The sequence below is a fragment of the Netta rufina genome (genome assembly GCF_964035555.1).
Source record: "Netta rufina genome assembly, chromosome: W".
Taxonomy (NCBI): domain Eukaryota; kingdom Metazoa; phylum Chordata; class Aves; order Anseriformes; family Anatidae; genus Netta; species Netta rufina.
The window spans coordinates 5,816,112-5,938,007 of NC_140139.1; the positions used below are offsets into that span (position 1 = coordinate 5,816,112).

Genomic DNA, 121,896 nt, shown 5'->3' on the forward strand with positions numbered 1-121,896 from the left:
GCTGGAACTGGAGCAGCTGCAGGAGCTGGGACTGGAGCAGCTGCAGGAACCAGAGCTGGAGCGGCTGCAGGAACTGGAGCTGGAGCGGCTGCAGGAACTGGGACTGGGGCGGCTTCAGGAGCTGGGACTGGGGCGGCTTCAGGAGCTGGGACTGGAGCGGCTGCAGGAGCTGGGACTGGAGCGGCTGCAGGAACTGGGACTGGAGCGGCTTCAGGAGTTGGGACTGGAGCGGCTGCAGGAGCTGGGACTGGAGCAGCTTCAGGAGCTGGGACTGGAGCGGCTGCAGGAACTGGGACTGCAGTGGCTGCAGGAGCTGGGATTGGAGCATCTGCAGAAGCTGGGACTGGAGCGGCTGCAGAGTCCACCGTAGGGGTCACAGTGGCCGTTGGATCTGTCACGGGACTTGGAGTGGCCGCAGGGTCTGTCACTAAGTTGATAGCAGTATCCATGGCAGCTCGATAGGCATGAGCCAGGCCCCGGCATGTTACAATGATTTGTGTTACTTTGGAACTTCCCGAATCGCGACACCTTTTATTCAAGCATTCTGCCAGTTTTTGAGGATTTTGCACTTGTTCAGGGGTGAATTTCCAAAACACTGGGGGTGCCAACTGGTCTAGATGCCTGCCCATATCCTCCCATACTCCCTGCCACCCACAACTATACTGCCTCCGGGCAGATCTCCGGATGAGCTTCCTAAGTAGTTGTTTAACTTTAAGCAGAACCTGAAGTGCATTCAGGAGGCAGAACAACAGGACTATGCTGGTCTGAGTATCCCAAGGATATTCAATATCTTGGAGAGCTATTGTAATAAACTCGGAGGATAAGAGGGTGGTGAAGGAGGAAGGGAGAGTGATCAAGGAGGGTACAGGGGTGGTGAAGGAGAAAGGGAGAGTGATCAAGTAAGAAAAATTATCTTCCCCTTTCCCCTCCACAGATTGACTCCCTAATGAAAAAAGGCAACAGATACAATTGCTAATAGTTTCCAAAATACAGTTTCCAAAGTATAGAATCGAAGATGTTACTGAGTACAAATACCAGGTTAGAGTCATGGCCAGATATTTCATCATCTCATAAGCCACTGATACAACACACAGTACCATAATGGTCTGAAACCAGGGCCCAGAGAGGATGAACAACATGACAGAGAGCACATACGGAAAATAACGTGCTATAATACTCAATTTGGAAAACAGGCGCAGCACAGTTGAGATTAAAGCAATCAGCATTATGACAAGTGACTATTAAGCAGGTCTAATACTTATACCAATTCTAGTTTAACACACTCTGGTCAGATCTGCTGTTATCTCAACCTTTCGAGCCCCACGTTGGGCGCCAAAAAGACTGTCGTGGTTTAACCCGGCTGGCAGCTAAACACCACGCAGCCGTTCGCTCACCCTCCCCCCTCCCTCTCTGGGACGGGGGAGAGAAATGGAAAGTGAAGCCCGTGAGTTGAGATAAAGACAGTTTAATAAGACAGGAAAATAATAATAATAATAATAATAATAATAATAATAATAATAATAATAATAATACAATGATAATAATATGTACAAACAAGTGATGCACAATGCAATTGCTCACCACCCGCTGACCGATGCCCAGCTTAACCCCGAACAGTCCGGCCCCCTCCCCCCGGCTAGCCACCCCTATATATTGTTTAGCATGACGTCAGATGGTATGGAATACCCCTTTGGCTAGTTTGGGTCACCTGTCCTGGGTCTGTCCCCTCCCAGCTCTTACTGCACCCCCAGCCTGCCTGTTGGCAGGACAGAGCAAAAGGCTGAGGTGTCCTTGGCTTGGTATAAGCAGTGCTCTGCAACAATTAAAACATCGGGGTGTTATCAGCACTCTTCTCATCCTAAGCCAAAACACAGCATTCCACCAGCTACTAGGAAGAAAATTAATTCTGTTCTAACTGAAACCAGGACAGTGGACGAGGGAAAGGCTGTGGATGTGGTCTACCTTGACTTCAGCAAGGCTTTTGACACAGTGTCCTACAGCATTCTCCTCAAGAAACTGGCTGCTCGTGGCTTGGACTGGCGTACACTTTGTTGGGTTAAAAACTGGCTGGATAGCCGGGCCCAAAGAGTTGTGGTGAATGGAGTCAAATCCAGATGGAGGCCGGTCACTAGTGGCATCCCCCAGGGCTCGGTACTGGGGCCAGTCCTCTTTAATAACTTTATCGATGATCTGGATGAGGGGATCGAGTGCACCCTCAGTAAGTCTGCAGACATCACCAAGTTAGGTGCGTGAGTTGATCTGCTCGAGGGTAGGAAGGCTCTGCAGGAGGATCTGGATAGGCTGGACCAATGGGCTGAGGCCAACTGTATGAAGTTTAACAAGGCCAAGTGCCAGGTCCTGCACCTGGGGCGCAACAACCCCAAGCAGAGCTACAGGCTGGGAGATGAGTGGTTGGAAAGCTGCCTGGCGGAGAAGGACCTGGGAATATTGGTTGATAGTTGGCTGAATATGAGCCAGCAGTGTGCTCAGGTGGCCAAGAAGGCCAACGGCATCCTGGCTTGTATAAGAAGCAGTGTGGCCAGCAGGTCTGGGGAAGTGATTGTCCTCCTGTACTCGGCTCTGGTGAGGCTGCACCTCAAGTACTGTGTTCAATTTTTGGGCCCCTCGCTACAAGAAGGACATGGAGGTGCTCGAGCGAGTCCAGGGAAGGGCGATGAAGCTGGTGAGGGGTCTGGAGAACAAGTCTCACAAGGAGCAGCTGAGGGAGCTGAGGTTTTCTAGCCTGGAGAAGAGAAGGCTCAGAGGTGACCTTATTGCACTCTATAGGTACCTTAAAGGAGACTGTAGCAAGGTGGGGATTGGTCTATTCTCCCACATGCCTGGCAATATGATGAGGGGGAATGGGCTAAACCTGTGCCAGGGGAGGTTTAGTTTGGATATTAGGAAGAACTTCTTTACTGAAAGGGTTGTTAGGCATTGTGTTGTGGTTTAACCCATAGCACCCTACCAGCTACTAGGAAGAAAATTAACCCTGTCCTAACTGAAACTAGGACACATTGGAATGGGCTGCCCAGGGAAGTGGTGGAGTCACCATCCCTGGAGGTCTTTAAAAGACGTTTAGATGTAGAGCTTAGGGATATGGTTTAGTGGAGGACTTGTTAGTGTTAGGTCAGAGGTTGGACTCGAGGATCTTGAGGTCTCTTACAACCTAGACAATTCTGTGATTCTGTGATTCTGTGATTCTGTGTAAATAGGAAAATTATCTGCTGTTGGCCCAAAGGGGGCAAAAACCAGGAATTCAACGCTTCCAAAATGTACAGGTAGATTTTACAGAACTCCTTAGAGTAGATAGATTTAAATACTTATTACTCTTGGTAGATCACTTGTCAGGGTGGGCGGAAGCTTTCCCTTCAGTATCTGCTACTGCGAACATAGTAACTGAAGTAATTCTAGAACAAATAACTCCCAGGTATGGAATTGTTGAAAATATTGACTCCGATCAAGGAAATCACTTTATGTCAGAAATATTGCAAAGGCTAATGTGGACTCTAGGAATTAAGTGGAAATTTCACACTCCTTGGCATCCTTCCTCTTCTGGAAGGGTGGAACGGATTAGACAGTAAAGAAACAGTTGACTAAGTTCTGGAAACTCAGCTTCCCCAGACAAAGTGCTTACCTTTGTCACTTCTCTGAATTCAAACTGCAACAAGAAAATATGTGGGAGTTTCGCCATATGAAATATTATTTGGATTGCTGTACATGGAGAAAGGGAATGAATGACCTCAATTTGAGAGAAAAGATGCTTTTCTTAAGAACTATATACTCGGGCTGTCGTCCTCTTTGTCATCTCTTAGGACCCGTGGACTGTTAGCTCAAACCCTACTCTTCGAAGCCCTGATCCATCCATTCCGAGAAGGAGACTGTGGTTTTATGCAAACATGGAGAGAATTGAAACTGCAACCTGAGTGGGACGGACTGTTCCAGGTGCTCCTGACTACTGAGACAACAGTAAGAATGGCTGAGGAAGGGTGGACTCATACCTGGGTAATGGTATGTCAGTAGACATACCAGACGCTCAGTATGTCAGCGTCTCTGGGTGGCACAAGCACAGCTCCTGCCTGCTGGGGGGGGGGGGGGGGGCGCGGCTGCGGCTCCAACCAAACGGCTCTGTGCTGTGTTATTGCGGGAGGGGGGGGGTCGGGGTTGGCTCCGTTTCCCTGCCAGGAACCCTCGCTGCAGCTGGATCAGAGGTCCTCACGAGAGGTCCTAACGAGAGGTCCTAACGAGAGGTCCTCATTAAAATGGATAGAGCAACTGGAATGCATCGAATTCTGCCTAGGAGTAGATGAAGAGCGAGTTGAGAGCTTTTGGGTAAGGATTAAAGGGCAGGCTACACTGTTGTGGGTGTTTGCTACAAGCCACCTGATCAGGAAGAGGAAGTAGATGTAGCCTTCTACAGACAGCTGGAAGAAGTCTCACAATCACACGCCCTGGTTCTCATGGGAGACTTCAACCACCCTGATATCTGCTGGGAAGACCATACAGCTAGGCATAAGCAGTCCAGGATGTTTCTGCAGTGCATTGATGATAACTTCTTGACACAGGTGCAGTCAAGGAGCCAACAAGAAGAGGTGTGCTGCTGGACATTGTATTAAAAAATAAAGAAGGGCTGGTTGGAGATGTAAAGGTTGGGGGCAGCCTTGGCTACAGTGACCATGATATGGAGTTCAGGATCTTGTGAGGAGGAAGCAGGGCAAAAAGTAGGATTGCGACCCTGGTCTTTGGGAGAGCAAACTTTGGCCTCTTCAGGGTCCTGCTTGGAGGAACCCATGGGTCAAGGCCCTAGAAGGAAAGAGGGTCCAAGAGAGCTGGTCAGTATTCAAGTATCACTTCCTCCAAGCTCAAGACTGATGCATTCCTGTGAGCAAGAAGGCAAGTAAAGAGGGCAGGAGAAGTGCATGGATGTGAAAGGAGATCCTGGCAAAACTCAGACAGAAGAAGGAAGTTTACAGCATGTGGAAAAAGGGACAGGCCACTTGGAAGGAATATAGGGACATTCTCAGAGTATGCAGGGTTGCAACAAGGAAGGCCAAGGCCCATTTGGAATTAAATCTGGCAGGGGATGTCAAGAAGGGCTTCTTCAAATACATCAGTAGCAAAAGGAAGACTGAGGAAAATGTCGGCCCACTGCTGAATGGGGCAGGTGCCCTGGTAATGAAGGATACAGAGAAGGCAGAGTTACTGAATGCTTTTTTTTTGCTTCAGTCTTTACTGCTAAGACCAGCCCTTGGGAATCTCAGCTCCTAGAGACAAGAGAGGAAGTCTGGAGAAAGAAGGTGTTTGGAGGAATGGGTTAACTAACATAGCCGTTTGGTGGGCTCAGAGGCACCCTATTAGACATGCTTGAGCTCCAGGCCTTGGTACAGAGAAGATCAAAGAAGCGCAGTGAGGATCATAGCATGGTGGTAAAAACTGCACCTGCACAAACCCTTGATTAAAAACAGGCGAAACCAACAGGCCAGTGATCTCCTGGCATGGACCCTGTTTAGCGGTTCCTGTGTCCCCAGTTGTGTGCTTCTGCTTGGGTGTTGCTTCAGGGATCCCTCAGTTAGTGAGGTAACAAGAATAAATCTACTCTTCACATTTTAGCAATGAGTCTGTGGTTGTTCCTGCTGCCTTCCTGTACTGATTCACACAGAGGACTTTCCTTTGGTCAAGGAGGATTGGGTTAGAGATCATTTAAACAAACTTGACACCTACAAATCCATCAACCCCAATGAGATGCATCCACAAATGGTGAGGGAGCTGGTGGATGTTATTGTTAGGCCACTCTCCATCATCTTTGAAAGGTTGTGGAGAACAGGAGAGGTGCCTGAGGACAGGAAGAAAGCAAATGTCACACCAGTCTTCAAAAAAGGCAAGAAGGATGACACAGGAAGCTACAGGCCAGTCACCTTCAGCTCCATCCCTGGAAAGGTGATCCTGGAGGTCATCTCCAAGCACATGGAGGCTAAGAAGGTGATCAGGAGTAGTCAGCAGGGATTCAGCGAGGGGAAATCAAACCTAAGCAATCTGAAAGCCTTATATGATGAGATGACTAGCTGGGTAGATGAGAGGAAAGCAGTGGATGTTGTTCATTTCAGCAAGGCTTTTGACACTGTCTTCCATAACATCCTCATAGACAAGCTCAGGAAGTGCAGCCTAGATGAGTGGACAGTGAGTTGGATTGATAATTGGCTGGATGGCAGAACTCAGAGGGTTGTGCTTAGTGATGCAGAAATTAGTTGGAGGCCTGTAGCTAGCGGTGTCCCCCAGGGGTCAGTACTGGGTCCAGTGTTCAACTTATTCATCAGTGACCTGGACGATGGAACAGAGTGCACCTTCAGCAAGTTTGCTGATGACACAAAGCTCGGAGGAGTAGCGGATACCCAAGAGGGCTGTGCTGCCATTCAGAGGGACCTGGACAGGCTGGAGAGTTGGGCAGAGAGGAACCTCATGAAGTTCAACAGGGGCAAGTGCAGGGTCCTGCACCTAGGGAGGAATAACCCCAAGCACCGGTACAGGCTGGGGAGTGACCTGCTGGAGAGCAGCTCTGCAGAGAGAGTCCTGGGAGTCCTGGTGGACATCAGGCTGACCATGAGTCGGCAATGTGCCCTTGTGGCCAAGGAGGCCAACGGTATCCTGGGCTGCATTCAGAAGAGTGTTGCCAGCAGGTCAAGGGAGGTGATCCTCCCCCTCTACTTGGCCCTGGTGAGGCCATGTCTGGAGTATCGTGTCCAGTTCTGGGCGCCCCAGAACAAGAGGGACATAGAACTACTGGAGCGAGTCCAGAGGAGGGCTATGAAGATGACTAGAGGACTGGAGCACCTGTCATTCGAGGACAGGCTGAGAGAACTGGGCCTGTTTAGCCTGGAGAAGAGAAGACCAAGAGGGGATCTTATCAATGTGCATAAATATCTGAGGGGAGGGTGTCAAGAGGATGGGGCCAGATGGTTTAGTAGTGCCCAGTGATAGGATAAGAGGCAACAGGCACAGACTTAAACACAGGAAGTTCCATCTGAATATGAGAGGGCACTTCTTTACTGTGAGGGTGACAGAAAACAGATTGCCCAGAGAGGTTGTGGAGTCTCCTTCTCTGGAGATATTCAAAACCTGCCTGGATGCCATCCTGCGCAACGTGCTCTAGGTGACCTTGCTTGAGCAGGGGGTTGGACCAGATGATCTCTAGAGGTCCCTTCCAACCTCAACCATTTTGTGATTTAGTTAATGTCAACATATTATACACAAGGAGAAAATTTAGTCTTGGCATAACTGAGAGTCCAACTGATGGAAAAAAGCAGTTGCACCTGTTTCCTCTAGAATTATAACTAGTTGTTATTCCATGGATAAGCAGGGCATGGTAACATTTCAAATGTCTTCCTGTGTTAGGAAGTATGGGTGCTAAGGGTAGAACTGAAGCCAAGATGTTTCCTATTGCCTGGAAAAATGTAACTGTCCATGTACTTACATGTGTTTTTCCATGTCAGCATTTCTTCATTTCTCTCAGTGAAGCACTAATGTTAGTGACATTACTGGTCAGATTTTGGAGCTAGAGAATTTGGATTTGAAGGACTTAACAAATCATTTTGATTATTGCTATGATATAGTCATGCACTCAGCTCTGAGACTAGCCTTCATCTCTTTGATCTTTATCCATTTACCAGTATAAAGAATCAAATTCTATTGTAACTTTAAGGAAATTTGGATGGTTTCACTAAGGTGTCAGTGTAGTTTTTTTGCTTTTTGATTTGTTTTTAAATGGAGTTTGAGCTAATTAAGGGAGTATGTGTATGTGTATGATAGACTTTCATTGCTTTAAGTGCTGAGGGGAAAAACCTGTGTTTTCTAACTTTTTCCCAAAGCTGGGAAAAAGCAAGGCAACCTTGAAGAAAAAAGGGAGGCTTGTAGCTTGTGTAGTCTTTAGCTGAGAAAATAAGGAAACCTTGGAGGAAACAGAGACTGGTAGCCTTGAGCTAGCAGAAGCAGAGAAGATAGGGGATGAAAGGTAAAAAACAAGAAGGAGAAAACAGCTGCAGGAAGATTCCAGACTGACCTATGGTAACCATTTGCTCATTAAGGGTCCTTAACATATTAAAATCACACCTATCAACATGATAATGTATGCTAATGTGGGATTTTGTGCCCCACCCCTGCTGGTCCTCTGTAATGCACAAACTCAGTAGAGATAAGTTAGGTGAGCTGGTACAGCCAATCAAAAGTAGCCAGAGAGATAGTTTTCACAAGTTTGCTGGGTATAAATGATGGTGATTCAAGCCAGAGATGTGCTTGCTTTGCAAAAGATTGCCAAGCACCTGACTCTGCAGAGTTATGTCTTTAAATAATTAAAAGACCTTTGTGTGAATTCTGATTCTGTGTGCTTATTGGCAGGGTGCACTGGGCATGAACCTATGGACAACATAACTGCTTTTGACTTGAAAGTTGATTAGACTTATGTCCTGGTTTCAGTTAGAACAGAGTTAATTTTCTTCCTAGTAGCTGGTAGAATGCTATGTTTTGGCTTAGGATGAGAAGAGTGCTGATAACACCCCGATGTTTTAATTGTTGCAGAGCAGTGCTTACACCAAGCCAAGGACATCTCAGCTTCTTGCTCTGTCCTGCCAACAGGCAGACTGGGGGTGCAGCAAGAGCTGGGAGGGGACAGACCCAGGACAGGTGACCCAAACTAGCCAAAGGGGTATTCCATACCATCTGACGTCATGCTAAACAATATATAGGGGTGGCTAGCCGGGGGAGGGGGCTGGACTGCTCGGGGTTAGGCTGGGCATCGGTCAGCGGGTGGTGAGCAATTGCATTGTGCATCACTTGTTTGTACACATTATTAGTAGTAGTACTATTATCATCATTGTTGTTATTATTATTGTTGTTATTATTATTGTTATTATTATTTTCCTGTCTTAATAAACTGTCTTTATCTCAACTCACAGGCTTCACTTTCCTGTTTCTCTCCCCCATCCCAGAGAGGGAGGGGGAGGGGGAGTGAACAGCTGTGTGGTGTTTAGGTGCCAGCCGGGTTAAACCACGACAACTTAGAATTTATTTTCTTCTTTCCTTTACTCTCAGGTGTGAAATACTTATGTTTCAAAGGGAATTTTTACTTTGGTTGTAAAACCAGGATCTATACTGCAGACTTTTTATTAATACTTAGTTATTAGTTTGAGTGGATGATCTGATGAAGGTATGTTATTCTGTGTTAGCTTACAAAGCTATCAGAGAGAGAAGAATGTGAGGATTTTCTGCTTATTCGTGCAACTGTCTAACTTCTAACAGGCTGGAAAGAACAACTTCAGACCTCACCCCAAAGTTGAATCCAGCGTTATCAGAATAGAGCCAGAGAACAAACCACCACTTATCAACTTCCAGGTAAAGCATTGGATACTCTAATATTAATGTTACATACTAATAACAGTATTTAATTTCATTTGTTTTTCTTTTTACTTTCTTTATGCTGATTTCACTACTAAGTATCCATTGGCATTTACAGAACACCAAAATACTCCTCTACTGATCAGGCATGCATTAGTACATTACCTGTATGTGCCACCATCAATTTAGGTGCAGCTCGCGTGCTGGAACAGGCTCCCCAGAGGCATAGTCATGGCACCAAGCCTGTTGGAATTTAAGAAGCGTTTGGACTGTGCTCTTAGTCATATGGTCTGAATTTTTGGGTAGACCTGTGTGGTGCCAGGAGTTGGACTCGATGATCCTTGTGGGTCCCTTCCAACTCGGAATATTCTATGACTTTCTTATAGTATTTCTGACAAGGCTGAAGTACCATCTCCATGTCAGTTGGAGAGTTGTTACTCATAATGCTCCTTTCATAGTACTTCCCATCTCCTAGAGACTCTTCCAGCTGATGAGTTTGTTACTTATGATCAAAAGAGTGCCTATGAGGACTCTTCATAGACAATACAGAGTCATCTGAAGATAAGACGTTATAGGATAGTATTCTTCAAGTTAATTTTTAAAATACTTCGATCTTCAAGACCATTTCAGCCTTGCCCAGCATTAGCCAGATTTTCTTGAAGTATCTGCCTTCTCAGCAATTAAGATCTAGCCAGTAGTGCCTAGGCACAAAAAACAACAATTGAAATGTTTTTGTGGGTGAAGTTTTTTTTGTCCAAGGCTGCGTGGTTTTTGTATTAAGAAAGATACTTTCCTGAAAGATTTTTGTGTTCAGTATTGTTGTGAAATTGTCATTAGTGTTTGTTCTTGTTTATAGCAGTTGTATGTTCCTTTCATTGAACATTTTAATTTCAGGAATGTGGTTGTCTAGTAAGGATAGCCTTTGTTAGGATAAACAAAATACTCTCTGTAGCCTTTAAATAACTTTTATTAGAGGTAAATTTATCAGAGTTTCAGAGTCCATCCAGCTAACCATTTCTTTTGTGCAAATGTCTAGCAGTGTTATATACATGCCAGCAGAGTCTGGGATAAATCACGATGGAGAACTTATCAGAAGAGTTTGTGACCTCAGCATATGAAACTTTTTAGAAGAAAACTCTACTGGGCAGTTGTTCAAAAAGAACAGCTCTCTGTAGTTTAATTATATTATTTTATTTTTATTGTAAAGATTAAGAATCAGTTGAATAAAAAACAAGTTCAGTTTTCATTCTAGACTTGTATTCCTTTCAGGTCAAGAGCTGTAGAGCAGTTTCTGGATCATAATTACCAAATTCTTTGTTCCTTTTTAATATATTAAATTCTATTCCTGTGTACTGTGACCTAAATACTAACATAAGAATAAAAAAAAATCAGAATTGAAAAGCTTAATATGTTAAAGCCTTTCTAAGAGAATTTCAGGAAGGAAAGAATTTAACTGTTATTAAAGAGAAATCTAAAAGGGTCATTAAATTACAGTGGAAAAAAAATATCTGAGGATATTGTTAATATCTTGGCTGCACATGTCTCAAGGCCTGACTTTTTCCCAAAAAGCTAGTAAGAATTTTTTTTGTCTGCTTAGCAATAGTGCTGGTGATTAATTTACAGCGAATGAGCTGAGATACAAAAATTCAGACAATGAGAAAACAATCCATAAAAGAAGAAAAAATACAGCTTATCTCATGAAAGAAGAACTCTTCTAAAAGCAGGGAAAGAATAGATAGTTTAAATTAACCTTATTCTATGCTACAAATAGAAAAGTAATTTGCATCTTTTTCTGTTGACAGGAAATACCTGAAAACTTCAAAATTGTGGTGAAAATACAGACAATCCTAAGATACTGATTACTCTGAAAAACGAGCCTGTTCAATTAATATAGATGACTTCATTAGGTAAATCTTTTCTCTTTAGGCCTTCCTTTTAAGCTTCTTCAGTTGTACCTCCTTCTATACCAATGTTGTACAGATTGGTATTGGGTTACATAGGGAAAGTACTAACCCTGGTTTCCTCTGAATATCAGACAATTTTTGCTTCCCAGTCCTAAACATGACAAAGCATATAAACCTTATATATATTTCAACTGCTGCTTACAGTATTCAGAACAAAATAAAGATTTCTACTTCTGTAACTTGTGTACTAGGTACTTTTATGTATCTTCTAAAAATAGCTCTAATAACAGAATTGGTTATTGTAATTTCTCTGGAGACTTATGCAGCCCTTCCCTGTCCATCTGTCTTGAGAATTAGGCCTTGATCTATACTAAAATTTCCAAATTATGCTAATTGATTACTATATTCTATTCTTCTGGTCAGTAATTTAAGTTGGAACAGGAATCCTCTCCTAATTAAAGATAAAATTCCTCAGCGTAACAATTAATGCAGCTATTACTCTTTAACAAGATGTGGTAAACCTGGTAGGATACAATATAAATAACTGTGCTGGAAATATACCTACATCTCTAAAATGGCAAAATTAATAGTAGCTTCTAGTATAACCTTTGTAACATTTTTTATAGCACTTGAACAATGACTGCTTTTGTGGTATTTTTGTAACTTCTTTGCCAGCCAGTATGTCTTGGAAATGACCTAATCAGCAATATAAATTAGCAAGAAATTATAACATAATTAAAAAATATTTTAAAACTTTCTTTTGAGTTGAAATGAAGGTCTCTTCCATTTGTCCTCTGGTACCTACCAGCATTCCAGATCTGTTAGTAACCTGCTTCCATTAGAGAAATCCAAATAAGTGTTTTTCATAAACAAGAACATTTATCTTATGGGCTGGGTGTGGGATAGTTATGAAAGCATCATTGAGGTACCTAAAATTACCACTATCATCTCCTCCCTCCCCCCCCCCTTACTGCCATCAAACCCCTTGTAGGAATCAGCAGAAAGTTAGCAACTGGGCAGATGATTTTTCTTTTTTTTTTTTTTTTCTTTTTTTTTTTTTTTTTTGGTCAACTGTACAGTAAGGCAGCTATAAGAAAATAACTTTGTCTCTCAAGTCACTGAGGATCACTGAGGATCTAAAATGATCAAAGCTTTCAGTGAAGTTTGGATTCAATAATGCAGTTTGGATTATTTTATTGGATTTATGTGGCAAGGGTTTGGTAGTGGAGGAGCTGCAGGGGTGGCCTCTGTGAGAAAAGTCCAGAACCAAACCAATGAGCAATGGTGGTTGCGTCTCCGTGAAAGCATATTTAAGAAGGGGAGGGATGCTGTGCAACAGCAGCTAGGAGAGAGGCGTGAGAAAATGTGAGAGAAACAGCCATACAGACACCAAGGTCAGTGAAAAAGGAAGTGCTCCAGGCACCAGAGAAGAAGTTTCCCTGCAGCCTGTGGAGAGGACCATAGTAGAGCAGATCTCCATGCTGCATCCTGTGGAGGAGCCAACAGTGGAGCAGGTGGATCTGACCTGAAGGAGACTGCATCCCATGGAGAGCCCCGCCATAGCAGACTCTGCATTGGAATTGCAGCCCATGGAGAGGAGTCAACACAGGAGCAGTGATCTGGCAGGAGCTGTTGCCTGTGGGGGACCTGTGTTGGAGCAGTTTGCTCCTGAAGGATGGAGCCTGTGGTACAGACCCATATTTGGAGCAGTTCTTGAAGAGCTGCTGCCTTTGGGAAGCCCATGTAGAATCAGTTTGGAAGGACTGCATCCCATGGAAAGGACCCCATGCTGGAGCAGGGGAATAGAGTGACCATGAAGGAGACAGAACAGCAGAGACAAAGCTTTAGGGACTGACCACAATCCCCCTTCCCCTGCACTACTTGGGGGGGGTGGGGTGGTGAAGTGAGGGTGTTTTTAGTTTGCTTTTAGTTTCTCACTGTCCCAGTCTGCTAGTGATAGGCAATTAATTATATTAATCTCCCTCAGAGTCTGTTTTGCCTATGACAGTAATTGGCAATTTCTATGTCCTTATCTCAACCCTTGAGCCCTTTCCATTGTATCTTCTCCCCCTTTTTCCTTTGAGGAGGGGGAGTGAGAGAGTGGCTATGGTGTAGTTTAGTTACCCAGGATGCTAAAGCCAGCACAGTCATATATTTTTTATTAAGGACAAGGCAGAATTTTCCCAATGAAATTTGTGTTAACTTTGTATCACGGCCATCAAAAGAAAAATCTACTTTGATTTGTCTTATGATTCATGAAAACAGTAATTATTAACTTTATAGCATCATGCAGGGGTAAAGGCCTAACTCTGTATTAACAAACATGAGTCATCTGTTTCATGGGTGGCATTTCTTTTTCCATAAAACCACAATAAATAGAGAAGAAACATTACCAAAACCTTTTCCAAAATTCAACTTAATTTTATTCAAGTGTACTTGAATTTGCAGGCATCCTGAAAGAGGCATTTAACAACTCTAGTACTGCTTCACTGCCTATCAAAACAATTTGAGTGATGGTTAAGTAGCCACAGCAACACTCACAGACCAACACAGAAGGAACAAATGTAGGAGCTTTGCATCATGCTCTTTATAAATGTTTTTGTTTTACAGCGCACAAAACAGTATATGATTCTCAGAGTACTATACAAATAATGTCAGCCCATCAGAGCAATGGGTTACAGGAATTCAAGTGGTGTAACCAGCCATATCAATTGTTTACTTATCTTAATTCTCACTGCTTCAGTCTCAGTGTTAATCTAATATTTACAGCAGGCTCTATCACAAAGGTCTCTTAACAGCCTCTAGACATAATTTTGACTTCCATCTGGTACCTGACCAGCCATGATGTTTCTTTGAGATCTGCTGCAAAACAAAAGTCAGGATAGGGATCTGAGGAACATCTTCCTACCTTACAAATTTGCACAGAATGGCCATTTCCAGGAGTAAATACTCATTCTGAAATCGGAGGCCTTTTTAGTAGTGCAACAACTTGCATGTGTTTACGAAGTGTACCCCTTCCCAAAGCAGAACAGACTCTTCATAGAAGTAAATTCTCATCTGTAATTCAGTTAATAGCTTAATTTATTCAATACATTATGTAAAATCTACATTGTTGTTTCACTTTTCATGTTTACACACAAGAGGATTGTTTTTTTGATTTTTAACCACGATGCGACAAGAGCTTCTTATAGGAGATGCAAACATTAAACACTATGAGAATTCCTGTCTCATTTATCTTGTTTTTCATTGCATTCCCTTTATTTCCCTCCCAGTCTGGCTCAAATGAACAAGGTTTGTTTTCAACAAGTAATGTTTAAACAGTTCCAAGTGAAAGTCTGACGATAGGAAGACTGGAAACAGGGAAAACTCCTAGAGGGGTCTATAACTCTTCATTTGACAAGTTCTTATGTGAAAGTCAATCTTTTGGATACTGATTTGGAAAAGTAACTTGAGTGACACCAACTAAAAAGTGCTGATATGCAATCATTGTGGGAATTCAGGTACTTGATACTTGAGAGATTTCAACTAGCACTAGGTAGAGATATGCAAATCCTCAAATGATGCAATTTCACCCCTCTTTTCATCTGTTGGCACTGTATATAAAGGGAAATATAGGTATTAACTGCTTTTTTTTTTAAAAAAAAAAAAAAAAGCAACAAAGCTACTCAAACTGCCTGCAAACTACAGTTAATGTACATGTAAGTTTGTCATGGATCAAAAGCCAAATTTTAACAGTAGGTGAAAAGCCAATATGTATTTCTTTAGCTGGATCCTTGAACTTTGATAGTTATCCTATCCATATACAGAGCTCAGATTGTACCTTTTTTCTGACAGCATTATCATCCCATACCACATACTACATATCAGCATTATCCTGTCACAACTCTCCTCAGTACTTAAACATTAACCTTTTTATACATCAACTAATTTATATTTTTGTTTTTTGATTCTTTTTTTCCTTGAAAAAAATGTTTGAATTGCATAACCATTCTTTATGGCATTCAAATAAATCTAGATTCCATATTTTTTACAAGGAGGATGGAATGTCCAGCTGTTTGTCCACTCTAACAGCTCTTGCAGTTTCTGTTCAAGTGATGTGGCACATCCTGTGAAATGAATGATCTAGCTACCAAAAAAAAAAGTCTCAAAGCACATTAAAAATGCACACAGACTAAAAGTAATTAATATTGCCTAAGTAATGTTGTTTATTAAGGCTGTGCTTCAGAAAGAGGATGTTTAGAGTTAAGTAGCCTTCATCAAGGCACAGAATGGGAAGAGGTAAGCACAGCTGTCTGTAGAAGAGAAATTATATACGACCATGAGTGAGGTGTGCATGCACGCAAACACAATTTAGAACTGCACAGCTAGTCTTTGTAACAAAACTGAACACGGTTAAAAGGAAATATAGTGACTTTCTAATGGCCACAGTTCTACTTCATTATTAAAAACTTGGCAAATATTTCCAAAAGTAAAATTCACAATTTGAATAAATGAAATATTTTAAACAAAGTGCTTCATGGATCTGAACCCTGCATGGTTGTACTGACTGGTCTAGAAGCATTTCGTAGATGTCATAGGAGCATTTCACACAAAAACAAAAATGTAATTCAGGTGAATAAGAAACAGGACATTTCCACAGACATTTCTAATGTTTTCACACTTTCAAGTAGTTGAGTTCTTACGGCCACTGGTTTTGTAACAAATGTATGCTACAGCAGTAAGGGTTTGTGGATTCCTTTAGCAGCAAAGGCCCATTTCAAAGGGCACGTGGTCTTTTCGGGTTGATCTGTTTACTGGCCTGTTCCTCCTCTTGTAGAGCTGCTCGGAAAGATTTCACTTTATCTTTAATGAAAAAGAGAGAATGAGTACTGATGTGCTTGTACCCAACAAAGATCTTGAAACTAAGCCCTGAACTCCACAACCCTGCCCTAATGCACAACACAGAAAATTCCTCCACAAAAACAGCTGAAGCTACAAGAAACTCCAAGAGGATTAAGATAAGCTTAAATTCAGTACTCACCATACAAACAAGTTATTTAGCAACTTAGTCCCTTCTTAGATGCTACCCCTGTCTCTAGGCAGGATAGATTTGGAAACTACACAACTGCACTCCCAGTATGTAACTTGTTTCTGCTTAAATTCTGCTTCTAACTTACAGAGTACAGGAAGATATACACAGCATACTTTCTTTTCCTTCCCAGCAGCTTCTGAACCATTCTTAAAAGCAGACAAAATTGTATCTTAGTGTATGATCAACAACATTCTCCCCTATTTTGTGCTCTCCTCTCTACACTGCACTGGTGCAGCTTCACATTGAGTCCTGTGTTCAGTTTTGAGTGCCACAATACAAGAAAAACATAAAACTATTAGAGTCCAAAGGAGGGCTACGAAGATGGTGAAGGGTCTGTTGGTAGATGTTAACATAGTAACAGGTGTCTTGGCAGTGAAACCAGTACTGCTACTAGCAATGCATACCATAAATGCTCAATTTAATCTAAACGAAGGATAGTTAGGAAAATATTATGGGTATCTGGGACATTATTGCTAGGTGAATGAATAGTTTGGAAACTAAGGTTTGGACTGAGACCAAGGGCTCATAGAGCATGCGCAAGTAGATGAGGTAAAAAGTTCAACTCTGATGAAGACATCTTACTTCATCCCGATGACCACCCAGACGACCACCAGAGAGTACTACTCAAGCGCAGAAGGACTGATAAGATAATTAGCATACGAAGCGGGGCTAGGTGGAGCTAGGAAATGAATATGCATAGATGTGTTGAAAAACTTAATGCATATGTAATATTTTAGGAGATAAAAGAGAACGTGAGTGAACAAATCGGACAAAGTTAGATTTGGGCAGACATGCCCCTAACTTCTGGCGCCTAATAAAAGCACCTTCATATAATCACTCTGGTTATGTGTCTTCACGAAAGCTAACAGGTCTACAGGGGAAGATGTATGAGGAGCGGCTGAAGTCACTTGGGTTGTTCAGCCAAAAGAAGAGGAGACTGAGGGGAGACCTCATGGCAGCCTACAGCTTCCTCATGAGGGGAAGAGAGAGGCAGGCACTGATCTTGTCTCTCTGGTGACCAGCAATAGGATCCGAGGGGATGGCATGAAGCTGTGACAGGGGAGGTTCAGGTTGGATATTAGGAAAAGTTTCTTCACTAAGAGGGTGGTTGGGCACTGGAACCAGTGCCCAGGGACGCGGTCACGGCACCAAGCCTGCTGGAGTTCAAGAAGTGTTATACAACACTGTCAGACATACGGTTTGATTTTTGGGAGGTCCTTTCTGGAGCCAGGAGTTGGGACTCAATGAGCCTTGTGGGTCCCTTCCAACTCAGGTTATTCAATGATTCTATGATTTTCCTATGAATGCATTTTTTGATTATATTTTTGAAGTTTTTCACTGTAAATGGATAAACACATCATTTAAAAAAAATTAATCATAACTGTTATAAATGAAGTCTCAACTCAATCTGTATTTAGTAATATTTATAAAAGATAAGCAAACAGCACTGAGTGCGCAGGGAGTCTATGCTCTACCAACACGCACACACGAACATCAAACATTCTAAATATACAGAACATTGCATGGCGTCTCCTGAATCACCCTTCTTTGTTCCCTGTAAACTCTTTTACATTCCTGATGGCCTCATCGTTAAGAGTCTGATGTTATCATCAACCATGGGGCTTGCCGACCCACATGGACACACTCCCACATCTCCCCCTTCTTTATTAATATCAACCATTTTCTTGACACGAATTATTATGCCATATATCACATAACTATCAGGAGAGAGGGAGAAACCTGAGAAAGGAAGCATGGCATTCCTTCATATTTCTATTCCTCTTCGCCCCACTCTCCTGTGACAGGTCCAAGAAGATGAAGGAAAACATAGTGACAGCGTGAAGAAATTAGTTCCAAAGTGAAAGGAGAAAAAAAATGAAATATGCAGTGACCATTATGTGCCACCAGCAGAACACAGAAGTTACTGGGAGAATCTTTGACTTCCCTTCTGTAAAGCTATGGAAGCATCATCCTGCCTGTAAAGACATGAGGATCTCTTAGGTAACCTTTACCTCCAGTGTCTTGTTTCAAAAGAGGTATCTAATAACCTTTAGAAGAACAGAGAATCACCTAAACTGTGTTTTCTCACTGCTGGTGTCTCAAATTGTCTCTTCCTGAAGAGGAAGCCGCCATTTAGTTTGTAAGAAGCAAAGGAACATACAACCAATTCTTTGCTGAGCAGGCCACATCTGATTTGCTTAATGCATTCTTATAACCTACAGTAGATACTCAGACTGAGAAAAATCTAAGATTTTATCTTATAAGGAATTTTCTAATGTAGATTAATAAAAAAAAAAACACCAAAAAAAAACCACCAACAAAAATTCTTGAATTTTCACCAGTGTAACTTGCCTGCTGGAGTGCAAAGATATACAGAATCTAAAATGAAAAATTAATCTCCATGAGGTATCAAGCTGACAAGATGATTTTAGATGACAAGTGGAACAGGCACTAATTAACTGCATTTTTTTTTTTTCAACAAAGAGAGGCTGGTAAAATTCAGACAGAAAGGCTGCTGAAGAAAAAAATACACTAACAAACAAGCTACTCAGAGCTTGATGCAACTCTTAAGCACAAATTAAAAAAAAAAAAATGACAGCAGGCTCCCTGCTACACCAAAGAGTGCAACAGAGCAGGAGGTGGGAGTTGCAACTAATTTTTCCTCATTGCATTACCTTATTTTTTTTCCTGTACAGTTCTTTTGGCTTTTATTTTCCCTCCTTTTATCATTTTGGAACAAAGGAAAAGAAAAAGAAAGATGCAGGAACAAGTTCCTACTTCCTGGAGTCTTTTAAACTGGAATGAACAGAATACAGATGTGAACTTGCTCTTGGCAGAAGAATAAGTATTACTTCAACAGGGCATTAAAGGACAGCATAAGAGGAAAAAAAATCCCAAAATATAAGCACGCTCTACAAACTGCTAATAATGCACACAAAATTAATTAAAAGCAATCTACCTCTAAGTTCGATCAGAATATCAATTTTCTGCTCTAGAATTGCTTCAAGTTGTGTAGCATAAGAATCCACATCATAGTCCACTTCTTCTGTCATCTCAAGAAGGGCTTTTTCATCTTCCAGCCATCTAATAGATTCCTAGATAAAAAATAGAAACAAACAAACAAAAAACAAAAACAAGTAAATAAGAATAAATTCTTTGATGGTGGTGAGGCACTGGAACAGGTTGCCCAGAGAAGTTGTGGATGCCTCAGCCCTGGAAGTGTTTAAGGCCGGGTTGGATGGGGCTTTGGGCAACCCGGTTTAGTGGATGGTGTCCCTGGCCTTGGCAGGGGGGTTGGAATTATAAGATCTTTGAGATCCCTTCAAACCCTGTACTGGGACTGGGACTGATGGAGTTAACTTTCCCTGCAGCAGCCCATGCAGTGCTGTGCTCTGCACTCCTAGCTAGAACAGCACTGGTATCACTCCAGTGTTGTGTCTATTGCTGAGCAATACTGGCACAGCATCAGGACTCCCTCCAATCCCCGCCCCTCCTCCTCCAAAAGCCAGCAGGCTGGGGGTGGGCAGCTGACCTAAACCAACCAAAGGTGTGGAGTAAGGAACACACGGACACCAGAGTTCTTTCAGGATCAGTAACTGCTGCTACTTTATTGATGACATAACTTCATTATCCTATGTTGCATCCACATATTGAGGACAGGCTCTGCTCTTATACCATTAGCCCCACAGCACTCCTTTTCCACTAACTATTCATTGGTCAACAACTTTGCCCGGCAACCGCAAACACCCAGCAACTTCCATGCCTTAATGGCTGGAGAACAAGCAACCAGAGACAGCAAGGTGTCTCCTCAATCACTCTTCTTTGTTCCCTCTAAACTCTTTACATTCCTTGATGGCCTCATAGTTCAGAGTCCAATGTTATCACAAACCATGTGGGGGCCACACTCCCACACAAAGGGATATTCTATACCATATGATATCACACTCAACAATAAAAGGTAGGTGTATTGGGTTTATATGGCAAGGTTTTGGTAGCAGAGGGGCTGCTGGGGTGACCTCTGTGAGAAGAGTCCAGAAGCTGCCCCATGTTAGATAAGGACCAGTTTCAGCCTGCTCTAAAGGGATCTACCACTAGCTGGAGTCAAATCCATAAGCAGTGGTGGTTGTGTCTGTGAGCACATATTTAAGAAAGGGGAAAATAACTGCTGCGCAAAAGCAGCTGGGAGGGAGAGGAGTGAGAAACAGCCCTGCAGACACTAAGGTCCGTGAAGAAGGAGGGGAAGAGGTGCTCCAGGTGCTGGAGCAGAAGTCCCCTGTGGCCTGTGGAGAGGACCATGGTGGGGCAGGTTGTCCCCCTGCAGCCCATGGTGTACCACAGAGGAGTAGATCTCCACCCTGCAGCCTTTGGAGGAGCCCATGGTGGAACAGGTGGATCTGACTTGAAGAAGGCCGCGGCCTGTGGAGAACCCCTGCCTGAACAGACTTCGGACTTGACCTGTGGAGAGGAGCCCATGCAGGAACAGGTGATCTGGCAGGAGCTGCCACCCATGGGGACCCATTGCTCCTGACGGATAGACCCCGTAGTATAGACCCTTATTTGAGCAATTCTTGAAGAGCCGTTGCCTATGGAAAGCCCATGTAGGATCAGTTTGGCAGAGACTGTATTCTGTGGGAGGGGCTCCACCTTGGAGAAGGGGAAGAGAGTGACCATGAAGGAGCAGCGGAGACAAAGTGTTACAGACTAACTGCAACCCCCATTCCCTGTTCCCCTGTGTCACTAGGAGGGAGGAGGTGGAAGAGGGTGGAGGTGGGGGCAAGGTGTTTTTAGGTTTTTGGAGTTTCTCATTGCCCTAGCTTGTTAGTAATAGGTAATAAATTATAATAATTTCCCTACTCTGAGTCTGTTTTATCCATGACAGTAATTGTTGAGTGATCTCCCTGTCCTTATCTCAACCCTTGAGCCCTTTCCATTGTATTTTCTTCCCCTTTCCCTTTGAGAAGGGGGAGTGAGAGAGCAGTTGTGATGGAGCACAGCTGCCCATCTGAGTAAAACCACCACAGTCATTTCTGGTGCCCAACATTGGGTTTGAAGGGTTGAGATAACAATAGATGTGATCAGAGTGCTTTAGAGGGAACTTGCAATTAGAATTTAGTTTACAGTTGGTAGTCACAATGCTGTCTGGATTGCTGTTAATATTTTTCTATGTCATACTGTTTTATGTGATCTGCCATGTTCTCCCTTTTACTCTGTAGCAGATTGGAGAGTTTGTTAAAGCCTGTGTCTGTTTTGGTTTTTTTTCAGTTTGCTGTTCTGTAAAGCACTGGCCTTGAGCCTAATCTGGTATTTGGGCCCTGCATTACTGTCATCTGTGTCTTTTGAGAACTATCTCTTGGAGAATATTAAGTACACTCTCTCTTTTTCCTCCTCTGGAAGTCAGTTTGTGGATGATATCAGGAATGGTACCTCCTCCTTTCCCTGTGTTGTAGGAAGACACTGCAGAACCAACAACAGGTCAGCTTCGCAAGGAACTGGGTAAGTACAGCAACGACTTGAGCTAAGCTGGCATTGGCATCCAGAAATCCTATTCTGACTGTCCTGTGTGATCACTTTGGTAGATGAAGCCTAAATCATCAACAGTTCTTATTGACATTTTGGGAGAGGCCTACAGAATGAAAAGAAGTGCCTATATATATCTGTTAAAGGACAGGGAACAGTGGTGATAAGTGGTTTAGTATATTGGTGATACCAATATACTAAAGTATGTGGAACCTGAGTGTAACACAAATGTTATGGAATAAGGGGCGGAGGTTGTGCTGGGTCTGGCTGGGATGGAGTTAACTGTTCCTGTAGTGACCCATACAGTTTTGTGCTCTGCACTTGTAGCTAGAACAGCACTGGTATCACACCTAATGTTTTTTCTATTGCTGAGCAGAGCAATTGCTCCCAGACAACTGCTATGCATGTTGAGGCCCTGCTTCCCGGGATGTAGCAGGATGTAGCCGAATATCACTCATTGAATGGAAGAATGGAAGTAGAAAATACATTTTTCCATTTTTCCTTCCCTCTGTGCTTCCATGCAGCCTTTGCTTGTTTTTTTTTTTTTTTTTTTTTTTCCCTCTTCCTTTTCCCTTTAATTAAATTATCGTTATCTTAACCTGTGAGCCTTTTTTTTTTCTTTCCAGCATACTTTCTTCTCCCACCCCCCGTCTTCTGAGGAGGAGCAAGAGAGCAGTTGCGGTGGAGTTTGGCTGCCCAGTAGGGTAAAACTACCACAAACCTAAACCATTCTATGATTCTATGAAATGCATTAGCAAAGGTACTAGTTTCATGACAAAGAGCTGAATTACTCCTTTTCTCAAGATGACCACATTTCTATACTGTCTAGTCACCTCATTATAACAGATTTCAATCCTAAAATGAATCCTTATTCCCAATTCAGCAAAGTTGTGTGTTTTCTACATAGTTTCTTAATTATAACAGCCATATCAGCAAACATAACATTATGTGGTTCTAAAGTCAGTCTTCATTTTTAAGTTCAGGATGGTTTCCACTGACTACAATCCCGGTGTTGTTATTGCAGTCATGGAGCAAAGATAATTCTGTCCATACTCAAAACCAGTTTTGAGAGAAAAAGAAGAGCTATTTTAAACTCTCTATTGCATGTGCTAACTCCCCACATAGACAAGAGTACTGTAAAGGTTGGTTAAACCAGCTCTTGGGCACCTTTGCATTCCAAATATTACCAAAAAAGAGGAATTTTAAAAAATAGTCTTGCATCAAAGAATGCAACCAAGAGCTTAAAGCTTACAGAACCATGCAAAGCTAAGATCAGGAGAACTGATCTCATTAGAAATGCTTTGATTGTAAAAGAGAAAGCAGCTGACAGTTCTAGGCATGCTGGGCCTGAAATGCTAAAATTAGCTCTTCCCCTTTGTGCTCAGTAGCCCAAGTAATATCGAAAGCATCATCCAAACACCATGTATGCTTTTTCGCACAGATGGAGCTAACATCGGGACAGGATTCATCTCATATAATGTAAACTTATACATTCAAGAATCACAGGAAGACAGACATGTCCAGAGCACACTTTATTCCATTGGTGTATTTTAGGCATTTTTGTCAGGATAGGATATTTCATATCCCAGAATCAACAGCTTCCAGAAGAAAGCTGACAGAAAACAACTTCTGCCTGGTACAGCTTGTAGATTTTGTATTGGTGCAGCCCACCTCCACCCATGGCATAAACTAACAAGCCATGCTGTGAACTAAGGGAGCTGAGGCTCAAACACATTTCCTTCTAGTGACTGCTGTGAGCAGCAGCAATCGCCAGCAGAAGGTCAGATGGACACACAGAGGCAATAACATCTTTAATGCAACTTGTCTTTCTAGAAGTCCCAAGCATTAGGACACAGCTATGGCATAAGACTTTCACACTTTTGTGTCTTCGGGACTAGTGTTTCATAACTAAATCTCTACATCTGTTGTGAAATGTTTTATTTAGTATCTTACTATATTGCATGAATACACATCAATGTTCCATTAAGTTTGATGCCTACATTAGGAGATCTGTGTATTCCCTACAGGTTTAATGTTCTGCTATTCTCTTGCAGTAGACATGCCAAACGGACAGCCTGCCTAAAGACTCTTAGGTTATGAACAGAAGCAACTCACATTTCCTTCTGAAAACTAGTAATTCATACTTATTATTACAATTTGTTTTGTGAATGTAAAAGGATCCATGGCACTGACCAGCATTGCACTACTGGCAGTATTCCTTCCAAAGACCCTGACTAGAATGAAAACCTTTATGTATCTGTAAAAAGGAAGCAAACAGGCAGTTAGAAAAATATGTCTCTTCTGGATCTCAGAGGGAGATGACCAAACTGTCAACAGAAATGGTTCTGATAGAGACATTACTATTAATTTCCAGCTTTGAAATAGGAATACTGGCATAGATTAGACAATGAAATCATAGAATCATAGAATGAATCATAGAAATGAAAAGTTCAAGACCAATCTGAATGAACTTCCTGCAACTAGAAAAAACACAGTCGCTAATGCTGGAAAAGGACTAAAACAGAAAATATCTCAGTAGTAAGAAGAAAATAGCAACTTTTCTTAGAGTGAACAGTCTATTTAGGAATGCTTGTGAGAAGAAAAAAAAAGGAAAGAAAGAAAAGACATTTTTACTAGATTTCTGGGATGATAGAAAAACATGCTTCTCTTTCATCCTGGGGATGAAGATTAGTGGTTATGAGATCTAAACATCTGTCCCTATTTGTTTGCTACAATGGGGTTAGTGTAATAAAACAATTTAGAAAACCCTAACTGCAGAGGAATGACCAGATGATATCCTGCATTATATGAGGGATATGTGCTTTACTTGGGAAAATCTGAATTCCTGGATTAGGATAAAACAAAGCAAAGCTCCATCCTTTACCTGGAAGACAGCCCTGTGGTCTTCTACTACTTGTTCTTCCATTTCTACCATTTGTGACACAGCTTCATGAAAAGTAAACAATTGTGGAGAAACTTCCTCTTCCTAAAAACAATAAAAGCTTGTTAGTCTTGAAAGAACTGTGGCTACAGGAAATATACTGAATATGTTCCATCCTATCACAGAGCATGAAAAGAAATATGCATAAAGCAGAGCTTGTCAAAAATAGAATTTTATACTTCTGACATAAAAACCTCCAGAAATGAGGGGAGAGGGCAATAAAAATAAAAATGTTAACAGAGTTAAATTTAGTTCATATTCATTAAATATTTCCAGCCACTCATCCTTGTGAATACTGGAAAACAGAATATTCCACATTAGAAGAATAAGTTAAAATAGTGGGAAGACAAAGTAACAAGGGAATAATGGTAATTTTTAGTAGGTTTTAACACCTACAGAAAACTAGGTTTTCTGTCAGGGCCTTTGTTGTGCGTGCCACAAAAGACAGACGATAATTTTCAGAAAAGAGAACACATTCAATACATTTCAGGAAATCAAAATTAAAGTCATACTTAGAAAAAAAAATAAACCTAAAGTGAAAAATCTAAAAAATACATAGTAATTAATACATTAGAAGAATGCACAGCATAGATTTACAAACTGGAACAAACAGGACTTTTGTAGACAATAATCAACAATCAAAGGGGAAAGCACTAGATAGTTTGCAATTCATTTTTTAGCAAGACATTATGGTTCCTTATACCACACCTTTGAAATCTTTTAAAATATACATTGTAAAGCTTAATTGAATTCCACATGAACAATGAAAAAATGTTATATGAAAGAATATCTGTCTGTCCAGTGGGAAACTCAGAATTACATAGCATGTTCTAGAGCCCATTACTAAAATGAGAGAAATACAGCAAAGACCACGAAGAAGTGTTTGAGAAGGAAGAGAATCTTGAGAAAAATACATTAGGATAGTATAGATGTTTCTTTTCTATCTTTCACCGACTTTTCACAAACTGAGTTTTAATCCCTATCGAACATTTAAGGAACCAGGACAATTGCTGATAATTAACAGTGAGGGAAAAATGTCCTTTGGAAGATGCCTTTCAGCCCCAGCTCCCTACTCGTTCAGTCCAAGGAGACATTTTGGGAACGTGGTGTGGTTCTCCCCCAAACAGGGCACTGGAGTTTCACTCCATGAAAATCAGGATGTCTGTAAGAGGAATGATGGGCAGCCAGATTCCTAAATGCATAGAAAGGCAAACTCACTTGAAATGGGTGCTGGATGCATGGAAAATAATGCTCAAAACCACAAGTGTTTTAAATAAAACATACAAAGGATACTTCTAACTGTCTAATGCAAGATGAAGCTATACTGGAAAATATGCATACCTAAAAACATCAGTGCCTAGACACTTTCTAGACATTTAAAATCCTAATCAGTGAGAAAGATAAAGAAAAATAAAACATACTCCTCTCACCCTTCAAGAAACCTTTTTCTTTTTAAATCCTGTATGGGAATGAACTATAAAGTGAGATGGTGAAGATGCATGTTGTATATACTTAATTATACTGATTACAGGCTATAAATATACATTGCTCTGTTGTGTTTTTTTTTCTACCATGGTATTTATTTTCATCTCTTTACATATAATGCTGTAAACTACTCACATTTTGTTCACATAGCAGTTTGAGATCATCTCTCTGAGGAGAGCTCCCCATGCTCCACTGCGTGCCCAAGTCATCAATCTGATTGTGAGTGTGGTGTATAATGGGACGGATATCCCCTGTAGCACTAGGATCAACTGTCAGCTCCTTCACCCTACAATCAGAAAATATTTCATTTTCAAATTAATAACTTCCTGTGCAAAGTAGCTACCACCAAAAATAAATCTCTATGGGTTTATATACAATTTAATTCATTTAACATGGATGATGATGCTACCTTCACAAATTTAATGTGCCAAGAAGACATTAGTCCAACTTGTAAAAACCATGGACCATTCAGTTTCAACTAAATTGGATCGAAGTCCATTTTCTAACAAAAGTAATTTTTAAAATGAAATCTTACTACTCATTAAAATGCTGAGGGCAAAAATCTCCTCAACATGAACTCCTTAACAGTAAATAATATATGATAGAAAAGTTCATTCAATGCCCAAAACTTGACCATTTTTCTTTTTTCTGTGCACCCAACTGTGTTTTAAAGAAATAATAATGAATATAACCTTAAACTAAGATAATTTCAAAGGCAAAAATATCTTAAACAGACTTGTCAGATTTGGTTCACTAAATATACAAAGGTGACATCACCATTTTATTTTCTTTTCTTTTCTTTTCTTTTCTTTTCTTTTCTTTTCTTTTCTTTTCTTTTCTTTTCTTTCTTTTCTTTTCTTTTCTTTTCTATTTTTTAAATGTATGAAGGAAAATAGCAAGCCTGGATACAAAGGGTAGATGTTTAAGGAGGATGAACAAAGTACTGGGAAGATGACTGAAGATCATGCAGAACCATCACCTGCCAAACAAAATTAAAAAAAAAAAAAAGTGCATGATTCAAGGTAAGGGGAATAATGTGAAAGGTTGGTCTGTAAAAATACATAGATAAAATAAAAACTTCAAAATAAAGATTTAATGTATAGAATAAAGTAGACCTGGTGACTGAAGGAGAAATGTCATCATACTCATAGGAAGGAGAGAGATCAGAGCGACTGCCACTACCCTGTGAGAAGGGAATGTCCAAAGGACTAATTCCAAATTCCTTTACTCTGCAGTAACAAAATACAGCATCAAATTAAGAAAAAATGACCTCATAAACACAGTTAAAATGACAACTCTTTCTTAAGTATTCTTCTTTTATAGTTTAAAAACCTAATAAATTATGTTTAAATTAAAACACAAATAAAAGCATCAACTTACTTAAACTTTCTGCAAATAAAGGTCACTAACAGACCTGGAAAAAAACAGCACTACTAATCTGCAGGAGAATACAATAGCAATGTTTTCAGAAGAGTAATTCCAAAATTTAGTTAGTGCAGTAAATAATGTCTGAGTAATGGCTGCAGTGGCTTAGGTGGAGCTTGGCTGCCCACCTGAGTAAAACCACCTCAACTTCAAGTACCCAAAAGGGTACTGGTGGGCTTTTGGCATAGTTGCCTTGGAGATGGAGGACAGTAGCCAAAAGGATATCACATACTTTATGACTCCATGCTGAACAATAAACCTGGGGGGCTGTCTGGGCAGGGGAAGAGGCTGCTGTCTGGGCATTGGTTGGCAGGTGGTGAGCAATTGCATTGCGCATCACATGCTTTGTACGTTCTATTATTATTTTTATTATCATCATTATTACTATTATTATTTCTCTTCCTTTTATCTCATACTAAACTGTATTTCAACTCATCAGCTTTTACCTTTTTTTCTTCCCAATTATCTCCCCTGTCCCACTGGGGGGGGGGGGGGCGTGAGCAAACAGCTGTGTAGTGCTTTGCTGCTTGCCTGGCTAAACCACAACACCCTGTAACAACATACAAAACTGATACCAAGATGAAGAAACAGATTCAGCACAACTGTTTTTGTATTTAATTTTTCTGCAGTGTCTTTTTCTGGAGTGATTTCAGCAATGCGTAGGCTATAAGGGACAGGAAGATCCAATATGTCTTCATGAACACAAAACTCCCTCCTTTACATTAATACAGGGGACTAGACTAGATGCCTCATTTTCACAAGGAAGGAAATTACACAGACCAGTCCAAGCCAGACAGGCTTGCTACTAATTCCCTTGATTCAGGGGCAAATTCAGATTCCAAGAGGAACTGGTGATAAGCTTTTATAGCAGCCCTTTTTGCCCATTAGTGACAGTAAGGAGTGCCCAGACAAACAGAAGCAGACACAATTTTGCCCTTATCTTTCATTTGGGCAAGAAAATCCGATTCCAGACCAATAGGTGGTAGCCTTTTCCAGAAAAACAAAACAAAACACGCGCACACACACAAAAACAAAAACAAAAACAAAAACAAAAACAAAACAAACAAACAAACAAACAAACAAAACAAAAAAAAACAAACAAAAAAAACACAGCAGGATTACTGATGGCCTAGGTGCTAGCTTTGTGAACTCCAGGTCTTGCTGGAAAACTGTAGCAACTCTCACTGCAGCACACACAAGATTGCCCCATCTATGTGAAATTAAGCAGAACTGCATCTGGAAAAGGCTCCTTTTACAATTGCTGAAGATAGGCTAACGCTTTCAGAGAGTAGTACAGGTCTCAGAGGTGCTGACTCAGCCTCTGGAGATGCTTATTTCTGTATGTATATTATAAAGTCACTGCTGGATTAGCCAGATTTTACTTAGGTGTCTCAGATATTTGCTTATAGTTAGAAAGTACAAAAGCTGGGACACAGCAACTGCAGAATTTTGATAAAAATAAGCTAGCAGATATACATCAAATAGGCTGGCAACAGCATGCTAACAGGATGAAAAAGCACATTATAGTCAGCATGGATTCAGCAAGGGAAAGTCATTTTTGACCAGTCTGCTACACTTCAATGAGATTACTAACTGGGTAGATGAGGGGAAAGTGGTGGGTGTGGTCTACCTTGACTTCAGCAAGGCTTTTGACACTGTCTTCCATAACATCCTCATAGACAAGCTCAGGAAGTGCAGCCTAGATGAGTGGACAGTGAGTTGGATTGATAATTGGCTGGATGGCAGAACTCAGAGGGTTGTGCTTAGTGATGCAGAAATTAGTTGGAGGCCTGTAGCTAGCAGTGTCCCCCAGGGGTCAGTACTGGGTCCAGTCTTTTTCAACATTAATCAGTGACCTGGACGATGGAACAGAGTGCACCTTCAGCAAGTTTGCTGATGACACAAAGCTCGGAGGAGTAGCGGATACCCAAGAGGGCTGTGCTGCCGTTCAGAGGGATAGCAACAGGCTGCAGGGATCGGCCGAGAGGAACCTCATGAAGTTCAACAGGGGCAAGTGCAGGGTCCTGCACCTAGGGAGGAATAACCCCAAGCACCGGTACAGGCTGGGGAGTGACCTGCTGGAGAGCAGCTCTGCAGAGAGAGTCCTGGGAGTCCTGGTGGACATCAGGCTGACCATGAGTCAGCAATGTGCCCTTGTGGCCAAGGAGGCCAACGGTATCCTGGGCTGCATTCAGAAGAGTGTTGCCAGCAGGTCAAGGGAGGTGATCCTCCCCCTCTACTTGGCCCTGGTGAGGCCATGTCTGGAGTATCGTGTCCAGTTCTGGGCGCCCCAGAACAAGAGGGACATAGAACTACTGGAGCGAGTCCAGAGGAGGGCTATGAAGATGACTAGAGGACTGGAGCACCTGTCATTCGAGGACAGGCTGAGAGAACTGGGCCTGTTTAGCCTGGAGAAGAGAAGACCAAGAGGGGATCTTATCAATGTGCATAAATATCTGAGGGGAGGGTGTCAAGAGGATGGGGCCAGATGGTTTAGTAGTGCCCAGTGATAGGATAAGAGGCAACAGGCACAGACTTAAACACAGGAAGTTCCATCTGAATATGAGAGGGCACTTCTTTACCGTGAGGGTGACAGAAAACAGATTGCCCAGAGAGGTTGTGGAGTCTCCTTCTCTGGAGATATTCAAAACCTGCCTGGATGCGCAACGTGCTCTAGGTGATCCTGCTCAGCAGGGGGGTTGGACTAGATGATCTTCAGAGGTCCCTTTCACTCCCACCCATTCTGTGATTCTGTGCTTTTTGGAAGGTATCTCAGCCAGCACTCTAGGGAATCTGGAGATGCCTCCAGAGCAGGGGCAAAACTAATAGTGGCGTCTTCCATACTCCTTGCACTGCAGACTATAACCACCTCTGGTGAGCCTCACCTTTGTGCCTGGCAAGATTGTGGAAAAGATCCTCCTGGAAGTAGTGTCGAGGCACATGCAAGAAGAGGTGATCTGAGACAGCCAGCACGGCTTCACCAAGGGCAAATCCTGCCTGACCAGTCTGGTGGCTTTCTACAATTGAGTGACTGCATCAGGTGACAAAGGAAGACTGACCAATGTCATCTACCTGGACTTCTGCAAGGCCTTTGACATGGACCTATATGACATCCTGGTCTCCAAATTGGCGAGATATAGATTTGATGGGTGGACCGTTCAGTGGATAAGGAATTGGCTTGAAGGTCAAACACAGATACTGGTGGTCAATGGCTCTATTAGGACTTAGGACTCGAGGAAATGACCACAAGTTGCACCAGGGGAGGTTTAGATTAGATATCATGAAAAACCTTTTCTCTCAAAGGAACAGCCTGTCCAGGGAGGTGGCGGAGTCACTATCCCTGGTGGTGTTCAAGAAGCACCGCCAGGTGCTACAAGAGATGATTTAATAGTTTAGTATTGGTGACAGGAGGACGGTTGGACTAGATGAACTTGTAGGTCCTTTCCAACCTTGCGTTTCTATGATTTCTATGATATCTATATCCAAGTGGAGGCCAGTGATGAGTGTTGTCCCTCAGGGGTCTTTCCTGGGACAGGTACTGTTTAATATCTTTATCAATGACATAGTGGGATCAAGTGCATCCTCAGCAAGTTTGCAGATGACACTAAGCTGAGTGGTGTGGTTGATACAATAGAAGGATGAGATGCCATTCAAAGGGACCTGGACAAGCTTGTGAATTCGGCCCACATGAACCTAATGAGGTTCAATAAGGCCAAGTGCAAGGTCCTGCACCTGGGCCAGGGCAATCCCGGACATGAGTACAGACTGGGAGAAAGAACTCATTGAGACTAGCCCTTCAGAGAAGGACTTGAGGTTTCTGATGGATGATAAGCTTGACATGAGCCAGCAGTGCACGTTTGCAGCCCAAAAGGCCAACTGCATCCTGGGCTGCATCAAAAGAGGAGTAGCCAGCAGGTCAAGGGGGCTGATTGTCCCCCTCTACTCTGCCCTTGTGAGGCCCCACTTGGAGTATTGCATCCAGGTCTGGAGCCCCCAGCACAAGAAGGATGTGGATCTGTTAGAGCGGGTCCAGAGGAGGGCCACAAAGATGATCAGAGGGCTGGAGTGCCTCTCCTACGATGAAAGGCTGAGAGAGCTGGGGTTTTTCAGCCTACAGAAATGAAGGCTCTGAGGCGACCTCATTACAGCCTTTCAGTACTTAAAGGGGACTTATAAAAAAGATGCAGAGTGACTCTTTGCTCAGTCAGATAATGACAGGGCAAAGGGGAATGGTTTTAAACTAAAAGAGGGGAGATTTAGATTAGAGGTTAGAAAGAAATTTTTCACTCAGAGGGTGGTGAGGCACTGGAACAGGTTGCCCAGAGAGGTTGTGGGATGCCCCATCCCTGGAGGTGTTCAAGATCAGGTTCAATGAAGCCCTGAGCAAACTGATCTAGTGGGTAATGTCCCTGCCTATGGCAAGGGGAGGTTGGAACAAGATGATCTTTGAGGTCCCTTCCAACCCAAATCATTCTATCATGATTCTATGATAATGGCTTAAATGCAGTTTCTACTGATTCTACTGTAATGGTTGTAAAAAATGACTAAATAAATGGCTGAAACAATTACACATCATGGAACAACAGTATTCTAAACTCCAGTGATCAACAGCCAGGATAGCTACAAGCAATAACATTTTCCATACCTATTTGCATATCTCAATGTATTTAGAGTGTTTTCACATGATGCCATCCCTGGAGAAATTGTAGCAATCTGCAGAAAACAAGCCACACATTAATAATTTGCACACATTAAGAAAAGGGGGTAGATGAAGTTAAATAAAGGTTTTTTTTTGTTGTGTTTTGTTTGTGTTTTTTTTTAATCCCGTTTCATTTGAGATCTACAAAAAAATCTACTCTGTTCAGCTGTCCCAATACAATGACACCTCAAGAACAGATGTCAAGTCTGTCAAGTCAAACCTCTTTTTTTTTTTTTTTTTTTTTAACCATACCTGACACATTAAGAATTCATGGAAATTTCAGTCAATTTCCGACATCTGACAGCTTGGTAGCATAATATGTAAATGCAAAACTCTAACTGAAAAAATAAGGCTCCTCAAACAGGAAATATGCAACTCAGTAGAAAATAAGTCTAATGCATCCTGCATATGATTACCAGATATTATTTTTATATATGCATCTTCAAAAGCTGTTCTCCATTCAAGCAGACTGCATACTGATTAAGAGATCTGTTTGTTGGCTATAGTCCAAAACTGTACTTAATGATATTAAAGATAAGCATGTGTTTAGGTATTTTCCTAAATAAAGATGTTTTCTTTTTCTGAACTAGAAATTATCTGTAAATAACACTTGATAGATAAATTATTATCAGACATATCTGGGATCTGTAAGTCTTTCTTTTTCCAGTTAAATAAAATACCCTGAAGATCTCACCTTCTTTTCAGCACTCAGCAAAAATAAAAACAGTGATCATGCAACAGTGGCATCATGATTTGTCCTAGCTTCTCTCAGTAGTCCATTTTTTTAATCTCTGCTCCTTTCAGGAGAGTCATAGAGGCACTACCCAGGAAAAACATTTCTATGATCCTAAACACTACCATTTTTGCTGGCAGCACAGCATCAGGAGACTGAAACTGATGAAGATTAGATAATCCTGGTCTTTTGTTTCATCCTGCTGCTGACATTACCATACAAGAGCACAGGTAGTCATCCTGAGAGGAATTTCTCCTACTGGGGAGAAAGGAAAAATATACTATGGGAAGGGGTTAGAAAGTCTAAAGAGCTTGCTAATATATACACTGCTTAAATCTCTAATACCGGTATGCATCAGTTGCTAATGAAAATAATTGTAGATTTGAAAAGATCATTTGATTGCATGTCTCTTTATAAAGCATTGTGGATACTAATTAACAAAAATCTACATGTTCCTAAAATCTTTCCGAAGTCACTTTATATGAAAGGTGCATGCATCACTTTCATCAGTTTACTGTTCACAGTATACAACATGTGGCAACTGCCATAATGCCAGGAGACTGTTACGTCTTCAAGTGTATAAGGAACAGCTATAGGGAAGTGCCACTGTAGGTGCCCACAGCCATGATACTACCTTCAGGGCACAAGACTCTGTTGAAAAGAAACACCCACTAAGTCACATGTTCTCATGCCCCAACAAGCCCAGTCCAGGCAGGACAGGAGGACTTCACAAGTCAGCAGAAGAGCACCTGAAGAGCAGCATGAAGTAATTCCAGAAACTCCAGCCAGTAAGTCAGCTTCATCAGGGGCCCAACTAAAATGTCTCTAGGCAACACACATAGCATGGGGAATAAACAAGAGGAGTTAGAGACATGCGCACACCTACAGGGCTATGATTTTATTGGCATCATAGAGACGTGGTGGGATGATTTCCATGACTGGAGTGCTGGAATGCAAGGATACAGGCTATTCAGGAAAGACAGGCAGGGAAGATGAGGAAGGGGTGTTTCCCTCTATGTCAATGACTACCTGGAGGGCATGGAGCTCTGCCTAGGATGAGGATCTGACTGACAGTTTATAGGTCAGGATTAAAGGGAGGGCAGGGACAGGTGACATAGTGAAAGGTCTGCTACAGGCCACCCGACCAGATGAGGACCTCTACAGACAGATAGAAGCAGCCTCATGTTCACAAGCCCTGGTCTTCATGGGAGACTTCAACCACCCCAATATCTGTTGAAGGGACAGCAGAGCAGGGCACAGGTAATCCAGGTGGTTCCTGGAATGCAATGATGACAACTTCCTTCTCCAAGTGATAGAGCAGCCAAGGAGGAGAGGTGCTATGCTGGACCTCATGCTTACTAACAGGGAGGGGTTGGAGAGGAATGTGAAACTCAAGGGCAGCTTCGGCTGCAGTGACCATAAGATGGTGGAGTTTAGGATCCTGAGTGCAGTGAAGAGAGTACACAACAAGCTCGCTACCCTGGACTTTGGGATAGCAGAATTTGGCCTATTCAGGGATCGGCTTCGTAGAGTACCATGGGACAAAGTACTTGTACTTTGTGTCAGAGTACCTTAGGCACAAAAAGAAAGCCTATGGCTGCTGGAAGCAGGATCAAGCAATGTGGAAGGACTACAGGGATGCTGTTCGTCTTTGTAGGGAGAAAATTTGTGCAGCCAAAGCCCAACTAGAGTTGAAGCTGGCCAGGTCTGTGGGAGACAATAAAAAGGGCTTTTTAAATATGTGAACAGAAAAAGGAGGACCAGAGAAAACATAGGTTCCCTACTTGATGGGGATGGTCACCTCACAAACAAGGACATAGGCAAAGCAGAGACGTTTAATGCCTTCTTTGCCTCCGTCTTCAATGCCGATGATGGACTTTGGGACCCTGGGTACCCTGAGCTGGAGGACCGTGACAGTGGGAATGATAAACTCCCAGCCAACCCTGAATGTGTGTGGGATTTGCTGCTCCACCTGGATCCATACAAGTCCATGGGTCCGGATGGGATTCATCCCAGGGTACTTAGAGAGCTGGCTGACGTCATCACAGGACCTCTCTCAATTATTTTTCAATGGTCTTGGGAATCTGGAGAGGTCCCAGTAGACTGGAAGCTGGTAAATGTTGCGCCAATTTTAGAGAAGTGCAAGAAAGAGGACCCTGGCAGCTACAGGCCTGTCAGTCTCACATCAGGGCCTGGTAAAATTATGGAGAAGATGATCCATGAAGTTAGTGAAGCGCACCTGGGGGACAATGCAGTCATTGGTCCCAGCCAACATGGGTTCACGAGGGGAAGGTCCTGCCTAACAAATTTGATTTCCTTTTATGATAAAGTCACCCGTCTAGTCTATCAGGGGAAACCATCTGACGTGATCTTTTTGGATTTCATTAAAGCTTTTGACACAGTTTCCCATAGGATCCTACTGGACAAAATGTCCAGCATACAGCTAGACAAAAGCATCCTACGATGGGTGAGCAATTGGCTGACAGGCAGGGCTCAAACGGTTGTGGTAAATGGGGCCGCATCAGGCTGAAGGATGGTCACTAGTGGGGTACCCCAGGGCTCCATTTTATGGCCAGGTCTCTTCAATGTTTTTATAAACGATTTGGATGTAGGACTAGAAGGTGTTTTGAGCAAATTTGCTGATGATACTAAACTTGGAGGAGTTGTTGACTCTGCTGAGGATGGAAAGGCCTAGCAGAGAGATCTGGACAGATTGGAGAGCTGGGCAATCACCAAACACATCAAGTTTAACACAAGCACGTGCCGGGTCCTGCACCTGGGAAGGGGCAACCCTGGCTATATGTGCAGACTGGACGATGAGACGCTGGAGAGCAGCCCCGCAGAGAGTGATCTGGGGGTTGTGGTTGATAGCAAGCTGAATATGAGCCAGCAGTGTGCCCTGGCAGCCAGGAGGGCCAACCTTATCCTGGGGTGCATCAAACATGGTATTGCTAGTTGTTGGTCGAGGGAAGTGATTGTCCCGCTCTACTCTGCGCTGGTGTGGCCTCACCTCGAGTACTGTGTGCTGTTCTGGGCACCACAGTACAAAAAGGACATGAAACTATTGGAGAGTGTCCAGAGAAGGGCTACAAAGATGGTGAAGGGCATAGAGGGGAAGACATACGAGGAGCGGCTGAGGTCACTTGGTCTGTTCAGTCTGGAAAAGTGGTCTACAGCTTCCTCACGAGGGGAAGTGGAGGGGCAGGCACCGATCTGTTCTCTTTAGTGACCAATGATAGAACCCAAGGAACTGGAGTCAAGCTGCAACAGGGGAGGTTCAAGCTGGATATCAGTAAAAGGTTCTTCACCAAAAGGGTGGTTGGGCACTGGAACAGGCTTTCCAGGGACATAGTCACGGCACCAAGCCTGTTGGAGTTTAAGAAGTGTTTGGACTGTGCTCTTAGTTATATGGTCTGAATTTTTGGGTAGACCTGTGTGGTGCCAGGAGGTGACTCGATGACCTTTATGGGTCCCTTCCAATTCAGGATATTCTATGATTCAATGATTCTATGAAAGCCCTGGAGGGAAGAGGGGCCCAAGAAAGCTGGTCTCTATTCAAGGGTGACCTCCTCCAAGCTCAGGAGGGATGCATCCCAACAAAGAGAAAGTCAAGGAAAAACATCAGGAGGTATGTTCATGGATGAACAAGGAACTGCTGACTAAACTAACACAAAAAGGAAGCCTATAGGTACAGGCTTCTATAGGTACATTGGTGATAAAAGGAAGGCTAGGGAAACTGTGGGCCCTCTTTCAAAGGAAACAGGAGATCTGGACACCCAGGATATGGAGAAGGCTGAGGGACTCAATGACGTTTTTGCCTCAGTCTTCTCCAGCAAGAGACCTAGTTTGCTCTATAGCCCAAGTCCCAGAATGCAAAAGAGCAGGGACTGGGAGAGTGATGAACTGGCCACTGTAGGAGAAGATCAGGTTCAACACCAGCTAAGGAATCTAAAGGTACACAAGTCCATGGGACCTGATGAGATGCATCCGTGGGTCCTGAGGGAACTGGCAGATGTAGCTGATAAGCCACTGTCCATCATATTTGAGAAGTCATGGCAGTCTAGTGAAGTTCCCACAGACTGGAAGAGGGGAAACATAACCCCCATATTTAAAAAGGGAAAAAACGAAGATGTGGGGAGCCACAGGCCAGTCAGTTTCACCCCTGTGCCTGGCAAGATCATGGAGAAGATCCTCCTGGAAAACACGTTTGGGCATATGGAAAATAAGGAGGTGATTGGTGACAGCCAACATGTCACCAGTCACCTCCAGGTGATTGACAGACAACCTCATGAAGTTCAACAAGGCCAAGTGCAAGGTCCTGTATCTGGGCCAGGGCAATCCCAAGCACATATACAGACTGGGTGGAGAGTGGATAGAGAGCAGCCCTGATGAGAAGGACCTGGGGGTGTTGGTTGATAAGAAGCTTGACATGAGCTGGCAATCACAGAATTGTAGGGGTTGGAAGAGACCCTGAGAGATCATCAGGTCCAAACTCCCTGTCAAGGCAGGTTCCCTAGAGACAGAATCACAGAATTGTAGGGGTTGGAAAGAAATATGCACTTTCAGCCCAGAAAGCCAGCTATATCCTGGGCTGCATCAAAAGAGGCACGGACTGCAGGTCAAGGGAGTTGATTCTTCCCCTCTACTCGGCTCTCGTGAGACCCCCACCTGGAGTACTGTATTCAGCTCTGGGGCCTCCAATATAAGGACATGGACCTGTTTGAGTGCATCTAGAGGAGAGTCACAAAGAAGATCAGAGGACTGGAGCACCTTTCCTACAAAGACAGGCTGAGAAAATTGGAGGTTTTCAGTCTGGAAAAGACAAGGATCCAGGGAGACCTTACAGCAGCCTTCCAGTACTTAAAGGCGATCTACAAGAAAGCTGGAGAGGGAACTTTTTACAAGGGCACGTAGTGATAGGACAAGGGGGAATGGCTTTAAATTGAAAGAGGGTATATTTAAATTAGAACCAGAGGGGTTGAAACTTGCCCTGGTTTTAGCTAGGACAGAGTTAATTTTCCTCCTAATGGAAAATCTACCTCGACCCTAGAGACACAGGTACATGAGTTGCAAGGAAACACAATCACAAAAGGGGGAGGTCTTCTGGGAAAATTGCTGGCAGTCCTCCAGAGTAATGAATACTTTGACCAGGACTAGAGGGGCCCTGCCTCCAGCCAGGGGGAGAAGTGGGACAGTCGGGTTTACTGGACTGTGTGGATTCGATGGCCTGGCACACCGGAAACGCAGAAATATAAAGCTTTAGTGGACACAGGCGCACAGTGTACCCTAATGCCATCAGGTCACCAAGGGGCAGAACTCATCTCTATCTCTGGAGTGACAGGGGGATCCCAACAGCTAACTGTACTGGAAGCTGAAGTAAGTCTAACTGGGAATGAGTGGCAAGAGCATCCCATTGTGACTGGCCCAGAGGCTCCATGCATCCTCGGCATAGACTACCTCAGGAGAGGGTACTTTAAGGACCCCAAAGGGCGGGCTTTTGACATAGCTGCCTTGAATAGGGAGGAGATTAAGCAGCTGTTTACCTTGCCTGGTCTCTCAGAGGACCCTTCTGTTGTGGGGTTGCTGAGGGTCGAAGAACAGCAGGTGCCAATCGCTACCACAACTGTTCACCAGTGGCAATATTGCACCAAGACTCCCTGATTCCCATCCATAAGCTAATTCATCAGCCAGAGAGCCAAGGAGCTCCTGAACACCTGCAGTACATTGATGACATGATCGTGTGGGGTGACACAGGAGAAGAAGCTTTTGAGAAAGGAAGAAAATATTCCAAATCCTTCTGAAGGCTGGTTTTGCCATAAAACAAATTAAGGTCAAAGGACCTGCAAAGGACGTCCAGCTGATCCAAAATTACACACCATCTCTTCTGTCCTGAAAGACTGTTGTGTCAAATGGGAGCCCAAAGTCAGTCACAGACTAAACAAACTTAGTGGACACTTTATATATATATATGTATACATATATATATATATATATATACCTATATAAATATGTACAAAAAGTGGTGATTAATTGTAATGTATTGTAAAGTGTTGGACCGAAGCATGATATAAATGGTATGAAATAAGGGGTAGATATTGTCCTCGTTTCAGCTAGGATAGAGTTAATTTTGCTCATAGTAGTTGGTGTGGTTCTGTTTTTTGGATTTAGGGTGAGAACTGTTGATAACACACTGATGTTTTAATTGTTGCAGAGCAGTGCTTATACTAAGTCGAAGACTTTCCAGTTTCTCATACTGCCCTGCCAGTGCAGACTGGGGGCACCCCAGGTGTTGGCAGGGGACAGAACCAGGACAGCTGACCCAAACTGGCCAAAGGGATGTTCTGTACCATGTGATGTCATGCTGGACAATTAATATGGGGTGGCTGGCTACAGGGGGTAGGGACTGCTGCTTGGGGCTGAGCTGGGCATCAGTCAGCGGGTGGTGAGCAATTGCATTGCACATCACTTGCTTTGTGCATATTATTATTATTATTATCATCATTATTATTATTATTTCTCTTCCTTTTCTGTCCTATTAAACTGTCTTTATCTCAACCCACAATCTTTTACTTTTTTTCCCACTGATTCTCTCCGCCATCCCACTGGGGTGCAGGGGGGGTGAATGATTGGTTGTGTGGTGCTTAGCTGCCTGCTGGGTTAAACCACAACAAAATTCTATGATTTTTGAAGCCTATGCCATTCTATGATTCTATGACTGACCTCTGCATAGCTCGCTTCCTCATTCGTAAATCCAATTGAGTAGAATGGAAAAGGTTGCACTACGGAAAGGAATATCTTTAAGACCAGCCATCACCATTCTCCCTACCAGTATTGCTTATAAGCCATTACAGTGGGATCAACATCCCATTTGGGACACTCAAGTCTCCAAGTTACCAAGTTACCAATTACCAAAGAAATTTTATTCGAACATCCCACTTAGTATGTCAGAAAGTATGTCAGAAAGCAAATGAAAAAGGCAAAATATTTTATACCAGGACATTTCAAGAATCTCTTAATAAGTTAAAATCACAAGTTTTTACTCCATCCTTTTATATGCTTTCCACATTGAAAAATACTAGCATATTTGTAAATGTCTTAATCTATTTGCACATTAGAATATTGGATCAAATCTTTGTCTCGTTAAGGAATTCCTTTACAATAAATGCCTCACTGATAAGCAAAATCGGCATAATATTTCTCTGTTGCAATCTCTTTAGTTTATTTTGCCTGTAACAGGCTAAAATATTTTGGAGTAAATAATACCATTATCTATGTGTTACCTTGTAATAATTGAAACACTACTATACCTATGAAGTTCTTCTATGCTTTCATATTACTTCATATAAAGTAGACCCTATTCTAGAGAACATATCAGTGATCCCTACAGTTAACTGTAGAAACCTGAAATTAAACAATTTATTTTTAAACTATTTTGCAATCATTTTAGAAGTTCTAAGCACCACAGCTAATATTATATCTCAGCTGCAAAAAAGCAGTCACTGAACCCTCAGAATAAGTACTTTTTTAATTTAATTAAAGACCGTTCAACTATAACTATTATAAACCATAATGATTTGCCATTTCTTTCCCTGTATATTTTGAGAGTAAAGTTTTGCCAGTGTACAAAATAAAACCTAAATATGAATGTGCTTACAAATCAGGCACACCCTGCTAAAGAGACAGCTGTAAATACCAGAGTGAAAGGCTGAATAAATTGTCTTGATACAAGAGGCAAAGGAAGACCCAGAAGATGGGTGAAGTTGCTGACCATTATCTACTCTTTCCACCACTTGGCCACTGCAGTGCAAATCTCTCCTCTTTCCAGGGAACTGAAAAGAACTGGAGGTAATTCTAGGCTAAAGTATCTCCTACACTTCCCTCAATTCAATATATAATGTTCAGAAACCTGTCAGATCTGTAGACAGGCAGCTTTCTTCTGCATCTATCTAGCTATTGCAGGAATGGGTGCTGCAAATGTGAGAGCTCAATTCAAAGAATAGTAAAGATGTACTGTAGGTTCATTTTCTTAATTGTAATATGACTGTAGTTGTATAAACAAGAAAAATAATTCAGTCATATTTCCACTCGCTTTCAGAGGCGATTCTTTTCCTTAATTCAGAACTATATTGAATATAAAATAAGGAACATGAACTTTATCAGGAATTAAACACCCATAGACCATGGGTTATTCTTGATGGCATTCTTATGCATTTAAACAGGAAACATTATTAAAAACAGGAAACATTATTACAACTCTATGAGAAAAGTAATAAATAAAAAAGCTTCAGATTTTTCAGAACTTCATGAAACATTCACAAATATTAATTCTTCTATGTACAGAGAGTAGTTCCCACAAGGTTTACTTTCCAAATTTTCTTCAGTTTTGTGGATACATTAGCTAGAGATGCACAGTTTAGCTTTCTGATCCTGAATTTATGAAGTCATGTCTCAGTGGAAAGAAAACAATCCTGTATTTTCATTAGAAAACTGAAGAAGAATAAAAGATTAATTAAAAAAAATACTATTTTACCACAATTTTCAAACTAGAACCATACCTAGCAGCTAGGCTGCCCTAACATCATGGTTTTCATGCTGTGAGTCTGCAGATTTCTGTGGCCTGTAGACTAATTCCAAGGAGTCTGTGAAAAGTAATACAAACAAGCCTAACAGCATTCACCATAGAGAGTTTGCATTTCCATAAGGGTAGAATGTTATGGCTGGACAAGTAAAAACACTGGAAATCAATGCTTTTATCTGTCTTTTCTACCTAACAGAAGAATTCCGTTTTTCAGACCAATGCAAATGCACGCTTATAAAAATACAAAACTATTCATCCCACCTATCTCAGCTATGGTCCCCTCAACAGCCTAAAGCATATTCTGATGCCTTTGATACCAACTCTAAATTTGCCTTTGTCATTTAAAGACTCGTCAGTATACTTCCAGTTTACACCATCTTTTGCAAAATTACGATTCAACAAACAATACTCTCATACAATTAAGACATTAAAACCAACAAACAATAAAAACCCAACAACACTAGTCTAGAAGTGTTTCCATCTAGGTGCCTAACTAAAAAAGAAGAACAATAAGAAAGGCCAATAAAAAGTAGAGGAGGGAGAAAATTATTTGAGACACTTCTTCTGAAAGACTCCCTCCAAATATATTGTTTTTTATTTTTCTCTCCTTCTTTTCTTATTTTAAGCTTAACAGATTGCCAGCAGTGAGTGACCAGTTCTTAACATAATATCCTGTATTCCTAGATTCTTTTTTCTTTGTAATTGTTAAAACATACAGTTAACTAAACAAACTTACCATACAGGTACGGGAGTTTTCTCCTATGAACGAATCTCTTAACACCTGAGTAAGCTTACTTGCTCTGAATGGTGTATGAGGTTTATTTCGGCCTAAGGCTCTAATGCACTCCTGAAAGAACAAAGAGATTGATATTTATTCACCCCATGTTAGAGAAAAACGCATAATACAAATGAAATTCAAAAATCAGATAATACATGCTTTATGTTGCTGTCCTCTAACATCAATGTTAATGTTTAATTTAACATTAAAGCTTGGATTCAAGAAGTGTTAAGCTTTTTACCTCTCATTAAGTTCAGTAGAGAGGTAGGATTGTAAAGGAATTTAGGCACCTAAAACTTTTTCAGTCTCATCCAAAATATTTACATGTATTGTATCCAACAACAAATTCAGTGTTTATGTTATATCTTCAGACTAACAACTATTTCTGACTATCAGCTGCAGAAGCCTGAATGATCTATATCATCCACCAACAGAAGAAATGTGAATGGTAACGTGTTAGTTAACTATCATTTAAAAGCAATAGCTTTGATTCTGGCTCTACCACTAACTTTCTTTACAGCTCAGATGAAAACAGCAATGCCCAAACTTTCTGAAAGCTTCCACAGGTCACAAACATAGCAAGTATAGCTCTACATTGATGTTGTCAAGTAGACACTTGAAAACATAAGCAATTTCCTGTTTTAAAATATTTATCATGTGAAAAAAACAGGGTTAATGTCTCTTCTTTCACTCATAAGAAGAGTGTGAGCCTAAACTAATATTTACAACTAGTTAGAGACTTCCAGTGAGAAATGCTGTGCAGAAATACTATGAAATTACTATAGAAGTTATAGAAGCGACTGTAGCAGCAGTATAAGAGTACTATCCACCATCATTATAACCTTAACATCACTTCTGCCCACTCAGAGTCCAAAAATCTGCTAATAAATTGCTTCTTACATAAGAAAGTTTAAATTTAAGCTTTTGAAGTTTCCTAGAAACAGGTTCTTACAAAAGCCAGGCCAGAAACCGTGGAATGATAATCCAAGAAAACATTGCAACTGTGAAACAGCATAAAACAGAACTAAAAAAGGGTTCAGAATAAAACTGCCATGATACAGAACAGAACAAACACAATGGCAAATTGGCTTTAACTAAAGTGATTATTTAAAAATTCACCAGCTGAATTTTATAGAATGGACACAGCTCAGGTAAACAGAAAGACTGAAACTTGTTGAATGCGAATATTACTTACAAATGCTTAAAAGAACTCAATACACATAAGTGAGCAAGGCAGTGCATTCTTTGAAATTTTTGAAATTTTTGTACATTACTACTATACTTACATAAAGAAAAAAGTAGATTAGACAGAAAGAGGGACAACAGATTTTTAATGTGTGACATTACAAACTAAAAACAGTAACAAACGTATACGTTGAATTGCAGGCATGGCAACCAACATGTTTCATTATGATATTTTAATTTACTGTAATGATTTTTAGTTTGCTCACTCCTGGAAAAATTAGAATTGTATTGTCTCCTTAATAGTAAAACGATTATGGGAGGACACTGCCAGCTTCTAAATTAATAGAGTTTTCAACTAGTTTTTCTTTTCATCACAGCTCAGTAAACCAGGTAACAAGATGACAACACTAATTCCATGTAGAGACATTATAAAAATAACTTCTTTTACCAAAAACCTGAGTGGGTTAAGACAGGACTGACATCCACATGTGAGTAGCAAGTCTTGGATTAGCACCAAAGGCTACTCTTCAGAACATACTAGTTTATATTCAAAAGCTTTGACGTTATTTTCAAGTTGAAATTAAATGGAAAAAGCTGTGTAATGATTTTGGAGATAGATGAAAAATGGAAAATTATCATCATTGTTAAACAGTTATATCTTATCGTACTGCTGTTTAGACCTCTGCAAGACCTCCACTTATTTTTATTTCCCCTTCTCCATATAATTTAGATCACAACCACCAGTACAGCAGCAGCAGAACTTCTCACTATAATTAAAAAGATGAGTTGTATGAAAAAAATGTTTGTATGAGTATTGCACTGAAGATACTAACCAACACAAAATCAGCAAGTAAATTAAATACACGTGAAAAAAAAGTGATAAAAGTCAACACAATGTTGCTTGCATTATTTATTTAGATGTGAAATGAAAACAGGACACAGTTTTGGAACTGCTGCTTCAAATTTTTCTACATGCCATACAATTTTGTAATGGCACATTACAATTTTGTGGTGTTCTGTGGGATCTACTTACAGGCAGATAAAAGTCTTCTCTCAAGTTTATATTGGGGATAATACAATAAGCACAGAGACTTTGGGTTTAGATTCTTTATATAAAAGCACAGTACTAGTGCAGAGAGTACTAAACCTAAGCAAAGCTAACCAACAATAGAGATAAGTTCTAGGACATTCAAAATTACTGTTTCCCCAACTGAGACCAAATAATCATTTTCACTATTTAGACCGAACCTCTTCAGAACATTATAAAGCACACACACACAAGCACAAAGCACATTTAATATTTACATGATATTTCTTAGCTCTCTTGATGTTTTCTGGATTAATGTATGAAAATCTATAAAGCAACTGTATCAGACAATTTGTTATGAAGAGCTATCAAAAATGGATCCCAATTTTCAAGGGTTAATTGAATCTATTTGTTACTTTTCTGGATATATTGCTGTTGTGTTGTTTTCAGTGAATTAATTAACAGCAGTAAATAAATATGTCATAGAGGTTTTTTTATATATATTTTCTAAATATATATACATATATAAATAAACACATGTACACACACTGAGATCAGAAAGAATATTTCCAGTTAGTATTTCAGACCCTGAGTACCAAAGTAAGTTAACTCTCATCCCCATTTAGGTGTTTATCAGAAAAGTCTTCACATTCAAGAACTGGGATTTATTTTTATTTTTAAACTACATGAAAGTTAGAATCATAGAATCATAGAATATCCTGAGTTGGAAGGGACCCTTAAGGATCATCAAGTCCAACTCTTGACACCGCACAGGTCTACCCAAAAGTTCAGACCATGTGCCTAAGTTCACAGTCCAATCTCTTCTTAAATTCAGACAGGCTCGGTGCAGTGACCACTTCCCTGGGGAGCCTGTTCCAGTGTGCAACCACCCTCTCTGTGAAGAACCCCCTCCTGACAGAATCACAGAATCACAGAATTTCTAGGTTGGAAGAGACCTCAAGGTCATCGAGTCCAACCTCCAACCTAACGCTAACAGCCCTCCACTAAACCATATCCCTAAGCTCTACATCTAAACGTCTTTTGAAGACTTCCAGGGATGGTGACTCCACCACTTCCCTGGGCAGCCTGTTCCAATGTCTAACAACCCTTTCAGTGAAGAAGTTCTTCCTAACATCTAACCTAAAACTCCCCTGGCTCAACTTAAGCCCATTCCCCCTCGTCCTGTCACCAGGCACGTGGGAGAACAGGCCAACCCCCACCTCGCTACAGCCTCCCTTGAGGTACCTAAAAAGAGCGATAAGGTCACCCCTGAGCCTCCTCTTCTCCAGGCTGAACAAGCCCAGCTCCCTCAGCCGCTCCTCGTAGGACTTGTTCTTCAGGCCCCTCACCAGCTTCGTCGCCCTTCTCTGCACCCGCTCAAGCACCTCGATGTCCTTCTTGTAGCGAGGGGCCCAAAACTGAACACAGTACTCGAGGTGCGGCCTCACCAGAGCTGAGTACAGGGGGACGATCACCTCCCTCGCCCTGCTGGTCACGCTGTTCCTGATACAAGCCAGGATGCCGTTGGCCTTCTTGGCTACCTGAGCACACTGCTGGCTCATATTCAGCCGACTATCCACCATCACTCCCAGGTCCTTCTCTGCCTGGCAGCTCTCCAAACATTCCTCTCCCAGTCTGTAGCTCTGCTTGGGGTTATTGCGCCCAAGGTGCAGGACCCGGCACTTGGCCTTGTTGAACTTCATGCAGTTGACCTCAGCCCATCGGTGCAGCCTATCCAGATCCTCCTGCAGAGCTTTCCTACCCTCGAGCAGATCGACACACGCACCTAACTTGGTGTCATCTGCGAACTTACTGAGGGTGCACTCGATGCCCTCGTCCAGATCATCGATGAAGATATTAAAGAGGACCGGCCCCAGCACCGAGCCCTGGGGGACGCCACTAGTGACTGGCCTCCAACTGGACTTGGCTCCATTCACCACGACTCTTTGGGCCCGGCTATCCAGCCAGTTTCTAACCCAATGAAGCGTGCGCCAGTCCAAGCCAAGAGCAGCCAGTTTCTTGAGGAGAATGCTGTGGGAGACGGTGTCAAAAGCCTTGCTGAAGTCAAGGTAGACCACATCCACAGCCTTTCCCTCATCCACCCAGCGCGTCACTCTGTCATAGAAGGAGATCAGGTTCGTCAGGCATGACCTGGCCTTTCATAAAGCCATGCTGACTGGGCCTGATCGCCTGATCGCCTGCTTCCCCTGCAATTGCTGCATGCTGACGTCCAGCCTAAATTTCCCCTGCCTCAGCTTAACCCCGTTCCCGCGGGTCCTGTCACTAGTGTTAATGGAGAAAAGGTCTCCTGCCTCTCGACACCCCCTTACGAGGAAGTTGTAGACTGTGATGAGGTCTCCCCTCAGCCTCCTCTTCTCCAGGCTGAACAGGCCCAGTGACCTCAGCCGTTCCTCGTACGTCTTCCCCTCCAGGCCTTTCACCATCTTCGTAGCCCTCCTCTGGACACTTTCCAACAGTTTCATGTCCTTTTTATACTGTGGTGCCCAGAACTGCACACAGTACTCGAGGTGAGGCTGCACCAGCGCAGAGTAGAGCGGGACAATCACCTCCCTTGACCTACTAGCGATGCCGTGCTTGATGCACCCCAGGACACGATTGGCCCTCCTGGCTGCCAGGGCACATTGCTGGCTCATATTCAACTTGCTGTCTACCACGACCCCCAGATCCCTCTCTTCTAGGCTGCTCTCCAGCGTCTCATCGCCCAGTCTGTACATGCAGCCAGGGTTTCCCCGTCCCAGGTGCAGGACCCGGCACTTGCTCTTATTGAACTTCATGCGGTTGGTGATCGCCCAGCTCTCCAACCTGTCCAGATCCCTCTGTAAGGCCTTTACGCCCTCATTTGAGTCCACAACTCCTCCAAGTTTGGTGTCATCAGCAAACTTACTCAAAATACCCTCTATTCCTACATCCAGATCGTTTATAAAAATATTGAAAAGTACCGGCCCTAAAATGGAGCCTTGAGGGACCCCACTGGTGACCGCCCGCCAGCCTGACACAGCCCCATTTACCATAACCCTTTGGGCCCTGCCTGTTAGCCAATTGCTCACCCATCGTATGATGTTTTTATTTAGCTGTATGGTGGACATTTTGTCCAGTAGGATCCTATGGGAAACCGTGTCAAAAGCCTTGCTGAAGTCCAAAAAAATCACATCAGCTGGTTTCCCTTGGTCCACCATACGGGTGATCTTATCATAAAAGGAAATCAGGTTAGTTAGGCAGGACCTACCCTTCACAAACCCATGCTGGCTGGGACCAATGACTGCTTTGTCCCCCAGGTGCGCCTCAATAAGACCAAGAACCAACTTCTCCATGACTTTACCAGGCACTGACGTGAGACTGACAGGCCTGTAATTGCTAGGGTCTTCTTTCTGACCCTTCTTGAAAATTGGCACAACATTTGCCAGCTTCCAGTCTACCGGGACCTCTCCAAATTCCCAGGATCGTTGAAAAATAATTGAAAGAGGTTCCGCGATGACATCCGCCAGCTCTTTCAGCACCCGGGGATGAATCCCATCCGGACCCATGGACTTGTAGGGATCCAGGTGGAGTAGCAAATCCCGCACACGTTCAGGGTCAGTTGGGAGTTTGTCATCCCCACCGTCCCGGCCCTCCAGCTCAGGACACCCTGGGTCCCGAAGCCCATCATCGGCATTGAAGACAGAGGCAAAGAAGGCGTTAAGCGTCTCTGCTTTGCCTACGTCATCGTCTGTGAGGAGACCTTCCCTATCAAGGAGCGGCCCTATGTATTCTTTTCTCCTTTTTCCATTTACATATCTAAAAAAACCCTTTTTATTTTCTCTCACAGACACAGCCAGCTTCAACTCTAGCTGTGCTTTGGCCACTCGAACTTTCTCCCTACAAACATGAACAGCATCCCTGTATTCTTTCCATGACGCCTGGCCCTCCTTCCAGTAGCGAAACACTCTCTGTTTCCGCCTAATCTCCATTAGAACATTCCTGGTCAGCCACGCCGGCCTCCTTCCCCGCCTGCCTGACTTGCGATATTTTGGAATTGCCTTATCTTGTGCTTCTAGGAGGCATCGCTTAAAGAGTGACCAGCACTGGTGGACATCGAGGCCTTCAAGAGCAGTTTCCCAGGGGACCTTGCTGACTAGTTCCCTGAGCAGCCTGAAGTCCGCTTTCCCCATATCTAGGGATGAGGTTTTGGTGGCACTTTTCCTTCTGCCACCATAAATTTTGAACTCAACCACTTCATGGTCGCTATGACCGAGGCGGCCACCAATCACCACATCTCCCACCAGACCCTCTCTGTTTTCTAGCAACAGGTCTAGGAGGGCACCTTTCCTAGTTGGCTCCGTTAGCACCTGCACCAAGAAGTTATCATCTAGGTGCTTCATGAACCTCCTGGACTTGCTCGTGTCAGCCGTGTGGCACTCCCAGTTAACGTCCGGCAAGTTGAAGTCCCCCATAAGGACAAGGGGAGTTAATCTCGAGGCCTCTCTTAGTTCTGTAAAGAATAATTTATCGGCGCTATCGTCCTGGCCAGGCGGTCTGTAATAGACTCCCACAACGACATCCCCTTTATTCGTTCGTCCCTTGATCCTTACCCAGAGGCTCTCAACTTTGCCATCGCCGACCCGAAGTTCCACACACTCCAGCCCCTGCTTCACATACATCGCCACCCCACCACCTCGCCTACCCTGCCTGTCCCTCCTGAAGAGCCTGTAACCATCTATCGCAACACCCCAGCCACAGGACTCATCCCACCAGGTTTCGCTTATGCCGATGATGTCGTAGTTGCGGGACTGGGCCAGGACTTCTAGCTCATCTATTTTATTCCTCATACTGTGTGCGTTTGTGTAAAAGCATTTCAAGTGCGTCTCCTTACACTCAGCACCTTGTGGATCTGACCAAAGGACCTCACTGGCACACAGCCCCTCTGATTCTAGCGTACCATCCCTTAGGTCTTCACCGGCGTGCCTGGTTTTAGCCCCTTCCCCCTTCGACTCTAGTTTAAAGCCCTATCTATCAGCCCTGCCAACTCCTGACCAAAGATCCTTACCCCTCTCCGAGAGAGGCGCATCCCATCCGGTGCCATCAGGCCCGGTGTAGCATAGACCTTCCCATGATCAAAGAAACCGAAATTCTGCCGGTCACACCAGTCTCGAAGCCACGAGTTTATGTGAACAGTACGTCTTTCAGCTTCGATCCCCCCTATCGGAAGGACAGAGGCAAACACCACCTGCGCCCCTGATCCTCTAAGTAGTCGCCCCAAATCCCTAAAGTCTCTTTTGATCGCCTTCGGACTTCTCGTTGCTACTTCATCGCTACCAGCCTGAAAGACCAGTAGCGGGTAGTAGTCAGTGGGCCGTACCAGGCGCTTGACTTTCTTGGCAAAGTCTCTCACCCGAGCCCCAGGGAGGCAACAGACTTCTCTGCGGGTTGGGTCCGGTCGGCATATCGGTCCCTCTGTCCCTTTCAGGAGGGAGCCCCCCATAACAATAGCCCTTCTTTCTTTTTTGAAGGATGATGTGGCAATGCGACATGTAGGTCGCATTGTCTTAGGCGCCCCCTCCAACTGGGACGGGTGTTTGTCTACTTTGTCATTTAGATTGTCTTGCTCTAGTCCTTCATATCGATTATTTAAGGGTAGATGAGAAGGTGAGGTGGGCAGAGAGAGGGCTCGCCTACCACCCCGAATAGGCACCTGCCTCCATTCCCCCCCTTGATCTAGGTCTCCTCCCGCTGCCTGGCCGGAGGAGGGAACCTCCGTCTTCTGCGTAACAGGAGACGCCTGTGCCGTGGCAGTCTCGTGAGCCTGCCTCAGAGAGGGTAGAGTGCACCTCCACCAGTCAATTTCCCTCTCTGATTCCCTGATGCTCCTGAGCCTGTTCACCTCCTCCCGGAGCTCCGCTACCTGGCTGAGCAGTTCTTCAACCTGGGCACACCTCCCACAGGCATACCCACCACTGCTGTCGGAGACCGACAGAAGGCTGGGGCACACTCTGCAGCCCAGGACCTGGACGGCTGCGTGTTTCCCCGAGCCCTCCGTCTGAGTAGCCACACTGGCGACCGTGGCTGGAGATGCCGCACGAGATGCGGAGGCCACGGTTTTCTGCCTGGTCGATACCATGGTCAGGTTCTACGCAAGCAGGTTACAAGCACCGAAGGGAGAGGCAGCTGCAAAAGAGCGACAATGGGCCCCCCGCTTGCCCTGCCCGCGCAAACTGCCACGCCCTGTTTGCCCGTCCTGGTCGCCGCGCTCCTGGTCGCTCGCGCTCCCTAGGGGCAACTTTTAAACAGCCTGGGAGGGGGCGCTGCTGGCTCCGCCCTCGCCTCGTCAGCCTCCCTCGCGAGGACAGCCGGGTCCCGGCGGCTCCCCCGAGTGGCCTCGATGCCGGACAAAAAGCCCTGCCCGCCTCGGTCCCCTGCTCCGCTGCAGAACACGTCTGCCCCGGAGCCGATCGCCTCAGCAAATGGCTCCAGTTGATACCACAATGTTTCTACTTGGTAATTACCAGATGTTCCTTCAGGCATTTAAAGGAAAAATCAATACATTATTTTACCTGTCACATCAGTAGACAATGTAGACAAGCAAAGCCTGCAGAAACACTCGTTTTAATAGTCATTGCTATTATATGTAGAAGGTTTCCACTTACACAAACTCAGTGGAAACATTTCAGTTACCTTGAGTGCTAAAAGGCTCTTGTTAATTTCAGCACCTTCCAGCCGTGTCTGTCTGTCTGCACTGGAAGTATCTGCTCCTCTTTCATTTCCAGCCAAATCAATCAGAGAAAATTTACCATGCAATTTCCCTTTCCTTCGGAGAATAATCTGAAACACTGCATGGCTTCGAGATGAGTGTGCATTTGCAGATGTCTGACCAGATGTCCTTTGAACAAAAGGAGAGAAGGGCAAGACATATGAAGATCTGAAGGACCATACATGTTAAACACACTACCCTCAGAACACTATTTTTTTCAGAGCAGTGTCCTGTATCTTCTTACATATGTTGACTGTGTCTAACATATTGATGGACACTTGAGATATAACCCTAATAATCTGATGTACACAGTACAGTTATACCTGTTTCCATCTCTTCAAACATAAATGGAAAATTTATAATATTTTACCTTCCCATTAATCATAGAATCATAGAATGGCTTGGGTTGGAAGGGACCTCATAGATCATCTAGTTCCAACCCCCCTGCCATAGGAAGGGATGCCACCCACTAGATCAAGTTGCTCAGGGCCTCATCTAAACATTAAAAACAAGAATAACAAGATTTTCAAAGATTTCAGATCATCAGAAAGCTTACACATAAAATGCTGATTGCATTTTTGTCTGATGAGGCAGCAGTCCATGCAAAAGGCTAATTTTAAAAACAATGAAGCTGAAAAATAAAAAAAAAGTTTCATGCTTAACCTCTGTTACTATGTATAAGGCCTTTTTAGAACAAAACATCTGGTAGTATTCCAGATTATAAACAATGTGAATTTAAGCCAGTAAAGTGGTTACATAAATGCATGCAGTTCATATCCTGTAGAAAAATCAGTTCTTATTTCTCTCTAGGAGACAGAGAAACTCTTAATTCAAAAGGCAAGCAGATTTATTATTTGCAGCCAACACCATCAAGAAAGCACACTGCATAATAAAAAGCCATCGATATGAAGAGACAAAAAAAAATCAAGAGATGTTATCATTCTTTAATTTACAATGAAAAGCTTGTAGAAGCTATGGGAGATACCTGCAGCTGTTGCCTATTTCAATAAACTTAAGAACATCTTCAACACATTTGACTTCCCGTTCCTGTAATCCCACCACCTGGACTTGCTGTTTACCATCTTCTAACACTCTTAATTTTGTCTTCCTGTTCAACAAGTCAAAGACCTTGGAGGGTGGGGGTGTGGGGGGGGAACAGAACAATTAAAGAGGAGTTTTAAAAGACACTTGTTTCAAATTCCATATCAAAATATGCAAAGCATCCCATGCAAAAATATGATTGGAAGAGAAGTGTAAAGAATTATTTGAAATAAAGCTTTTGGTACAAAAAAGGAAAAAAATCTATGTAACAAGATCACAGTCTTGTTTGTGAAAAAACACTTCCTCAGAAAAAGATCTGGTACTTACCTTACCACTATAAATCTCAAAAAATGTTGCATACACTTGAAGTTCTAACTTCTTATAGTTTGGCTTCTTTAGCATTAAAAAGACATCTCGAGCTGTGAATATATTTCCAAAATAAAAAGAAATCTAGTTAGCATAAACCTGTTAATATATTAATAGTACATTATACAGCATCTCATAATTTGCAAGTATAACAGATATGGTCAGTCAAAGAAGTCTAAAACACTGAAGTTTAAACTGCCGTTGGAAGATGAAGAAGACCCCAAATGATAAACTCAATCATCAGTTTTATTATATTTTTAAATTAATCTATATATACATTTACTTTACCATGTAAAGACTACACATCTAGAAACTACTTTTTATGTTACTAAAGCTCCACTGTAATGCAAAATACGTAGACTATTATGTCTGTATAATAGGGAGTCAAAAATGTATTGACCTCAATTAATTTGTAAAAAGCCAACAGACCAATAAAGTCTCACCTGCAAGTGCATATATTCCTTTTGAACAGTCTTGGTTCTTTCCTGAAAAGTCACCACCCATAGTCTAAATAAAAAAAAATAAAATAAAAAACCACACAAAAAATACACAAAAAATACACAATAAAAATCACAAATCTGTAGCTTACATATTTGTAACTTATTAAAATTTAATTAAGTGTATTGTTGATGTGTAGAAGAAATACTTACATGGGTTTTTCCACTTCCTGTTTGCCCATATGCAAAACAGGTGGCCATTCCCTTTTCAAATATGGTCTCCACTAATGGTCGAGCTGTAAACCTTAAATGCAAAAACACAGTACGGAAAAGCTGAAATACTTTAAAATGTATAGTGTCCATGTGGTAGTGGCCATAAGTGACAAAACTGGTTCTGTACTTTGAGAGGTCAAAGAACATCTCCAAATTAATTCCTGAACCAAAGAGGCTAACACAGCTCTAAGGCATTAAAATACCCTAAACAATTAAACAAAAGCTACAAGGTGTCTCCCATTTATTTAACAACAACAACAAAAACAAACAAAAAACTTGTTTTAATAATGCAACACAACACAGCTTACTACATGGAGTCTGTAGTTCCCTAAAGAACCTAAAGGACATCACATTAGAAGATACAGAACAAGGACAGTAGAATAGATATTTAGGTTTTGCCAATACTACTTTTTTTTTTCTTTTTTTCCTTTTCAAAACAGCTTTTAAGATTAATTTTCTAAGATAGGTGGCCAAAACAACATTGCATTTCTTAATATCTTGAGAACATACATACACTAAGAAAAGGATAAAGAAAACATATAACCAAGCTCATCAGAATAATCTAGTGACCCCTGAGGTATTATTTGATATGTCAAAAATATTTTCCCAAAGTATCATTTTTCTATTTTAAAGCATTAACTTCTACTTTAAAAAAACACATAGAGTTATTGCTCCTACTTCTATCTGCTTATCAACGTTACTTCATGAAAATCTCAAAAATCAAAGGGTAACCTAATGGAGTGTTATCTCTATTAAATAATGATGGTAAGAGTCTCTGCAACAGTCTCTCTTTCTAAACTTCCTCCAGGTGTTTACTCATAAAATATGTTTAATGACAGAAAAAGGAATGATTGCTTATAGAAACACTGAGATGTTACAAGCTCCTATCATTCCACTTTGCAACAAACACAAAATTTACAAAAACAATATGGGTAAAAACCAACCTGTTCAGCAGCCAAGGGTTATTCAAAATGTAACAGAATAATCTTTTTTTTTTTTTTTTTTTTTTTTTTTAAATCAGAAATGCACCAGATGACTCCTGATCAGCCTTAGTCTTTTTTTTTTTTTAATTTCCTCCAAGCATATACTTTGGTTCTCAAGATGATATTTCCATATTTCTGTTCGTTCTTTTTATATTTGAAATATAAATTTCAAGAAACTTATCCACCTAATAAGCATACTCCATTATCTCTGTTTAGTTGAGTTTGAAATAATTTACTGTGATTTATAAAAAAAGGGACTTATGATTGTATTTTGCCTTATTTTAAAAGATATTATCCAGACAATTTTTCATAAAGTTTTCAACTCCAAATGGTACCAAGCCCAAAACAGTCCAAATTTCCTTCTACTACAACCATTATTTGCAATCTTGATCTTCCAAAAATTTAAACTCTTTTTCTCCTTTAAATATTCAAAATGCATACCCATGCAAGCTAGCATGATTTTGTTTTTAATATTAAAGAAAACTTGTAACTCAGATTTGTTGTTCAAGGACTCAAAAATACTTAAAAAGCAGCTTAGGCAAAATAAAAATACTAAAAAAAAGAATAGCAGATTTCTCCAAGACAAACTGAAAAATGTATTTCTGTATAGAAATATAGCAAGTAATTTTATCTTACTGAAGAAAATTGATTTTTTTTCCCCGCTATGAGAGTCCAGTATGATACCTATTCTTGCTCTCAATTCTGTTATTAAAGGAGAACTTGAAACAAACTATCTTTCAAATAATAATCAATATTGTACCATCTGAGGGAGGAAAAAAAGCCTGTACTACTACATAGGCCAGAGACTTACTATTTCAGTATGAATACAATCATCTTTTAATATTTGATTGTATTACCATTAATTTATTATGTAACTAATAAAAATCATCCAGAAGAAAATTAATACAAAAATATGGTAATGTTGTATGCCAAAAATACCTTTCACGATTAAATGATATGCTCACAAAGATAAATGAGGAATAACAGGAAGGATGGAGATTAAAGAACTGGTTCTTAGGCAGGAGGAAATCTATTGCAAGAGGCACACATTACCAGGTAGATGGCTCTCCCACAGCTCTTCTGTATAAAGAAAGAAAAGATGCTGCCAACAGACAAACATTAGAGAGAAATCTCCAAGGGCATATCTTTACTGCAGTTTACACTAATGAAAGTCTCTTAAACTAACAGACTGCTGGAGAGCAGCTCTGCAGAGAGAGTCCTGGGAGTCCTGGTGGACATCAGGCTGACCATGAGTCAGCAATGTGCCCTTGTGGCCAAGGAGGCCAACGGCATCCTGGGCTGCATTCAGAAGAGTGTTGCCAGCAGGTCAAGGGAGGTGATCCTCCCCCTCTACTTGGCCCTGGTGAGGCCATGTCTGGAGTATCGTGTCCAGTTCTGGGCGCCCCAGAACAAGAGGGACATAGAACTACTGGAGCGAGTCCAGAGGAGGGCTATGAAGATGACTAGAGGACTGGAGCACCTGTCATTCGAGGACAGGCTGAGAGAACTGGGCCTGTTTAGCCTGGAAAAGAAAAGACTGAGGGGAGACCTCATTAATGTATATAAATATCTGAGGGGAGGCTGTCAAGAGGATGGAGCCTTTTCAGTTGTGCCCAGCGATGGGACGAGAGGCAACGGGCACAAACTGAAGCACAGGAGGTTCCAGATGAATAGGAGAAGGCATTTCTTTACCGTGAGGGTGACAGAGCACTGGAACAGATTGCCCAGAGAGGTTGTGGAGTCTCCTTCTCTGGAGATATTCAAAACCTGCCTGGATGCCATCCTGCGCAACGTGCTCTAGGTGATCCTGCTCAGCAGGGAGGTTGGACTAGATGATCTTCAGAGGTCCCTTTCACTCCCACCCATTCTGTGATTCTGTGACTAAACTGATTTGCCTTTTGCTCTCATTCTAATTATATCAAGCATAAGACACAAATTTTCATTTTCAAGGCCTTTTAACAAATCTTTTACTTTGTATTTTCTCTTATCTACCAACAGCATGTTAGCATCCAGCATCAATCAGGCTACAATGCCAACTTTCACTTCTTAGCTTTTGGATTAAAAACAAGAATTAAAATATTTCTGTTACTACTCCTTAAGGTTATGGGAAGCATTTTCAAAGCATAAGGAAAGTTATTTTCATCAAATTCCTTTCTAATATCAATATTCCTTGCAAAAAGTTTCACTATATTTACACTGCATTCCAAAATTATGACCTACCGTGCTGTCTGACCTTGCTTGCTATTTTATCTAATCCATTCAGTGACTGGTACAAGACAGTTACTTCTAAATAAGTTTTTCAAAGTGCTGTGTGCATTATTCTGTGAAATAAAAGAATAAAGGAAAAAAAAAAGGAGATCCAAATATCTTGGGGCTGTGTGTTTTTGTTGATGTTGCTTTTAAAATCAGAAAGCTACAGCACTTTGAGCAAGATAAATTAGCTCCCATGTAGGTCCATGTTACATGAGCTAGATTTCTTGCAACAGACAAATTAGCTCAGGAATCTTAGCAATATGAAAAATGTTGCTCTTGTTTGTTGGTACTTTTCTCCAACCTTTTTTTGATTTATTTCCATCAGTTAATTATTTTATATCCAAACTGCAATCTATTTGGATATTCAAGTTTCCTGAAGACCAAAAGCATGCCCCATGTGCTGCATACATACTAATCAATAAGAAAATAATGCTGTGGCAGATGGAGTGGCAATATAGTTTTCCAAATATTCAGTCTGAGAAGGCAGGCAATACACATGAGTCTGGCATGGCATGGCTTAGAGAAGGACTGAGAGCAGGACTGAGTTCAACAGAGATGGAGATGACATTGCAGATTAAAAATTCAGGATAAACAGTTAAACTATAAGTATACAGACAAAAGAATGGAGGTAGCAATATATATATCTGAAAACAGAAAATAGGGGTCAAGTCTACGACCAAGGGAAGCCCACAGTTACTGACATGGGAGATAAATGAGAAAAAAGATTTGATTTGCCAAAAAAAAAAAAAAAAAAAAGCATATACACATACCTGTAAACCATTTCATTAGGAGCCGTGTCATCAAAGGCATAATCAAAACGAAAAGTTTGGTTTTCTAGGTACCTTGTTAAATCCACCTTTTGTTTTGGCTCATGTACCATCACAACATCTTTACTAGGAATTGTTATTACATCAAGGTCTTTCGTTAAAGTTTCTACAAAATAAGTGAAATATATATTTATCTAGACACACATCTTTTTAATTTTTTTTTCATTGTTTACACTCCTATAACATCTCAGATAACACAGCTCCTCCAAGTAACAACAGTGCAATGAACTTGGGCTTCTGATACCTAGTTAATAATCTACTAAGTAACAGATTTCATTTTGGAAGTCTAATCATCCTATTCTACCAACAGCTAGAAATTAAAGAAAGATGTTACAAAGTTGATTAGAAAACCAGAGATCATTTATTTTAGCTTGTTATGTATTCTATAATTACACTTTCCATGGATTTCTTTTCCTGGGGCTTATGAACTCTTTTATAGATTACTGCCATATCCTGTGAGTTATTATAAATAACTTCTCTACTGGAGAAACTGGACGCTGTAGTCTACTACCGCTTGGACTGTCCAACTTAAAAAACAAAGAAATTAACATCCTTAGAATAATTTTCTTTATTTTAAAATTTTATCTTTTTATTTTCCTTAAATCCTAAAGTTATAATAATGCTTTCACAGTTTCCAAAAAGGAAAATACTGCTTTCATTCTACATGGAGATTTCCATTTGTATATTCCTTCTGGAATCTAATGTTCACGTTTTTAATATAGAATTTCTCTAGAGTAAAATCCTTTCTAAAAATAATCTTGTAAGCAGAAAAAGTTGAAAATGCTAATGATGCTCCCTATCACTGGGAAAGAACAAAAGCCATCTAGAAGTGATTTCAGTTGAGAGTTCCCAGGTTATAATTACTAAACAGCACTACAATTTATAGCTACTTGTAGGAGATATGAGTCAGCAAAATACAGAGAACCCAGAGATCCATGATATGCACAAAAATAAAGATCCTTTGTGTGTACGGTCAAGATCACTAATGTGTCCTACTTGAATATATATGCAAAATTTCTTAAGCCATGCAGTTCAAGAATTAGATGTACCTTTATACAATCAGAAATCTTTTCATCAGAAATCTTTTTCAATCAGAAATCTTTTCATCAGAAATCTTTTCAACATACTGATCAAACAGCACAATGGTTACCATTGTATGATGTTACACACTAACACCAGTATGCATTCAAGTCACAATATAATCAAAATTTCAACTGCACTGCAATAAAATTAAATGCAATTATTCTTCAATAATCACAGAGAAGAAATAAAGAACAGTGGTGAAAAGGAATATATGAAAGAAAGTAACTTATTTACAGAAAAAGCTTTTTAGTTAAAGCAATCAAAAGCTGATATTTCTTAAAAAATTGTTTGGAATAAGACATTTACCTGCTATTTGTTATAACTCCCAGCTATTTGTTATAACAACCTGTATTACTTGCTGATGAAAATTTGGAGTAGTGTTTCAGAAACCCACCATACATTTCCCAATTCTAAATATATGCCACTGAAATAAAATCTTATAATATCAGTCTGAAGCCCTACTTCCTGCAAAGTCAATCCACAAAATGATTGGTGCTGAGAACACCTGAAGTCTTTGGTGATGATTTTGCATGTGCATGAGACTGACAGAAATTGATTTTTACACTTGATTTCTATTAAACGATTTGAACACCTTACAGAATTTCAAAATACAGAACATGAAGAAGGAAAGGTAATATTTTGATGTGTTATTATTGTAATAATAAAGGAAACAACCCCCTCCCCCCCCCTTCGGAGGGTTACATACTAATATCTCTGATTCTTTCATACTCTTCAATTTTAAAATGTGGCATACTGCTTCTTATGAAGTCTCAGAAATAAAGTACGTTTTCAGAAAATTGTATCATGGGGGTAATGGATTATCTTCACAGTTCCTCCCCAGCACAGATTATTTCATTAATACCTTTTTATTATATCTTATTTTTAAAAATAAAAAATAATTTTAGTGCCAACCTCATTTTTACTCAGATGCTCATCTTCCTACAAACTCCTCAGAAATATTTTCTTAATAGCTCCTAACCACTAATACCCAAGGTATGCAACTTGCATAGAATCATATCTCACTTCTGTATTCCAACTTATGCTTCATGACATCTTGCTTTCATTTACTATAATTTCACTTTGTCCATCTTCTGTGCAGGTAGAAGGTAATGTTCTTCCCCAAATGTATCAGATTTCTAAGTCATATTTTATTACAGATAACTTCCAATGCTAAAACAGAAATTGAACTGCTACCAGATTTGTGTGTTGAATGACCTTATTACACAAGTTGTGCAAAATAGTTCCAGTTAACCAGTTTTTGAGATTATGCATTCCTTTCAGATCAATAAAAGAAAAAATACGGGAAACTAAAAAAAAAAAAAAAAAAAGTAAAAAATAATGTAGAAGCAGCAGCAACATGGAAGGAAAGCAAAGTAACAGAAAACTAACAATATACTGACATCAACATATGTTTTCCCTTTCCTATACAATTCTCCCGTATCCCTCTGGATATGCTTGCTCCAGAAAATTCTCAATATGTAGTTCTGACAGTACAAAAATTCTAAATGTATCCCATGTTGTTTCAGAGCCAGAGTGATGCTCTTTGAGTCCTTTAGCTCAACAGAATATAACAAAAAATAAATAAATATATATAACAAAAATAAAAGGAAAGAAACAACTTTCAAGATGAAAATCAGCTTAAATTAGTGCTGAATTCAGATAGGTTCCAATTATTTTTCCAAACATTTGCCGTTCTCAATTTTCCACTGAAGTAAAGAACTTCATGGAAAGATTGGGATTAAACTGGAGTTGAAAACCTAAAGGTTTTTTGGAATACAGACTCCAGCCTAATGAACAGGCAGTAAGTTGTAATACTACTCATATATCAAAAACATCACTAGGGAGTGATTCCAGTACCTAAAAAGAGGTGTTTAGTGCCATTTCATATGCTCTAGGGTATTTAGCCCAGTCCTGAGCTGCAGTTCCAGGAGATGCAAGTCTCCAGTTTGTCTGTAATCCACTAGCCATAGGATGTCTTGAATACCCCTGGGTACCTAACATCTCACAGGACACCAACATTTAGGCACCACCTGAACTTTTCCCTTAACATCTGATTCAAGACCACTTGAAAATATATAAAAAAATACATGTATAAAAAAATGTGTAGAAAAGCTTTCATTGGGTAGCTCACCGATCAGGAGTTTACTTAAAAGATAGTTTAAATGAATGATGATCCTAATAGTGACAGTTAAACTACTTTTCTCCCTGTCTTCATCCAGGTTATGATAAATCTATGAATTATATGTGTCCCTCATACATATTGTCTAGTATAACAGAGTTTCATTATTGATTAGTAATTCTAGATCTCTTCAATACAAATAATATTCCTATCAGAAGCAGCTTTTCAGAGAAAGAATTCTGGAAAATCTTAAGCAGTCATACCTTTTTTATTGAGTGGTCGTTTTCGTACACAAACACATATCCTGTGCTCATCAATCTATAAAAGAAAGAATCTTTCAGTGAACTATACCTCAGTTCCAGTTGCAGGATATTTTACCTCTGTTTTTGAATTAATTAACTAATCATTTAAATTAAGAAATTTCCAATTCAGGAGTCATCTGAATGTACAAAAGCCCACCGTGTTTGCACAATAACCAAGAAACTGAAAGGGAGAACCATACATTAAGAATAACCAAACTCCCTGTAGATAATGATCTGATCCTGTAGAGTACATGGTACATCTTGCAACACAGTAAGCAAACCAAGCTGTAACAGGGTGGATACACCATTGAAATGGTCTGATAATGTCACTTAAGGATTCTGAAAAAATAAACCCATGCTATAAAGAATACTAATATACACTAAGTTACTTATTTTTTATGTTTATAGGCAGAAGTATATTCATACACTGAAAAAAAAACAAAAACAAAAAAAACACAGAAAAACATACAGACACAAAATTTCCACATAGCCTGGGGTACTTACAGGATCAGCAGTTGTCAGTGGTCTATAATCCAAACTTCCCCTGAAATCTCTTATCATACACATAATTTCATAATTTGGGTTTGTAGCATCAACATCCTAGGGAGGTAAACAACAAAATTTCTTACATTTTTACATGAAATGGACTAATTTCAATGCCTTCTAAATTTACTTAAAAGAAAAATAAAATATACATCAACAAATGTTCTGATGAAGGTAATCTACTGATCATAAATGAAAGCAATTATATAACTTCTTTTTAAAATTTTTGGTTGCCATATAATAGAAAATAATTTTAAATTCAGGACTGTAGTGGGTTTACGTGGCAAGGTTTTGGTAACGGGGGCGCCATAGGGCTGGCTTCTGTGAGAAGAATCCAGAAGCTGCCCCATGTTAGATAAGGGCCCCGTCGCTGGCCAGAGACAGGCCAATAAGCGATGTTCGTGCCTCTGTGAGAGCATATTTAAGACAAGGAAAAAAACCTGCTGGGGAACAGCAGCTGGGAGAGAGAGAGGAGTGAGAAACAGCCTTGCAAGTGCCAAGGTCAGTGAAGAAGGAGGGGGAGAGGTGCTCCAGGCGCTGGAGCAGAAGTTCCCTTGCAGCCTGTGGTGAGGACCATGGTGGAACAGGTTGTCCCCCTGCAGCCTATGGTGTACCAAGGTGGAGCAGGGTTCCAAGCTGCAGCCTGTGCAGCCTGCACTGAAGGAGGCTGCGGCCTGTGGAGGACCCCTGCCGGAGCAGATTCCAGGCCAGACCTGTAGCCAGACCTGTAGCCCATGGAGAGTAGACCACGCAGGAGCAGGTAACCTGGCAGGAGCTGCTGCCTGTGGAGGACCTGGACTGGAGCAGTGTGCTCCAGACGGATGGACCCCTTGGTACAGACCCATATCTGGAGCAGTTCTTGAAGAGCCGCTGCCTTTGGGAAGCCCATGCAGGATCAGTTCAGGAAGGAGTGTGTCCCGTGGGAGGGACCCCACGTTGGAGCAGGGGAAGAGAGTGACCGAGAAGGAGCAGCGGAGACGAAGTGCTATAGACTGACTACAACCCCCATTCCCCTGTTCCCCTGCACCACTTGGGGGGAGGAAGTGGATGAGGCTGAATGGGGGAAGGTGTTTTTGGTTTCTTTCCTTTGTTTCTCACTTCTCTAGCTTGTTAGTAATAGGCAATAAATCTTACTATCTCCCTACTTTGAGTCTGTTTTGCCCATCACAAGAATTGTTGAGCGATCTCCCCATCCTTATCTCAACCCTTGAGCCCTTTGCATTGTATTTTCTCCCCCTTCCACTTTGAGGAGGGAAAGTGAGAGAGTGGCCATGGTGGAACATGGCTGTCCACCTGAGCAAAACCACCACAAGGACTCACTACACATCTACTTGTAAGGAAGAGAAATGACTCCCACCTTTTGTCAGAATCTTCACACAAAAGAAACACTACCAAACAAATGCACAACAACAGTGCATGTTTTGGTTTAACTCGGCTGGCAGCTAAGCACCGCACAGCCCTTCGCTCCCCCTCCCCCTTCCCTCTCTGGGATGGGGAAAGAGAATCAGAAAGAAATGAAAGCCTGTGGGTTGAGAGAGAGACAGTTTATTAGGTCAGAAAATAAAGGAAAATAATAATAATGATAATAGTGCTACTAATAATAATGTGTACAAAAGAAGTGATGCACAATGCAATTGCTCACCACCTGCTGACCGATGCCCAGCCTATCCCTGAGCAGCTGCTCCCCCCACCCCAGCCAGCCATCCCATATTAATTGTTCAGTATGACGTAAGATGGTATGGAGTACCCCCTTGGCCATTTTGGGTCATCTCTCCTGGTTCTGTTCCCTCCCAGCTCCTGCTGCACCCCTAGCCTGCCCTCTGGCAGGACAGGGTGAGAAGCTGAAAAGTCCTTGGCTTAGTGTAAGCACTGCTCTGCAACAGTTAAAACATCAGCATGATATCAACATTCTCATCCTAAATGCCAAACACAGCACCCTACCAGCTACTAGGAGGAAAATTAACTCTATCCTAGCCAAAACCAGGACAATACATTACAGTCAATGCTTCTTAATCTGACATAAGGCAGTCCAACAAACAAATGGATAGAATATTATACAGATACAAAATGCTGGAGAGCACAGTGCAGGTACTCCAGCTGCTCTAAAGGGATTTGAATTGGTTAAAGGAGGCTGATCCTACTACTGGTCCTAAGTTAACTCCTATGGTGACTTGAATCCATTGGAAACTTTTCTAGTACTCCCAGATGCCCCTAAAAGCAGAAGCAATCCAAATATGCTACATCCAGGCTCATAAGCCCTCTCGTCCGTAAATCTGAAACCACAAGTACCTTGGTGAAAAGAGATGTAAGAGCTCACGCATGGAGCGTCCCTAAGCCTTGCTAATCCAGAGCTGGGCAAACTGTAGAATAATTCAAATGTCTTTCCTGAGAGTTTTTACACCATTTCAGGACAACCCGAGACAATGGACAACGGTGTTTGTGAGAGCCTCTGTGAGAGCATATTTTAAAAAGGGAAAAAAAAAATGCAATGCAACAGCATCTGGGAGAGTGAGGAGTGAGAAACAGCCCTGCAGACACCAAGATCAGCACAGAAAGTAGGGGGAGGAGGTGCTCCAGGTACCCCTGTGGCCCGTGGAGCAGTTTGTTCCCCTTGCAGCCCGTGGTGTACCATGGCAGAGCAGACTTCCATATTGCAACCATGGTGGAGCAGGTGGATCTGGCCTGAAGGAGGCTGTAGCCCATAGAGAGCCCCTGCAGGAGCAGGCTCCAGCCTGTGGAGGGGAGCCCATGAAGGAGTAGGTGAGTTGTTGGGAACTACTGCCTGTGGGGGACCCATGTTGGAGCAGTTTGTTCCTAAAAGTTGGTCTTTGTGGTACAGACACGTATTTGGAGCAGTTCTCGAAGAGCTGCTGCCCATGGGAAGCCCATGTAGGATCAGTTCAGGAAGGGCTGCATCCCATGGGAGGGACCCCCACATTGGAGCAGGGGAAGAGAGTGACCATGAAGAAGGGTCTCAGATAAAGCGTTATGGACTGACCATAATCCCCATTGCCCGTTCCCCTGAGCTGCTTGGGGGGAGGACGTAGAAGAGGGTGGATGGTTGTGTGGGTTTTTTTTAAGTTTGCTTTTAGTTTCTCAGTGTTCTAGTCAGCTAGTGATAGGCAATAAATTACATTAATCTCCCTATGCCGAGTCTGTTTTGCCCATGATGATAATTGGTGGGTGATATCCCTGTCCTTCTCTCAACCCTTGAGCCCTTTTCATCATATTTTCTCTCCCTTTCCCTTTGAGAAGGGGGAGTGTGAGAGTGGTTGTGGTGGAATTCAGCTGCCCAGCAGGGTAAAAACACTGCACCCTGCTAATCAGTATTTGACTGCACCTTCAAGTTCTTAATCCTAACTACAGTGAAATTAAAACTACTTACAGTAAGTCCATACAAAATGAATTACTGATGAAATGTTACCTCTAAAATTGAGCTGCTTATTATGGAAAAAGTATTTCCCTAATGTTCTTCTCTATTTAAAGGTTTTGTCCACTAGAAGACAGTTGCCTAATTATTGCTGGATTTCACAACAGACTACACAAAGCACTGGTAGAGGTCATCAAGACAACCAGAACCTTCTCATGCAGAAGTTTAAGACTCAGGTGAAAAGGAAGTCTTCACAGAAGTGCTGAAGAGAAAACTTTAGGTATACTACTATATCAAAGAATTTTTAATATATAAACCATTTTTTCCCCTCACACTTAAAGACATATTAATGTTTTGCATTTGTTTAATTTTGAGAACATGAATTCAGCATAGGTCATTTTAGGTGAGTTTAGAAACATCATTAAAGCATGAAGTAAATTGGCTGAATTACTTAGTGGTGGTACTTCTCAAGTCAGTTGTGCATTGGTAGCATCTCTTTAAAGATACTAACACATACAGGCAAGCTTGCCAACAAGATCATACTACTAGTTGTGCTAAAGCTTTTTGTGACAGAAACTAATTTAATATCAAGAGATATTTTTCAGATATTTTTCTCACAGGATTAGCAGCTTCATTTCTTTCACAAAAGTTTCCAACAACTCACTGCCAAGCTGCCTGCATGATGCAAAGCTAAACTATAAATTCATAACAGATTTCAAGTTTGAACAGTGTTTTTTTTTAACCTCAAATATATCTCCTACAAAGCATCGAAGATCATAAAGAACAATTTATAACGTTGAAATATCTCCTGTAGAATAAAAGCCCTATCTAAAAGCCAAAGGCTTGATTATTTTTAAATCAATATGTTTTCACTGAGAAATAGCCATCAGCAGCACTTGATTTTGAAATAACACATGGAAAAATAAGTAATTATTTCTGTAGAGAGCAAAAGAGGGGGAAAAACATCTAATGGTTATCAGAGTGCAACTATGCAGAGTGCAACTATGCACCAAAAATATTTGTCAAACTTATATGCAGGATGAAAATATTTATTTTGAAGTTTATCAGTTCATAAAAAGTATTTAAGAATGAAAAAAGTGCCATCTAAGCACAAAATACTGACCTGAGCTCTTTTTTCTCTAAGTTCCTGCTGTTGTAATCTTCTTTTTTCACGTTTCTCTTGCAATTTTTCAACTTCTTTTACACAATTAGATTTTCTACGTGCTTAAAGAAAATTATATAATTTAAAATATTTTCTGTGTTACATGCATGGATTTAGTATTTACACTACACTTCAATTATATTAATTTATCAATAATTAGAATGCATTTATATCAATTATATATTCAAGCAAATCAGTATTAGTACAAAATAATTACTGCAATTTAATTTCTAAAATTTATAGAATAAATGAATTAAATTATGGGAATGGGGCAATAATTACACAACCAAAAATATAAGGACAGTGACCCTTAAAAACACTTGAACACATACATGTGAACTCTTGGTTTGTTTTAAAAGAAAGCCCAAGCAATTTAAAACAAACCACATTCATGGTTTAAAAAAATATAAAGGAAAAAAAAATTATAAATACTAGTGCCCCAGTGCTCTGAAAAAGCTTTGTAAGGAAGCCTACAGACAATTGTGTATATAGACCATTTGTCATTTATGGAAAACAACATAATCCAAGAGAATGTACATGTAATGCCAAGAATGAAAGAATCTTTGACACATGGTTTACATACAAGGGGGTCCAAAGTCCTTTTTTGCAGCTTGAACTGGAGATATATCTGGAACACTACCATTCTGTTGTGAGGAGGAAGATTGTTCTGGAAGCCGAGTGGGCCGTGCACGTGCAGAACCAACCACTGCAGACGAAAAGCACAAAGCTGATCTAGAAATAACATTTCTATCCAGTTTTGAAGTGTTTTAGTATGACAAGATAAAACAAGGACCATTTTGAGACACAACAATTTTGTGGGGCCAGGGGGGACCATATATATGGAAATATACATATGGAAAGTTATTTGTCATATAGATGGAAAGTCAAATGTCATTAAAGACATTTGGTATGCAGCCTTTTTTTATCCTAGTGTTATATACCAACACAACATGAAATACCAATGCTGCCCAAGCATATTTTTAAATACTCTACTACAGAATTAGTACAACTTATTATGTACATAGTATGTACTTGGAGATATGCTGTCCATAAGTGCTGCAATTTTATTTATATTGTGATTATGCCCAAAAACACAGCAAGAAAATGACCCTGCTGTTTCGCAGTCTCTAGAAATTAGAAAATTGTCCCACACAATAAAATATCTGGAGGCCTACAATATCTGGAGGAATAGAGGGATAGAAATGAAAGGCAGCCAAGTGCAGCTCAATCTACAAGTGAAAAATCAAACCTTTTTGACACCATATTAAAAGGGATATGGATACAATTGACATGTCTACCTAAATTTATGCATGGATTCCCTATGTGATAAGGATGCTAATTTCGAAAAATGCAGAGTGATATCTGTTCCCAGTGAATGCAGCGGGAGTAGTGAGCATGCAAGCCTCTCTGATAGAGCTGAATATTTTAAGTTGTTTTTTCAAAGAGTTGCTTCAAGCACCTCTGCTTCAGCTGGCCAGTTTCTTGTACGTGCTACTAATGAGGTCTGACAGAAAAGCATGAAAGTGAAGGTAACAGCTTTGATTAATAGCTTAGAGATGACATTCCAAAGGCCAGTACAATGTACAACATGGAGACAACTATGGAAACAGGTATCAAATGGGATAGACAAGACAAAGTCCCAAACATCATAGGAGATCTACTTTACAGCATGAATTAACTCCACTAAACAAGACCGTATGCTGAGAAAAGCTTAATTGCAAGATGAACAAAGAACTAATCCTTAGGTAGGCTGTGAACAGTAAGATGCATAGTACCTATTAAAAAGCAAGTTACAAGGTTAATCCATACAAAACGGATCATTTACTACAAATGACATAGAATGATAGAATATCCCGAGTTAGAAGGGACCCACAAGGATTATAGAGTCCAACTCCTGGCTCCACACAGGACCACCTAAAAATCATACCATATGCCTGACAGTGTTGTCCAAACACTTCTTGAATTCTGACAGGCTTGGTGACATGACCACTGCCCTGGGGAGTCTGTTCCAGTGCCCAACCACCCCCTCAGTGAAGACCCTTTTCCTAACATCCAGCCTGAACCTCCCCTGTCACAGCTTCATGCCATTCCACTGGGTCCTGTCGCGCCCTCCTCGTGCCTGCCCCACCGCTCCCCCTTGTGAGGAAGCTGTAGATCACGATGAGGTCTTCCCTCAGTTTCCTTTTCTCTAACCTGAACAAACCAAGTGACTTCAGCTGTTTCTCATACATCTTCCCCTCTACACCCTTCACCATCTTTGTAGTCCTCTTTTGGACACTCTCTAATAGTTTTGTCTTTCTTATACTGTGGCACCTAAAACTGCACACAGTACTTGAGGTTAGGCCTCTAAAAACTTGTATAGATGTGAGGACAGATCATCAATAACATGTCTCAAATTGAGACCATATTCGTTTGAAAAAAAAATTAAAAACAGCAGCTGGGAGAAAGAGAGGAGTAAGAAACAGCCTTGCAGGTGCTAAGGTCAGTGAAGAAGGAGGGGGAGAGGTGCTCCAGGCACCGGAGCAGAAGTCCTCTGCAGCCTGTAGTGAGGACCATGGTAAAGCAGGCTGTCCCCCTGAAGCCCATTAAGTACCACAGTGGAGAGGGGTTCCACGCTGCAGCCTGTGGAGAAGACCACGGTGGAACAGGTTGACCTGCACCAATGGAGGCTGCGGCCTGTGGAGGACCCCCGCTGGAGCAGACTCCAGGCCAGACCTGTAGCCCGTGGAGAGGAGCCCACGCAGGAGCAGGTGACCTGGCAGGAGCTGCTGCCCGTGGGGGACCCAGACTGGAGCAGTTTGCTCCTGACCGATTGAACCCGGTATATAGACCCATATCTGGAGCAGTTCTTGAAGAGCTGATGCCTGTGGGAAGCCCACACAGGATCAGTTTGGGAACGACTGCATCCCATGGGAGGGAACCCACGTTGGAGCAGGGGAAGAGAGTGACCGAGAAGGAGCAGTGGAGACAAAGTGCTATAGGCTGAAGACAACCCCTGTTCCCTTGTGCCACTCGGGGGGAGGAGGTGGAAGAGGGTGGATGGGGGGGAGGGTTTTTCTGGTTTCTTTCATTTGTTCCTCACTTCTCTAGCTTGTTAGTAATAGGCAACACATCTTGCTATCTCCCTACTCTTTTTTACGAATCTTTTTTTTTTACGAATCATTTTTACTTGGCTGCCCACCTGAGTAAAACCACCACAAATGGCACTAGATTAATGTCTGAAAGAATCATTGCCATCACCAATACAAGATAATTATGCTCAGTACAGGAGACAAAATGAGAACATTAAGCAATAACTATTTCTTCTCATATTATAGATGCATTACATCTGTAGTCATCTAACACATACTTCATTTCACCTATCCGCCTGTGATAATTCCACATTTTTAATAGATTTTTCTGTAGGGAAATAATGTGTAGGGTTTAAATGTTCTTTGAATTAATGTTTATACACAGACTGTTAGAAAATTAAGCTTAAAAATTGAAAGAGTAAGAATTCTAAGTGCACTACTTATAGTATATTGAAACACTCAAGCTAAAGCAAACTGAGGATGTTTTAATTTGAAAAAGTCCATGCATCATTTATTGTAGGATAATTAACTTCAATTTTTTGTACCTTTAGTTCATTCACAAATTCACAAATCTCCTAATGCTATATTGCTTAAACTTGCACATAAATAATATTAATACAGTACCTATTCCTAAATACACATAGAAGTAATTCTAGGAATGATGTACCTACATCAATTCTAGGAATGATGTTCTACGTCACATGCGTACATACTGAATTAGAAATGCAGTTTTATTAAAGAATTTTAGATGAGCAGGACGTTAAAATGTTCCCATATATTTGCTTCCTTGAAATGGAAAGATATAACATTTACCTCTGTTATCTCTAGCAGAGGTATCATTCTTAATAGGTGCCACAGCTCGTCGACTCTATAAAGAAAGAAATCTCCATTATTTGATCACCTTATTATTGAAAATTTTAACTGCAGCCCCACCTCTGTTTCTAACACAACATCAGCAATACAGAGAGGTAATTATTTCCAAATCCCTCCTTGAAGAGTCTTGGGTGGAGACTGCTATATGTACTTTTTCAAATCAACCTTCTTTTGTATATTTTTCCTTGAACTATACCTTGTTATATGAATATTAGTCCCCAACTCCCTCCTTGCCAAACCTGTTCATAGAAAATTTTTAGAAATCCTTTTTTACCTATGGTGAATGGAGAACACATTTATCAAGTAGCTCCACAGACAAAAATTAGATTTAAAAATTAAAACATAACAAAATTACAGAAGTCCTGTAAGTTTAATATGAACGCATTACATAGGTACTACCAACCTTCACAATTCTATTTACTTTGGCTAATGGAATAGGTGGTGGTGGTGTCTCTGGACTAGGTTCAGTATCATCATCAGGTGCAAGATCTGGATTAAGTGAAAATATGCTCTCCAGGTCAATCTGTTTAAAAGAATATAAAAAGATGAGTCTAAGAACAAATTCACCCTCTCCATTTCTGCTGTTATGTTTCAGTATAAACAATAAATACATTTAGTGTTTTTACCTCACAATTGGTTATTTCTATAACCTGATGTTGTGGTTTAACACAACAGGCAACTGAGCACCACAGAGCACTTCGCTCACTCCCTGCCAGTGTGATGGGGTAGAGAATTGAAAAAAAGGGTTGAGACAGACAATTTAATAAGACAGGAAAAAATAGTAAATTAAATAATAATAATTATATATATGTATATAAATAAAAGAAGTGATGCACAATGCAATAGCTTACCACAGGCCACCGATGCCCAGCAAGTCCCTGAACAACAGTAGCTCCCCCTCCAACCCCAGCCACATCCCCCTAGTTTTATTCTTCCAGTTGTTATCATTCCACTTGATGTCATATGGTATGGAATATCCCTTTTGCCAGTTTGGGTCAGCTGTCCTGGTTCTGTCTACTCCCAGCTTTTTGTGCACCCCCAGCCTCCTCGCTGGCAGGGCAGTATGAGAAGCTGAAAAGTCTTTGGCTTAGTGTAAGCACTTCTCTGCAACAACTAAAACATCAGTGTGTTCTCAGCATGAATTTTCTCCTAAATAAAAAAACACAGCAACATACCAGCCACTATAAAGAAAATCAACTCTATCCTAACCAAAACCAGGATAATACCCACCCTTTATCGCATATGATTTATGTCAGGCTTGGGTCTCAAACTTTCCAGTACATCCCAATTAATCACCACAAACTTTCCTGTCTTCTGATATATACACACAGATATTCCTTTGGTGTATGGGTCATCCCTCTAAAATGTCCGTTGAATTTGTTTAGTCCATGACTTTGGGTTCCATCTGTCATAGCAGTCCATCAGGGCAGGAGAGATGATGAATCGTGTTGGATTGTTCCATGCAGAGGCCAGCTCTGGTTCCAATACTGTTGCGCTTGTCCAGTTCTATCACCACTGCAATTTGCTTGGTTCCATCAAAATTCATTTGTCATTATCTGGGTGACTCTTACTGTGATACTATTAATATGGCATACACCAATCATAGTAGTGATGACATGCAGTATCATATATCAATTAATATCATATGATTCAAATCATTGGCTATTCTCACCCAACATTAAATCCCCTTGAGGTACTCATTGGACTTCCCCATCGTTCTGCATTATCCATCAAATGCACCCAGGTCCCTGAGCAAAAGCAGTCCCACCGATGGGTTTGTCTTTCCTGAGGCAGGATAAACACAGACTGCCTTCACCAACGTGTTCTTTACATGCACTACAGGGACTTTATCCCCTTTTACAGTACGTAACAGGTTTCACTGGGCAGGTCCGGGTTGGTTGGCAGTGTTGACTAACCAGGTGGCCTTTGCCAAATGTGTATCCCAATGTTTGAATGTTTCAACACCCATGGCTCTCAGCATAGTCTTTAACAGTCCATTATAGCACTCGATTTTCCTGGATGCTGGTGCATGATAGGGGATGCGATACACCCACAGTACAATGTTCTTTAGTCCAAGTGTCTATGAGGTTGTTTTGGACATGAGTCCCATTGTCTGACTCAATTGTTCCTGGGGTGCTGTGTTGCCATAAGACTTGTTTTTCAAAGCCCAGGATAGTGTTGTGGGCAATGGCATGGGGCACAGGATATGTTTCCAGCCATCCAGTGGTTGCCTCCACCATTGTAAGCACATGGCGCTTGCCGTTGCGGGTTTGTGGGAGTGTGATATAATAAATCTGCCATGCCTCCCCATATTTCAGCCATTGTCCTCCAAACCAAAGTGGCTTTAACCTCTTGACTTGCTTGATTGCAGCATGTTTCACATTCACGGTTAAATAAAATAATAAAGAACTCACACTTATGTTGCCAGTCCAGATCCACCTGAGCCACTTCAGTACTAGCAGTCTGATCGACCTGCTGGTTATTTTGATGGTCTTCAGTGGCCGGACTCTTGGGTACGTGAGCATCTATGTGGCATACTTTTACAAAACAGGTTCTCTACCCAGGCAGCAATATCTTGCCACAATGTGGCAGCGCAGATGGGTTTGTCTCTGCATTGCCAGTTGCTCTGCTTCCATTGCTGTGACCACCCCTACAGGGCATTTGCTGCCATCCATGAATCAGTATAGAGAGGGAGCACTGGCCACTTTTCCCATTCAGCAATATCTATAGCCAACTGGATGGCCTTCACTTATGCAAATTGGCTCAGTTCACCTTCTCCTTCAGCAGTTTCTGCAACTTGTGTAGGACTCCAGACAGCAACCTACCACCAATGATGCTTTCCCACAATATGACAGGACCCATCAGTGAACAGAGCATATTGCTTCTTATCTTCTGCTAGTTTACTATACAGTGAGGCCTCTTCAGCACACGTCACCTCCTTCTCTAGCGATATTCCAAAGTCCCTGATCTTGGGACAGTCCATGATCACTTCCAAGATTCCTGGGAGACTGAGATTTCCTATTTGAGCCTGTTGTGTGATAGATATAACACCCTTACTTCACATAGCATCAGTTGCATGATGTGTAGAGAGGGCAGACCCGGGAAACTACAGGCCTGTCAGTTTGACCTCAGTGCCAGGAAAGCTCATGGAGCAGATCCTCCTGAGAGTCATCACGCAGCACTTGCAGGGCAAGCAGGCGATCAGGCCCAGTCAGCATGGCTTTATGAAAGGCAGGTCATGCCTGACGAACCTGATTTCCTTCTATGACAGAGTGACGCGCTGGGTGGATGAGGGAAAGGCTGTGGATGTGGTCTACCTTGACTTCAGCAAGGCTTTTGACACCGTCTCCCACAGCATTCTCCTCAAGAAACTGGCTGCTCTTGGCTTGGACTGGCGCACGCTTCGTTGGGTTAGAAACTGGCTGGATAGCCGGGCCCAAAGAGTCGTGGTGAATGGAGCCAAGTCCAGTTGGAGGCCAGTCACTAGTGGCGTCCCCCAGGGCTCGGTGCTGGGGCCGGTCCTCTTTAATATCTTCATCGATGATCTGGACGAGGGCATCGAGTGCACCCTCAGTAAGTTCGCAGATGACACCAAGTTAGGTGCGTGTGTCGATCTGCTTGAGGGTAGGAAAGCTCTGCAGGAGGATCTGGATAGGCTGCACCAATGGGCTGAGGTCAACTGCATGAAGTTTAACAAGGCCAAGTGCCGGGTCCTGCACCTGGGGCGCAATAACCCCAAGCAGAGCTACAGGCTGGGAGAGGAATGGTTGGAAAGCTGCCAGGCAGAGAAGGACCTGGGAGTGATGGTGGATAGTCGGCTGAATATGAGCCAGCAGTGTGCTCAGGTGGCCAAGAAGGCCAACAGCATCCTGGCTTGTATCAGGAACAGCGTGACCAGCAGGGCTAGGGAGGTGATCGCCCCCCTGTACTCAGCTCTGGTGAGGCCGCACCTCGAGTACTGTGTTCAGTTTTGGGCCCCTCGCTACAAGAAGGACATCGAGGTGCTTGAGCGGGTGCAGAGAAGGGCGACGAAGCTGGTGAGGGGCCTGGAGAACAAGTCCTACGAGGAGCGGCTGAGGGAGCTGGGCTTGTTCAGCCTGGAGAAGAGGAGGCTCAGGGGTGACCTTATCGCTCTTTTTAGGTACCTCAAGGGAGGCTGTAGCGAGGTGGGGGTTGGCCTGTTCTCCCACGTGCCTGGTGACAGGACGAGGGGGAATGGGCTTAAGTTGAGCCAGGGGAGTTTTAGGTTAGATGTTAGGAAGAACTTCTTCACTGAAAGGGTTGTGAGGCACTGGAACAGGCTGCCCAGGGAAGTGGTGGAGTCACCATCCCTGGAAGTCTTCAAAAGACGTTTAGATGTAGAGCTTAGGGATATGGTTTAGTGGGGACTGTTAGCGTTAGGTTGGAGGTTGGACTCGATGATCTTGAGGTCTCTTCCAACCTAGAAAATTCTGTGATTCTGTGATTCTGTGATTCCTGCCCAGCACCAGCAGTTGGGGTGACAAGAAAGCTTGTGTTTCCATTTTGAAACTTTGCAGAGACATAGCTGTTATTTTTTTTTTATCACATCCATTGGAATCTGACAACTTCAGTCTTGCCATTTTATTCCTAAAAACTGTATCTCCTGTTCAGGTCCTTTGACCTTACTCTGTTTAATGGCAAAATCAGCTTTCAGGAGACTTGGATTATTTTCTTCCCTTTCTCAAAAATTTCTGCCATGTTGCCCCCACACAATTATGTCATTAATATATTTCAGGTGTTCAGGAGCTTTCCCCTGTTCCAGTCTGGATCAGTCCATGTCAAATGGTAGGGCCATGTTTCTAGCCCCAGGGCAGTCGATTCCAGGTGTACTGGACGCCCCTCCAAGTGAAAGCAAACTGTGGCCTACACTCTATTGCTAAAATGATGGAGAAAAATGCATTAGCGATATCAGTTGTGGCATACCACTTGGCTGCCTTTGACTCTAGTTCGTATTGAAGTTCTAGCATGTCCGGCACTGCAGCACTCAGCGGTGGCGTGACTTCATTCAGGTCATGATAGTCTCCATTAGTCTCCACTCTCCAGTTAGACTTTCACTCTGGCCATATGGGACAATTAAAGAGCGAGCAAGTCTTGCTGATCATTCCTTGGCTCTCCAGACAATGAACCAACTCATGGATAGGAATCAGGGAGTCTCTGTTGGTACGATATTGCTGCCAGTGCACCATTGTAGCAATTTGCACTTGCTGTTCTTCAACCCTCAACAATCCTACAGCAGAAGGGTCTTCTGAGAGACCAGGCAGGGCAGAAAGCTGCTTAATCTTTGTGCTCAAGGAAGCTATGCCAAAAGCCCATCAGTACCCTTTTGGACCCTTGAAGTACCCTCTCTTGAGGTAGTCTATGCCAAGGATGCACAGAGCTTCTGGGCCAGTCACAATGGGGTGCTTTTGCCACTCATTCCTAGTTAGGCTCACTTCAGCCTCTGATGCAGTTAACTGTGTGGAATAATTGCCTGAGGTGACTTGGAAATTAACTTATAATACCAAAACACAACTCCATTCCAAAGTCTACCCGCTTATGGGAATTGACAGGGTGGTAACAGAATTGGAAGAAAGAGGCATTATTAAAAGGACCTATTCACCCTACAATTCACTAGTGTGGCCAGTAAAGAAACCAACCAGGCAATGGCATTTTATAGTAGATTACAGTTAAATGCTAATACCACACCTTTAACTGCCACAGTTCTGAACATGGCAGAAATAGTGACATTGATACAAGTCACTGCCCATCCTTGGATGGGTGCCTTAGATGTTAAAGATATGTTCTTAATGATTCTTCTTGAACAGGATAAAGCACAGTTTGCTTTCACGTGAAAAGGAATCCAATATACTTGGATTATACTATTATACTATAATAGGCTTCTTCAAGGATATAAACATTCCCCCACAATTGCTCACAATGCTTTTGCAAAAATCTTAGCAGAGATTCCTGTTTCACATCCTGATAGACGGAAAAAGTCAGGAAAGTGTAAGAGACACAATGGAAAACACTCAGAGAACACTGCTCAACTAAACCCCTATGCATGGGAAGCCAAAGATTGTTCAGGAAATGTACACCGGATTAGCACCCAGTGGATCTCACCCTCTTTTTAATCCTGCTGGTTGAATACAACCAAGCATATTTTATTTCCTTTTGTGTTCACAGGAATCCTGAGTGAACTGCATGTGGACAGCTGGAGAATCACAAATCAGCAGTTTGGATTGCTAAAACTATGCTTCACCCTGACCTTAATGCAAACCCATTTGGTTTGTAGCCAGAAAGACCCAGAATGGCCATGGTCCCAAGCCCATGTGTCCTGGTTTCAGTTAGAACAGAATTAATTTTCTTCCTAGTAGCTGGTGGAATGCTGTGTTTTGGCTTAGGATGAGAAGAGTGCTGATAACACCCCGATGTTTTAATTGTTGCAGAGCAGTGCTTATACCAAGCCAAGGACACCTCAGACTTTTGCTCTGTCCTGCCAACAGGCAGGCTGGGGGTGCAGTAAGAGCTGGGAGGGGACAGACCCAGGACAGGTGACCCGAACTAGCCAAAGGGGTATTCCATACCATCTGACGTCATGCTAAACAATATATAGGGGTGGCTAGCCGGGGGGAGGGGGCCGGACTGCTCGGGGTTAAGCTGGGCATCGGTCAGCGGGTGGTGAGCAATTGCATTGTGCATCACTTGTTTGTACATATTATTAGTAGTAGTACTATTATCATCATTGTATTATTATTATTATTATTATTATTTTCCTGTCTTATTAAACTGTCTTTATCTCACCTCACGGGCTTCACTTTCCATTTCTCTCCCCCGTCCCAGAGAGGGAGGGGGGAGGGTGAGCGAACGGCTGCGTGGTGTTTAGCTGCCAGCCGGGTTAAACCACGACACCATGTTAAATACGCTGGAATTATGGGAACACGTGCCGTCAGGGAAAACTTAGTTACTGTGGTTGTGCATGGAGCTGAGACATCTCACTGTGACACTGTGACATCTCATAATGACCCTTGGAACTGTCACATTGTCACAGTATAGTGCAAGTGTTGGAACATCTCAAAACAAAAAGGACCTAAATCTCACTACTTCAGTTTTACATGTAAACAAAATATTTTCAAAAGATGAATGGGTTGTAATGATTCTCTTTGGATGGCTGATCTCCAAGCCACTTCAGGTCAGACAATACAAATCAGTTGCCGAATAACTAATGGGTCTACTTACAATAGGCCGACTGAAATTAAGACAATTTATGCTGATTCTTCCAGACCCAAAAATTATAGTACTGACTGTAACAAAATAACTGAACCAAATTCCGACTGTTGGCACAATTTTACTTTCACCAAACCTATAATTATGTACCATCTTTGGGGTTACAGAGACACCAAATTACTATTTGAATTTATGATCGTTACAGCAACATCTATGTCAACTGCAAAGGGTAAGAAGTCTCTGCCCCTACAGATGTTTGAAATTGTACCAACTCTGCCTCCCATTAATCTAACTCCTTCCATCTTCAACACAGGTCCTTACCTAATTAAATATGTGGGACAATAAAAGGTTCTCTTTAACCCTAGCTGGTATCTAAAAAGGGTAGAGCTAGTGCTGCGCATTAATATCTCAGAAATCAACTCAAGATTTACCACCTTTTTGAGAACTGCCTACACCAGCTGGTTATCAGGGTTACATGGACGTTCTCTCAAACAATCTCAGCGCATGCCACGAGATGCCACTGGATTATTGGGAACAGGAATAGGTATATTAAATAGCATTGATGCCAAGGTCCTAATGAGTAGAATAACTGCTACTACAGACGACCTAAGGAAATTGGAACGACTGATAAAATCACCCTTATCGGCCTTAGGAGCAAGCCAATGGCTCCTATCAGACATTTTACCCCACTGGCAACAAATTGAAGAAAATGATAATCAATTAATTGTAAATACCCTCGGAAAAACCCAAGGTGATACTTCCCTTGCCTTGAGTTGTATCCAAGTGCATTTATGGATACAGTCTGTAGCAGCACCTATTATTAGAGAGGGAGGAACCTTACCCATTGAAATTTGAAAATTCATAGAATCATAGAATCATAGAATCATAGAATGGCGGCTTGGGTTGGAAAGGACCTCAAAGATCATCTATTTCTAACCCCCCTGCCATAGACAGGGACGCCACCCACTAGATCAGGTTGCTCCGATTTATTGATTTGGGATAATGCTTCAGAATTTGAAGAAGAGTTTGAAGCATGGTGGCAATTAGTCAACTTTACCTATTATGCAGAAAGTGATAAATTTATTGCCTTTATACTTACCATAAGCAATGCCACAGTATACAATATATATCCAATTATTGCATTAGGACTCAATCATAATGAAACTATACTCTATCCTAAGGAGCATAAACTATGGGCCCATCGAAAGGGAGGAAAGTGGCAGATGATTGATGTAAATGCATGTATTGTGTGCAAACAAAAAGGCTTCATTTGTGAAAGTAACACTCTCAAAGCCCAAGACATTTGCCTTGACACTGAACAAAACATTTGTCACTTTGAGATATATCCCAGTGAAACCCCTGAAACTGTACTTGTATATATTGGAAAAGGCTGTTTGCATGAGAACCCATTGTGATTCCATAGTCATAGATAATACTACTGTAGATACAAGTAATCACTCGAACGTTTGTGTTTGTAATTTTACCAAAATTCTAGGATGTGATTTTAGTTACTCAGCTTCCGTCACCTCTTACCAACTTATTACATCCAGTTATACTCTACTTCATGACCTGCTGCCTACCCCTATTGGTATTAACCTTACACTGGTGAAGAAACTACTACAACAGTTGCTGAAACACGTGCAGGAAAATGAACAAAAGACTCTGATTACTGTCCATCATGATATAGAAGAAGTACATCAAGTGTTGGAAGGAGTGAAGGATGAAAAACACTGTTGGTGGGACACTTTGTTTTGATGATTGCCAACTGCCACAGGAATCTTCAACAAGATGCTTCACCCTGTTTTTGTTTTATTAATACTCACTGTATTGTGTTTCATATTGACAGTATCCCTGTATGTCAAACTTTGGATTATGATGAAACGTATGTTTCATCTAGTATCCCTACAAGATGTACATATACTCGATAATCCTCATCACAAGGACATATGTGATATACCCGATACATTCCAAATGTCCTGAATCTTGAGTGACTATAGTCATGGGGTGGATGGTGTGGAATAATTGCCTGAGGTGACTTAGAAATTAACTTATATTATAATATCAGAACACACCTCCATCCCAAAGGCTACCCGCCTCCAAGGTGTAACCATGCCTCACTGAGCTTGCTCTTTAATTTTTTTTCTAGTCTATACCTTTAAAAACAAAGCAAGAAGATTTCGCAACAATCATAACAAATGTATGTGTGACTAGTATCATTCAAGCTCCACCTAAAAGACAGAAAATTATATAAATTAGCTTCAGGGAGAGAAGATGTTAGGGAAGATACCATCGCAAAAGATACCTTCTGTGTTCTGGGGTCAGTCGACAGGCTGAGTCTGTCTTCTCCTCCACTGGAAAGCATTTGAGTAAGATTCGTACACTTGGTTATGCCAAGTGCCTCCCCAGGAAACTTAGAAATCTCTATAGAGTCTCTTTATATCTTTTAACACATTTGTAGCCAGGTTGTGTTACTCATAATTTTGGGATTTGCACGTGCTTTACAGACAGTGAATTTATCACCAGCAATCCAAAGAACCTGTGAACATGTTGCTTTAATGAATTGCACAACTGACCAATCTAGCCGTGGTAATTCTCATTGAATGTGACCAAACTCTTTAAGTGTGGCCATGGTAGTTCATGGAACGCGACTAGACTGAGGGTATATTATGTTATTTGTGCATCTGTACTCATAGAATCATAGAATATCCCGAGTTGGAAGGGACCTATAAGAATCATTGAGTCCAACTGCTGGCACCACATAGGTCTACCCAAAAATTCAGACCATATACGTCTTCCCAGGTCATTACTGCCAATGAATTGGCATACAACAACAGTGCGCTCCGTACAAATTTCTGCCACATGGGTTGTGTGCACTTGACTTCATCTGGATCTCTGGGAATCTGTTCATTGTTGTGAGAAATATCCCAATAATTTTCTAAGACAGGGTCTCTTGTGAAGCTGATTTATTCACAATTGCAATGGCAGGTGTCCTGCAAGGAGGGGTGTGCAGCAGAAGTGTATCGTAGCCCTATATCCCCTATTACCCGATGCTTGATTCCTCATTGGCTGAGTACTATAGGTTCACAACCTACCCGACGCTTGTTACTATGCCCTGTATGTGCAGTTTTATATGACTAACATTCCCTGTGCAATCGCTTTTAAATATGCAAAGATAGTGGAATTTTGCACTGCAAAAACATAACTTTAATTCTTACAGTTCCCCCTTCGTCTTTTCTTACTCCTATTGTTGGTTTTGAACCTCTTCACATCCCCCACTCGAGTTTTTCCAACATTAGGGCACAATATTTTTCTTCGGATGTCATGGGAGATGACAGTCTCTGCCAAGAACATACATTTTTGATATGTCATACAAGGAATAATACAAGGAATAAGCAAGCAGATCAAAATACACAGTACTATTATTACTAGAATACTATCAAATAGTTGCTTGAGCCAATCCCATCCAGGCAACCACGAGGTCAATTTTTCCCGAATGTCTCTAAATCCCCACGAAGTGTCGTCTTGGGCCACCTCATGTAAGATCTTGGTTTTCTCCCTAATATTTCTGAGATCAGTCTCAATTCGCCCCGTTTGGTCTACATGCATACAGCAACTGGCAAGTTGCAAGTTGCAAAGTGCAAGGCCAGTAATAAATCCAGTACCAGTAGATTCTGGAATACCATCTTTAACAGACTTGTCACCTCCTCTTGCAGTGCCTGGATCGCATCTAGAGTGCTATTTTCTAATTCTTTGACTACAGCTGAGATATTCACAATGTCTTTTTCTAATTCATTCACCCCTAACCAAGGGAAAAACCACCTCAAAAAACTTTGAAACGCTATTCCTCTCTCCACTAGAGGAAGTCCTCTTGATTCTGGGTAGGTGGGTCCCAAGGATGCCTGTGCTTTGGCTTTGAATATCCTCAACAATGGTTATGTTTGGAATTATTGCCCCCAGGGTGCAAGCTCCCTTCCATCCTAGGGGCAACACCTACCGGGCCCTATTACCACATAGCCAATACCACCCTTTGTAGTTCGGGACTGGTCATCCAGTTACCAAATGATTCCCGCGCGGTTTTTGGTGTGCATTATATATATTAGCACTCCTGTAATTACCACATTCAGAACAATATGAATAATTTCCTACATCACAGGTAACATTTCCACACCTAGGTTCAGTATTACTGCTCTCTGAATTTCCATCAGTATTTTTTAAAAGACACCTTTGATAACAAGTTATATTGTAACCAGGATTACGTGTAGGAAGCTCAACTTCAAAATCTATTCTCTTCCAGGGCTGGGCAAAATCCATCGCTTTTAGAGATCTAGAGAATCCAGAGACGATTGCTGCTGGTAACAGAATAGCAGAAACAAGGGCTTTTTAGTATTCCTAGGCATCTGTTTGCAAATCCAGCAGTTATTTTCATAGAATCATATAATAACCCAAGTTGGAAGGGACCCATAAGGATCACCGAGTCCAACTCTTGGCTTCACACAGGTCTACCCAAAAATTCAGACCACATGACTAAGAGCACAGTCCAAATACTTTGTAAACTCTGACAGGCTTGGTGCTGTGACTACTTTCCTGGGGAGCCTGTTCCAGTGTGCGACAAAACTCTCAGTTAAGAACCTCTTCCTAAAATCCAGCCTGAACCTCCCCTGTCACAGCTTGACACCATTCCCTTGGGTTCTATCATTGGTCATTAAAGAGAATAGATAGGTGCCTGCCCCTCCACTACCCCTCGCAAGGAAGCTGTAGGCTGCGATGAGGTCTCCCCTCAGCCTCCTCTTCTCCAGGCTGAACAGGCTAAGTGCCCTCATCCACTCCTCATACGTCTTCCCCTCTAGGCCCTTCACCATCTTTGTAGCCCTTCTCTGGACACTCTCCAATAGTTTCACATCCTTTTTGTACTGTGGTGCCCAAAACTGCACACAGTACTCGAGGTGAGGCCGTGCCAGCACAGAGTAGAGCAGGACAATCACTTCCCTCGACCGACTAGCGACGCCATGCTTGATGTACCCCAGGATACGCTTGGCCCTCCTGGCTGCCAGGGCACACTGCTGGCTCATGTTCAGCTTGCTGTCAACCACAACCCCCAGATCCCACTCTGCGGGGCTGCTCTCCAGCGTCTCGTCGCCCAGTCTGCACATATAGCCAGGGTTGCCCCTTCCCAGGTGCGGGACCCGGCACGTGCTTGTGTTAAACTTGATGTGTTTGGTGATTGCCCAGCTCTCCAATCTGTCCAGATCTCTCTGCTAGGCCTTTCCATCCTCAGCAGAGTCAACAACTCCTCCAAGTTTAGTATCATCAGCAAATTTGCTCAAAACACCTTCTAGTCCTACATCCAAATCGTTTATAAAAACATTGAAGAGACCTGGCCATAAAATGGAGCCCTGGGGTACCCCACTAGTGACCATCCTTCAGCCTGATGCGGCCCCATTTACCACAACCGTTTGAGCCCTGCCTGTCAGCCAATTGCTCACCCATCGTAGGATGCTTTTGTCTAGCTGTATGCTGGACATTTTGTCCAGTAGGATCCTATGGGAAACTGTGTCAAAAGCTTTAATGAAATCCAAAAAGATCACGTCAGATGGTTTCCCCTGATAGACTAGACGGGTGACTTTATCATAAAAGGAAATCAAATTTGTTAGGCAGGACCTTCCCCTCGTGAACCCATGTTGGCTGGGACCAATGACTGCATTGTCCCCTAGGTGCGCTTCACTAACTTCAAGGATCATCTTCTCCATAATTTTACCAGGCCCTGATGTGAGACTGACAGGCCTGTAGCTGCCAGGGTCCTCTTTCTTGCACTTCTCTAAAATTGGCGCAACATTTGCCAGCTTCCAGTCTACTGGGACCTCTCCAGATTCCCAAGACCATTGAAAAATAATTGAGAGAGGTCCTGTGATGACGTCAGCCAGCTCTCTAAGTACCCTGGGATGAATCCCATCCGGACCCATGGACTTGTATGGATCCAGGTGGAGCAGCAAATCCCACACACATTCAGGGTTGGCTGGGAGTTTATCATTCCCACTGTCACGGTCCTCCAGCTCAGGGTACCCAGGGTCCCAAAGTCCATCATCGGCATTGAAGACGGAGGCAAAGAAGGCATTAAACGTCTCTGCTTTGCCTATGTCCTTGTTTGTGAGGTGACCATCCCCATCAAGTAGGGAACCTATGTTTTCTCTGGTCCTCCTTTTTCTGTTCACATATTTAAAAAAAAAAAAAATTATCATCTCCCACAGAGACGATAAATAAATAAGAGAGAAATAAATAAATAAGCTAGCACTTGAATTCCTCAATAAAACAAATACAAAAGGATTTCTAATTAGCTGTCCTGCTAATTCCTGTCTGAACTCCAAGTCATTCTCCCTCTCAAAAATTTGATTTTTCTACTTGTAAAAAGGGGATAACAAGGTCAGCCTTTGTAATCTAGTTCACAATCAATAGATGAAAAACACTGTTTATAAGCTATGATATAGAGCTCAGAAAGGCAAATTCAGTACGACAGAAGACATTGCTTGCCCAACAGCTCCTATTCCAAATAGTCTGTAAACAAAGAATAATGAAGTAAATTAGGATTTATATTATCTCTTTGTTTCCAGTTCAAATTCCAAAGCAACATTCATAGAGACTACACTGTATTTTTTAAATAGAAAGGTTTTAAAATAGTTAAAAGTTTACCTCTTTGCCTTTAGTATCTCCATTTTCAATCCATTCAACAGTTACACTTTCATTATCTTCATTTAGGGATGTTACCATAGCTTGGTGAATTCGGCCTAGAAAGGAAACACAAATGAATATTTATTAATCAGATGAAATTCCAGAAGTTATTTGAATTGCTGTATGCAGAGAGGCAGGAAGAAGAAGGTTAAAAAAAAAAAAAAGGGAATAAATAAAAGATGGTTCCTGGCCACATACTGTAAACTGGCATAGATGTGATCCATTAGCTGAGGCTCTAATGAAAGAGTGCCCAAGTGAAAAAAATCAAGAAACAGAAAATTGAGTGGTATGTAAGAAAAATACCATGTGAAATCCATGCCACTTAAAAACTCTTTTTTTTTTCTTTTTTTTTCTTTTTTTTTTTTTTCAGAAGTTTTGATAACATTTCCAAGACCACTATTCTTTCATGGACAGGAAAGTTTACTGTGGTGTGCTCTACAAAGGCTTTTTTGTCTCCTTTCTAGGACAATACAACATTAAATGTCCTGACATAGGAGTAAATCTCCCTAAAATTATATTCAGTTGGTAATTCAGCTAAAACTAAATTTCCTGCAACAATAATAAAAATCATCACTTTATCAAACACCACTAACATAAATTCTTAGAATCCCATTGCTAAGACTTCTCCAGTGAAAGACATCAAGCCAGCAAGCCCCCATAAAGAAGAACAAACCCAGTAAACTTCCAGTAGGAGTACAGATTTTCCTTACTAAATATGAAGTATAATTTATTTTTTAAAATATCCTCTATCACACTTTATCGTATTTTCTAGGCATGGTAGCAAGGAGTGATTAGATGAGCAGAGCAGCCATGTGCTGACACAAAAAGATCAAGATCCAAGTGTCACAGTGAGTTCACATCCATGCTTTGCACTAATACCAAAAACTAGACTTTCTGAAGAATACAAGTCCAATAGAACTGCTCCTCTGATACTCTATTTTAAGGAGCCATAGCACAAGCAATCCCTTACGTCATTGCATTTCAGAGGGAAACATGCATGATATGGTAGAAATGAACTTTAAATAATGTTTTATTTGTATCAACTCCCAAAAAGGGAAATATATATATATATAAAACTCTTATATATATAAAACTGTCTTTATCTCAACCCACAGGATTCATTTTTTGTCTGATTCTCTTCCCCCATCCTAGAGAGGGAGGAGGAGCGAATGGCTGTGTGGTACTTAGCTGCCGGCTGGGTTAAACCACACCAGTTGCTTTTGGCACACAGCATGGGGCTCGAAAGGTTGAGATAAAAGATCTGACCAGAGCATGTTAAAACAAAAATTTGATAAGCGTTACATCAGTTTAATAGTTGTTAATCACAATGCTGATTTTTGTGATCTCAGGTCTGCTGTGCCTGTTTTCCAAACTGAGTTATATAGCACATTACTTTGTGTATGTGTTCCCTCTTGTGCTGCTTATCCTTTCCGGGGGCTGATTTAGCGTTATTATTTTGCTGTACGGTGTAACACTGGCTTATGATATGATAAAATTGCTGGCCATGAGACTAACTTGGTATTTGTACTCAGCATTGCTGTCACCTCCATACTTTGGGAACGCTACCTCAGAAACTATTAATAATTACACACTTTTGGTGTATTGCCCAGTGATCATTCTATCCCTAGTCTCAGCTTGGTGTCCCCAAAAAGTAGCACTGTTATCCCAGCCCCACATACCCCCATGACAATTACACCCCCATTACAATGACCTGTAGTCATTGGTCCCAGCCAACATGGGTTCACGAGGGGTAGGTTGTTGAGGGATTTTTGAAACAGCAAAGATCCCATGGCTTGCTGCAGCTGAGCAAACCAAGCTACCAGGGCAACTATGAGAAGTTCCCATGACAGTGTTCCCACATCGCCCAATTGAGGAATTTAGTAAAAAATTGTTGCCAGCAGCTGGCTTCAAGGACAAGGTCTATGTGACTGCTAATCACAAGGGGGTTGTTTTCTTGCAGGTGGGGTTGTTTTCTTGTAGTTGTTTGTCTGAGTGCTTTTGACCAATAATCTTGTGTGAGACACTATCCACCCCTGTTAAGTTCACTATAAAAGTTAGGCTATTCGGACAATAAAATGGAGCATGATCTGACCATACTGGTGTCTGTCGTGCTTTTGGCCGTTCTTCCTGCAACAGCTTCCACTGGACACCTGTTTAAGTATGAAACCCATCTTGGTCTGTATCTACCTGTCATTGTCTAGGTCTCCTCCACCTTGCATCTTCTGGAGAAACTGACTGCTCATGGCTTGGACAGTTGTACAGTTCACTGGGTAAAAGAATGGCTGGACAGCCCGGCTCAAAGAGTCATAGTGAATGGAGTTCAATCCAGTTTGCAGACGGTCACCAGTGGTGTTCCCCAGGGCTCAGCACTGGGGACAGTTTGTTTAAAATTTTTATCAGTGATCTGAATGAGGTGATCAAGTGCACCCTCAGTAAATTTGGAGATTATACCAAGTTGGACAGGATTGTCAATCTGCTTGAGGGTAGGAAGGCTTTGCAAAAGGATCTGAATAGGCTAGATTGATGGGCTGAGTCCAATTGCATGACATTCAACAAGGCTAAATGCTGGGTGCTGCACTTGTGTCACAACAGCCCAATCCAGTGATATAGGCTCATGGAAGAGTGGATGGAAAGTTGCCCAGCAGAAAAGGACCTGGGGGTGCTGGTCGATAGACAGATGAACATGAGCCAGCAGTGTGACCAGGTGGCCAAGAAGGCCAATGGCCTCCTGACTAGGGAAGTGATTGTCCCTCTGTACGTGGCACTGGTGAGACTGCACCTTGAATACTGTGTTCAGTTTTGGGCCCCTCACTACAAGAAGGGTATATTGGATTTCCGTGGCAAGGGTTTGGTAGCGGGGGGCTGAAGGGGTGGCCTCTGTGAGAAGAGTCCAGAAGCTGCCCCATGTTAGATAAGAGCCAGTTCCAGCCAGCTCCAAAAGGGACCTGTCGCTGGCCAGAGCTGAGACAATGAGCAATGCTGGTTACGCCTCTGTGAGAGCATATTTAAGAAAGGGAAAAACTGCTGTGCAACAGCAGCTGGGAGAGAGAGGAGTGAGAAACAGCCCTGCAGACACCAAGGTCAGTGCAGAAGGATGGCAGGAGGTGCTCCGGGTGCTGGAGCAGAAGTTCTCCTGCGGCCCATGGAGGGGACCTGAGAGAGGTAGCTGTTCAGGCCTCTGGCTGCAGGGAGTGCAGCCAGACCGCCTGTTTTCAGGTGGAAGGTCTGCTCGTCATGGTGGCTGAGCTCAAGGAAGAGGTGGAGAGACTGAGAAGCAGCAGGGTGTGTGAGCAGAAGATGGACTGGTGGAGTAATTCCCTGGTGTGCCAGAGGGAAGGGTGCTGGGGAGATGCCCCCTAGAGGATGGTGGAACCCCTGCCCTGTCGCTATCAGGCAGAGGGAGAGGACCAAAAAGACAAGGAGGGTTGGAAGCAAGTCCCAGTTCAGCGTCGCAGGCAACCCCCCTCCCTCCCTTCCTACTTTGCTTCCCCAGGTGCCCCTCCATAATAGGTTTGAGGCCCTGGATCTTGAAGGAGAGGTAGGTGAGGATGTGGTGGAAGGCCTGCCACGAGGTCACATCAGAAGAGGCAGCTGACACTATGCCTCAAGACCACCTCCAAAAATAAAGAAAGAAGGGTAATTGTAGTAGGAGATTCCCTTCTGAGAGGAACGAAGGGCCCAATATGCAGAGTTGACCCTCATCAAAGAGAAGTCTGTAGTCTAACTAGAGCCCAGATCAAGGTTATCACCAGGTCACTCCCCAACCTGGTGTGCTCAACAGAGTACTACCCACTACTGATCTTCCAGATAGGTGGGGAGGAAGCTGCATCCTGCAGTCTGAGGGGAATGAAGAAAGACTTCAAGGCCTTGGGACGGTTGGTGAAAGAGTCTGGAGCACAAGTCATTTTCTCTTCCCTCCTTCCATTCTGGGGTGATGACGTGGGACAGAATAGAAGGATCCGGTCCATAAATGATTGGCTATGTGACTGGTGCTACAGACAGGGATTTGGGTTCTTTGATAATGGCTGGTTTTATGAGACACCAGGCCTGACAGTAGTATGCGAGAAAGATTTATCTCACAGGGGCAAAAGGGTTCTGGGACAGGAATTAGCATGGCTCATTTAGAAAGTTTTAAACTAGATCCGAAGGGGGAGGGGGTTGTAGCTGGGTACACTAATAATGTGTACCAAGAAGTGATGCCCAGCCTGTCCCCGAGCTGGCAGTCCCTCCAAACACATTTCATCCTAAATCCCAAACACAGCACCATACCAGCTACTAGGAGGAAAATTAATTCTATCCTAGCCAAAACCAGGACAGACCTTTCTTTCCTTCTTGGTGGAGGAAGTCTTGAGGTGTGGAGTTGACTTCCTATCCCTAAACAACCTCCTGTGTGGACCTTCCCCATCACCTACCCATCCCTCAAGCTCCAGGGCCTCGAACCTATTGTGGAAGGGCACCTGGGGAGGTGAGGAGGGTAGGGAGGGGGCTCAGCTGTGACGCCAAGCAGGGACCTGTTTCCATTCTTCTCCATCTCTCAGATCTCCTCCCTCTGCCTGACAGCGACAGGTCAGGGAATCCCCCACTATTTGGGGTGTATCACCACAGTGTCTTTCAACAATAACCAGCTATCTTGGGCCCCTTTTCCTTCAAGTACCTTGTCCCATGGGATTCCCCCTAGCAATTGCTTGAAAAGGCCAAAGTTGGCCGTACTGAAGTCCAGGGTTGCAATTCTGCTTGGTACTCTGTTCCTGCCACATGAGATCCTGAACTCCACCATATCATGGTCGCTGCAACCAAGGCTGCCCTCAACCGTCAATGCTTCAACCAGCCCCTCCTTGTTAGTGAGAACAAGATCCAGCAGCGCTCCTCTCCTACAGGACAGACCCAGAGCAGCTGACCCAAACTAGCCAAAGGGGTATTCCATACCATCTGATGTCATGCTTGTTGCCTCTCTCCGTGCTACCCCAGCCCGAGAGACAACATCGATTGGCTGCCTGGACGCCTGCTCCCCAAGCAGGGACACCAGAGACAGACACGCACGTGTCTAGCTCAAGTGCCAATTTATTGCTGCAGAGCATAGCTTCTTATACCCGTACACGCGACTGCCCCGGATCCCCGTGACCCTTTGTTCCGCCCACGGTCCCTCCCAGTCCTCCCCCCACATTTCCTCCCACAATGCTAAACAATATATAGGGGTGGCTAGCCGGGGGGAAGGAGGGCCGGACTGCTCAGGGTTGGGCTGGGCATCGGTCAGCGGGTGGTGAGCAATTGCATTGTGCATCACTTGTTTTGTACACATTATTATTAGTAGTACTATTATCATCATTATTGTTATTATTATTATTGTTATTATTATTTTCCTGTCTTAATAAACTGTCTTTATCTCAACTCACAGGCTTCACTTTCCCATTTCTCTCCCCCATCCCAGAGAGGGAGGGGGAAGGGTGAGCAAACGGCTGTGTGGTGTGTAGCTGCCGACCGAGTTAAACCACAACAGGTGGCCTGTAATAGACACCCACAACAGCATCCCCCATGCCAGCCTGCCCCTTAATTCTCACCCACAGACTCTTAACTAAACCAAGATGGGTTTCATACTTAAACAGGTGTCCAGTTTTTCCCTTTCTTAAATATGCTCTCACAGAGGCGTAACCAGCATTGCTCATTGTCTCAGCTCTGGCCAGCGACAGGTCCCTTTTGGAGCTGGCTGGAACTGGCTCTTATCTAACATGGGGCAGCTTCTGGACTCTTCTCACAGAGGCCACCCCTTCAGCCCCCCGCTACCAAACCCTTGCCACGGAAATCCAATATACCCTTCTTGTAGTGAGGGGCCCAAAACTGAACACAGTATTCAAGGTGCAGTCTCACCAGTGCCACGTACAGAGGGACAATCACTTCCCTAGTCAGGAGGCCATTGGCCTTCTTGGCCACCTGGTCACACTGCTGGCTCATGTTCATCTGTCTATCGACCAGCACCCCCAGGTCCTTTTCTGCTGGGCAACTTTCCATCCACTCTTCCATGAGCCTATATCACTGGATTGGGCTGTTGTGACACAAGTGCAGCACCCAGCATTTAGCCTTGTTGAATGTCATGCAATTGGACTCAGCCCATCAATCTAGCCTATTCAGATCCTTTTGCAAAGCCTTCCTACCCTCAAGCAGATTGACAATCCTGTCCAACTTGGTATAATCTCCAAATTTACTGAGGGTGCACTTGATCACCTCATTCAGATCACTGATAAAAATTTTAAACAAACTGTCCCCAGTGCTGAGCCCTGGGGAACACCACTGGTGACCGTCTGCAAACTGGATTGAACTCCATTCACTATGACTCTTTGAGCCGGGCTGTCCAGCCATTCTTTTACCCAGTGAACTGTACAACTGTCCAAGCCATGAGCAGTCAGTTTCTCCAGAAGATGCAAGGTGGAGGAGACCTAGACAATGACAGGTAGATACAGACCAAGATGGGTTTCATACTTAAACAGGTGTCCAGTGGAAGCAATGTATACATCACAGAATGAAAGAATTTCAAGTGTGGAAGAGACCTCAAGATCATCGAGTCCAACCTCTGACCTAACACTAAGAAGTCCTCCACTAAACCACATCATTAAACTCTATATCTAAACGTCTTTTGAAGACTTCCAGGGATGGTGACTCCACCACTTCCCTGGGCAGCCTGTTCCAATGCCTAACAACCCTTTCGGTAAAGAAGTTCTTCCTAACATCCAACCTAAAACTACCCTGGCGCAACTTTAGCCCGTTCCCCCTTGTCCTGTCACCAGGCACGTGGGAGAACAGACCAATCCCCACCTCACTACAGCCTCCTTTAAGGTATCTGTAGAGAGCAATAAGGTCACCCCTGAGCCTCCTCTTCTCCAGGCTGAACAAGCCCAGCTCCCTCAGCTGCTCCTCGTAAGACTTGTTCTCCAGACCCCTCACCAGCTTCGTCGCCCTTCTCTGGACTCGCTCGAGCACCTCCATGTCCTTCTTGTAGCGAGGGGCCCAAAACTGAACACAGTACTCGAGGTGCGGCCTCACCAGAGCTGAGTACAGGGGGACAATCACTTCCCTAGACCTGCTGGCCACACTGCTTCTTATACAAGCCAGGATGCCATTGGCCTTCTTGGCCACCTGAGCACACTGCTGGCTCACATTCAGCTGACTATCAACCAATATTCCCAGGTCCTTCTCCGACAGGCAGCTTTCCAGCCACTCATCTCCCAGTCTGTAGCTCTGCTTGGGGTTATTGCACCCCAGGTGCAGGACCCGGCACTTGGCCTCGTTGAACTTCATACAGTTGGCCTCAGCTCATCGGTCCAGCCTATCCAGATCCTCCTGCAGAGCCTTTCTACACTCGAGCAGATCGACACACGTGCATAGCTTGGTGTCATCTGCAAACTTACTGAGGGTGCACTCAATGCCCTCGTCCAGATCATCGATGAAGATATTAAAGAGGACCGGCCCCGGCACTGAGCACTGGGGGATGCCACTAGTGACTGGCCTTCAAATGGATTTGACTCCACCACGACTCTTTGGGCCCGGCTATCCAGCCAGTTTTTAACCCAACAAAGCGCATGCCAGTCCAAGCCACGAGCAGCCAGTTTCTTGAGGAGAATGCTGTGGGAAACGGTATCAAAAGCCTTGCTGAAGTCAAGGTAGACCACATCCACAGCCTTTCCCTCATCCACCAAGCGCGTCGCTTTGTCATAGAAGGAGATCAGGTTCCTCAAGCAGGACCTGCCTTTCATAAACCCATGCTGACTGGGCCTGATCGCCTCCTTGCCCTGTAAGTGCCGCGTGATGACACTCAAGATAATCTGTTCCATGAGCTTCCCTGGCACTGAGGTCAAACTGACAGGCCTGTAGCTCCCCGGGTCTGCCCTCTAGCCCTTCTTATAGATGGGCGTCACATTTGCTAGCCGCCAGTCAACTGGGACCTCCCCCGATAGCCAGGACTGCTGATAAATGATGGTAAGCGGCTTGGTCAGCTCCTCTACCAGTTCTCTCAGTACCCTCGGGTGGATCCCATCCGGCCCCATTGACTTGCGCACATTCAAGTGCCATAGCAGGTCACCAACCATTTCCTCGTGGATAGTGAGGGCCACATTCTGCTCCCCATCCCCATCCACCAGCTCAGGGTACTGGGTATGCAGAGAACAACCAGTATTGCCGCTAAAGACTGAGGCAAAGAAGGCATTAAGCACCTCCTTTTTTTCCTCATCTTTTGTTGTACTGGGTCTGGCTGGAATGTTAACTTTCCCGGCAGCAGCCCATACAGTGCCGTACTCTGTACTTGTAGCTGGAACAGCAGTGTTATCACACCAGTGTTGTGTCTACTGCTGAGCAGCAGTGGAACAGCATTGGGCCTTTCTCTAACCCTCCTAGGGGGTGGGCAAAAAAGTGAGGAGAGAAACATCACTAGGGCAGCTGACCTAAACCAATCAAAGGGATATTCCATACCATGTGGTGTCACACTCAGCAATAAAAGGTGGAAACAGGAAGAAGAGGGGAGGGGTGGGCTCTCGTTGAGAAGACGTCGGTCCTCCTCTCGAACACCGGCTGCGTGCGTTGAGGCCTTGCTTCAAGGACGTGGTCAATCATCGCTCATTTGTGGGAAGTAGAGAGTAATTTCTTTCCTCTGCACTTCCATATAGCTTTCATTTATTTTGTTTGTTTGTTTTCCTCCCTTTTTCCCCTTTCCCTTTTATTTCCCCTTAGTTAAATTGTTTAGTTCATGGTAGTCTTTATTTAATTATTATAATTAATTCCCTTTAATTAAATTATCCTTATCTCAACCCGGGAGTTGTTCTTTGCTTTACTTCTCCCCCTCCTTATCTAAAGGAGGGGGAGTGAGAGAGCGGTTGTGGGGTTTAGCTGCCCAGCACGGTAAAGCCACCACATTTGTAACTAGGTTACACCCTGCATCCAGTAAAGGATGGAGATTCTCCTTAGTCCTCCGTTGTTGAGGGATTTTTGAAACAGCAAAGATCCCATGACTTGCTGCAGCTGAGCAAACCAAGCTACCAGGGCGACTATGAGAAGTTCCTATGACAGTGTTCCCACATTGCCCAATTGAGGAATTTAGAAAAATATTGTTGCCAGCAGCTGGCTTCAAGGACAAGGTCTATGTGACTGCTAATCACAAGGGGGTTGTTTTCTTGTAGTTGTTTGTCTGAGTGCTTTTGACCAATAATCTTGTGTGAGACACTATCTGCTCCTGTTAAGTTTGCTATAAAAGTCAGGCTATTCGGGTAATAAAGAGGGTGAATGATCTGACCATACTAGTGTCTGTCGTGTTTTTGGCCGTTCTTCCTGCAACACTCCGTTTTGCGTTGACGTATTTGTAAAAACATTTTTTCTTGTCTTTAAAGGCAGTAGCCAGATTGAGCTCCAGATGAGCTTTGGCCTTTCTAATTTTGTCCCTGCACTGCCTCACAGCATCCTTATAGTCCTTCTGAGTGGCCTGCCCTTTTTTCCAAAGATTATAAACCCTCTTTTTTCTCCTAAACTCAAGCCACAACTCTCTGTTGAGCCAGGCTGGTCTTCTTCCACGCCGGCTCCTCTTTGGGCACGTGGGGACGGACTGCTCCTGTGCCATTAAGATTTCCTTCTTGAAGAGCGCCCAGCCTTACTGGACCCCTCTGCCCTTCAGAACTGCCTCCCAAGGGACTCTGCCAACCAGTGTCCTGAACAGTTCAAAGTCGGCCCTCCAGGAGTCCAATACAGCGGTTTTACTGGTCCCCTTCCTGGCCTCGCCAAGAATAGAGAACTCCACCATTTCGTGGTCACTCTGCCCAAGACAGCTCCCGACCACCACATCTCCCACCAGTCCTTCTCTGTGAACAGAAGGTCTAGCGGGGCACCTCCCCTGGTAGGCTCACTAACCAGCTGTGTCAGGAAGCTATCTTCCACGCTCTCCAGAAACCTCCTAGACTGCTTTCTCAGGGCTGTGTTGTGTTTCCAGGATATGTCAGGGAAGTTGAAGTCTCCCACGAGAACAAGCGCCGACGATTTCGCAACTTCTGTCAGCTGCCTGTAGAACTCATCCGTCTCCTCATCCTGGTTCGGCGGTCTATAACAGACCCCGACCAGGATGCTAGCCTTGTTGGCCTTCCCGCCGATCCTAACCCAAAGGGACTCGACCTTGTCATTCCCAGCCTCGAGTTCCACAACATCGAAAGATTCTCTAATATAGAGATCCACACCACCACCCCTTCCATGCTGCCTGTCCCTTCTGAAGAGCCTATAGCCAGACATTGCAGCACTCCAGTCATGGGAGTGGTCCCACCACGTCTCCGTGATGGCAACAAAGTCGTAGCCTGCCTGCCGCACGATGGCTTCCAGCTCCTCCTGTTTGTTACCCATGCTGCGTGCATTGGTGTAGATGCACTTCAGCTGGGCCATTGCCTTCTCCCCTGGCCTTGCCATTGTTCCCCCTGGCACAGCTCTAACAAGCCTTGTTTCAGCCTCGTCCCCCTTCTTACCTAGTTTAAAGCCCTCTCAATGAGCCCTGCCAGCTCCTGGCCCAGAATCCTTTTTCCCCTTAGAGATAGGGACCTGTCTGCGGCCATCAGGCTGGGTGCCAAGTAAAGCGCCCCATGGTCAAAAAAAAACAAGATTTCTGTGCTGGCACCAGCCTCTGAGCCATGTGTTTATCAGGTGGGCTTTCCGTGTCCTGTCTGTACCCCTCCCTGCCACCGTAGGGATAGACGAAAACACCACCTGTACTCCCGCTCCATCCACTAACTGTCCCAGCCCCCTAAAGTCCCGTTTGATAGCCTTGAGGCTTCTCTCTTCAATGCCATCACTGCCAGCCTGGACTATCAAAAGAGGCTAATAGTCAGAGGGGCGAACCAGGTTGGGAAGCTTCCTGGCAATTTCCCTGACCCTGTCCCCAGGGAGGCAGCAGACTTCCCTACGGGTAGGGTCAGGCCAACAAATAGGGCCCTCTGTTCCCCTGAGAAGAGAGTCTCCCAGAGCAATCACCCTTCTTTCTGTCTTGGTGGAGGCAGTCCTGAGGCGTGGAGTTGACTTCCTCACCCTAGGCATCCTCCTGGGTAGGCTTCCTACCTCATCCTCACCCACCAGTCTCTTAAGCTCTAGGGCCTCAAACCTGTTGCGTAAGGGCACCTGGGAAGGCGGGGCTGGAAGGGGAGGGCATTGCCTGCGATGTCGAGCAGGGACCTGTTTCCATTCCTCCTCAACTCCTAGGTCCCCTCCCTCTGCCCGATGGCTAAGGGCAGGGGGTCCACCCCCATTCTCATCCCGGTACCTCTCCTTGAGGCCCTGCAGGGAGTTGCTCCACCAGTCCATCTCCCGCTCGCATTCCCTGATATCCCTCAACCTCTCCACCTCCTCCTTGAGCTCCGCCACCATGCGGACCAGGTCATCCACCTGCTCGCACCTCCCGCATGCAGTTTCTCTGCCTCCCGCCGATGGCAGCAACAGGCTCAGACACTCCCCGCATCCAGTGACCTGAACTGCTGCATTTTTGGACGGGTAGTCGGTCTGTGTGTGTACTGTCTTCCTGGAGAGAGCAACGTGCCTGGTGGAAACCATTGCAGCCTAGCTAACATGAACTGTCCCAGGACGATCAGGTCATGTTTTGGGAGCGGTATGTGGTTCTTGGGCATGGGGTGGTTGGCTCATGGGTGGATACTGACGTGACGTCACCGAAACCATCACTTGGGTCCCTTTTGGGGCCAGATGAAACTGACCCTTATCTAACATGGGGCAGCTTCTGGATTCTTCTCACAAAAGCCACCCCTGTAGCCCCCTGCTACCAAAACCTTACCACATAAAACCACTACATGTATTAAACATGGAAAAGAGAAAACTCTCTGAAGATTAGGATTTCAACTCTTGTTTTTCAAGAACTTGTCCTGGTTTTGGCTGGGATAGAGTTCATTACCTTCCTAGTAGCGGGTATGGTGCTGTGTTTTGGATTTAGGATGAGAATAATGCTGATAACACATTGATGTTTTAGTTCTTGCAGAGCAGTGCTTACACAGAGTCAAGGACTTTTCAGCTTCTTATGCTGTCCTGCCAGCGAGGAGGCTGTGGGGTTGCACAAGAAGCTGCAAGAGGACAGCCAGAAGAGGTGACCCACCTGGCCAAAGGAATATTCCAAAGAGAGGGAAGATCAGAGCGATGGCATTTGTCTTCCTAAGAAACCATTACAAGCAATGAGCTCTGCTTTCCTGGATTTTCCTGGTTATGGGAAGTAGCAAATCAATTCCTTGTATTGCTTTGCTTGCGTGTGCGGCTTTTGCTTTACCTAGTAAACTGTCTTTATCTCAACCCATGAATTACAACACTAAACTTTCCAGTTCTCTCCCCAATCCCACCCGGGGAGAGCAAGTGAGTGGCTGTGATGTACTTAGCTACCTGCTGGGTTTAAACTGAAACAGTCCTTTCTAGTGCCCAATGTGGGGCACTGTTGCGGTTTAACCCAGCAGGAAGATAAACACCACAAAGTCATTCGTTCATTCCCCCCAGGCAGTTTAAAGACAGTTTAATAGGACAGGTAGGGAGTAGGACGTATCCTCTTTGAGTTGCTAGAACTCCCAGGACAGTTTCTGCACAGCATTCGGTTTGAGCACTTCGCTCACTCCCTGCCAGTGTGATGGGGTAGAGAATTGAAAAAAAGGGTTGAGACAGACAATTTAATAAGACAGGAAAAAATAGTAAATTAAATAATAATAATTATATATATGTATATAAATAAAAGAAGTGATGCACAATGCAATAGCTTACCACAGGCCACCGATGCCCAGCAAGTCCCTGAACAACAGTAGCTCCCCCTCCAACCCCAGCCACATCCCCCTAGTTTTATTCTTCCAGTTGTTATCATTCCACTTGATGTCATATGGTATGGAATATCCCTTTTGCCAGTTTGGGTCAGCTGTCCTGGTTCTGTCTACTCCCAGCTTTTTGTGCACCCCCAGCCTCCTCGCTGGCAGGGCAGTATGAGAAGCTGAAAAGTCTTTGGCTTAGTGTAAGCACTTCTCTGCAACAACTAAAACATCAGTGTGTTCTCAGCATGAATTTTCTCCTAAATAAAAAAACACAGCAACATACCAGCCACTATAAAGAAAATCAACTCTATCCTAACCAAAACCAGGATAATACCCACCCTTTATCGCATATGATTTATGTCAGGCTTGGGTCTCAAACTTTCCAGTACATCCCAATTAATCACCACAAACTTTCCTGTCTTCTGATATATACACACAGATATTCCTTTGGTGTATGGGTCATCCCTCTAAAATGTCCGTTGAATTTGTTTAGTCCATGACTTTGGGTTCCATCTGTCATAGCAGTCCATCAGGGCAGGAGAGATGATGAATCGTGTTGGATTGTTCCATGCAGAGGCCAGCTCTGGTTCCAATACTGTTGCGCTTGTCCAGTTCTATCACCACTGCAATTTGCTTGGTTCCATCAAAATTCATTTGTCATTATCTGGGTGACTCTTACTGTGATACTATTGATATGGCATACACCAATCATAGTAGTGATGACATGCAGTATCATATATCAATTAATATCATATGATTCAAATCATTGGCTATTCTCACCCAACATTAAATCCCCTTGAGGTACTCATTGGACTTCCCCATCGTTCTGCATTATCCATCAAATGCACCCAGGTCCCTGAGCAAAAGCAGTCCCACCGATGGGTTTGTCTTTCCTGAGGCAGGATAAACACAGACTGCCTTCACCAACGTGTTCTTTACATGCACTACAGGGACTTTATCCCCTTTTACAGTACGTAACAGGTTTCACTGGGCAGGTCCGGGTTGGTTGGCAGTGTTGACTAACCAGGTGGCCTTTGCCAAATGTGTATCCCAATGTTTGAATGTTTCAACACCCATGGCTCTCAGCATAGTCTTTAACAGTCCATTATAGCACTCGATTTTCCTGGATGCTGGTGCATGATAGGGGATGCGATACACCCACAGTACAATGTTCTTTAGTCCAAGTGTCTATGAGGTTGTTTTGGACATGAGTCCCATTGTCTGACTCAATTGTTCCTGGGGTGCTGTGTTGCCATAAGACTTGTTTTTCAAAGCCCAGGATAGTGTTGTGGGCAATGGCATGGGGCACAGGATATGTTTCCAGCCATCCAGTGGTTGCCTCCACCATTGTAAGCACATGGCGCTTGCCGTTGCGGGTTTGTGGGAGTGTGATATAATAAATCTGCCATGCCTCCCCATATTTCAGCCATTGTCCTCCAAACCAAAGTGGCTTTAACCTCTTGACTTGCTTGATTGCAGCATGTTTCACATTCACGGTTAAATAAAATAATAAAGAACTCACACTTATGTTGCCAGTCCAGATCCACCTGAGCCACTTCAGTACTAGCAGTCTGATCGACCTGCTGGTTATTTTGATGGTCTTCAGTGGCCGGACTCTTGGGTACGTGAGCATCTATGTGGCATACTTTTACAAAACAGGTTCTCTACCCAGGCAGCAATATCTTGCCACAATGTGGCAGCGCAGATGGGTTTGTCTCTGCATTGCCAGTTGCTCTGCTTCCATTGCTGTGACCACCCCTACAGGGCATTTGCTGCCATCCATGAATCAGTATAGAGAGGGAGCACTGGCCACTTTTCCCATTCAGCAATATCTATAGCCAACTGGATGGCCTTCACTTATGCAAATTGGCTCAGTTCACCTTCTCCTTCAGCAGTTTCTGCAACTTGTGTAGGACTCCAGACAGCAACCTACCACCAATGATGCTTTCCCACAATATGACAGGACCCATCAGTGAACAGAGCATATTGCTTCTTATCTTCTGCTAGTTTACTATACAGTGAGGCCTCTTCAGCACACGTCACCTCCTTCTCTAGCGATATTCCAAAGTCCCTGACCTTGGGACAGTCCATGATCACTTCCAAGATTCCTGGGAGACTGAGATTTCCTATTTGAGCCTGTTGTGTGATAGATATAACACCCTTACTTCACATAGCATCAGTTGCATGATGTGTAGAGAGGGCAGACCCGGGAAACTACAGGCCTGTCAGTTTGACCTCAGTGCCAGGAAAGCTCATGGAGCAGATCCTCCTGAGAGTCATCACGCAGCACTTGCAGGGCAAGCAGGCGATCAGGCCCAGTCAGCATGGCTTTATGAAAGGCAGGTCATGCCTGACGAACCTGATCTCCTTCTATGACAGAGTGACGCGCTGGGTGGATGAGGGAAAGGCTGTGGATGTGGTCTACCTTGACTTCAGCAAGGCTTTTGACACCGTCTCCCACAGCATTCTCCTCAAGAAACTGGCTGCTCTTGGCTTGGACTGGCGCACGCTTCGTTGGGTTAGAAACTGGCTGGATAGCCGGGCCCAAAGAGTCATGGTGAATGGAGCCAAGTCCAGTTGGAGGCCAGTCACTAGTGGCGTCCCCCAGGGCTCGGTGCTGGGGCCGGTCCTCTTTAATATCTTCATCGATGATCTGGACGAGGGCATCGAGTGCACCCTCAGTAAGTTCGCAGATGACACCAAGTTAGGTGCGTGTGTCGATCTGCTTGAGGGTAGGAAAGCTCTGCAGGAGGATCTGGATAGGCTGCACCAATGGGCTGAGGTCAACTGCATGAAGTTTAACAAGGCCAAGTGCCGGGTCCTGCACCTGGGGCGCAATAACCCCAAGCAGAGCTACAGGCTGGGAGAGGAATGGTTGGAAAGCTGCCAGGCAGAGAAGGACCTGGGAGTGATGGTGGATAGTCGGCTGAATATGAGCCAGCAGTGTGCTCAGGTGGCCAAGAAGGCCAACGGCATCCTGGCTTGTATCAGGAACAGCGTGACCAGCAGGGCTAGGGAGGTGATCGTCCCCCTGTACTCAGCTCTGGTGAGGCCGCACCTCGAGTACTGTGTTCAGTTTTGGGCCCCTCGCTACAAGAAGGACATCGAGGTGCTTGAGCGGGTGCAGAGAAGGGCGACGAAGCTGGTGAGGGGCCTGGAGAACAAGTCCTACGAGGAGCGGCTGAGGGAGCTGGGCTTGTTCAGCCTGGAGAAGAGGAGGCTCAGGGGTGACCTTATCGCTCTTTTTAGGTACCTCAAGGGAGGCTGTAGCGAGGTGGGGGTTGGCCTGTTCTCCCACGTGCCTGGTGACAGGACGAGGGGGAATGGGCTTAAGTTGAGCCAGGGGAGTTTTAGGTTAGATGTTAGGAAGAACTTCTTCACTGAAAGGGTTGTGAGGCACTGGAACAGGCTGCCCAGGGAAGTGGTGGAGTCACCATCCCTGGAAGTCTTCAAAAGACGTTTAGATGTAGAGCTTAGGGATATGGTTTAGTGGGGACTGTTAGCGTTAGGTTGGAGGTTGGACTCGATGACCTTGAGGTCTCTTCCAACCTAGAAAATTCTGTGATTCTGTGATTCCTGCCCAGCACCAGCAGTTGGGGTGACAAGAAAGCTTGTGTTTCCATTTTGAAACTTTGCAGAGACATAGCTGTTATTTTTTTTTTATCACATCCATTGGAATCTGACAACTTCAGTCTTGCCATTTTATTCCTAAAAACTGTATCTCCTGTTCAGGTCCTTTGACCTTACTCTGTTTAATGGCAAAATCAGCTTTCAGGAGACTTGGATTATTTTCTTCCCTTTCTCAAAAATTTCTGCCATGTTGCCCCCACACAATTATGTCATTAATATATTTCAGGTGTTCAGGAGCTTTCCCCTGTTCCAGTCTGGATCAGTCCATGTCAAATGGTAGGGCCATGTTTCTAGCCCCAGGGCAGTCGATTCCAGGTGTACTGGACGTCCCTCCAAGTGAAAGCAAACTGTGGCCTACACTCTATTGCTAAAATGATGGAGAAAAATGCATTAGCGATATCAGTTGTGGCATACCACTTGGCTGCCTTTGACTCTAGTTCGTATTGAAGTTCTAGCATGTCCGGCACTGCAGCACTCAGCGGTGGCGTGACTTCATTCAGGTCATGATAGTCTCCATTAGTCTCCACTCTCCAGTTAGACTTTCACTCTGGCCATATGGGACAATTAAAGAGCGAGCAAGTCTTGCTGATCATTCCTTGGCTCTCCAGACAATGAACCAACTCATGGATAGGAATCAGGGAGTCTCTGTTGGTACGATATTGCTGCCAGTGCACCATTGTAGCAATTTGCACTTGCTGTTCTTCAACCCTCAACAATCCTACAGCAGAAGGGTCTTCTGAGAGACCAGGCAGGGCAGAAAGCTGCTTAATCTTTGTGCTCAAGGAAGCTATGCCAAAAGCCCATCAGTACCCTTTTGGACCCTTGAAGTACCCTCTCTTGAGGTAGTCTATGCCAAGGATGCACAGAGCTTCTGGGCCAGTCACAATGGGGTGCTTTTGCCACTCATTCCTAGTTAGGCTCACTTCAGCCTCTGATGCAGTTAACTGTGTGGAATAATTGCCTGAGGTGACTTGGAAATTAACTTATAATACCAAAACACAACTCCATTCCAAAGTCTACCCGCTTATGGGAATTGACAGGGTGGTAACAGAATTGGAAGAAAGAGGCATTATTAAAAGGACCTATTCACCCTACAATTCACTAGTGTGGCCAGTAAAGAAACCAACCAGGCAATGGCATTTTATAGTAGATTACAGTTAAATGCTAATACCACACCTTTAACTGCCACAGTTCTGAACATGGCAGAAATAGTGACATTGATACAAGTCACTGCCCATCCTTGGATGGGTGCCTTAGATGTTAAAGATATGTTCTTAATGATTCTTCTTGAACAGGATAAAGCACAGTTTGCTTTCACGTGAAAAGGAATCCAATATACTTGGATTATACTATTATACTATAATAGGCTTCTTCAAGGATATAAACATTCCCCCACAATTGCTCACAATGCTTTTGCAAAAATCTTAGCAGAGATTCCTGTTTCACATCCTGATAGACGGAAAAAGTCAGGAAAGTGTAAGAGACACAATGGAAAACACTCAGAGAACACTGCTCAACTAAACCCCTATGCATGGGAAGCCAAAGATTGTTCAGGAAATGTACACCGGATTAGCACCCAGTGGATCTCACCCTCTTTTTAATCCTGCTGGTTGAATACAACCAAGCATATTTTATTTCCTTTTGTGTTCACAGGAATCCTGAGTGAACTGCATGTGGACAGCTGGAGAATCACAAATCAGCAGTTTGGATTGCTAAAACTATGCTTCACCCTGACCTTAATGCAAACCCATTTGGTTTGTAGCCAGAAAGACCCAGAATGGCCATGGTCCCAAGCCCATGTGTCCTGGTTTCAGTTAGAACAGAATTAATTTTCTTCCTAGTAGCTGGTGGAATGCTGTGTTTTGGCTTAGGATGAGAAGAGTGCTGATAACACCCCGATGTTTTAATTGTTGCAGAGCAGTGCTTATACCAAGCCAAGGACACCTCAGACTTTTGCTCTGTCCTGCCAACAGGCAGGCTGGGGGTGCAGTAAGAGCTGGGAGGGGACAGACCCAGGACAGGTGACCCGAACTAGCCAAAGGGGTATTCCATACCATCTGACGTCATGCTAAACAATATATAGGGGTGGCTAGCCGGGGGGAGGGGGCCGGACTGCTCGGGGTTAAGCTGGGCATCGGTCAGCGGGTGGTGAGCAATTGCATTGTGCATCACTTGTTTGTACATATTATTAGTAGTAGTACTATTATCATCATTGTATTATTATTATTATTATTATTATTTTCCTGTCTTATTAAACTGTCTTTATCTCACCTCACGGGCTTCACTTTCCATTTCTCTCCCCCGTCCCAGAGAGGGAGGGGGGAGGGTGAGCGAACGGCTGCGTGGTGTTTAGCTGCCAGCCGGGTTAAACCACGACACCATGTTAAATACGCTGGAATTATGGGAACACGTGCCGTCAGGGAAAACTTAGTTACTGTGGTTGTGCATGGAGCTGAGACATCTCACTGTGACACTGTGACATCTCATAATGACCCTTGGAACTGTCACATTGTCACAGTATAGTGCAAGTGTTGGAACATCTCAAAACAAAAAGGACCTAAATCTCACTACTTCAGTTTTACATGTAAACAAAATATTTTCAAAAGATGAATGGGTTGTAATGATTCTCTTTGGATGGCTGATCTCCAAGCCACTTCAGGTCAGACAATACAAATCAGTTGCCGAATAACTAATGGGTCTACTTACAATAGGCCGACTGAAATTAAGACAATTTATGCTGATTCTTCCAGACCCAAAAATTATAGTACTGACTGTAACAAAATAACTGAACCAAATTCCGACTGTTGGCACAATTTTACTTTCACCAAACCTATAATTATGTACCATCTTTGGGGTTACAGAGACACCAAATTACTATTTGAATTTATGATCGTTACAGCAACATCTATGTCAACTGCAAAGGGTAAGAAGTCTCTGCCCCTACAGATGTTTGAAATTGTACCAACTCTGCCTCCCATTAATCTAACTCCTTCCATCTTCAACACAGGTCCTTACCTAATTAAATATGTGGGACAATAAAAGGTTCTCTTTAACCCTAGCTGGTATCTAAAAAGGGTAGAGCTAGTGCTGCGCATTAATATCTCAGAAATCAACTCAAGATTTACCACCTTTTTGAGAACTGCCTACACCAGCTGGTTATCAGGGTTACATGGACGTTCTCTCAAACAATCTCAGCGCATGCCACGAGATGCCACTGGATTATTGGGAACAGGAATAGGTATATTAAATAGCATTGATGCCAAGGTCCTAATGAGTAGAATAACTGCTACTACAGACGACCTAAGGAAATTGGAACGACTGATAAAATCACCCTTATCGGCCTTAGGAGCAAGCCAATGGCTCCTATCAGACATTTTACCCCACTGGCAACAAATTGAAGAAAATGATAATCAATTAATTGTAAATACCCTCGGAAAAACCCAAGGTGATACTTCCCTTGCCTTGAGTTGTATCCAAGTGCATTTATGGATACAGTCTGTAGCAGCACCTATTATTAGAGAGGGAGGAACCTTACCCATTGAAATTTGAAAATTCATAGAATCATAGAATCATAGAATCATAGAATGGCGGCTTGGGTTGGAAAGGACCTCAAAGATCATCTATTTCTAACCCCCCTGCCATAGACAGGGACGCCACCCACTAGATCAGGTTGCTCCGATTTATTGATTTGGGATAATGCTTCAGAATTTGAAGAAGAGTTTGAAGCATGGTGGCAATTAGTCAACTTTACCTATTATGCAGAAAGTGATAAATTTATTGCCTTTATACTTACCATAAGCAATGCCACAGTATACAATATATATCCAATTATTGCATTAGGACTCAATCATAATGAAACTATACTCTATCCTAAGGAGCATAAACTATGGGCCCATCGAAAGGGAGGAAAGTGGCAGATGATTGATGTAAATGCATGTATTGTGTGCAAACAAAAAGGCTTCATTTGTGAAAGTAACACTCTCAAAGCCCAAGACATTTGCCTTGACACTGAACAAAACATTTGTCACTTTGAGATATATCCCAGTGAAACCCCTGAAACTGTACTTGTATATATTGGAAAAGGCTGTTTGCATGAGAACCCATTGTGATTCCATAGTCATAGATAATACTACTGTAGATACAAGTAATCACTCGAACGTTTGTGTTTGTAATTTTACCAAAATTCTAGGATGTGATTTTAGTTACTCAGCTTCCGTCACCTCTTACCAACTTATTACATCCAGTTATACTCTACTTCATGACCTGCTGCCTACCCCTATTGGTATTAACCTTACACTGGTGAAGAAACTACTACAACAGTTGCTGAAACACGTGCAGGAAAATGAACAAAAGACTCTGATTACTGTCCATCATGATATAGAAGAAGTACATCAAGTGTTGGAAGGAGTGAAGGATGAAAAACACTGTTGGTGGGACACTTTGTTTTGATGATTGCCAACTGCCACAGGAATCTTCAACAAGATGCTTCACCCTGTTTTTGTTTTATTAATACTCACTGTATTGTGTTTCATATTGACAGTATCCCTGTATGTCAAACTTTGGATTATGATGAAACGTATGTTTCATCTAGTATCCCTACAAGATGTACATATACTCGATAATCCTCATCACAAGGACATATGTGATATACCCGATACATTCCAAATGTCCTGAATCTTGAGTGACTATAGTCATGGGGTGGATGGTGTGGAATAATTGCCTGAGGTGACTTAGAAATTAACTTATATTATAATATCAGAACACACCTCCATCCCAAAGGCTACCCGCCTCCAAGGTGTAACCATGCCTCACTGAGCTTGCTCTTTAATTTTTTTTCTAGTCTATACCTTTAAAAACAAAGCAAGAAGATTTCGCAACAATCATAACAAATGTATGTGTGACTAGTATCATTCAAGCTCCACCTAAAAGACAGAAAATTATATAAATTAGCTTCAGGGAGAGAAGATGTTAGGGAAGATACCATCGCAAAAGATACCTTCTGTGTTCTGGGGTCAGTCGACAGGCTGAGTCTGTCTTCTCCTCCACTGGAAAGCATTTGAGTAAGATTCGTACACTTGGTTATGCCAAGTGCCTCCCCAGGAAACTTAGAAATCTCTATAGAGTCTCTTTATATCTTTTAACACATTTGTAGCCAGGTTGTGTTACTCATAATTTTGGGATTTGCACGTGCTTTACAGACAGTGAATTTATCACCAGCAATCCAAAGAACCTGTGAACATGTTGCTTTAATGAATTGCACAACTGACCAATCTAGCCGTGGTAATTCTCATTGAATGTGACCAAACTCTTTAAGTGTGGCCATGGTAGTTCATGGAACGCGACTAGACTGAGGGTATATTATGTTATTTGTGCATCTGTACTCATAGAATCATAGAATATCCCGAGTTGGAAGGGACCTATAAGAATCATTGAGTCCAACTGCTGGCACCACATAGGTCTACCCAAAAATTCAGACCATATACGTCTTCCCAGGTCATTACTGCCAATGAATTGGCATACAACAACAGTGCGCTCCGTACAAATTTCTGCCACATGGGTTGTGTGCACTTGACTTCATCTGGATCTCTGGGAATCTGTTCATTGTTGTGAGAAATATCCCAATAATTTTCTAAGACAGGGTCTCTTGTGAAGCTGATTTATTCACAATTGCAATGGCAGGTGTCCTGCAAGGAGGGGTGTGCAGCAGAAGTGTATCGTAGCCCTATATCCCCTATTACCCGATGCTTGATTCCTCATTGGCTGAGTACTATAGGTTCACAACCTACCCGACGCTTGTTACTATGCCCTGTATGTGCAGTTTTATATGACTAACATTCCCTGTGCAATCGCTTTTAAATATGCAAAGATAGTGGAATTTTGCACTGCAAAAACATAACTTTAATTCTTACAGTTCCCCCTTCGTCTTTTCTTACTCCTATTGTTGGTTTTGAACCTCTTCACATCCCCCACTCGAGTTTTTCCAACATTAGGGCACAATATTTTTCTTCGGATGTCATGGGAGATGACAGTCTCTGCCAAGAACATACATTTTTGATATGTCATACAAGGAATAATACAAGGAATAAGCAAGCAGATCAAAATACACAGTACTATTATTACTAGAATACTATCAAATAGTTGCTTGAGCCAATCCCATCCAGGCAACCACGAGGTCAATTTTTCCCGAATGTCTCTAAATCCCCACGAAGTGTCGTCTTGGGCCACCTCATGTAAGATCTTGGTTTTCTCCCTAATATTTCTGAGATCAGTCTCAATTCGCCCCGTTTGGTCTACATACATACAGCAACTGGCAAGTTGCAAGTTGCAAAGTGCAAGGCCAGTAATAAATCCAGTACCAGTAGATTCTGGAATACCATCTTTAACAGACTTGTCACCTCCTCTTGCAGTGCCTGGATCGCATCTAGAGTGCTATTTTCTAATTCTTTGACTACAGCTGAGATATTCACAATGTCTTTTTCTAATTCATTCACCCCTAACCAAGGGAAAAACCACCTCACAAAACTTTGAAACGCTATTCCTCTCTCCACTAGAGGAAGTCCTCTTGATTCTGGGTAGGTGGGTCCCAAGGATGCCTGTGCTTTGGCTTTGAATATCCTCAACAATGGTTATGTTTGGAATTATTGCCCCCAGGGTGCAAGCTCCCTTCCATCCTAGGGGCAACACCTACCGGGCCCTATTACCACATAGCCAATACCACCCTTTGTAGTTCGGGACTGGTCATCCAGTTACCAAATGATTCCCGCGCGGTTTTTGGTGTGCATTATATATATTAGCACTCCTGTAATTACCACATTCAGAACAATATGAATAATTTCCTACATCACAGGTAACATTTCCACACCTAGGTTCAGTATTACTGCTCTCTGAATTTCCATCAGTATTTTTTAAAAGACACCTTTGATAACAAGTTATATTGTAACCAGGATTACGTGTAGGAAGCTCAACTTCAAAATCTATTCTCTTCCAGGGCTGGGCAAAATCCATCGCTTTTAGAGATCTAGAGAATCCAGAGACGATTGCTGCTGGTAACAGAATAGCAGAAACAAGGGCTTTTTAGTATTCCTAGGCATCTGTTTGCAAATCCAGCAGTTATTTTCATAGAATCATATAATAACCCAAGTTGGAAGGGACCCATAAGGATCACCGAGTCCAACTCTTGGCTTCACACAGGTCTACCCAAAAATTCAGACCACATGACTAAGAGCACAGTCCAAATACTTTGTAAACTCTGACAGGCTTGGTGCTGTGACTACTTTCCTGGGGAGCCTGTTCCAGTGTGCGACAAAACTCTCAGTTAAGAACCTCTTCCTAAAATCCAGCCTGAACCTCCCCTGTCACAGCTTGACACCATTCCCTTGGGTTCTGTCATTGGTCATTAAAGAGAATAGATAGGTGCCTGCCCCTCCACTACCCCTCGCAAGGAAGCTGTAGGCTGCGATGAGGTCTCCCCTCAGCCTCCTCTTCTCCAGGCTGAACAGGCTAAGTGCCCTCATCCACTCCTCATACGTCTTCCCCTCTAGGCCCTTCACCATCTTTGTAGCCCTTCTCTGGACACTCTCCAATAGTTTCACATCCTTTTTGTACTGTGGTGCCCAAAACTGCACACAGTACTCGAGGTGAGGCCGTGCCAGCACAGAGTAGAGCAGGACAATCACTTCCCTCGACCGACTAGCGACGCCATGCTTGATGTACCCCAGGATACGCTTGGCCCTCCTGGCTGCCAGGGCACACTGCTGGCTCATGTTCAGCTTGCTGTCAACCACAACCCCCAGATCCCACTCTGCGGGGCTGCTCTTCAGCGTCTCGTCGCCCAGTCTGTACATATAGCCAGGGTTGCCCCTTCCCAGGTGCGGGACCCGGCACGTGCTCATGTTAAACTTGATGTGTTTGGTGATTGCCCAGCTCTCCAATCTGTCCAGATCTCTCTGCTAGGCCTTTCCATCCTCAGCAGAGTCAACAACTCCTCCAAGTTTAGTATCATCAGCAAATTTGCTCAAAACACCTTCTAGTCCTACATCCAAATCGTTTATAAAAACATTGAAGAGACCTGGCCATAAAATGGAGCCCTGGGGGACCCCACTAGTGACCATCCTTCAGCCTGATGCGGCCCCATTTACCACAACCCTTTGAGCCCTGCCTGTCAGCCAATTGCTCACCCATCGTAAGATGCTTTTGTCTAGCTGTATGCTGGACATTTTGTCCAGTAGGATCCTATGGGAAACTGTGTCAAAAGCTTTACTGAAATCCAAAAAAGTCACATCGGATGGCTTCCCTTGATCTTATCATAAAAGGAAATCAAATTTGTTAGGCAGGACCTTCCCCTCGTGAACCCATGTTGGCTGGGACCAATGACTACAGGTCATTGTAATGGGGGTGTAATTGTCATGGGGGTATGTGGGGCTGGGATAACAGTGCTACTTTTTGGGGACACCAAGCTGAGACTAGGGATAGAATGATCACTGGGCAATACACCAAAAGTGTGTAATTATTAATAGTTTCTGAGGTAGCGTTCCCAAAGTATGGAGGTGACAGCAATGCTGAGTACAAATACCAAGTTAGTCTCATGGCCAGCAATTTTATCATATCATAAGCCAGTGTTACACCGTACAGCAAAATAATAACGCTAAATCAGCCCCCGGAAAGGATAAGCAGCACAAGAGGGAACACATACACAAAGTAATGTGCTATATAACTCAGTTTGGAAAACAGGCACAGCAGACCTGAGATCACAAAAATCAGCATTGTGATTAACAACCATTAAACTGATGTAACGCTTATAAAATTTTTGTTTTAACATGCTCTGGTCAGATCTTTTATCTCAACCTTTCGAGCCCCATGCTGTGTGCTAAAAGCAACTGGTGTGGTTTAACCCAGCCGGCAGCTAAGTACCACACAGCCATTCGCTCCCCCCTCCCTCTCTGGGATGGGGGGAGAGAATCAGACAAAAAACGAAGCCTGTGGGTTGAGATAAAGACAGGTTATTAGATCAGGAAAGAAAGGAAAATTATAATTATTATTATAATAGTACTACTACTAATAATGTGTACAAAACAAGTGATGCACAATGCAATTGCTCACCACCCGCTGACCGATGCCCAGCCTATTCCCAAGCAGCTGGCCCTCCCACCCCGGCTAGCCACCCCTATATATTGTTTAGCATGACGTCAGATGGTATGGAATACCCCCTTGGCCAGTTTGGGTCTGCTGTCCTGGGTCTGTCCCCTCCCAGCTCCTGCTGCACCCTCAGCCTGCCCACTGGCAGAACAGCGTGAGAAGCTGAAAAGTCCTTGTCTTAGTGTAAACACTGCTGTGTAGGTGGATACTGACATGAGGTCACTGAAACCATCACTTGGGTATGATAAGCAGGTAGGACCTTGGAGCTGTGGGAGAAGGTGGGCAGCATGAGCTGTTGATGTGAGTTTGCTCAGTCATGATGTGTTGATTGCTAGGTTGCTTGTCATCTTTAATACTTGACTGGGAAGTTGCATAGTTGTATGGACTGCACCCAAGTGAGCCTCACCAGGTTGAACATGGCCTGGTGAAGACAACTTCACCAGATGTGGGCATGCATCATTGTAAGCTATAAAGAACCAGCAATTTTATCATATCATAAGCCAATGTTACACAATACATCAAATTAATAACCTTAAATCAGCCCCCAGAAATGATAAAAAGCATGACAGGGAATACATACAGTAAATAATATGCTATACAAAACAATTTGGAAAACAGACAGCAGACCTGAGATTTAAAAAAAGCAGCACTGTGATTAGCAAATATTAATCTTGTCTAATGCTTATAACAATTTTGTTTTAACACGTTTTGGTTAGATCTGTTGTTATCCCAACCCTTTGTGCCCCAAGTTGCGCACCAAAATGACTGTTGTGGTTTATTCCAGTAAGCAACAAAGTACCACAGCCATTTGCTCACATCCCCCCGCCAGTGGGATGGGGGAGATAATCTGGAGGAAAAAAAGTAAAAGCTCATGAGTTGAGATAAAGACAGTTTAATAGGACAGAAAATGAATGTAAATAATAATAATGATGATAATAATAATAATAATAAGATAATGTTCAAAGTAAGTGATGCAAAATGCAATTGTTTACCACCCGCTGACCAATGCCCATCCCCTGTGTTATAAATGAGGTCTCAACTCAATCTGAATTTTGTAGTATTTATAAAACAAATATTTCTAAAAGGTATAAAAGACAAGTAAACAGCACTGGGTGTGCGGGGAGTCTATGCTCCACCAACATGCACACACAAACATCAAACATTCTAAATATACAGAACATTGCTTTACATACTAAACCCGAGTATGCCTATAAATATGTACAATCAGGAAAGGTAACAAACAATCCTTTCAGTTCCATGACTTAACGGTCTCCATTTTCCATTCTTCGGGCCTTATGTATCCCATTCTTCCCAGATCGAAGAAAAGCATATCCATCTCCTTTTCAAGGCCAATAGACCTGGGTCAAAAGGCATGTTCAGGTCAGCAGGGGGCGTAACAGCAAAAGCCTTTGATGGCTGTAGCAGCAGAGGGGCCCATGGCGATGGCGTAGCAGTCGGATCAGTAAAAGAACCTGCAGTTCCCTCACTATCTGGCAAACCACACGTTCCTGACTGTGGTCCTCCCACATGGCTCTTTAAGGCCTCAGAGATTGCTCGCCAGGTGCCAAGCAATCCCACTGCAACCTTGTCGTTTTTAGTTGCAGAGTCCCACACCTTGACCTCAGTTTGGTCCCATATTTCAGGCTCATAAACTGTCCAATTGTTAATAAGGAGAATAAGCTGTAAGGCTACCAGGACAGTCTTTGTTCCTAAGGACGTATGATTCCCCATAATGCGCAACTGCTTACCAGTGAGAAGCAGTTGTGTGCACAGGTCCGCTTCTCTCAGCTCGAGCTTCTCTCCAGCTCCAGTGCGCCTATTTCCAGCGACTTTCTGTATGACCTTCTCTGAGCAGTTTGCCGAGTTTGGCCGAACCTATCTTCATGAGGCAATCAACGTGCCTGTTCCTGTCCTGGTCTCCATTCTGCCAGCCTGTTCCTCTTCACTTCTTTTTCCTGCTTCTTTATTGATGTAACTTCATCGTGTTGCCTTTTTTTTTTTCTTCCTCTTCTTTCTTGAGGGCAGGCTCCCCTCTTATACCCTTCTCTCCACAGCAGTTCTTTTCAAAACAACTTTTCATTGGTCAGACAACTTTGAATGTAACAACAGCAGCAAACACACAGAAACATCCATGCCTTAATGGCTGGAGAACAAGAGAACCAGCTGGAGAACAAGAAACCCTGAGACTGCATGGAGTCTCCTGAATCACCTTTCTTTGTTCCCTCTAAACTCTTTTATATTCCTGATGGCCTTGTCGTTAAGAGTCTAACGTTATCTCAATCACGGGATTTTCCAGCCCCCATGGCCACATTCCCAAATCTCCCCCTTCTTTATTAATATCAACCATTTTCTCGACACGAATTACCACTCCATATATAACACCTCCCTAAGCAGCAGTTCCCCTCCACTCTGGCCAGCCTCCCCATATTAATTGTTCAGCATGACGTCATATGGTATGGAATATCCATTTAGCCAGTTTGGGTCAGATGTCCTGGTTCTGTCCCCTCCCAGCTTCTTGTGCATTGGCAGAGCAGTGTGAGAAAGTGATAAGTCCTTGACTTAGTGTAAGCACTGCTCTGCAACAACTAAACCATCAGCGTGGTATCGACATTATTCTCATCCTAAATCCAAAACACAGCACCATAGTAGATTATATGAAGAAAATTAACTCTATGCCCGCTGAAACCAGGCCAGGCACAAAGGATTTGAGATGACAACACATTTGACTGGAGTGTGGGGTGTGCTAGACCAAATATAGCAGCTGTGTGGTACTTAGCTGCCTACCAGGGTTAAACCACAATAGAGCTATTGATACAAAATACAGAAGGCCTACATAAATACCTCATAAACAGCAAGTTACAGTGAAAATCTACTTATTGCATATCATGAGCTGAATGCTTATAAAGCCGTTTTAAAAATGACACAGTAAACTTAACACATCCTCCTGGTCAAAACTTCTCTAAGGAACAGTGCCCAGAAATTCTGGATGGAACAAGATGAGAACCTACACTGGATAAGTAAGTCTAAATGTTGGTCCCATTAGTTCTACCAAAAATAGCAAACTTGAGGACTTGATGCCCTGTGTGTGATCTGGCCATTAGGGAAAGACAAAGACACATTGTACCAGTATGGCTTACATAGGGATTAGGTAATGAGGTCAAATGATTTAAATGTGGTAACAAAAAAGTCTTAATCACAGGGAAAGAACAGATATATGTCACCAAAGGAATGAATAAAAAGCACATTACCATTTAAATATACCCTCAAGAGCTTGTAAAATAGGGTGACTACCCAATCCTGAACAGAATTTTCATAGTGTCATTATACCTTCTATCTTACTATAAAATCATTGTTGCTATTGGGAGCTGCACGTAAATGTCAAGATCGTCATATGGGATTACCCAAAACACAAAGGATGGTATAGACCTCTCAACATCAACAAACATCAATTTCACCTACATTGAGCTTTAAAGAAAACAAAACAAAACAAAACACAACCCTCACAGCCCTTACTGTTACAAAAAAAAAAAAAAATAGTCTCCTTTATTTTTGAAGGTTAAAGAGTTATGATGATGTTTTGGCAAGCCTATAAATAGAGGAGCTGCCAGTAGTTTTTTGGACTAGATGGATTGTCTTTGACCATGACCAGTTCCAGCTGCTTCAGAGACAAGTGAAAAAAATTCCTAAGAGGCAATTACAAAATAACACAGCCTCAGACAAGATTTCTTCCTGTCTCCCATCAGTTGGAGGTTATTTAAACTACAAACTCAGGTAGAACAGAAACTACCTTTTACAATTGCAGGTGTAAATTTTTTAAGCTTTAAGTATAGAATTGGATATTCCTACCATCCATACCAACATCCTCCTTAAAATTCTGTTAGGCTTCCAGCATCCATGTCCTCTGGTAACACGTTCCATGTGATAACTGTTCCTAGTTTATTTTCCTTTATCATTTTTAAGTTTTCTCTTTATAACACTGACAGTTCTCAAGTTCATTTCTTTCCCATAATACAAGAACACAAGCTCGTGATCTTTCTTTTTAACACCATTTGATGGTTAATCCCATCTGTATTCCCCCCTCCCCTTTCCAAATGAGCAAATGTATAATTAATTTCTCTGTTCTTCTAGGTAGCATTTCAGATTTGCAAAGACAGAGAGAATAGGATCATAGACTCATAGAAAGGTTTGGTTTGGAAGAGACCTTTAAGATCATTTAGTTCCAAACCCCGGACATGGGCAGGGACATCTCCCACTAGATCAGGTTGCCCAAAGCCCCATCCAACCTGGCCTTGAACATTTCCAGGGATGGGGCATCCACAACTTCTCTGGGCAACCTGTTCCAGTGCTTCAGCCTGAGGAAGAAAATGACAGAACATGACTGGACTGGAAATGTAAAGGAAAAATACCAATCAGCCTACTAAAGGTCTGTAGGGCGTAAGACTGATTTATCCTATTTCAGCAAAAGACTGAACTAATGAAAAAAAAAAAAAAAAAAAGTGAGATGTTATTTTTCCAAATGATTATGTAGGTCTTTGTCATTATTAATTGGATAATGCACAAGAAGTGGAGATATGGGTATAAGTTCACTTGCAAAGCAGTGGGCTATTATTATTTTAGTAGAGGGAATTTACCATCAGACAAATGTCCATATTTAGACCTCAAAAAGGAACATCTGGACAGAATGAAACTCTTACAGTTGGTCTTGCAGCTATGTTCTGGCCTACTCTCTAGTGCTCTAGATCTTCTGTGTGATAAGGCACATTTTTCAAGACTGGAAATGTAGTCCATTGTTAGCAATTCACAACCTAAAATGAATGAGTTCCTGTTTCCAAGGCAGACTATCAAGGCATATTTCAAGCAACATACATGAATTATGCTGAAATAAGTAGTAAATTTCAGTATCAGAAATTATTATAAAAAGCCAAACTAGCTGACCACCTAAATATGCTTTTATATTACATGAATATAACAAGTTATCCCATGTAATTATAACTGGAAATATTATCTGTAACTCTAGACAATGTTTATACCAATGTTTACCCACTGAGAAAAAACAGATACACAGCAAGCAACTCTGCAGTGTCAGTCCTCAAAAATGTAATATATAAGTCACTTTTATTTCCAGAATGTTCTAGTCTTGTTTTCACATTTATTGTGTTTTACATCTCTTTGCAATTTTGTTGTAGTGAACAAGTACAAATTTTAACAGTGATGTTTTACCAAAAATGTTATTCTCCTATTTCTTCTTTTTATTAAAAAAAAAAAAAAAAAAAAAAATTATCTGGAATTAATAAAGCTCTGTATTCAGAAAAGCATTTAGCATACTTATGGACAGATGGGAAAAAGTGCAAAAAGACCCCATTAACAAAGTAAACCTATTTTATTCAGCAAATGAACACTTAAGTAAGGAAATTTTAATGAACTATTATACTTACCTCTCAAAACAACATTTAGTTTAAAAAAAAAATACTTCCTACGGACAAGACAATGTGAAAAAAAGCCCAGACTGACCAACAAACTGCTTTCTCAAGATTCTTAAACAGCTTTAATTGTGCTTTCAACCCAGGGTAGCTGGTATGATACACAGCCCTGATTCTACCTGGGATACAGGTCTGAGTTCAGCAGATCCAGGTAGCTCACGGTCGTTGAAGGAGATCAAACTTCACACTTCATCCCAGCCATACATTTCCTACACACTGATACTTTTGGGGTCACAGACCCTCTGAGAGTCATTTGAACTCACTAATGCTGAGGAAACCTATCACATCCACAAGTTTGCTAATTTAATGCAATTAATGCATTAAATAATCTGGAGAAAAAAAAAAAACATATTGACTACAGTGGATGGGAGAGAAGGTTTGTAGGAACAACACAGCTGACAGAGGCACACTCCACTTGTTAGAAACAGACAAATCAATCTTGATTGCCTGTGCAACCACAGCCCAGGTTGGTAACCCACCTTCTGAAAGGCAAAGCAATCTAAATGCAATCTAGTGTAGGCTATACTTCGATATTTGTCTCAAAATGTTCCTTTTTGCATACCTAGAGATATATCTTCCACCAGTCTCAATGGAAAACAAGCAAACATCACAATAGCCGGAACCCACTAACCTTGGTACAACACTGTACTGTAGTTGCTCACACAAAGACCAAGCTAACAAAAATGCTCAACGGTTTGCACAACTGTTGTAAAAACATCCTCCTAGTATATTACTGATGTGTAATATATTTAATATGCTGCATCACATATATAAGTGATACAGCAAAATATGTGAATCGTTAACAGTAATGAAAATAAGTATTATGTTCAAGTTACTGTTCTCACTTTGGATTTTAGAAGAGAGAAGAACCCTGCAACGTGGAAAATGCAGCAAAGCATTCTCATCCCTTATTTTCCAAAAGATATATAAAACAGTCAGTAACATGTATTAGAAGTTGACACAGGCCTCAGAAAAATAGTTTTACAAACTGCTACAGTGAGGTTTTCTGAAACCTCAAACAGAGATCTGCAGGAGTTATGCAAATAACTGCAAGACCTATCAGATTCTTCACATGACACACAAGCCATTAAGCACAAATTGAGGGGTTAGGTTTAATACAGCATCCAGCTAACACTGAGCATTTGATTTTTATTGTAGGGTTGAACTGTACTATGAGACATAGCTGCATGAAGACTTGCTGCTCATTTCTTGCCTCATGACAAAACCATGCTAACTTCAGTGCTTTTGACCTCCGTGTCTTTCTTCCATTAAAATCATTTGATTATTCTTTAGCAAGCTCCTGAACACTGAAGAAATTAAAAGACTTTCAAGAAAATGTGAGCAGAACCCTACCCTGGTGTCGTGGTTTAACCCGGCTGGCAGCTAAACACCACGCAGCCGTTCGCTCACCCTCCCCCTCCCTCTCTGGGACGGGGGAGAGAAATGGAAAGTGAAGCCCGTGAGTTGAGATAAAGACAGTTTAATAAGACAGGAAAATAATAATAACAACAAAATAATAATAACAATAATAACAATAATGTTACAATGGTGATAATAGGGAAGTAATAATAATATGTACAAACAAGTGATGCACAATGCAATTGCTCACCACCCGCTGACCGATGCCCAGCCTAACCCCGAGCAGTCCGGCCCCCTCCCCCCGGCTAGCCACCCCTATATATTGTTTAGCATGACGTCAGATGGTATGGAATACCCCTCTGGCTAGTTTGGGTCACCTGTCCTGGGTCTGTCCCCTCCCAGCTCTTACTGCACCCCCAGCCTGCCTGTTGGCAGGACAGAGCAAAAGGCTGAGATGTCCTTGGCTTGGTATAAGCACTGCTCTGCAACAATTAAAACATCAGGGTGTTATCAGCACTCTTCTCATCCTAAGCCAAAACACAGCATTCCACCAGCTACTAGGAAGAAAATTAATTCTGTTCTAACTAAAACCAGGACACCTGGTTTAGTAGGTTTCATAGATCTCACAGAGGCCAGGAACAGATGACATATTCCCACTCAAATTAAAGAGTGGAAGTCCCAAGTGACCTGCCTTTCAGTTAGTGAACTTCCCAATTCAGTTCTCCCCATCCAGACAAAATACAGTTAGCACACTAAATGTGACACACACACATCCTTTATTCATGTGTATTCCTAGACAGTAACATACACGCTCCTGCCAGGAGATGCTGGGCAAGATGACAAACACTGGATCCCCAACAGAAAAATAACAACTCAGGCATAAACAGCAAGCACTCTTCTTATATTTTAATCATAAAGAACATGTGAAATAATACCATCAAGCTTTCTGTCATGTGATGGAAGTGTTCAAAGGCATTTCTGTCAGTGCATACTGTAGTGTAATTTTTTGAGAACACAGCTCGTATGCCAGAGAAAACAAAGTTATTTCTTTATATTAAAGCCCCTTCCTCCCTCCGTCATCTAATCCCCTCCCACCTCCATGCTAAAGATTCCCCAGGCTCTCCTCCCCCCCATCACCTCATCGCCCCCATCCAGACACACCCCACGCGTCTCGTTACCCACCTCAGACCAGACCAGACCTGACCTGACCTGACCTGACCTGACCTGACCTCTCCCCTCCCCTCCCCTCCCCAGCCCATCCACACTTCCCTCACGCGTCCCCCTCTCGTTCACCTCACCTTTCTCCCCCCACATTTCAACCCTCTACCCCTGCCGCCGCCCCTCCCTGCCTCCTCCCAGCGCTGCCGCAGCCTCCCCGTCCCCAACGGCTGCCGCTCGCAACCGCGCTCCACCGCCGAGCACGAGCGCTCTCCTGACAATCGCAGCGCGAGCCAGACCCGGCCCCTCCGTGACCCCACGCACACAATGGGCTCCGCAAGCAGCCCCCTCCCCGATCCCCGCTGCGCACTGGGGCGGCGGTACCCAGCCACGGGCTGCGGCCGCTCCCACAGGCCCCTACCGCCGGCCAACCCCCACTGACCATCGCTGCGCTTGATCTCCACGTAGATTCCTATCTGGATCTTGCCGAAGTTGGCCGCTGCCATCGCTTCATGGGGCAGCCGGAGAGAGCGGAGGCGCTGCCGACGCAAGAGGCGGAGCTGGCGCGCGCACAGCTACGGCGGCTCTAAGAAAGGTGGGCGGACGGGAGGGAAGAAGAGACGGGGAGAGGGAGGAGGGGGAAAGAGAGAAAAGGCACCAGCCGGATACAACAGGCGCCAGGAGCTGCTGCGCCTGCGAGCTTCGCCGTGGCGTCACGGCGGGACCGGCTTGGGGTGGGGGCAGAAGCGTCGTCATTGCCTTCTTCAGCCGTCTGCGATCTTCTCCTCCCCCTACCTCGGAGGAAGGGGACGCTGGGCCCGCGCAGCTGGGTCTCCCGCCGCGCACCCTGGCACTGGGGCGCCTGAAGCGAGGCTGCTTGCCTCGAGGTTCCCAGTGTATTTGTCCCGCGGCCGCAGGGCCACGCATGGCGAGCTCCGCCTATCCCGCGCCCTCCTCCTCACTCTCCGTGCTGCAGTGCTCCCTCGCAGCCACTCTTCGCGAGTGGCACACGATGGGCACTCCCTCTTCGTGAGGGGCCGACGCCCGGCGAGAGAGTCGTGCTCCGGGGCCGGACCGGGGCGTGCTCATCGTGGCCGCAGGGCGGCTGTGCTAGCCTATACCTCTCGCACCTGTCCCCGGCTTGCAGACAGGCGCCTGTGTGGCACCAGATGGTGGCTGAGCTGCTCTGAAGTTTTAGTGTAATAGCTTAATTTACCTCATGTCTGCTTGTAGAGGTCCCTTGTGCCAAGTGGAGCAGCTTAAAAGGATGCTTTGTACTTGCTCCCCAACCTGCCAGCAGCTTCAGTCCAAGTAAGGCTGACACAGTGAAAACTCAATAACCAAAGTTATTAAGCAGGTATTTGTTGTGGCGCCGGGTGTGTGGGGGAGTTCTGCCTAACACACACACACTCTAAGGGTTACTGACAGTGTGCTTATATTAGTGGGAAAAATACATATTCATTTCATTTCCCGTGAGTCTCTTGCATATTCATCAGGTCTCTGAAGAATCATTAACAGGTTTCCGCCCCTATTCACATGCGTACTGGAGTCCTTGGGTGGTCCTCCAGTGCACTCTGGTGGTCTTTTGATGAAGGCCAGAAGTCTTCCTCGCTGCTAAACTCCTGATCCTTCCTTTCTTTGACAGACTTCAGCAGTCAAGCCAGTTCTTGCTGGTTCCATTATCTATGCATACAGTCTTTTACTCCCTTATCTTTGGGGTTGTTAACGTACAACTGTGCTAGCTAAGGCCTACAGAATCAACATCCTTTATCTTGTTCACTGTTTCAAGGCCATGGTGACAACAGCATCCATCTATCCCTGCCTCATAACTGTCCCCATGCACTTGTACCACTTTAATAGGAACAAAACACACTTCATGTTCCTCATTTCCTTACAGTGGCTCCTGTACTTCAAGCAAGGCACTTCATTAGACATTGTCCCTTGGGTTTCTCCTGCAAGGGTGGTTCCTAACCCGATGAAGCCACCACGGGTTTAAAATTGCCTTTCCTGCACAGCTTTCTAGTCACCTTGAGCAGCAGCACAATTAATACTCCTAAACACACATCTTTGCCCAGCAAAGCCAGTCTATTAAAACTAATTCCCCAATCCAAGCTCCAGCTGGTAATACATAATGAAAGCTGACACCTTGCCACCCTTCTTGAGAGCTGCAAGCTCCCCACAGCCCATCACCCTCTTTCCCTCATGTCTTCTCCCTGCTTCTGCTTTTAGTATGCTGAAAGCGGAGCAAGTCAGTCAGGAATTTATGGCTCCCAATTCCTGCAGGCTTTCAATATACTTTTATATGAATCTATGCACAAGAGAGCCAGAAATGGAACTGACAAAAAGTTAAACAGCAGCAACTGTCTGGCACAACTTAATTGTTATTTATATTGCCTCTGACTGGTGTAAACCACCCTTTTGATGAACTGCCAAAGAAAAATAAAAGATGAGTGAAAGTTTAACAATTTTACTTTTTAGGCTTAAAAACTGGGTCTTATTCTCTTATTCTTGCCCAGCTTAATTTTTTACATGAGAAATTTAGGTATGAATCATGGAAGGCATTCCTTACTACAGTTATGCTGGAATTATGATACTAAAAGCAGCAAGCAAGATCCAACAGAACTATTTTGGCTTTCTAGTTTGGTCACTATCCATTTAATTTACACTACTGACAAACACAAAGAAATACTACTTTGAAAAAGATCAGATGCCTTTAAGAAAGCCTCTTCTAAGTATAAAAGACTTAAAGATATGCATGTTCTTTTAAAAATGTAGCTGTTTTTCAATTAAAACCAAATACAACAAATGGTTTAAACAAATAAATATTAGACATATTAAACTGAATGAAAAAAAAATATCTTCTACTCACTATAATTCCATTACACTTCAGTGATGAACAATGTTCTTCCTGCACAATTTCTACTACATAGACTTATCTTTTATAATTCAGTTTTGTCTTGGAGAAGTACCCACATTAGACTTGGATAGCCACTCTTTTGTCTCTGTGTAACAGTTACATTTATCATAGAATATCCTGTGTATACTTCAACTTTCGTCCTCCACTATTAGTCCTGAAGACAGGAATGCCTATCTCCAAAATCCATCCTCTCAGAGCCCCTGCTTGCCCCTGTCCCTGTATTAGTCCCACCACAAACAGCATGCCCGTGTTCCTTGTCATGTTGTTCACTCTCTACACATTCCCAAAGTTTCTCAAGGTCCCACCCACACAGCTGCAGGACTCCCCTTCCTCCTCTATAGCCATAGGCAGTCCCTGTCGTCTGCAGCCCTTGACTTCATGGCTTCATCTTTCCAGAGCGTCAGCATAAGTGTGGGCACCTTCAAGATCTACTCTGTTCACTACTTTTTGTGGTTCCTTTTCTACTACTCCCCTTTGCCACTCATCTTCATGTCTCATATCCTATCACCAGTGTTGGTTCAACTCAACTCCTCATCCTGACTGTCCCCCCTTCTCCCAGCATTAGACCTGGCATGACATACTCTGGATAGTGGCATCAGCAGGAGTAGGATCTGGAGCAGCATTGGTTGCTGCTCCCTCCTCCCTTGTTTTTGCACCTCCAAAGTCCTGGTCCCAGGTGCTGGTGACTCCCAGTGCTCTCTACTGTGTACAGTCAGCTTCTCAGTAAACTCTCATGTTTGGCTATGTCTCTAAATCAAGGAGGAAAATAAAATATGTAAGGTAGCATTTCTGTGGAAACTTTTGAAATTCCACTTTCACGTCATCATCAGAGTGAAGAAAAAAGAGCTTAGGCTGACTGTCAAACTTATTTGGATTTTTAAGTCTAGGACTGAGGGAAGACATGGTTTTATTTGTAAACCGAGCAATTGCATCTGGGAGCTGCTGGAATGTGACAAACATGGGAGCCAGTAACGCTGTTTTCATGGTGCTGTTTTGGAAGAAATCCTCGCATGACTGGGTCCCCAGCAAAATGAAGGTGGTGCTCTGGGAAGCTGAGCAGATACAAAAGAAGAGCTTGTTTTCCTCTTTCCCCATCACTGACCTTTCCTGTAGCCAAAGCAGCGTGATATAGCTTACGCCAGAAGATGGACTTTCCTAAAAGATGTCTTACCATGCTGGCCCAGTGCTGCAGTACTCACCAGGGAAACATGGTATGCACTTTCCATTGAGAGGTAAGGACAGGAGTGGGAAACCGGTGGAGAACATTGGATATGTGTGAGGGCTTTTGGAGGCCACTTTAT

At 43.1% G+C, this 121,896-nt stretch overlaps 1 protein-coding gene across 3 annotated transcripts; it reads right to left on the reverse strand.

Moving 5' to 3' along the window:
- Window positions 1–16,044: 16,044 nt before the first annotated feature.
- On the reverse strand, window positions 16,045–118,184 carry LOC311220830 (kinesin-like protein KIF2A; the record flags this gene model as incomplete). Of its 3 annotated transcripts, XM_084304471.1 has the most annotated exons (21): window positions 16,045–16,130; window positions 19,319–19,454; window positions 24,761–24,862; window positions 26,438–26,588; window positions 27,418–27,531; window positions 32,373–32,440; window positions 42,474–42,584; window positions 51,397–51,601; window positions 52,458–52,600; window positions 52,841–52,932; window positions 53,323–53,386; window positions 53,530–53,620; window positions 57,596–57,758; window positions 61,118–61,172; window positions 61,661–61,756; window positions 66,193–66,293; window positions 66,815–66,937; window positions 70,116–70,170; window positions 70,579–70,698; window positions 84,084–84,178; window positions 118,121–118,184. In XM_084304471.1, the coding sequence occupies 21 exons, from the start codon at window positions 118,182–118,184 to the stop codon at window positions 16,045–16,047; spliced, it is 2,235 nt and encodes a 744-aa protein (XP_084160597.1). The 3 variants fall into 3 exon arrangements, with proteins under 3 accessions (XP_084160597.1, XP_084160599.1, XP_084160598.1); XM_084304473.1 differs by lacking the exon at window positions 27,418–27,531 and having other exon boundaries at window positions 66,872–66,937; XM_084304472.1 differs by lacking the exon at window positions 27,418–27,531.
- Between the last annotated feature and the right edge of the window lie 3,712 nt (window positions 118,185–121,896).